Raw genomic sequence first — 144,179 nt, 5'->3', positions numbered from 1 at the left:
CTTGGTGTCATTCAGGATTCTTTGACTCACCTGGTATGCTGTCTCCAGGTGCTGTTCTCTGTGGCAGCAGGCTTGCTGTGGCTGTCGCTGCTCCCGGCTTGGCGCGCCTCTCCTGCCGGATCTCTGTTGCCTCGGTTGTAAGGAGAGGGAGTCTCTACGTCTCCTGGAGGTATGCAGAACAGCTCTGCTTCCGGAGACCTTCTAGGTGCTCTCGCCCCAATCCGCTTCTGCTGCAAGGACTCTACAGCTTGTAGACGCTTCGGGCACCCGTCTACCTGCTTCCACCTCCAGCCTCTCCTGCAAGTGTTCCACAGGCAATCTCTTGTACTGCCCCCTTGGCTTCAGGTACAGGCAGTTTTCATTGGCTACATAACGGTCTTGGTACTCAGCATCCCTCTTCCTCGTCCCAGTACCAAAGTGGTGTCTGTGTGTGTGTGTGGGGGTGGACCTTTAATCGCCTTAATCAAAAACAGGCCCATCACTTAAGAAGCGAGTACACAGTTGCACATAAAGCAGGTTTATTGTACAAAAGCTCCAGGGAGTGTTCAGATTGTGTTGCACGACCAACCTAAACCAAGTCTCAACAATACAACATCAGTTGGCAGTTCATATGCTTTTTTGCAACAAAAAACACACAGATACATTTTATAACTCTCCACCCACCAAAACCTCTTTTATATTATCTTCAGATCATACTTTAAAACACACCTCTTATTGGGATTGGTTGTAGTTGGTCCTGACGTTGGTGCATGGTTTAAACATTACTAATGAAAACATAATTCATTGCTAGCAATAACTGGCCTGAAACCTTTTAACTTTAAGTATGATTGAACATGGTCTCGCTGACTTATTCTAGCAAATAGAGGAATGTCTGCTTAACCATTATTTCCATTGAACTATACGTAGCCATCTCCATTCCACAGACATCCTGCGCCTTTAAAAGACTTTCTTAAGATTTTAATACAAAGGGCAAGATAATCATCTGTTCCCTTGCAGCTTTTCCAATCTACAAGGCTCCCTCTTTATCGCACAAATTGTAACGTCTAAATAGCTTTAGGCATTTAGCTTATCCCGTGTTATACTACTGCCCAGAATATACTAAAAACTCTTTTTATCGCGCTCTCAAACATCAGGAGATTATTTGGATTACTCATTTACCTGCCTTCTACCTGTTTATAAGTCAAAAGTGCATTTTTCAAGAGAGCCCTAACCACTATGTTCTGATTCATTGTAAAAGGGCACTTATATTGAGATTAAGGAAACCATGCTCAATTTGCCGCACCCCAGTCATCAATATGGCACTTGCAACATGAATTCCTCATAACAGAAAGGAACCTCTCTGACCACCCCGACATTCCCCCCTTCAGTTAATACTTTAACTAACCAATCATAATCATCTTCTTGGGGAACATCGGTACAACCATCTCTCACACCAGTCTCAATATGGGCATACTTCTCCAATGAATCAACCTGACTTGTCCTCCCAACATTTCCGCAATCTACCCCTCATCCCTTCACACAAGCATGCCAATTTGGTGGGGGAAACAGAACATCTTCAGTTTGAGTTCTTGTATGGGATGAAGTAGTAGTGACCCTAGTCTTGGACAGAGATACAATCGTCATGGCCGTGCCTGTTGGTACCTGGGCAGAGCAACAACGTAAAACTAACTGGCAGGAACAAAAAAGAATAAGTAAAAAGACAAAAATAGGCATAAAAGTCTTCACACCAAGGCTTTGTCAGTCTGAAAAAACCAAACCCCTAACCGTCGTGTTGCCCCCACCCCCTTTATGGGCAAGCACGCTCTCCGGTCTTCAGACAATCTTTGACAATCTCCTATTGGGGGTATGGATCACTATACCACCCCTTGACTGCATTCGTATCAAGCCCTATGTGCACTGTGATACTTACACAAATAACAAATAACATTAAGACACAAAGAAAACACAGAGAATCGATTCAATTTATAACAATGGGATACATTTATTTATATACACACAGCTAAGCATAATGCATGACAATGCAGGCAGTTCTAATGCTATGTCTAATTTGCACCTTTTATACTTCTGGTGCAAAGCTATCATGCAGTAACTATGTAAGCCTGTGCTGCAAATGTGTGGTTCTAATGCAATCTAATGCAAGCTTCAAGCATCCAATCCACACCATCTTCACACTACATAATCTAAACAATCCCCTGTCTGGTTTCCCCTTCACCCAAAAGAGAGAGAGAGAGAGAGAGAGAGAGAGAGAGAGAGAAAGAGAGAGAGAGAGCAAGAGAGAGAGAGAGAGAGAGAGAGAGAGAGCGTGTGTGTGTGTGTGTGTGTGCCCCTCAGTTTAGCCTATGCCAAAACCATACTTCCCATTCTGTTGTCAATCAGTCAGTGGCAGGCCTCAAGACTGCCAACTGCCAAGCTCTCTCTGCCTCATCAATCTCATCAAGGCCCATCAGTCTGCTGCACCAAGCACCATCTCCAGCCAACTCTCTCTCTGTGGCTCTACCGATCTCTCTGGCCAACTCTAGATCTCTTGTGCAGTCCCACAACTCTTCAGTCTCCCCTCAGTCCATTCTCGCCTCCTTGGTTATAGTCTTCCATGACGCACCATATTTCTATAACTACTTGCATTCTAAGAATGTCTCTTTCGGCGTACAGCCAAATTTATGCCTGCCTGTCTGTGTTTGCGTGTCCCTTGCACGGCATGTCCTGTCATTTTGTGTGCTGTCAGCGTGACCTCATATCTCTCTCTCTTGGCCTTCCGAATATGTTGATTCCATCTATTCACTGTTCATACCCATTCTCTCCACTGTAGGCTCTCTCTGCATTACAAAATGCACTTTTAGGCCCCGCCCCTCTCATACAAAAAGCACTCCCTCCATCTCTCCATGTCACTCCCTTGGCGCAGCCCCCCACCCTTGCATTGTCTCTGCGAAGCACACCAGCCAAGCTGATAAGCTTCCTAGGCCGTCTCTACTAGGACAAGGGTCCATGTTATCTGTGTATGTCTGCCAATGGTTATGAACAGTGTACCATAAAATTTCTCCGCACTGAGCCCAGTGTCTTTCCCCATCAGCAAATGGATTCAAATGCCAGCCTAATGCTTTCTAGCGTTTACGATTTCTCTCACAATACAAGCACTACATAATGCAGACTCATTCTAAGTGACTCAACATACATACATACATGCATGACATACCAAACATATCTCTAAATGTGTCTCTACAAAGCATAACAATGTGTGAATGGCTTTACGTGCATTTCAAATATGACAGTGTGTGTGTGGTGCAAGCAATGCATTTTCTCTCTCAGCCTAAGTGCTATTTCTAATGCAAACATAAATACATAGCATATCATATTGTGTCTCTAAAACACTACCATGGCACTTCAGATATGTGCAAGTGCAAGTGTCATTCTATTTCAAACGGCAAAGTGCAAAGTGGCAGCATGTTTCTCATGGCAAGCGCTATATGCAAACATATCAATCTATAAGCAAATCTGCAAATGCATACAAAGGTGGCAGTCTAATATGTAAATAATGTCTACTTCAGCAATGTGCTAATCAGAACTAAACAGAATGCAATAATAGAATGATTCCATAGCAAAGTGTAACAATGTAGGCAATGATAATTCTAACAGTGAGTGTAATAATGGATAATGGTTCTCTACAGATAGTCTTATGATTTCTAATAATGATAGCAATTACAGGCTTCTCATTTCATCCAATTCCACAGCTCTACCAGGGAGATACCCATGCAAACAAAGAGTCTATCCATGAGTCATAGGTGATCCCAGCCTCAGTTTCAATTACCTTTTTTAGTGTATGCAGAGCAACGATAGTTCTGGTGTGTGTGCCATTCTCTGTGTCATTTGGAGGCATACTTGTACAGCAGGTAATCCCTATTTTCTGGCATACTCCACCCTCCATTGTCATTAAGAGGTCGAGTATGTACCGATTTTGCAAAGTTATGAGCCTCAGTACCTGAAATTCTTCCTTGTTGGCACTAAATGCGGCCTCAGAAGTGTTCACAAAGAGCAAGAGTTCATACCTGGTCATCTGGAGCCATTTGCCGCTGCTTGAATGTTAGGTGCCAGGAGGGGGCGGGGGGTTCTGGGTGGCTAAACTACCGATATCAACCAGGAATGCCTGCTAAGGCCTGCAAGGATGCTGCTGAAAGGTAATTGAACCTTTTCCTTCGAAATCATTTTCCGGGATGTCCTCTCTCAAGAATAGTCTTCGATTTGCCCTTATGCCGTTATGTAGGGGACACAAGGGGTACAGGGGACAAAGGGGGCACAGATGTAATTTCAGCCATTGGATGAGTCACAATCAAATGCTCTTCTGGGATTACAAGGACGGGCACATGAACGGTTGAAAGACTGCACACACCTCGCCAGGCTGCAGGCAACTGCCTTTTATGCATTCTGTCCAGAGATCCAGAAATTGTCGAGAAGGGCAGCCGTACCTCCAGCTAAATCCGCAATTCGCAGTGTTACTGCAGTTCCCATTTGTGCCAATGCGCACCGTGCCATCGCCCTTAAAACATATAGAAAAATGGGTATGTGTCTGTATCTCAACAGGTTTTTTTGGTTCTTTGAGCCATGTCAGATACTGCAAATGATTTTTCCATACTGTCCCACACTCTTTGCTTATTTGAGCCAGCCTTTCTTCCGAGCATCCCCTCATTCTCCCAGCTCTGCAACTCTTCACCTGTTGCTCCCATCGATTTTTAGGAAAAATAGCTCCTTCCAAAATCAATTGAACTCTTTGAGTACACCTAATATTGGTGTGCTCTGCCCACTTAGTCATTGAACAAGCCTCATCACGATGTATAATTGATGCTGTAATTGACTGCCCTTTAAACTGCCCTGGAACCCTGCCCAGGGCTACGTGCACTAAGCATAGTGCATCTACGACCGCCATCTCGTTTGGAATAAACACCCTAGGAACGCCAGAAGCATGGGGAATGAGACAGCAGATGTAGCAATATCCTATAGATCTCTCTCTCTTCCCACCTCCCTCATTTCTTTTAAATATATTTTTATAAATGTTTCTGGTTGGAGCAACAAACTTTACAAAAGGCAAATCAACAACCTCAGCACTTGTACAATCTGATAACCGACAGCAATCATCCTTGACCCCCCCCTGCCATGACAGAGATCTTCATTTCTCTAATTTCTCCCTCCCCAACCACCTCTGTGATTCCTCACTCATGTAGCATAGAACAGGTCGCACCCCTTAACCGCGTTTGCCTGGGGCCAACTAAAGTCTTGCCAGACTTGTCATGACCCGGCGAAATTGCCCCTTCTGGACCTCATGGTCATTGTCACGAAGGGCTTGTACTCCTTGTTCCTCTCAACATGGCCGTACCAAGCTCCGTGCTACGCACTAGCTTTCACGTCGTGGCACGTACTGTAAATTGGTCACGCCCCTGCGGGTCCGCGCGTCTCAATGCTATCTTCGGTAGTGACCCGACGTGTGCTTACTCTCTACATTGGTTTCCTTTGATCCTCTTACTTCCTTCCTTGCCTTTTATCCTGTTCCTGGATTTCCCCCCCTACTTACTCGTTCATCGCTAATCCTGGATACCCTGGAACCACGAACTTCCCGGAACTCTGAACGCATCCTGCAACCTGACGAGGCTCGGGCGAGCCTATTCAAGACCCGAACGATCCACAGGAAGAGTCCTGCGGCCGAACAAGGGAGATCCCGATCACAGGTGAGACGGGGGGATATTTACGACAAGACTTGGCTTGAATGCCAGGACCGGAAATTTAAGATCATAGTCCAGCAGGGGTGACCAGATAGCTTGAAACTGGTGGAGCTTTCCCTGTTTTGCAGCCGATACCCTCTGCGCCACTAGTATATCCCAGATCTTGATCCACCATCGCCCCAGATCTGGGCATTCTGCGTTTTCCGACATTGGGCGGTGGTAATACGTGCTGCCAGCAGGAGGTGGATTAGCAGCTTTGCTCAGGCTCCTGAGTTTGGGTACACCCCCTCACATGGAGCCCCTAGTAACAGGGTTTTCGGGCACATCAGGAGTTGGCTACCCGTGATTTCATGTATGGTTTGCACTATGTTCTCTCAGAAGGAACGTATCCGGGGGCAGTCCCACCACATATGAAAATACGAGCCATGAGCTCCACAGTTCCGCCAACAGGTAGGGGGATCACCGCCTGGAAATTATGAATTTGAGCCAGAGGTTAGTACCAACGGAAAAATAATTTGAACGCACCTTCATTGGTTGTCACACATCTGGATGAGGTACGGGCTCTGGCCCAGATCTCGGACCAGGTCACATCACGGGTCATGTAGTCCGGGCAGTGGGGGGTCAGGAGAACCTCCCTTAGTATTCTGTATAGCTTTGAGATCCCACCCTTGTCCAAACCCTCCCAGATGGTCAATTCAAGTGGACTTAGCTTGCAAGTGGGTTTCTGTCTGATTTCGGGGTTGGTGATCCAATGACGGATCTGGGTATTTATGAACCTATCCAACTCTGAGAGGTGAAATTCCTTCTTGCAATCCTCGAAGGAGCAGGGCTGGCCCTCAGTAAACAGTTGACCCAAAGTGAACAAGCCCCCCTCTTTCTATCGTCTAAATGCCCTGGGATGTAAGCCCGGAGTGAAGGCGGGGTTAACGAGAACTGAAGAGAGTGGACCCGTACCTCTAATGATATTTTTCCTCCGTAAAACCTCACCCCACACATTAAGGGTAGTTTTCGTCGAGTGAGAAGAGGAGATGTGGCCATTGCTTGCGTATCAAGTAGGGAGTGAAAGGTAAGAAGTGGAGGGGGAGAGAGCAGTTAGAATGCTCGATCTCCATCTACCTGGGTGCAGGATCCCGGCTCGTCCATGCCGAAAGGTGGGTGAGCTCGGCCGCATCCGAGTAGCTCAGTTAATTGGGAACACCCAGGCCCCCCATCATCACCCTCTTAGGGTTTCGAGATTTTTTACCCTTCCATATGAAATCCAGAAGTTTACGTTGAAGCCTTTCTAGGATGGTTTTCGGGGCTACCACTGGGAGGGAAGAGCAACAGTACAATAGCCAGGGGAGGAGATTCATTTTAATTGCCATGATCCAGCCCATCAATGAGATTTCTTGCCCCGTGCATCTCTTCAGGTCCTTTTCCAGGGTCTTAACTAGGGGGGATTGGAGAAGTTGGCCCCATACAAGTCTTTTAGGGACGCCGTAAAATGAACCTTTAAATATGTGATGGAGGGAGTATCCCAGTGGATAGGGCAGATAGCTTGGAGGGAAATGATCTCCTGGGTCGACAGTCCCACCCCCAGCACCACTGATTTCCCAAAGTTGATCTCAAATCTGGCTACCCGACCAAAAGCACAGAGTACCTGCAGGGCCGCCTGCAGGGAAGAGGTGACATTGGTAATGGATAAAAGAACATCATCGGCATATAGGGATATACCTAATGGAGAGAGCCCGATACCACCAGTCCTGGATCACATTATTTTTACGTATATGCTGGGTCATTGGCTCCATCATGAGAACAAACAGGAGGGGAGAAAAGGGGCATCCCTGCCGTGTGCTGCATGTCAAGGGGATCGGGGCTGAGCGCTCTTGGTTAACCTGGAGAGAGGTAGTCACAGAGGAATAATTATTGGCTATCGCTTTCCTAAATTGGGGGCCAAAAGCGAATGCTTCCAGTGTCATATGCATGAAAAACCAGTCCATTGTATCAAACGCCTTTGTCGCGTCCAAAGCTAAGAGGGCCAGTTTCCCATTTCTCTCTGTAGTGGAATCAATTAGGTTCACCGTCCGTCTGATGTTATCTCCCCTTTTCCTACCCTGAATGAAACCTGTCTGATCGGCATCAATCAGACTCGGAAGGAGTGGAGCTAGGCGATTTGCCAACACTTCCGAGTAGATGTAGGCATCGATATTCAAAAGCGAAATAGGCCTATGTGAGGCACAATCTTTAGGGTCCTTACCAGGTTTCAATACCAATATCGTGGTGGAGCTTTGCATTGAGGGAGTTACGCTTCCCACTTCTCGGAAAGAGTTGAAGAGGGATGTCAATGGAGCACCAGCTGAGCATGAAAGTTTGTACAATTTAGGGGAGAAACCGTCTGGGAATGGAGCTCAGTCTTTCAAAGAATTGATTAATGTCTTCACTTCTTCCTGCTGGATTGGTGCTTCCAGGGCATCCATGTCCTCTCGGGCCAAATGGGGCAGGGCTACTTCCGCGATATATTGTCACTGAGCTTCCACTTATCTACCCGTACTGGCCATGGGCTCAAGCAACTGCGCCTGCGCTAGCCGCAGCCTGTCCTGTTCTTCATAATGTGTTGCACCACGTCGCTCTGTGAGCTATGATAAAGTTACGTTTTCTGGTTTTTGCCAATTTATGTGCTAGAAGACAGTTGGCCTTGTTACTTTTGGCATAGTATCCTTGCTTGGCTGAGAGCAGGGTTTGCGCTGTTTCCTCCGCATATAGGGCCTCTAACTTGTTACGGGACACACAGAGGGCTGTATGGACCGTAGGGGACCACACTTTTTTGTATTTGCCTTCAATGTCTAAGATTCCTTGTTCCAGGAGGGATCTGGACTGTTTCTTCCGTTTGTGGTATGCTGCCGTGAGTGCAATCAGTATCCCCCGTATGACCTCCTTCATGGCGTCCCATGTTGTGGCTGGAGAGGCTAACTCTGTGGGATTTTCTCAGAAGTAATTCCTAATTGCAGTTGCTACATCGTCTCTTAAAGCCATATCGTTTAAAAATGGGTCATATAGCCCCCACTGTGGTCTGGGCCCAGGGGATAGGTTCCAAGATTTGATTTGTAGCAGCACCGGACCATGGTCTTTGAGAACCTTCGGGACGATACACACTTTGTTCGAGAAGGACAAAAGCTGGGACGAAGCCAAGATCATATCTATGCATGAAAAGGAACGATGGACCTGTGAGAAAAAGGTGAAGTCTCGTTCCTCTGGGTGAAGCACTCTCCAGGTGCCCACGACTCCCAGTGATCTAAACAGATGAAGAATGCCCAACGCTATTTATAATATCTGGGGGACGGACCAGGTGGTTTGTCCTTGTCTGGGTCAGGGACGCCCTTGAAGTCAACCCCAATGATCGCCTGGCCCTCCAGGAAAGGGAGAAGGGCTGCTCACAGATCTGCCAGGAAACATTCCTGGCCCTTGTTTGGGGCATAGACTGAAAATAGTGAGTGCAGGTGACCACAGAGCATCCCCTTCAATCCCATGAATGGACCTTCTGGGTCTGTGAGCATGTCCCAACTCCTCAAAGTGAATATCCTCTCCCATCAAGATCACGGTTCCCCCTTTTTTGGTGCCTCCGGAGGCCAGGAACTGCCTTGAGAAATCTCTATTCCGGAGACGAGCATAGTCTACCGGGAAAAAATGAGTTTCTTGGAGAAACATCACGGCACCCTCCAGATCTTTCAACCGTTTCAACATGGATTTCTGTTTCACCAGAGAATTAAGGCCCTTCACATTCAGGGAGATAAAGTTCACATTCCGGTGTGGTGTCTCTGGGCTTTCCTCTGCTGTTGGCGTGTGGAGAGTGCGGGGGTTCAGGCGTGCAGAAGCTGGCATTCGAGACCTGATCATTCTTGCCCATGTGCTCCAACCAAAGTTTTAACCAAAGAAAATCTGTACAAGTTCAAACTGAGCCCACACCATGGGCTCCAAACTTTAGGGCGGCCCGAAAGCAATAGGCAGCACACTCCAAGGACCTTCTGATGTCATCCTCCCTGGAGTCAGGCTCAGACAGTGCCAAGCCCATTGTGGCAATAAACTTGTTCCCTGTTTCTCGGTTCCTGTAGTGTTCAATTGATCGGGGTGCTGAGTTTAGAAAGTTTAGAGGTCTTGCCATCGTCTGTATCCCCAGAGTCAGGAGAGTGAGGACATTTTACTTGTTTTTGCGGCCTCTCTGTATTGTTGACCATATCGCTCGACTTGCTTTCGGGAGAAGGTCTTCTGTTCCTGTGGGGCAGTCAGGAGATAGGTTACTCCCTTTGTCCAGCGAGGAGGGGTTCAGGGTCATTTCTGCATCTTCTAGACATGAGATGGTCCGGGAAGCCCCGTTGTAGGAGAATTGGACGGTTGTAGGGAAAAGCCAGCAATATTTAATCTTCTGATCTTGCAGGAATATGGTCTGAGCGCTCTCTGTTTCTGTATTGTCGCAAATGCGAGATCCTGGAACATCTGCAAGGGAGACCCCTGGAAGGTCAACTTGTCCCGGGTATGACCTATCGCCATGATTGCCTCCTTCATCGTGTAGAAGTGGATCCGGGTGATCACATCTGGGGGAAATTACAACTCCAGCCCCTTACGAGTGCGCAGTCTGTGGGTGAGGTCTAACAGAAGCTGGGGTTTCTCGAGCTGTGGCAGGAGGGACTGAAACAGATCCCCTACATACTCCGTCAGGTCCTGGTCCAGAACCGAGGAGGGCACCCCTCTGATTCACAGATAATTTCTTTGGGTCCTATTTTCTAAATCTTCCTGTTTGTACTCCAGGATCTTGTTTCTATTTGCTAGGGCCCAGAGCTTCTGTTGTACCTCAAGAAGTGACGCTGCTTGTTCCCGGGTTTGGTCCTGCACCTCCCCCAATCTCTGTTCTATTTCTGTTACCCTTTGGTCTGTATGTTCCAGTTTAGGGGAGAGTTCCGTCATGCAGCTGCGGAATTCAGTTTTAATGTCCAGCATGAACGCCTGGATGTCTTCCTTGGTGGCTAGTTGACCCACCAGACCCGACGAGGAGTGAGGTGGGGATTTGGGTGTATCTAGCTTTCTCTCCTTTTCAGAATGGTAGAGATGTCCCCATTCTTTGGGGTTTTAGACATGCTGGCGGGTTCTTAGATCCTTGGTCGAGACCGTGAATGATCCTCAGGGGGCGACAGTTCATTACGATTGTTACACCAATAGAACTATATCCCCCGTGTCCCAGGTCCCCGGCCCAGAAATCCACGATATATGGCCTGCAGCTGGAACGTTTCAGGAGCTTGTTGTCACATGGCGGAGCCTCCTGGAGGGCCTACGTTGCGGCAAGAGTTGGCTTATGGGTTACTGGTAAACCGTTGGGTCCGCTAACACACTTGTAGCCCCAGGCGCTATGATGTTACCCCAGGGAGGGGCAGGCAGTTCGGGTGCCTTTACTTCTGTCAGTCCGGGGCTAATGGGGGGTGGGGGGTATTCAGCAGTGCGATCCTTTTCTTTGACTCCGTGACCCAGTTTATTAGTGCCTTGCCTAGTTTTAAATGCCAGGGATCCGCAGCCTGTGCCTTTGTGGACTTTTATGTAGGGAGTAGCGGAGAGCAGATGGGCACTGTCAGATTCAAGAAGGAGGTGAGTTGCCTCAGTGACTGTCCCACTTTCCAGAAGTGCACCTTGTTTTAGCTTGTAGGGGATGCGAGGAGCTTTCCCAGATTGGCCAGTGCAGGTGCTTGTTTTGCTTTCAGAGGCCACTAGACTTCCAGCTGGGCCTCTAAGCTGCGGGCAACCCCAGATGAAGGAAGCGTCCCAACGAGTCCCGGTGGTACCAGACTGCTGTGTTAGGGGCCGGGGGCCCGCTAATCGGGATTCTGCAGCACTCGTAGAATGAGGGTGTGAGAGTCTGTGAACATCGGGGAGAGGGGCGCTGATGGAAGCTCGGCTAGATGGGGGAGGAGCACTCCGGTAGGAGCAGCAATGGAGGCTGGGGTGGAGGGAGGAGGAGCCGGCCTCTTCTTCAGAGTGGTGTATCAAAAATTCATGCCCCCACGGGACACCGGGATGGGCCGTCTGCTCTGTTGCCGTGCACTCACCGGAGACGCCTGGTCATCCGCCTCTGTTATGTGGATGGGACCAATCGGGGCCGCTTCTGCAAATGCTATCCTTTCTGCAGCAGGCGGCACACTCTCCCTCTTGGAGCCTTCCCCTGCTCTCGGGGCTCACCGTCCCTTCGGGCGGGTCCTACGGGCTCCAAGGAAGGAATCAGGCTTCCATCAAGCCACAGCAGGTTCCCAGCACCTTCCGACAGCGGATGCCAAGATCTCACTTTTCGAGAACCGGGAGGGACATTGTTTTAACTATAATACGTTGGGCTCTGCACAGAGGCCATTAGCAGAGTAGCCACATCAGTGGCGCTGCTGGCCACGCCCCAAGATTTGACATTTCTAATTGGTTTCCATTTGTCATCTTCAGACATGATGACGCAAGGACCAAAAAAGACAAAAAAACATTGTTACACAATTTACAATCATAAACATTCCTTTTCTTATACAAAAATGATTTAAATTCCAGATCTCCAGCCACACCCCGTCGCACTAAAACAAACAGTGAATCCCTACGGTGTACTTAACTTATATGCCTGTTCCTCAACCCGTACAGGTGGAGGGCTGCCGGTATCCCTTCGAGTGTCTCTCAGGTGGCTTCAACTCGTATTCCCTTCCACCTTCACGGCCGTCAGAGTTGCATAGATTACTGTGTGGGGCCCATGGAAACGCTGCCCATTCCAGCGATGCACGGAGGTGCAGATGTAGACTGTGTATCTTGTGTTGATCATCGGTAGTCTCGCCGCTTTCTCCTTTTGTCTGTTAGTGAGAAGACCCAACTTGTGATGATATAATCATAACACTTTTTGTTAATGCTGTAAGATATTCCATGAACTCCTCCCCTAAAACCGTTGCGGTCTTGTGTGCATCTGATGTCATAAGTGTAGGTGAGAGAGATGTATGTAGCCTGTGCCCAGTCACGATTTTGTGAGGGCTTGAATGGTGGTCCTTCCCTAGCTGATTTTGTATGTAAAACAAAACTAGTGGAAGGCATGTGAGCCAGGATGTATCTAACTCTGCACACAATTTGGCTAACCGGGCCTTAATAACCCAATTGAGCCTCTCCATGATACAGCAGCAAAGGGATTTCTGTGAACAAGGCATTAAAGAAGTGGGCTCCATAGTCATATTTTAGAACTTCACAAATTTCCCACCTCAGAAATACCTCTCTCACCAAACATTTTGCTGCCGATTTAGCATCTGGTGTGCGCAGGGACCAACCTCAAGCTACCGGGAAAATGGACAAGCCACCACAATAAGATATCTTTAATTACTGTACCTCTTTATCATGTCCATGAAATCGATATGGAGCTCCTTGTATGGACTTGAGGGCCTGGGCATGGCCCCACTCACTGACCTCATGGTATTTCCAGGATTGAACTCCTTGCACACCACAAAATTCCCTACAAATCTACTTACCTGTTCTTATAAGTTAGGGATAAACCAATCCTCCTGGAGCTCTGCTGTGATTTGTCGTCGAGAAGTATGTGACGGGTAATGTAGTTGCTCTAGGGCCAAAAGAAGCGGCATTACTACCTTCCCCGTCACCTCCTGTCTCCAAAGTAAATCTGTGGGTGAGAAAACACATCCTCTCTTTTTCCAGTGCTCCTGTTCTTCTCTAGGGGCTTTCCCTTGTATTTCTATAATTTGGAGCACCGGGACTGCAGTGTACAGGGCTGGTAACTGTACTTTTTGGGGCATGGTTTCCGTTTTCTGGGAATCTGTGAAAGGAAAATACACAGCTTCCTTCGCCGTCTTGTCTGCTGCATTATTTCCAAAAGCTATTCAATTAGTGTAGGCAGTGTGGGCAGCGCACTTCACTAGACCGATTTCTGCTGGCAAGGTTAACGCTTCAATTAGCCGCAATAGCAGCACAGCGTCGACCTCCTAAATCCTCTTCTCTGCCATCTTGATAACCCAGAATGGCAGGTGGAGGTGGCGTACGAGGTGGTGTACGCAGAGTCAGAATAAACAGTGACAACCTTCCCCTTACACATTTATAGCGCCTCTATAAGTGCCACCAGTTCTGCCACTTGTACACAGTAATGAGAAGGCAACTGTTTCTTCAATCCAACCAGGTACTCCCCCTCAACAAAGCCCATGACAGCTGTGCCCGTATGCCTCTCTCCCGTCTCTTGGTTGATGGTTGAAGACCAATCAACAAAAATCACCTCACCCCCCTCCAGGGCATCCACTTTCACATTTACCCTCTCTTCCTCTTCTCCTTCATACAGGGTGCAATCGTGAACAATATCGTTGGGCTGTACCGTCTCTGCTACAAATGTCGTGGGATTTACGAGGTGGCATTGCATGGGATCAATTGATTAATTTGATAATAAGAACTCATACCCTGCCACTCTCTGAGTCGTCAATGTAGATTTAGATTTTTCTAGAATTGCAAGGACTGCATGCTCTACGTACAATGTCACTGGGCAACCCACCGTAATGGTTGTAGACTATTGAATCGCAAAAGCTTCTGCCGCCCGAGCTTGTTTGCAAAGGGAACTGTCCCTGCATCACTGGATCTAGGAGTCAACTGTAATACGCTAAAGGTTTGTGACCTAGCGATGTATGCAGGGTCAGGACCATTGTCATTACCTGCCCATGTGAATGGGGAAACAGAAAAAATGGCTTCTTGTAATTTGGGGACGCCAGGACTGGAGCATAGCTGATCACAGCCTTGAGTTCCTGAAAGAAAGTACCCATTGTCTCAGACCAGTCTATCAGACTTTTCGCCTTCTGTGCTTCCTTTAGACCCTGCAATAAGGGACTCACATAACTAGAGTAATCAGAAATCCATGATCTACAATAGTTACAGAGCCCCAGAAACTGCTGCATGTGTTTCACTGTGACTGGTTGATGCATATTTAGAACTACGGTGGCTCTCCCTGGCAACAATTTCCTTCCTGTGGGTGATATTGTTTGCCCCAAATAAATAGCCTCTGTCTGACAATATTGCAATTTCTCTTTGTCCACTGTATACCCCTTCTCTGTGAGCAGGTTGAGGAGCATCATTGAGTCTCCTCGACACTTCTCCTCTGAAGTGCAGCATACTAATAAATCATCCACATACTGAATTACGGTACTGGACACATGTAAATTCCCCAAATCCATCTGAACCACCCTGTTAAAAATACTCCAAGATTCGTAGTGCCCCTGGGGCAACCTCGTAAGCGTGAATCTGACCACGATACGTAAATGCTGTGAGGTACTGAGAATCGGGTTGTAAGGGAACAGAGAAAAATTAATTCTTTAAATCAACTACCATGAAGTGGGTCGACCCAGTAGGGATGTTATAGAGAATGGTGGCAGGATTCGGTACCATCGGATATTCTGCCTCAGGGGAGTTGCTAGGTCTGGAAAAGACCCGGAGCTAAGCTGATGTCAGAACTGTTGGGACTGGGGGCTAGCTAGTCTTTTAGCTGTAGCTCCTGAGATTCTATCCGGGGCTACAACCAAAAGATCAGGGGCTGTAGCCCCCTTAGCCCCCCCTTAGCAATGTCCCTGTTCTGACTCAACAATATTATTGAGAGGGCGCAAATCCTGGACCATCCTCCAACTGGAACCTTCGCCTTCTTCACAGGATAGATGGCCGTATCGCATGGGGACACAGAGGGTTGCATTATGCCTTGCTTTAACAACGCCATAATGGTCTCAAAAATCCCTTGATCTGCTTCCTTGGACATTGGGTACTGCTTAACCCGTGGTAATATTGCACCAGGTTTCAATTTTATCCTCACTGCTCTAACACTTTTTAGCAGGCCTATATCATGAGGATTGCTGGTCCACAAATGTTCTGGTACTGTTCCCAAATCCTGGTCTGTGATACTTCCCTTTGCTCTGTCACTATCAGGCATGGCACTTAATTGTATGTATTTCTCCCTCCATGTGGCAACCCCCAAACTTTTTGCTGTTGTTTTACACCCTGATCTAGACTTTGCCAGAGAAGTGCAGCCTTCCGCCGCACTTCTCTGGGCTTTCACTCAATTCTTATGGGGAAACTGACATGCCCTTAAGACAATCAGTACCGGGAGACTTTGTTTCCCTTAGTCGTTTCCTCATGTTGCAGCTTTTGTGCAACATGAAACAAGAGTGCACCGTAACTTACATTACCGCGCTCTTGGGTCTCTAGTCATTCGAAAGGCCCTAGAAACTCTCGCTGGACTTATTATGAACTGTGCAAGTGTGTCACGGATGGGACTGGTGGCAGCTATCGTTTCTCTTGCGTTTTGAACCCTTTTTCGCCATGTTATCCGCGCTTACCGCGTTTGGCACAAATGAGTGGCCTGGCTCCAAAATGGCCATGCCACGAGGTTCTTTGTCCTGTCCGCTGAAAGTCTTGCCCCTTCACCTTCCCCCAGGTCGAGCCGACCTGGGGCAGTCCTTATTTGGTCATGTACTTTCCCGCAAAACCCCAAAGCTTTCGCAGGCTTCTGCAAGCCTTGTGTGTGCCTCCAGGATGTGGGCTGGGATGTCTGGTCCCAATACACATCCTGGGTGAAAGAGAGTCTGGAGTGTCCTGAATGCCTGGGACCACCGTGGTCCGTGATAGGTCCACGTATGGTGTGAGTGTTTGTGAGCAGATCTCCCATTGGGTCCTCTCCGCTTTGGCGCGAAGGGAACTTTGGATAAGAGGAGGCTGAAAGCACCACTACCATGTCCATCTCCTGAGTTCACACCGAACAAGGGATAAGGAGCCAAGTATCCTGGAACAAGAAGCTAAGTCGAGGAAACGCTCGTGACCCGCTGAAGGTTTGGCACCCTGAGCCGCTGTCATCCTGTGTGGACCCTCTGCATCTGATCATCCTAGAAGGTCTGCAAAGGCGCTTTGACCCATTGGAACAGTGGGATCAACTATTCCCGGCACCTTCATCAAACCCTGCAAGTAAGCCTCTTCGGAAGTGTCCCTGGGCCAACCAGTGAGCTGACCAGCTTACACGGGACGCTTTGCTCTGTCACTGCCACCGTTTCGGGGAAGCCCTCGAAACTTGGTTTACTGCTTGCTCTGCGTCCACGGCACCCTCACATCGAATTTCGTACACTTGGCATTACCAGGTCTGAAGTGAGACGAGTGCGCCCAGACCAGAGTAAACGCGGTTGCCGTGTTGCCCTGCTGTGGTAACAACCTGTGCACGTCCGCTGCATTTGGGACACCCTCGACCCTGCATCCTGCTACGCAGAATCTACACGGTGTCAAGACGTCCTGATCAGCGCATCTGAACCTGCCAGCAACGTGAACTGAACTGGAGAAGTCTGGGTCTGCCTGCGTCGGGGACCGGTGAGTAGTCCATACCCCAACCGGTGGCCCCTCGCGCAGGAGCCCGTTTCTTTTGTACCGCTGTTGCGAAATAGCGACTCTATCCCGCACTCTCACCCTGCCTCTGCCCACAAGTGGAGGCCTTGCTTGAGTAGTGGGGACTTGTTCTGCATCGCTTCATTCACCTTCCTGAACTGCCTGATATCCTTGAAGAGGCCCTCTTTTGTCCATTGGCACCAGCACATGCAGGTACTTTTGAGCATAAAGCTCCTCTCTTCGTAGGGCTCGGACTTCCTCCTAGTTAGGTGTATTTCAGATGTCGAACTGGGTCTAATGATTACTTGCACTGCCTGTTTTCCTCCCCATCTAGGTGGTTTACATATTACGTGCTCCTAACTCTTTAGACCCCTAGGTCTTGTATATATATTGTATTGATTGTGATGTGTTGGTTTACTTTAGTATTATTGTGATTCTTTGCTATGGTCGATGTTACAAAGGCCTTGTAATAAATGTGTCCATATTTTTAATATAACACCTGTCTGGAGTAATTTGTAAGTATCCTTGCTTTGTGTGCTCATTGCGGGCTTTCAGTCCCCCTCACCCCTCTTGAGACTTGACCGCCGCCATCACTACTCTGATTGGTCTGGCTTGTCCAGAGGTTACCCTGTTCCAAGAAACTAGGCTGGCCTTCTGAACCTCTGCCCCTCCAGGTCCGAGTTCAGAAATCCATCTTAACAAATTGGTGTACAGCGGTGGGATACGACTGAAGGTATCCAGTGTTGCGCACGAGCGAAGGCATTTCAAGTTATTTCTAACGGGACACGTAGTTAATTGTCGTAGTATGACTTTTTGAAGGCCATAGTCCTATCTAACATTATGGAAACAAGTACCTTGTTAACTTTAAATGCTTCTAAATCCGAAACATTGAAAAAGATGTGTGCTGTGAGAGGTGTCTCCTCTCAAGGCACCAAAATGGAAATGATCCAAAGAATCATGGCGTGGCAAGAAGCTCAGTTTAGCGCTATAGCTTCAGAGGACAGTGCAGAAGGAGGTGGGGCTACTCTCACTGGTAGAACTGACAGTTCTGCCGCTGCACTGGTCCACAGCGACCATGAGGACAGAGAGGATGAAATGTCCAATGTTTCCTCTGCCAGTGCTGATGGGAAGGCCAAACTTGAATTCAAGAAGCAAGAGCTGCTGTTTAGGCAGAAGGAGCTTGATGTCAATATGGCCAAACTAAAAATCGAACAGGCAGAAAAACAGAAAGACAGGGAACACCAGTTGGAACTGGCCAAGACATGGGTCTGGGGCCTCCTCTCATCCAAGGTTTCCAAAAGATCTGCTCAGTGTGTATGAGGAAAAGAATAATATTATGGACTGGCTGAATACATTTGAGTATGCATGTGAAGTTCAACGAGTTGACAATGCTGATAAAATTGCCTGGTTACTTAGCAGACTGCCCCATTCTGGCTGCAGTGCCATTATGGAAATGTCGAAAGCTGAGAGAGCAGATTTTGCAATGTTTAAGCAAACTCTCATTTTAAAGTTTGGAAAGACTCCTGCCCAATACTTAAAAAGATTCAGAGAGTATAAGAAAAAAGAAGGTGGTACTTGGGTATCTTATGTAACTGAATCCTTAAAAAACTTGACTGGCTGGGTCGAAGGTTATAAGGTTACTACCTTTGAAGGTAAGATAAGTCTTGTCATGCGGGAACATATTTTTGCCTCTTCTTCCCCTGAGCTAAAGCAGCATTTGGCAGATTCAAAGGAGCTAGATCCTAAGAGACTTGCCACTGCAGATGATTTATGGGTGTCACATCGAGTGTCCCATAAGGACAAGACTCATCCTGGTAAGCAGGAGGAAGGGAAAAAGTCCAAAGATAAGGAGGGTGGGGAAACTGATAAATCTTCTTCCCAAAAGGGCCACAAAAAGAAAAATAAGGGTAAGACACAAGAGAACTCACAGGGTAGTGGAGGTCAGCCTCCAAAACAGAACTCTGGTTATAATAAGCCTCCCTATGTAAACAGACCCAATGGATCTTGTTTTGCTTGTGGAGAAACTGACCATGTGAAGGGGGATCCCAGATGTAAGGTCAAAACCTTGGGGTTCCACTCTGCTAATCTGGCCTTCTCCTCTACGAGGAAGAAGAGATTATCGGAGCATCCTTCTCCTCCTACTCCTTCCCCAGTGGGATAGAAGCTGAGGTAGTTTTAGTTTCCCTGGGTTCCTGGGAGCCTAAAGTCGCAGAGGCTTATGCTAGGATTCCAGATAACACCAAGCACTACTTTAAAGACAGTGTGCTGATCAATGGAGTAGATACTCCAGCTCTTACGGATAGTGGGTGCAGTCGAACTGTAGTGCATTCTACCTTGGTAGACTCAGAGGAAGTTGCCAGAGCTACTCTGATGCCCACTAAGTTGGCTGACGGCCCACCTCTCATGTTCCCAGTAATACCTGTAAATCTTACTATCAATGGTACAGCAGTCAGGATTCCAGTGAGCATTCAGAGGAGTGTCCCAGGAAAGGTCTTGTTGGGCAATGATCTCCTAGCTTTAGGGCTTGTAGGAGATACTGCTGACAGACCTTGCACAAGGTCTCAAACGAGGGCAGCATTGGCCAAGACCAATGCCCTGCCCCAGCCAAAGGGGAAACCCAAGGCTAAAGGAGTCAAGAAACCAAAAAGAGGGAAAGAAAATATTTCCCCTAACTCGCCTACCACTGCGGTGGAGGCAGTTGGTTAATCACCCGGACCTGACGAGGAGGTGGTGATGCCTGAAGTATTTGACCCCAATGGCCATCCTGAACTAAATGATTTGTTAGTAGAAGGTGGTCCTGACAGGGAAGAATTCAGTTAAGGCCAACGTGAGTGCCCATCTCTGGAAGGCCTAAGGAGACAGGCCTGCTCCCAGCTTGAGGGTGAACCTCCTGGGAAGCATTGGATGTATTGGGAAGGTGGACTCCTGTATAGTGAGCCCACAGAGTCTCCAGAAGGAGACCATAGGAAGTTGGCGGTTCCCCTTGCTGTAAGACCCTTCCGCCTGCAACTGGCGCATGAAGTGCCCCTTGCTGGTCACCTTGGTATTAAGAGGACCACGCAAAGGTTATCCATGCACTTCTACTGGCCCAAGATGGGGGTGCAAGTAGAAAGTCACTGCAGGAGTTGTGCCTCCTGCCAATTATCTGGTAAGAGTGGTTCAACAATCCAAGCTCCATTGGTACCACTCCCAGTTGTGGGAGTACCAATCGAGAGGGTAGGGATCGACATTGTTGGTCCCCTATACCCCCAAACATCCTCAGGCAATAGGTTTATCCTGGAATTGGTCGACCATGCCACCAGATATCCTGAGGCCATCCCATTGAAGACTGTGACTGCCAAGTCAGTCACAAACGCTTTACTCTGCATCTTTACTAGGGTTGGCTTCCCTAAAGAAGTTGTGTCTGACAGAGGCAGCAACTTTATGTCGAAGTATATGCAGGCTATGTGGAAAGAATGCGGGGTCACCTACAAGTTCTCTTCCGCATACCACCCCCAGACCAATGGTCTGGTGGAACGGTTTAACAGAACGTTAAAAGGTATGACTGGGGCTCTGGAAGAACCTCAGAGAAGAAAATGGGATCTTCTTTTACCATGCTTACTGTTTGCCTACCGAGAGGTACCACAGGAGGGTGTTGGCTTCAGCCCCTTCGAACTTCTGTTTGGTCACCATGTGCAGGGACCCTTAGCCATAGTCAAGGAGGGATGGGAGATGCCCACTCCCCCTATTACTACCAACGTAGTAGACTATGTGTTAGGGCTCAGATAAATGATGGTACTCCTGATGGGTCTGGCTAGTGACAAGTTGAAGGCAGGACAAGCCCTGGTGAAACATTGGTATGACCAGAAAGCTTCCCTCATCAACTTCACACCTGGTCAGCAAGTCCTGATCATGAATCCCATAAGGCATAGAGCTTTACAGGATAAATGGTCAGGCCCTTACACAGTGGTGGAGCCCCTGGTGAGGTCATCAACTATTTAGTGGACCTTGGAAGGCCTGGACAGGCTCCAAAGGTTTTCCACGTAAATAGGCTGAAGGCTTTCATCCCAAGAGTTGAAATCGTAGCACTGCTATTGGCTTCCAATGTTGAGGAAGAGGAGTCTGAACCTCTCCCTGACCTGTTTCAAAGCATACCTTCAGATAGCTCCTTTGAGGGTGTTCCGAGTGGCCCCTCACCTGACTTCTGATCAGCAGGCTGAGGTGAAAAGTTTGCTTAGGCAATTTTCCCCCCTGTTTTCACAGTCCCCTGGTTTGACACCTTGGTGCAAACATAACATAGACACATGAGACAGTGTACCTACCAGAAGTAGGGGATACAGGATGTCAGACAAAGTACGGTCTTACATTAAGACGGAGGTCAACAAAATGTTAGATCTTGGGGTGATTGAACCCTCTAGTAGTCCTTGGTCCAGCCCTGTGGTTTTGGTTCCAAAAGCAGGTACTTCCGAATGGAGGTTCTGCGTGGATTACAGGGCTCTGAATGCTGTCACCAAGACAGATGCCCACCCCTTGCCTCGAACAGATGAGCTGGTGGATACCTTGGGTGCATCCGAGTACCTCAGCACGTTTGACCTCACTGCAGGCTATTGGCAAGTAGCCCTTGCAGAACATGCCAAGGGGAAGACAGCGTTCTCAACTCCAGAAGGTTTTTACCAGTTCAGGGTAATGCTTTTTGGGTTGAAGAATGCACCTGCCACTTTCCAGAGGCTTGAGAATCATGTGTTGAATGGGTTGGATGAATTCTGTCTTGCATATCTGGATGATATAGCAGTTTTCAGTGCCACCTGGGACGACCATGTGAAACACCTTGGGATTGTGTTACAGGCTCTTCAGAAAGCCCACTTGACCATAAAGGCCAGTAAATGCCAGATTGGACAAGGCTCAGTGGTTTACCTTGGACATGAAGTAGGTGGGGGGAGGATACAGCCTCTACCCAGTAAAGTACAAGCAGTACAAGACTGGCCTACCCCCGCTACACAGACCCAAGTGAGAGCCTTCTTAGGACTCACAGGGTATTACAGAAATTTCATGGCAGACTATGGCACCATAGCTGCCCCTCTGACTGCTCTCACCACTCTGAAGAAACCCAAGAAGGTAACTTGGACTGAAGAGTGTGAGAAGGCCTTCAATGGCTTAAAAGACTCCTTGTGCCAGGCCCCTGTACTCAGGACCCCTGATTACCAAAGACCTTTTATTGTGCAGACAGATGCCTCTGACACTGGGATAGGAGCTGTACTATCACAAGTAGATGAGAAGGGTAAGGAACACCCGATTGGCTTCATTAGTCGTCAGTTTAAGGACAGAGAGCTCAAATGGTCCACAGTAGAGAAAGAATGTTTCTCTGTTGTGTGGGCCCTACGGAAGCTGAGGCCCTACCTCTATGGGACCCACTTCGCTGTGCAAACTGACCATAAGCCCTTAAGGTGGCTGATGAACATGAAGGGAGAGAATCTAAAGTTGCTTAGGTGGTCCATAAATCTACAAGGCTTTGACTTCACTATTGAGCATAGGCTAGGTGTCCAACATAGCAATGCTGATGGGTTGTCCAGAATGTTTAACCGACCTCAACAAGAAACTCATCCAGGGGTGGATTAGTTCCCCCTGTCCTTAGTCTGGGAGGGGCGAGTGTTAGGAAAGATTTCATAATTGTATGTAATTTTCCCTCCATGAATAAACCCCCAAGCTGTTGTTTTACACCCTGATCTAGACTTTGCCAGAGAAGCGCAGCCTTCTGCCGCACTCATTTGGGCTTTCGCTCAATTCTTATGGGGAAACTGACATGCCCTTAAGACAATCAGTACCGGGAGACTTTGTTTCCCTTAGACCTTTCCTCATGTTGCAGCTTTTGTGCAACATGAAACAAGAGTGCATCGTAACTTACATTACCGTGCTCTTGGGTCTCTAGTCCTTCCAAAGGCCCTAGAAACTCTCGCTGGACTTATTATGAACTGTGCAAGTGTGTCACGGACGGGACTGGTGGCAGCTATCGTTTCTCTTGTGTTTTGAACCTTTTATCACCATGTTATTCGCGCTTACCGCGTTTGGCACAAATGAGTGGCCTGGCTCCAAAATGGCCATGCCACGAGGTTCTTTGTCCTGTCCGCTGACCGTCTTGCTCCTTCACCCTCCCCCAGGTCGAGCCGACCCAGGGCAGTCCTTATTTGGTCATGCACTTTCCCGCAAAACCCCAAAGCTTTTGCGGGCTTCTGCATGCCTTGTGTGTGCCTCCAGGATGTGGGCTGGGATGTCTGGTCCTAATACACATCCTGGGTGCCAGAGAGTCTGGAGTGTCCTGAATGCCTGGGACCACCGTGGTCCGTTATAGGTCCACGTATGGTGTGAGTGTTTGTGAGCAGATCTCCCATTGGGTCCTCTCCGTTTTGGCGCGAAGTGAACTTTGGATAAGAGGAGGCTGAAAACACCACTACCATGTCGATCTCCTGAGTTCACACCGAACAAGGGATAAGGAGCCAAGTATCCGGCAACAAGAAGCTGAGTCGAGGAACCGCTGGTGACCCGCTGAAGGTTTGGCACCCTGAGCCGCTGTCGTCCAGCGAGGCCCCTCTGCAACTGATCGTCCTAGAAGGTCTGCAAAGGCGCTTCGGTCCCATTGGAATAGAGGGATCAACTATTCCCGGCACCTTCATCAAACCCTGCAAGTAAGCCTCTTCGCAAGTGTCCCTGGGCCAACCAGTGGGCTGACCAGCTTACGCAGGACGTTTTGCTCTGTCACCGCCGCCGTTTCGGGGAAGCCCTCAAAACTTGGTTTACTGCTTGCTCTGCGTCCACTGCACCCTCACATCGAATTTCGTACACTTGGCATTCCCAGGTCTGAAGTGAGACGAGGGCGCCCGGACCAGAGTAAACGCGGTTGCCGTGTTGCCCTGCTGTGGTAACAACCTGTGCACGTCCGCTGCATTTGGGATACCCTCGACCCTGCATCCTGCTATGCAGAATCTACACGGTGTCAAGACGTCCTGATCAGCGCATCGTAATCTGCCAGCAACGTGAACTGAACTGGAGAAGTCTGGGTCTGCCTGCGTTGGGAACTGGTGAGTAGTCCATACCCCAACCGGTGGCCCCTCGTATATGAGCCCGTTTCTTTTCTACTGCTGTTGCAAAATAGCGACTCTATCCCGCACTCTCACCCTGCCTCTACCCACAAGTGGAGGCCTTGCTTGAGCAGTGGGGACTTGTTCTGCATCGCTTCATTTACCTTCCTGAACTGCCTGATATCCTTGAAGAGGCCCTCTTTTGTCCATTGGCACCAGCGCATGCAGGTACTTTTGAGCATAAGGCTCCTCTCTTCGTAGGGCTCGGACTTCCTCCTAGTTAGGTGTATTTCAGATGTCGAACTGGGTCTAATGATTACTTGCACTGCCTGTTTTCCTCCCCATCTAGGTGGTTTACATATTACGTGCTCCTAACTCTTTAGACCCCTAGGTCTTGTATATATATTGTATTGATTGTGATGTGTTGGTTTACTTTAGTATTATTGTGATTCTTTGCTACGGTCGATGTTACAAAGGCCTTGTAATAAATGTGTCTATATTTTAATATAACACCTGTCTGGAGTAATTTGTAAGTGTCCTTGCTTTGTGTGCTCATTGCGGGCTTTCAGTCACCCTCACCCCTCTTGAGACTTAGTCTTGACCGCAGCCATCGCTACCCTGATTGGTCTGGCTTGTCCAGAGGTTACCCTGTTCCAAGAAACTAGGCTGGCCTTCTGAACCTCTGCCCCGCCAGGACCGAGTTCAGAAATCCATATTAACAGCACTCCAATTTCAAAGACCATCTCTCCTGTATCTTCAGTGTCTTTGAACAATTGCTCGTCAGACATGTCCTTTAGCAATAAGGTTGGATTGATGCACAGAACTGTGCGCCACTCTCCTCCTTCCTCATCTATGCCTGAAAGAACCACCCTGTTCTTTTTAATCACTACTGCCTCTAAGAGAATTGTAACAACAGTGTCTGGTGCTATTTCCTGTGGCACATCAGGCCAAAATAAAAACTCAAATGGCAATCGCCAGGCCTGATTTCTAATCCCTGGGACCCAACTCAACAAAACCATCACCCCATAGAGAAACAATGCTGTATGCATGGGAACCCCCGTAAGCGCACTGTTGCTGCAATAGGTCTGAAAATGTGCTGCTTCCCTTACCGGATACAATCATGGGGTTGGGAATACAATACCTTCCTCTGTGAAGTCAATTGACATCTGCAATTTGCTCAGGATGTACCCTCCAAAGGATTTGCTGGGGTATGCGTACAATACAACAAAGGGACTGATACATTTCGATTACCAACCTTTATACAAAGATTTTCAGTATAAGGAAACGACAGGACAGCCCCAGAGAATCTCTGCGTGTCCATTGTTTTGCCTGACAGGGGGAACTTACCTTCCTTAATACAAGAATTGGTAGCTCCTGTGTCATCCATAAATGAAAATGTTTGGTCACCTACCTGCACACCTATCTGGGGTTCCTCTTCCAGATCAGTGATAATGGACAGGACTGGACACATCAGATATCCATGTGGACTGTCCTACTCCTGGCACATATTAGCACCTGGGAGAGAAAAAGGAATTCCCTCAAAAACACTTGCTCCAGTGTAGTGCGCAACTGTTCCTTGGAGTGAAGGATTCTTGTCCCATGTCTGCACTGATGCTTGTGCTGGCATGGTTGGTGGGATCCCAAAGGTCTGTGCAGCCCCAGTTGTTGGGTTCTGTTCAACCCCTGCCTGCTGCAATTGCACAGGACCTGGGACATATGGAAGGGTGGGGACCTGCATTTATTGAGCTCCCATGTTAAAGTACTGTGGCCGTTTATGCCAATCCAGTGACTCGTGCCCCAACCTTTCACACGACCAATGCTGAATCCCATTAAATCCTCCATAATTATTTCCTGTTGGCACCTTAAACTGGGGACCCATTCCTCCAAACCCACCAAATGACCCACTTCACTGTGGAAATCCTCCTCTGCCCCTCAGAAACCCTCTCATTGGCCTCGGGTGGGAACATACCCGTCTACCCAAACCTGCGTCATACCCAGTTCACGGTGTCTTCGTATTCCCAGCTCCCTCTCCACAGAATTTGCCATTACTGCCCCTTCTAAACAAATATTTGCCAATTTATTTTGAATAAGCTTAGCCTCTGCTTTTCGTGCCTGCCCTACATTCTCCCACTCCTTTTCCTGTCTTCTCTTGCAGAAATGCACAATGTGTGCCTGAATTTCTGGCCAACTCTTGGCCTTTATCCCTACTACTTTTTCTAAATTTTGCTGTACTTCTTTCGGAAGTCGCTTCTCCAGCATGTGGTAAATGATTGCCACATTCTTGTCCTATGTCTCTCCTGTTTCTGCCTTCCACATCTCCTGAATTAACTGGATGTGTGTGGCAGGATCATCATCTAATTTCATTGTCTTAACTAAAATCGAATTGATATCAGGTGTATCGGGGTACATAATCCACAAGGCCCCACATACCTGTGCCCTAAGATTATTAAAAGCTGCTCCATCATGGGTATTTGTATCTGGATACCCCAAACTCTTCCAAAGTTCGTCTTACTGCTCTCCCTTTAGGGCTGTGAATAAGCTCTTCATGCCCATATGACCAACATGACACCGGCAGTGTGTTTCTCTAATGCATAGATCCACTTCCCCGCCACTGCAGTGAGCGAATGAAGTGTCTTCATCAAATTATTCTGGTCCATGTGTGACCACAGGACATAATACGCCCTTCCCAGAACCTTTTGGAGCAAAAGAGACTGAGTTATACCTGTTTTACTGGGGCTTCCCCATCTCTCCCCTACCACTTACTACAGCCATGCGAGTACCCTGGCATGTCCTATAGTTCCATAGTGTGCTATCTATTGCTGCTACTGCAGTGGGATTGTGGGGTGCCTACCCCCTTCTCTCCTTGTCAGACATCCCATTCTTCTTGTTCTTTAATGTCTACTCCGACTACCATATCCCCTACCCCTTCTACAGGCATGGAAGCATAATCAATACTACCATAGGGTGCCGTCTCCGATCCTCCCTGCTCAGCCACTGTACCCCTGGCAGTATCCTTGTACTCCATGTCCACCTCAACTGTTCTGATAACCGAGTTGTCCAATCTAACAAGAACCTGCTCATGTCTCCACCTTGCTTATTCTACGTCCCTGACTTGTATTCTCACTTCCTCTTGCTCTTCATCTCTCTGCCGCTGTAACAGAATTTCCTCTTCCTCCGCTAACCGTATCACTTCCTTCATTTTTTCCCGTTCATACACATCTACTACTCTTCGCAATTTGGTCCCTAACCCCGCAGGAAGACACCCTACCTCCTCTTTCTCTCTCATTTCCAATCCTTCCTCTGCTCTTCTAACTATCGGTCTCAATCTTTCTTGCACTCCACCCTTAATCTATCTGCTAACCTATCAGTTGGGGGAGTTATCCCCTTAATGCTCTCTATTTTCAACCTCTCTGCAGCCCTAACAGTCGAAGGAGTTACCCTTCCACTTTCCTCAGTAACCCAGTTCTTAGAAATCTTAGCTGATGGAGAAATTACCTGTGTTCATCTTGCAAACACTGGAGTAGATGCTGGGTAAAATGATGGTACAAACCTGGGGTCTGTATACCCCTCTGCGGGCGATAAAGGCTAGCACCCATATGGGGGGATGCAGAAGAAGTTCCTGCACCCTCCGTTTTCTGCCCTTCCCACACATTTTCAACATTATGCCCTTCCCCCTTTTTCATACATCCTCCATAATTCCAAGATGTTTAACCACTTTTCTAGCATCGAGCCCTTGTGCTTTGTAGTTAAAAAGGTATACAGGTTCTTCAATATCCCTGTATCATAGGATCCTTCAATAGGCAAGAGTTTATAATTTCCCCCTTACTCTCCCAAACCCATTGCCTATTATAAAATGTTCGACTTGTAGCTGGGCAACACATGCATAAATGATTCAAGTGAGTCACCATACTCCAATCCAAGTTATCAAAAAATAGTTTCACAGAATAGTTTCTCAAAAAATCTGATAGTAAGTCTTTTCTTGGCTACAGGAAGTTTCCCCTTCATTACTTCGACTAACCAAGAAAGTCAAGGTGAGGAGCACCGCCCACACGGCAGATACAAAAGAATGTCAAGGCCTTTTTCAGAAAGGTGGATTTACCCTAAAATACCACCCACCTTCAAGTGAGGGCTCCAGCCAACCAGACAGGAAAACAAAAGAGTATCAGGACAAGCTTCAAAGTGGATGTCTGGGGTAAGATACCCCCTCACACCTCTAAAATAACAAACTAAGAATATATACAAAGGACTTATAACACAAAACAGTTTAATCACTCTATCAAAATACATCCACTTTTCCAAACCGTGCAACCTCAACTAATCTCACACCCACACTCCAATTCGACCCTTACTCCAAGAATAAAATTAAAAAAATAATAAACAACCCCTTTTCTCCCCTGTTTACCCTCTTGCTTTAAACCCTCAATCGTGTGAACCCAAGGTGTTCCGATGTGGTGCTTCATCAAATCGTTCCACACTGCTAGGCCGTGGCACCACGTCTCCAGGGAGCAGACAGACCTTTAACCAAAATGGCATCCGCAGGTCTCTTTTCCACCGTGCACGGAAGACTGGTCCCCGGCGTGAGGTGCTGCAGCTGACAGGTGTGAACAGAAGACCCCCAACATCTCGGAATGCCTGGGCTCCTACCTGGCTCGCCAAATGTGCGGGTGGACCTTTAATCACCTCCATCAAAAACAGGCCTACCACTTAAGAAGCAAGTACACAGTTGTACATAAAGCCACTTTATTGGACAAAAGCTCTGGGTAGCGGTCAGATGGTGTTGCAAGACCAACCTAACTCAAGTCTCAGCAATATAACATCAGTAAGCAGTTTATATACTTTATATGCAACAAAAAACACTCCCAGATAGATTTTATTACTCCCCACCCACCAAATATGATTGGACAAAACCTCTTCAAAGAAATACAATCTTTCCCCAATTCTTCCATTTTCATTGGTCAGGCTTATCTTCATAATTATCTTCAGAGCTTATTTCAAAACACACCTCTTCTTGGGATTGGTTGTAGTAGAGCCTGACGTTGGTACATGGTTTAAACATTACTATTGAAAATATAATTCATTGCTAGCAACAACTGGCCAAAAACCTTTTTACTTTAAGTATGGTTGCACATGGTCTCTCTGACTTATTTTAGAAAATAGAAGAAGGTCTGCTTAACCATTATTTCCCTTGAACTATAGATAGCTATCCCCATTACACAGACTTGAGGTGCCTTTAAAAGACTGTCTAAGTTTGTGCGGCTACAAACAACCTCTGATGACCTGGAAAAATATATTTAACCGAACACATGACTAATCCCCTCTAAAGATTTTAATATAAAGGGCAAGATAATCCTCTGTTCCCTTGCAACTTTTCCAGTTTACAAGGCTCCCACTTTGTCGCAAAAATTTAAACACCCAAATAGCTTTCGTTATTTAGCTTATCCCGTGTTTTACTACTGAACAGAATACACAAAAAACAATTTTGGTCACGCTCTGAAACATCAGGAGATTATATGGATTAATCATTCGCCTGCCTTCTACCTGTTTAGAGGTCAAAAGTACATTTTGCAAGAGAGCCCTAACCACCATGTTCTGATTCATTGTAAAAGGGCACTTATATTGAGACTAATGAAACCGCGCTCAATTTGCTGCACGCCCAGTGATCAATATAGCACTCGCAACATGAATTCCTCATAATAAAGGGACACTCTTTGACCACTCCTGCATGTATGAGTCAATAAAGAGAGGATGTATGGCTCTGGTTTGTCTCTTCGTTGTCCCAGTACCTGACAGGTGTGTACTGAGAGATGGTGTACTGGAATAGTAGGGAAGGGACTGACAATACCCTACAAAGGCCTGGGGGATGTCTGACTCCTTATCAAAGGGAAATGGGGGATACTGAGCATCTTCCAAGGATGCCTCATCTCCACTCCCCAAGTCTCCACCACTCAGGTGATCCTCCCTGGCATATCCAACCCCAGGGTCAGGGTCTGATAGCGACGGTCTTTCCCTGGCAACCTGGAAGGAGGATATATTGGGGAAGGTTGATTTTCCTGTCCTTCATATGCCCTGGCTCGAACATTCGGTCACAGGAGAGGTTCTGAGTTCCTCCCTGAATATGTCTTTGTACACTGAGTGGTTCCGATGGGACAGAATTCTCCAAGATTCCTTCATAAGGTTTGGCAGCACTCTGTCAAGTGTGGTCTTGAGAAATGGTTTCTTCCTTTTTGATGACTTCTTTGCTACCTGCAATCCTAACAGAGAGGCGGATTCTTCAGAAGCAGAGCTGCTTTCAACCAAGGTAAAGTTTCTTGCCTCCTTGGCCTTGCATACTTTGGCAAAGGGCCATCTTTTCCTGTAAACTCTGCACCCTTTATTTGTTAATGCCTTTGGTTTGCTATTGTGAGAAACCAGAGGGTGTCTCACCCGCCAATCCCCAGGGATCTCTCTCTCAGTTGGCCAGGGCACGGGCATCGTCTTTGGATCCAGACCGTGGGGGTGGACCAGTGCGGGAGGATCACCTGGGTGAGGGGTCTCCAGGGAGTGGGAGAGGGACACCTGATGGTCAGACATGATATCCCTCCCATGTAACACCTTCACCCCATCCTACCAGCTAGGATACCTGGGAACTTTGCCCCCCCCGCTCCCCCTACACAAACACTTTCACACAGACAGCCTGCTCTGGAGGAAAACAGACTCATACCCTAGCAATGCACCTGACATGTCCCACTATTATGGTCGGGCAAAGTCAGGCAATTACTTTTGACAACTCACCCTTGACTTCCATTGAGCTTCCCCACATGGATAAAAGGCGGAGCATGAGAGCACACTCTGAGCGAGGCAAAGCTCATGAAGGAGCAGTATTTTCCAGGCAGCAGCTGTGTCACAGGAGAAATACGGGAGACCGAGAAGGGAAATCGAGAAGGGAAAGGCCCTTGACCCTTTCGGCAAGAAAGTGTTATTCTCCAGAAGACTTCAAAGCCATTTGCATGAAGCAAGGAAATATGAATGAAGAATCCTGCATTGTATGTCAAAGATACCCTGGGCCCTCGTACAGGACTGGCCAGGTTAGGGAGGAGCAGCAGCTGCTGTGGTATCGTTTATGGCTCCAGGATCAAAGAAATCAACACAGACGGTGAGTTGAGGAAACCGATGCCAGACTGGACTGTGTTGAAGCGAAGGTTGGAAGTAGCAACATTGTATACAGAGAGATGAACCCTGGCGCGTGTAATGAAAGACGCGAGTAAAGCTTAATTGCTGATGACTGTTTGAACTTTGATGTGAATTGTTGCAGTAAAGCCCCAGACAACAGAGTGGTCCGGTGCAGCGAAGGTAGACAATCAAAGTCTCTAGTGGGGGTTTAAGCCACGGAGAAGTGGCGGGAATCAAAGGAAAGTAGAGAAAATTGGAAAGCAAGAGAATCGAAGTGGTCATGCAAGGGGCTATGGCAAAATCCTTTGCACTATCAAAAGTCTTCTATTCCATGTGAATAACAGTAATGTAATAGCGTGTGGCCCGAGCCCGACTGAGAGAGACCAACCGCGAAAGTGTATAAAATGGGGTTCGAGCCCGACTGACGGAGACCCGTTGTGAACTGGAAAAAAGGGGTCCAAGCCGACTGAGGGAGACCCGGAGTGAAAAGTACACCCAAAGACTTTGTGAAGGAGGAAATCTTGAAGAGAAGAGAACTGTGATATTTCGTTTGTTACTCCAGGCATTCTGCGAATAAGAGACTTATTAAGGCAAAGAGACGTTGGTGCAGAAAGCCCGGATATTTGTATCCTGAACTGCATCCTCGTGCTGGAGAAGCTAGAGTCTGTGCTAAGCTTGAGTGTGCCACCTTGCCCCGTGCTGAAAACGTGGGAATGGGAAGCTAATTATCCAGCTGTCCTGACATATTGTTTTTTTAACACTTTTACTTTTGTATACATCATTTGTATTTAGAAGTAAGAATTGGCAATAGGTTTATTATTATAGGCCCTATTTATTCTGACAAGACTCCAGTAGGACTGTGTTATTTTTACTTTGGTGGTTCTAGCTTTCTCCCATCCTTAGATTTAGGGTTAGATAGGCGTTCAATTAACCCACTGAAGTTCAATAAACACCCTTGAATTGTGATCACTTGTGTCTGTCTTCACTGTTTTATCCCATGCCTTCCTTACACTATGGTGTCTGATGTGAGGTTTTCCTGCTTGTTTATTCTTTATGTGCGTTCTGTGTCGTCTCCAGCTGGATACACTCGCCCTCTTCCCAGTCACTTAAGAATGTGCATTGTCAAAATGCTTCATGCTCAATTTGGAAAACTTTTAAGATGCAACCCAGGACCGAGTTAATCATTATCCAAATCATTCACAATGCCCAGAGGCCCAGAAGAAAAAAATGCATTCATACATTAGCAAGTAGTGAAATGCAGATTCCTATCTAAACATACACTTTACAGTGTTCACACAGTTTACTTTTTCCAAATACTGGGAGCATATTTATAGAAGAAAAAGAGGGTGAGGAGGGCACCACCTATTATAGTAGTTGCTTATATTAAGAAAATCATAAATTCACTATACAGTAAGTTTATTGTAATGTTCTCGCCTGGAGCTGCCAATCCAAAAACGGTCCTGTGGCACTAGGACCTAGTCGAACAAAAAACTTCCAAGAAACAAAGTGAATCCACTTTGTTAGGAAAGGCGCATCTCAGTTAGCCCCAAATAGGTTGCTAATGTTTAATATGTTGTAGATTAGGTATCCAGTTTACGATATAAAAGTAATGAAGTTCAAAGAAATATCTTTAGCAGGAATTGTTTAATTCACATTCCTGTAATATTTGCCGCCAAAATTTGTGTTTGTAAATCACACACTGAGTTTGCATCTCAAATTGCCCATAATACTCTGGTGCCAATGCATTTCGGATTAAATCCTTCTTCAGGGCGGTATTATAGCAAAAAACAAGTAGTATAGCATGACTTATTACATTGTTAACAGTATATGTACATACAACAGCCATTGTTTAAGGGTTATTACAAAAATCACATACCAATCCGCGAATCACGTCCATTTGAAGAGATAATGAGCAAGAATGAAACAAAATGGCATATCAATTAGTTAACTGAAGTAAATGTGCATATTCTCTCTATCTTTAAACTGTATGTGCATGTCAAACCTCGGTCATGCCGAACGCTGAAATCGTGGTGTTGTACGGGGGTACAAAAAGATCTACAAGAAAGTTAAACAATAATGCTAAGTCATCCTCAAGTCCTTCCGTAGGTAAAGCATGTAAAATCTAATTGTTACTGCTGTACTTACTAAGCTTCTGTTGTGCACAAAGTGTGACCGCAGAGTGAGCCGCTTGCAACGCGCTCGCGTTAGTTTACCTTTCGTTTTAAAGGTTACCATGGAGACGGTGCGAGGAGTCGTGGTCCTGCCTGGAGCACGTACGCCTCGCGCCCCACCCTCGGGTGCGAGCCAGGGGGCGGGGATGTCTCCATGGTGACCAACGCATTGAAAGTCAATGCGCGTGATTGTAATCTCATGTCTACCGAGCCTTAAAGGCGCAGTAGCTAGAGCAATTAGGGGACTAGCAGTGTGTATTCATTTAACGGATCGTATGCAAGACTATAGGTCCACATTGACTAAATATGGGAAGTAGGGCGTATGAAATAAAATAATCCAGAGTAATCCATCTCTGGGACATGTATTCTATCACTATGGTGTCATTTAAGCAATGAGTTTTCCACTATTATGAAGACATAAACCTAGGTATAGTCCAATATTAAAGAAAAACATAGCAAGAAATGTAAAATGCAGTTAAATAGCGGAACAATAACAACGGTTGTTTTCATGGAAAATATCGATCTTCTGTGAATAAAATATAAAGTTAATTCTATTCTACAGAAATGATTTTACAAGAAACACATAAAGTTTATTTCTTCATTGAGCCCCCTTGGAGTAAGGGAACTCAGACGGTCTATCCAAAAGGATTCTCTTTGATCCATTTTCCTTTGGAAATTCTCGTGGGTGTCTCTTTTAGAAACCACTTCTAGGATAACAAAGCGGATTTGAGCCAGGTTGTGTTTCTTCTCATCCCAATGTCTAGACACCGCTGAGTTCAGATTGTGGTTCCTTATGCATGATCTATGTTCGTTCCACCTAATTTTTGCTACTCGCAATGTCTGACCCACATAGTGCAGTCCACACGGACACTTGATGGCATAAATCACGTTAATAGAGTCACATGTAGCAAAATCTTTCAATCTGATTGTCTCTCCTGTATGGGGATGTTTTACTGTTTCTCCTTTCATCACATAGCTACAATTGCTACAATTCAAACAAGGAAATGTTCCAATTCTTTCTGTGAGTTTCTTCTTAAGTGCTGGTTTAGTTTGAACTAGTCTATCTTTTAGGTTTTGACTCCGCTGATAGGCAAATGTGGGTACTTCATTAAACAGGTGTTCTACTCTCTGATCACATAATAATGTGTTCCAATGTTTTTTAATAATGCACTTAATACGGTTGCTTTGACGTGAGTATTTGGACACAAAGACCAGTGGGGGAGCCGACTCTTGCCTAGTCTTTATCTTCAATAGGTCTTCTCTGCTTTGTGTGGCTACTCGTGATTGAGCTGTGTTTATTTCTTCTTCCGAATATCCCCTCTCCAGGAACTTTTTCCCCATCTCTTGGATGGCTATCTTGTAGTCTTCTGGGTCACTTACCAATCTTTTTACCCTGAGCATCTGGCTGTATGGAAGGTTTTTTATAAGACTCGGTTGATGGAAGCAGAGGCGTTGTAATATCAGGATCAGGTATATCGACGACATATTTGGAATATGGAAAGATACAGAAGAAGAACTGCTCAACTTCTTCACATATCTCAACAACATAGATGCCCGTATCCAATTTACTCAAGAACACTCCCTAACTAACATCCACTTTCTGGATGTAGACATTAAGATTACCAACACAGGCTATCAGACCACCATCTTTCGAAAACCCACAGATCGGAACAATCTATTACAACGCCTCAGCTTCCATCAACCGAGTCTTATAAAAAACCTTCCATACAGCCAGATGCTCAGGGTAAAAAGATTGGTAAGTGACCCAGAAGACTACAAGATAGCCATCCAAGAGATGGGAAAAAAGTTCTTGGAGAGGGGATATTCGGAAGAAGAAATAAACACAGCTCAATCACGAGTAGCCACACAAAGCAGAGAAGACCTATTGAAGATAAAGACTAGGCAAGAGTCGGCTCCCCCACTGGTCTTTGTGTCCAAATACTCACGTCAAAGCAACCATATTAAGTGCATTATTAAAAAACATTGGAACACATTATTATGTGATCAGAGAGTAGAACACCTGTTTAATGAAGTACCCACATTTGCCTATCAGCGGAGTCAAAACCTAAAAGATAGACTAGTTCAAACTAAACCAGCACTTAAGAAGAAACTCACAGAAAGAATTGGAACATTTCCTTGTTTGAATTGTAGCAATTGTAGCTATGTGATGAAAGGAGAAACAGTAAAACATCCCCATACAGGAGAGACAATCAGATTGAAAGATTTTGCTACATGTGACTCTATTAACGTGATTTATGCCATCAAGTGTCCGTGTGGACTGCACTATGTGGGTCAGACATTGCGAGTAGCAAAAATTAGGTGGAACAAACATAGATCATGCATAAGGAACCACAATCTGAACTCAGCGGTGTCTAGACATTGGGATGAGAAGAAACACAACCTGGCTCAAATCCGCTTTGTTATCCTAGAAGTGGTTTCTAAAAGAGACACCCACGAGAATTTCCAAAGGAAAATGGATCAAAGAGAATCCTTTTGGATAGACCGTCTGAGTTCCCTTACTCCAAGGGGGCTCAATGAAGAAATAAACTTTATGTGTTTCTTGTAAAATCATTTCTGTAGAATAGAATTAACTTTATATTTTATTCACAGAAGATCGATATTTTCCATGAAAACAACCGTTGTTATTGTTCCGCTATTTAACTGCATTTTACATTTCTTGCTATGTTTTTCTTTAATATTGGACTATACCTAGGTTTATGTCTTCATAATAGTGGAAAACTCATTGCTTAAATGACACCATAGTGATAGAATACATGTCCCAGAGATGGATTACTCTGGATTATTTTATTTCATACGCCCTACTTCCCATATTTAGTCAATGTGGACCTATAGTCTTGCATACGATCCGTTAAATGAATACACACTGCTAGTCCCCTAATTGCTCTAGCTACTGCGCCTTTAAGGCTCTGTAGACATGAGATTACAATCACGCACATTGACTTTCAATGCGTTGGTCACCATGGAGACATCCCCGCTCCCTGGCTCGCGCCCGAGGGTGGGGCGCGAGGCGTACGTGCTCCAGGCAGGACCACAACGCCTCGCACCGTCTCCATGGTAACCTTTAAAACGAAAGGTAAACTAACGTGAGCGCATTGCAAGCGGCTCACTCTGCGGTCACGCTTTGTGCACAACAGAAGCTTAGTAAGTACAGCAGTAACAATTAGATTTCACATGCTTTACCTACGGAAGGATTTTAGGATGACTTAGCATTATTGTTTAACTTTCTTGTAGATCTTGTTGTATCCCCGTACAACACCACGATTTCAGCGTTCAGCATGACCGAGGTATGACATACACATACAGTTTAAAGATAGAGAGAATATGCACATTTACTTCAGTTAACTAATTGATATGCCGTTTTGTTTCATTCTTGCTCATTATCTCTTCAAATGGACGTGATTCGCGGATTGGTATGTGATTTTTGTAATAACCCTTAAACAATGGCTGTTGTATGTACATATACTGTTAACAATGTAATAAGTCATGCTATACTACTTGTTTTTTGCTATAATACCGCCCTGAAGAAGGATTTAATCCGAAATGCATTGGCACCAGAGTATTATGGGCAATTTGAGATGCAAACTCAATGTGTGATTTACAAACACAAATTTTGGCGGCAAATATTACAGGAATGTGAATTAAACAATTCCTGCTAAAGATATTTCTTTGAACTTCATTACTTTTATATCGTAAACTGGATACCTAATCTACAACATATTAAACATTAGCAACCTATTTGGGGCTAACTGAGATGCGCCTTTCCTAACAAAGTGGATTCACTTTGTTTCTTGGAAGTTTTTTAGCCTATTTATAGAAGAAACATCCATTTTTGAAGGAAATTCGTGTAATTTGTTCCCTCAACCTTTACATCCACCGTGCACTGTTGTACAGTGACCACGCAAGGAAACATAAAACATTATTAAAAGAGAAATCACTATCTTGAATTTTCTATGACTGCAGTCTGACAAGCTTCCATATTTCGTTTTTGGTATGCTTTACTGCACTTGCTTGAACTTTGGTCCTTGAGAGGTTCTCAGCATCCCTCAACCGGGTTTGCTCTAGTATGGGAGCAAAGCCCTATGATAAAGGGAGTAATGGGCAGACGAAATTAGTCTCTCAGAAATGGAATGGTGGGGACAGTATTTATTTCTGAAAATCTCATCAGGTAACACGTTTAACAGCAGGCAAAACATGTACGTATGTGCTCAGCCATATGGGAACTGCGTGCATGAGCCGAGATCTCTGTGGTTGGACGCTCTTGCCCGGCCCTAGCATGTCAAATTTATATGCATGTGCAAACAAGCCTGAAACAGGGGATTGCAAGTGCGTGCTCATTGAAAGCTAAAACCTACAAGGGGAAGAGAAAGGTATGGAAAAGTGGGAAAGAGTAGTGGGAGGCAGCAAGAGGGAGCACATGGGGAGCAGTGGGGTGAGCCCCATACACTGATATTGGGGGGGGCAGAGAGAGGCAAGGCCCTTTTCTAGGGACGGGCAAACTGGGCAATGGCTGGGGGCACAGTTGGGGTGAGAGGCGCAGCAGGCACCCTGTTCATCTCCCCCCTGGAAGAAGAGGGAGCCGTCCCACTTAACATCGTGGGGCACTACACGGACAAAGGCAGAGGACAAGGTCCTTCCCTGCTCATGTCCATCTACCTCCCGTGATGCAGCCCATGGCTTAATACTCTGCTGAGAATTATTTAAGAATGCTCCACTTACCAAATAAGCATCTCTTTGTGAAACAAAACATGCTTTAACAGTGTGATACTCTGTGCATCGCTGAGCTGTCAGAGTGGGGGGTTGGGCCTTTATGAAGGATTGAAAGGGTTGTGGGTTGTTTTGCTGGCTTAATCAAAAGGGCCAGAGATAGCCTGTTGGACTAGGTGGTGTTGGGAGCAGGCGTGGAAAGTAAATGGCCAAAGGGAGGTGTAATTAGAGGAGGGGGGGAATTGGCATTCATGTATGTGCTTTCAGCAGGTGACTCGCCTCGTGTTCTTGTTTATGGTACGTTTTAGTGCAATCAAATGAGTATATGAACACCACTGGGGTTTTGAAAAGCATTTTTTTTGTTGTTATGTCAATGCAGTTGAAACCAATGCATTGATCTGGAGCATGAAAGCACAGGACTGGAAACACATTCTCGGGTGACCTGGAGTCGCCTTGCTAAACTATTCTCTTTTTTGGGACGAAGGACAAGTTTGACTATGGAAATGAAAATCAACGTTTGACACATTATGTTTGTTGCTGCCTTTGGAAGGTTGAAGGCTGAGGGTATTGTACTTAAGGGGAGTACTTCCTGTGTTTGGTGGTGTGTGTGTGTTTTATTTACTGTGAAAACATGTACGTGCAAAGGTAGAAAACAATTACTGTAGCAACAATTAATGACAAAGCCAACAGGTTTGACATTTGTCTAGTGAAAAGGTTTTGTTTTCTTGCTACTGTGGGTATTGAGCTGGCATGCCCGCGTGCATTCATGATTTGCTAGTGTTACCATTGCATGCCCAAATTACTATCATTTCATTGGTCTGGGCAGGATATGTTCATATAAAACCTATTACAGGTGTTATCATCATACAGTAAGGCACTCTCATCGTTGCCAGGTACTCACAGAAATGGTCAGCGTTTGCCATCAGACAACAGCAGCTAGCACAACTCACTAGGCATATTTAATATGTTGGCCTTGTACTTGCATCATATCATTATCATTTGGTGATTTGCATAGTGCTTCGTGTAGATGAACCACTTCTAAGCTCTGTATTAATAAATGTAATTACTATCCACCGATGGTGCTCGATTCATTACCCTCATAGTGAAGCAGAACCTAGTTAGTGCCACCAGGGTTTCAAACGTGTTGCATGGCATAGCGCCATTCCCAAAACCAGCACGTTGTACATGAGCTAAACATTCGGCATGCAACTATTTGCCAGAAATTAAAATTATATGCCCAGGCACTCACCTCATAAGTACTCATGCCATTTTAGAGATGTTGCCATCCTATACTTGATACTCTGACCCTATACCAGGTTGTCCCATTAAATGATCACGCACCCACACCATTGGCAAGTATTGTTATATATTCTCTCATGAGCGCTTAGAGGCCCATGGGTGTAAGGCGCTATATAAAAAGTGAATAGGTAGATACACAGATCACATGGCAACATGACTGATGTCACAGCCTTTCGTGCGCTTTCAAGCAAAATTGTGGAAAAATAGAGCACAGCAGCAGCAACAGGTGCTTTTGTGGAAGCACCATCCAGGCGAGTGCACTTCCTTTATACAACGGGGGAAAAATGGAGCTAGAAAATGAAGTCCTGTTTAAAATAGTGTTGCATACGTTGTCTAGTTATTAATTTTAAGTACAAGTCAATACAATGGTGTTTACGTTGCAATGATGTCATGTTTTGGAGAGGGAGTACAGTGCAGGGTAGCAGCGGGGTGGTGCGAGCATTCTGGTGTTTCTCCATGGGCGTAATATTGTTTAGAAACTGCGCAGTGTTTGTGTGTGGGTGTTTGCAGTTTTCTGGACCTGGGACAGTTGTGGTGATTGATTCTTTGAGGTCGGTTAGGCCTAAGTCTAGGGGCTTGCCGTGTTTGTGATGATGGCTTGTTGTGCTTTGTGGTATGCTGTGGACAGGTTTTGTGCAGAGCTCTCAGGTTTGGAGGGTTCTTGTGCTACAAAACCATCCAGTCCAGTTTTCTTCCTTCTGGGAATGGTAGTTTTGTCTTTTCCATTTTAAATGTAGTACTACCAGTCCCAGAATGCCAAGGAAAATAAAGCAACAGGATGTCCTCTGCATTCGGGAGATGCCAGGTTGGGATGTATGCTGACATGGATCTCTTGTTAATGTTAAAGGTATTTATATAGCGCACCGTCACCTACGGAGTTGGTCTCCAGGTGTTCAGGCGGATCTGTAAACAAAGAGGGGGGGTGAGTTAGTGGGTGAAGAGGGTTTAGGAAAGTGAGAGGTGGTGTCCTGTTGGCAGTTTCAGATCGGTTTTCACAGTGCGCTGAGCTTGGGTGTGCAAATAGGATCGAAGCGGATCCTTGGGTGCTCTTGTTGCGATCTATGTGTTCGTTGTTGCCGTGTGGCAAAGTCCGTGCGGTTTGCTGTGAGAGGTGGTTGTGTGGGTTTTGTGTGATTTAAGTAAGCAGAAATTGGTGGTTTTGGTTAGTGGGTTGTATGTCTCATAATCCCTGTAGTTTCGTTTATGTATCGGTAGTCAAAATGGGTTGGTATAACTCTCTAGGTTTACTGAGTATCTAGTTTCTGAGGCGATAATGCGGCTCGTTCAATAGATTAATTGGCATATGACCCCAGGTTCGGTGAGCATAGTTCTTAGATGATAGTGTGTTTTATTATCGTTACCCAGCTTCTTTCTATCTATTTACTTTCAGTAGTCTATTGGGCGGTGTACGCGTCTCTTCCCTTTCCTGACTGTCTAGCATGTATCAGGCAGGGAAGAGGTTGGCCTCCAGTTAACTTATTGAGCTTGGTACACCCAGGGGCGGGCATAATCCTGCTTAGGTAGTGGAGTTATGCTATCTTTCCCTGTTTTTCCTCAGTGGTCGAAGTGAGCGGGAGTGGTCGGGAGTGGTGCTCCTGTACTTTTTTAAATGACCTTTTACAGCTCCTGTACTTTTATTTTACAAAGAAACCGTCCGGGATGGTTTCGTTTTAAAATAAAAGTGTAGGAAGGAGTTGAAAACTTGCACTTTCAGTGCACTGCACTGAACGTTCCCTTAAACAGCAGGTGCAAGTGTTTGGGGGTGTGTATTGTGTGTGGGAGGGGACGTGGTGATGGGGTTTGTGGGGAGTGGGTGCAGGCCAGAAGGAAACATAGCTCCACTGCTTCTTTTCGTACACTTCGACCACTGTTTTTCCTATGCATGTTGCTGTTTGTACTGTGGTCAAAATGTTGTGTTACGGTGGATCTTTGTGTTCTGGGCCTGTTGAAGGCAGGTTGTGTGCGGAGTGTGTGGCCTGCTGTGTGTAGATTGTGTACACTGTGTTTTGGATCTCTAGTCTCTTGTACTTGTTTGGCCTGGCTGGGCGCATGCCCTGCTGTGCCAGTTGTGTGATCAGGGCGCCGTGCGCTCTAGGACCGCGGGGAAGCCACTGCACTGCCAGCCTCCTCTGACTGCAGTGAGGAAGGAGAGGGAGGGAGGGCCAGCACCAGAGAGAGGCTGTTTACCAAAAGAGAAGCCAGGGAAGGGCCAGTCAGGGTATAGGAAGGGCAGTGGGTAAGAAAGAGGAGCAGTGACCGGCACGCTTGCCCGTCGAACACGGAGAATCGGCTGCACATCCCCAGCCGGATCCAGAGCGTGCACCCTTTACACCTCTTCCCCATTGCACCCAGCCTGCACACTCAATGCGCCTAGAGGTGGCACCTTCCCCGTGCACGCATTGGCACCCAGAACCGACATCTCCTGCGCACCAGCCTGATCCCACGACTGCTGCAACCTCTGCTTTGCGCCCGGCCGGATGCAGAGAATGTCACGTCCTCCTCAGTGAGCCTGCTCTCACGCAGAGACTGGCACGTCTTCAGTGCGCTAAGCCTGCTCCAGAACCCGGCACACCTCCATTTCACCCAGTCTGAAGTGAACCCGACCCTGTCTGGCGCCGCATCTGTGCACACAGCCGGACCCGCCATCTGCTTTTGCCCCAAGTGTGTGGTGCACAGCCTGCCACCTCTCCTGTGCACCCAGTCCCGTGCAGAGTCTGTGGCTTCGCTTGTGTGCCAGCTTGGCACATCTTCCAGGAACCTCGAGGTCTGCCTAAGACCCTCTGTGCGCTCAGGCTCCCATGTGCCCACAGCCTGTTGCCTGGCCCAGCGCCTGATCTAGCGGCTGGCCCCTCATGCGTACCGCCGTTACCTGCCTGGAGAACTGCGAGCCAGTGGCAACCCCTTCTTTGCACTCACGGATGTAGCGCCTTCGCAGAGCCCCTCACCCCGTGCTCTGAGGCAGTCTGGGACTCTTGCACCGTGACCCGGGGGCGCTGCTGCCAGCAGCGAGAATGGATGTTTTTCTGCACGGCCTGTTCCTGAGCTGCCTGTTGCTGCCCGCTGTTCTAGGCACTGAAGGTGAGACGTCATGCATAGCGCCGCACTGTCAGTCCCCTAGGCGCTTCCTGCGAGAATGGCGTATGTGTAGGCAGTACCATTGTCAGTGGATGCCATGTTTTTGGGGGGCTCAGCGCCCCTTCATGCCCACGTGCCGCGCCGTATGCAAGCCAGTTCTGACTAGCCGTGGCTGGAAATGTTGCAGGGGGCTCGAGTCTCCCCCTCCCCGCCGCCGCTGGGAGGCGGCAGCAGCAGCATCTGTGCGCCCGCTCCCAGTCTCCTGCCACAGAGTGCATATCATATGCCAGGAATATATATAACCCGGGTGCCGCCGTGCTTCTACCCCCAGGCTGCATCGATCCGCATTGGTGTCCATTGCAGTGCAATTGGCGTCATGTGTATGTCCAGCCCATGTGTACCGAATCAACAAAACGTACACTTAGTATTAGCACATTGGCGCTTAAGACCACCGAGCCCCTCCTTGCGGTGCAGAGGCGTTTTAATGATTTTTCCTAAGTGATATCCATGCAGTTGTATTCAAGGAGAGGTTGAATGTAATGTTAGTCTATATATCCTTTATTCGACCGACAAAACCCGAGCCAATACGATCGTTTATCTGATCACACGGGTCCCCGCTTCACAGACAGGGACATATTTGGGGATGAGTTGGGTAATTGGGGGGGTGTTGCAAGCGGGGCTGGTGTTAATTGCACCGACTCCTCAGGCCAGTCCCTCCTGCAGACGGCCGGCAGATCTGGGGCCATTTTATGTATTCCCAAGGGCGTCCTCGTGCTTCACTGGGAGATATCAGAAGTGACTGAGTGTTCCCTCCTCCAATCGGGGCCACTGAGCTTGAGCTGCCAGGCATTTAACCATTAAGCTTTGGCTGTTTAATTTGATGCCTCTGCTTTGATGCACAGGGGGTTAATGGCACTGCTACATCAGGTCCTGATTATGTCACCTGGTGTGTGTGTGGGGGATGGGGCGGCGAGGGGTGTGTGCTTCAGGTGAGGCCTCGGGAGAGTGAACTTGAGCGGGTAGAGGCAGGTGCCACTAGGGATAGCGCCGAGAGGGGAGCGAGTAGGCTTCCAGGCGCTGGGTGATGTTGGGAATCCTAATGGATAGAGCACACGGCTGTCATCACGCGTCACACATGAGATTGACCTAAGCAACTCAAACCCTCACACCTGCACAGTGGACGGATATCGCCAATCCTGCATGGGGGTGGGGGAGGGATGCCAGAGTCCGAGGTCCGGTCACTGAATGCTCTGCTCCCCTCCCATCCGACCTCAGGGCAATGTAGCCGCAGAACGAGCTTGCAGACCCAGTTCAAAGCGAACCCCCCCCCCCCCGCCTTACGCTTGCTCCAGTAGTTGTTATGATCCTTTATTTATATAGCGCCTATACACAATTACACAATGTGTTTCAAACGTGTTTCAAAGTTGCCGCATATGTTTACTCTTCGCATGCAAAGCAATGCTCTTTTGCTCATGTCTGTTCGTAATACGGTCTGCCCAAAAGCCATTCAACCTACAGTGCTTAGAAGCTGTATCACATGCCAGGAGGTGCTGTACAGAGATCAAAGAACACATAGGCAGCAGGCCTCATTCACCCAGACTTTCACCTTTCAGACACCTGAGCTCTGCAGCAACTGCTTTTCTGGATAAGGAGACAGCGCTGCAGTGTCATGCAAATGGCATCTATGCGCTATACAAACCACTGTTAACATTGACCTATCTTGGAAATCTTGTTTTGCTTGGATTAGAGGATATGGGATGCCAAAGGACCACGTGGTCCTAGGTTTCCTTGGGTCAGGCAAGGAGACATGGGGTGTCATAAAAGTTAAAAGGTCTGGGATATCTATGGCACCTGTGGTCTGATTGCCAGGTTTACTTCGAGGGCTCACTTGTCACATTGTATCAGGGTCTTGGGACTCTTCGGTTTCCATGGGTACGATGATATTCGTAATCCTCCGGAAGACTCTGACATCCTAGTTTTCACAGAGTCCGATAGAATGGTTAATTTATGTGCCTCGATGGTCCTGGTTGATTGGAGTCAGAGCTGGGAATCTTGGGGTACGTTGATCTGGGATAGCTGACGGTCTCATTGAGGCCTTTTTATGTCGGATCTTTGGAGGTCACAGTGGGGTCTGTTCTGGGATATTGGGGGGGTCTCATTGGGGTCTGTTAATCTGGGATATCAATTCCACAATATTGTCTACCCAGAATAATGCGCTCTACAAACAAAATGCAGATGACAGACGCTCAAAGGGACTTGGAAGATCTTTTCCAGTAAAAGCAGCCACCTTCTGGAATCCACTTCCCAATACTCTGAGAATGGATCCCTACTTAGGAACTTTTAAGAAAATTCCTCAAAACCTTCCTCTTTGAGAAACTCACCCTCCTCCTTTCCTCTGTCCTGTCACTTGATGGTCGCTCCTATTGTCTAAATGTCTTGGCCCCCGATGCCTGCGGGCTTTCAGCGCCTTGCAAACAGATAAAAATAGAAATATCTGGAGGTCTAATTGGGATCCACCGATCTGGGATAGCTGGAAGTCTCATTGGGGTCTGTTGATCTGGGATAGCAGGAAGTCTCATTGGGGTCTGTCGATCAGGGATAGCTGGTAGTTTTATTGGGATCCACTGATCTGTGATATCTTGAGGTCTCATTGCGGTCTGTTGATCGGGAATAGCTGGAGGTCTCATTGGGGTCCTTTGATCTGGGATAGCTGCAGGTCTCTTTGGGGTCCGTTGATTTGGGATAGCTGGAGGTCTCATTGGAATCCATTGATCTGGAACATCTGTAGATCTCAATGGGGCCTGTTCTGGGATATCTGGAGCGCCCAGTGGGTTCTATTGATCTGGGGATATCGCAATGTCTCAATGAGGTCTATTGATCTAGGACGGGTCTTCAACCTGCAGCACTCCAGATGTTTTGGACTAGGACTCCCATGATCCCTTCCCATTGACTATGCTGGATAGTGCTGATGGGAGTTGTAGTCCAAAACACTTACAGCCAAAGGTTGCAAAACCCTGATTTAGGATATCTGGAGGTCTCATTGGAGTCTGTTAAAATGGGATGTCCGGGGGTCTGATTGGGGTCCGTTGATTTGGGATATCTGAGGATGTCATTGGGGTCCGTTGATTTGGGAGATCTGGAAGTCTCATTGGGGTCTTTTCATTTGGGATACCTAGACCTCACAGCAGGGTATCTTTATCTGGGATATCTAAAGGCCTCTTTGGGTTCTAGTGATCCGAGAATTCTTTGGTTCTCGAGTGTCCTAGCTGACCTGGTGTCTGATGACATCAGATATATCTAATGGGTGCCGGATAGATGCAGTCTCAGGTCAAACGACACCGGCCTACTGCAAGCACCAAAGGCAAAGCTCTCACTAGTGGAAAAAGGGATGTTTTCCTTTCTCGACGCCACACCTTTGGATTCCCTGCCCCCGGACTCTTGCCTCTGACTTGTTAGTTTCAGGCGGATTGTGAAAACGACTCTTTTTGAATAACTTTGATCAAATTCCCCACCTTCCTGCTTCTCTCTGGTGTCACTGACTTTTCTTTCTCTGTTTTTTGTTGTTTGCCTGTCTCAGTGCTTGTATGTCGCAGGGCTCTCGTCCAGCTCTTTACAAATAAATTAAATAAATACATATGTACGGGTCTCAGTGAGAGGCCACTTGCGTGTTTTGTATGGTAACCAACAAGTGAGTGATGTAAACCTTTGAATCGACCTTAACCACTGGGGATTGCTCTGGGCTGCTGCGATTCCATCATTTATCATCCCACCTGTGCCACTACAGAAAGGGGAAAAAACATATGCAAAATGAGTCGGAGTCTGGCGGCAAGCGGTGCAGTCCAGACCGAAATGCGGGGGACCATGCCACCCGCACTGGACGGCAAGCGGTCTCGGGTCTCCTCCTCGTTGGGTATCTGGGAATTGATTGGTTGGGTCTCCCATCTTGGCGTAACCCCGCCACTTAGACCAGCTCACTGAAATGCGCTACAAGGGATTGATGGGAAGCCTGGACTCGATCCTAGCAAGTGGGAGTTCCTCCGGGCAGCTTTGCATTCAGTCATCGGGCCACAAAAATTGCACCCATCACTCGTCGTTGGCAAATGTTGGCGCAGAAGAAATTGTGTGCTGTATGCATGTTTAGATCTGGCAATCGTGTCATGGGGCAAGTGACTTTTCTGCCTGGCAGGTCATTTGAAACTTCAATTTTTTTTACTCCGTCTTGGTTGCACTCCAAAATTGTCAGTCCACAACCAACTGCTAGGTCACGTCCCTTGTTCCCACATTCATCCCTGGGATATCTAGAGGTCTTCGGGAGGGGGCAGAGGGGGGGTTCATAGGCGAACCGGGATCAAATGATCTGGACTATACTTGGCTTTCATAGGTAACTTGGGATCAGATTCTGTGGATTATCTGAGGCTTTAGGGTATAATTTGTCACATCGGATCAGATGGTTGGGTCTAGCCAGGTGACTGCTGTAGACTGGTAGCAGCGTGCAAGGGGAGTCGGGTTACCTGGGCCAGGTGATCTCGCATATCTCAAGGCTGGAGTCCAACCTACCCTAGGGTAGATGATCAGCTTTATAACTTGGCCCAAGGGATCAGAGGTTACTTGGGGTCAATGAGTTATGGGATAGCTAGACCTCAGAAGTCATGGCTGATTTTAAGTCGGATGATATGGAGGAGATGGCCCTTCAAGGGTCATAGGTATGATATGATATCCTAACGCGCTTAATACCCAGAGGTTTCTAAGCGCGGACCCGGGAATCAAACCTGTGCTGCTGCATGTCGTCTTGCTTCCGAGGTGAGCACGTTGCCCCTGAGCTATCCTCCCATTGCCTGTGGTCAGGTTGGAAATTATTTAGTCATTGGGGGTCACAGATCACCTGGTACCAGGGATTTTAGAATATCTAGGTCTCGGGTCATGAGTTACTTGGCACAAGGAGACAGGGGTTTACAAGGCCTTTCAGGTCAAAGGTTCTATAGTGGCTATGTGTCTGACGGTCGTGGGGAATGGTCGGTATTGTCCTGGCGTCATAAGGGATTGGAGGGCTGGGGTGACCTTTAGAAGCTGGCACTTAAATAAGGTCTCGGATGTTAAGGGATCAGTGCCTTATGGGGTCATGTTTAGGGATCAGTGCCACATCGGAGTAGGGTTAGATGTGGTTGGTGTGAGTCTCAGAGGAGGAAGTGGCATAGGAAGAACGGATAGTAAGAGGATGGGAATTCCAATGAAATGGTGCAAGAAGAGTGAAACCCCAGGAGGGTGATAGTTCCTCCCAGGCCACGTTCTAGAGCGTTTTCCAGGTGGCGATTTTGGGCCGGAGCCTCTCTCTGGTTAGCAATGTATTAATGTTATTTTAATGGGATTTACACTGCACACCACTGTATTTGCCAAGGTCCCCATGTGCTCTGGCAGATCTGAAAGAGAAGGGGTGGTTCCAAAAGAGGAACTCCCAAATGAAGGCGGGGTTGGGGGGGCACATTGCAAAGAAGGGCTCTCTGGAGGTGGGCACTTTTGTGAAGTATTTAACACTTGGCTGTCTTTCCCACCTCTCATCCAGAATGTCTTCACGGAGATGGGAGGCCATACCTGGGCAGAAAGCAGGTGGCAGCGGGCGGGCAGCCCTGCTTGAACTGGCTGGAAGTGCAGAAGAGCTCCCTGTCGCCATCGTCCACTGGTAGGTAGCAAGGAGAAGTCAACCACCCTGGGGCAGAAAGGAAGGGAGCCTGGCACTGCCCATTTAGACTGTTTACTCACAAGCGGTTACATTATAAATATGAGATGTGGGGCTTCCTTTATGTGTAAGATTCTGTTCTAATGAAAAATCCATTAAAACAAAAAGGAATTGAAGTGTAATATCACTTACTGTCATTACTTTTAAGAGAGCAATCCATCAATGGTGCCTGCCGGTTTTGCGGACTTTACAAATGTAAAAATACATAAATTGACAAAGTAATCAGATTTCAGGTGACGCATCGCTTTTCGCTGTGTGGGGGTGTATAAAAAGAAGCAGCGCCCACCAGACTGTGTTTGGGTACGGGCGGCTTTCCAGCGAGTTATTTCAGGTGTAAGAGAAGAAGAAGAGACAGAAGGGGGGAAGAGGAGGTGGTCAAGCAAAGAGACAGAAGGGTGGGGGAGGAGGTGGTCAAGCAAAGAGACAGAAGGGGAAGAGGAGGTGGTCAAGCAACGAGACAGAAGGGTGGGGGAGGAGGTGGTCAAGCAAAGAGACAGAAGGGTGGGGGAGGAGGTGGTCAAGCAAAGAGACAGAAGGGGGAAGAGGAGATGGTTAAGCAAAGAGACAGAAGGGGGAAGAGGAGGTGGTTAAGCAAAGAGACAGAAGGGGGGGAAGAGGTGGTCAAGCAAAGAGACAGAAGGGGGAAGAGGAGGTGGTTAAGCAAAGAGACAGAAGGGGGGAAGAGGAGGTGGTCAAGCAAAGAGACAGAAGGGTGGGGGAGGAGGTGGTCAAGCAAAGAGACAGAAGGGGGAAGAGGAGATGGTTAAGCAAAGAGACGGAAGGGGGGGAGAGGAGGTGGTTAAGCAAAGAGACAGAAGGGTGGGGGAGGAGGTGGTCAAGCAAAGAGACAGAAGGGGAAGAGGAGGTGGTCAAGCAACGAGACAGAAGGGTGGGGGAGGAGGTGGTCAAGCAAAGAGACAGAAGGGTGGGGGAGGAGGTGGTCAAGCAAAGAGACAGAAGGGGGAAGAGGAGATGGTTAAGCAAAGAGACAGAAGGGGGAAGAGGAGGTGGTTAAGCAAAGAGACAGAAGGGGGGGAAGAGGTGGTCAAGCAAAGAGACAGAAGGGGGAAGAGGAGGTGGTTAAGCAAAGAGACAGAAGGGGGGAAGAGGAGGTGGTCAAGCAAAGAGACAGAAGGGTGGGGGAGGAGGTGGTCAAGCAAAGAGACAGAAGGGGGAAGAGGAGATGGTTAAGCAAAGAGACGGAAGGGGGGGAGAGGAGGTGGTTAAGCAAAGAGACAGAAGGGGGAATAGGAGATGGACAAGCAAAGAGACAGAAGGGTGGGGGAGGAGGTGGTCAAGCAACGAGAGAGAAGGGGGAGGAGAGGAGGTGGTCAAGCAAAGAGACAGAAGGGGGAAGAGGAGGTGGTCAAGCAAAGAGACGGAAGGGGGGGAGAGGAGGTGGTCAAGCAAAGAGACAGAAGGGGGGAGAGGAGGTGGTTAAGCAAAGAGACAGAAGGGGGAAGAGGAGGTGGTTAAGCAAAGAGACAGAAGGGGGAGAGGAGGTGGTCAAGCAAAGAGACAGAAGGGGGAGAGGAGGTGGTCAAGCAAAGAGACAGAAGGGTGGGGGAGGAGGTGGTCAAGCAAAGAGACAGAAGGGGGAAGAGGAGATGGTTAAGCAAAGAGACAGAAGGGGGAAGAGGAGGTGGTTAAGCAAAGAGACAGAAGGGGGGGAAGAGGAGGTGGTCAAGCAAAGAGACAGAAGGGGGAGAGGAGGTGGTCAAGCAAAGAGACAGAAGGGGGAGAGGAGGTGGTCAAGCAAAGAGACAGAAGGGTGGGGGAGGAGGTGGTCAAGCAAAGAGACAGAAGGGGGAAGAGGAGATGGTTAAGCAAAGAGACAGAAGGGGGAAGAGGAGGTGGTTAAGCAAAGAGACAGAAGGGGGGGAAGAGGTGGTCAAGCAAAGAGACAGAATGGGGAAGAGGAGGTGGTTAAGCAAAGAGACAGAAGGGGGGAAGAGGAGGTGGTCAAGCAAAGAGACAGAAGGGTGGGGGAGGAGGTGGTCAAGCAAAGAGACAGAAGGGGGAAGAGGTGATGGACAAGCAGAGAAACAGAAGGGTGGAAGAGGAGGTGGTCAAGCAAAGAGACAGAAGGGGGAAGAGGAGGTGGTCAAGCAAAGAGACAGAATGGTGGGGGAGGAGGTGGTCAAGCAAAGAGACAGAAGGGGGAAGAGGAGATGGTTAAGCAAAGAGACAGAAGGGGGAAGAGGAGGTGGTTAAGCAAAGAGACAGAAGGGGGGGGAAGAGGTGGTCAAGCAAAGAGACGGAAGGGGGGGAGAGGAGGTGGTTAAGCAAAGAGACAGAAGGGGGAAGAGGTGATGGACAAGCAGAGAAACAGAAGGGTGGAAGAGGAGGTGGTCAAGCAAAGAGACAGAAGGGGGAAGAGGAGGTGGTCAAGCAAAGAGACAGAAGGGGGAAGAGGAGGTGGTCAAGCAAAGAGACGGAAGGGGGGGAGAGGAGGTGGTTAAGCAAAGAGACAGAAGGGGGAATAGGAGATGGACAAGCAGAGAAACAGAAGGGTGGAAGAGGAGGTGGTCAAGCAAAGAGACAGAAGGGGGAAGAGGAGGTGGTCAAGCAAAGAGACAGAAGGGGGAGAGGAGGTGGTCAAGCAAAGAGACAGAAGGGGGAAGAGGAGGTGGTTAAGCAAAGAGACAGAAGGGGGGGAGAGGAGGTGGTCAAGCAAAGAGACGGAAGGGGGGGAGAGGAGGTGGTTAAGCAAAGAGACAGAAGGGGGAAGAGGAGATGGACAAGCAGAGAAACAGAAGGGTGGAAGAGGAGGTGGTCAAGCAAAGAGGCAGAAGGGGGAGAGGAGGTGGTCAAGCAAAGAGACAGAAGGGGGAAGAGGAGGTGGTCAAGCAAAGAGACAGGAGGTGGTCAAGCAAAGAGACAGAAGGGGGAAGAGGAGGTGGTCAAGCAAAGAGACAGAAGGGGGAAGAGGAGGTGGTCAAGCCAAGAGACAGAAGGGGGAGAGGAGGTGGTCAAGCAAAGAGATAGAAGGGGGGGGGAAGAGGAGGTGGTCAAGCAAAGAGATAGAAGGGGGGAAGAGGAGGTGGTCAAGACAAACTAGCCCTATTAAGTTAAGGAGCAGGAGGTGGCTACGCGTATTTCTCTGGATGCTGTTATTCCATATCCTGAGCCGGCCAGCTTCTCCTCCACTTTCATTTCTTCATGGTGTTCCCCAAGGCTCTGTCCTGGGTCCCCCTTCTTTTCTCATTGTACATTATTCCTCTTTCTTCCCTCATCTCTTCCTTCAATCTTTCCTGTCACTTTGATGCTGCTGACTCTCAAATCTCTTTTCTGAATTCTCTGACTCTCTTCACTCTCAGGTTTCACTCTGACTCTTCCATCTAATCTTGGATGGCTTCCCACTTTCCCCAGCTTAAGCCATCTAAAACCAAAGTTCTTTTCTTACCTCCTTCTTTTCTTTCCTTTCCCACTTCTCATCAGCCTATCTCTCTATCTGCTCGGAATCTTGGCGTTCTTTTTGATCCCTTCCTCTCCTTCTCCTCACATATTTCTCTTACTGCTCGTAACTGCTGCTTTCTCCTTTTCAGTCATCGTCATGCTCGTTCTTTTCTTTCTTTTCATGCCACTAAACTTCTTATTTGTGCCTTAATTCTTTTCCGTATGCACTACTGTTCTGTTCTCGTGATTGGACTTCCCGCATCTGGTCTTACCCCTCTTCGTTCTTTTTATTACTCCGCTATTCATTTACTTTTTGATCTATCTTCCTGCTCCCCAATTTCCTCTTCTCTTGTAGCAGCTTCTATTCTACCATTTCAATCTCGCCTTTTATCTCTGTATTGTGTTTAAACACCTCCATGGCCTTGCCCCTCTTTATCTAGGTTCTCTTGTTTTCAGTCTACCTATCGTCTTGTTGTCCCTAACCCCCTTATGCTTCCTCTCGTTTTTGCTCTTTCTCTCTTCTTGCGACATTTCATTTGAATCCCCTTCCTCTTACTGTCCGTTCTTCCTCCACCTATCACATCTCATCTTCCGTACCCGTTTGAAGGCCCATCTTCTTTCTTTACTTTCTGCTTCTTAATCACATGTCCTTTTCCAAACTTGCTTTATTAATTAATATGTATCACTCTCTTCTTTTTGTAAAGGCGGTTTGCGGAAAGCGCGTTATACAATCTATAAATACAACTACCCATAGGTCACACCAGAAGAGGGTTAAGGCTTGAGGAAGGGGCTTACTTGGAACCTCAACACAGAAGCTGGCAAGAACCAGAGGGTACTTGGGAGGCATAACAGCATGGCCTAATGGGGGGCTAGAGCCCAGATCCTGCTGGCAGCTGCCAAGTCCCTGAGCTAAAAGCAAGTTTTCCACGACTGAGAACCAGTGATGAGCTTGCGACTCAAACTGACGGTGGCCCTGAGCCATGGCAGGGAACAATTACGGTAGCCTGAAAATGACCCATGTGGGGTTGGGGGTAGAAAATAAATCACTGCGATGAATTACGTGGGGATGGAGGTTGCATGATAGCCCTGCTCAGAAAGGAGTCATGGTTCCTTCCTTCTCTTTCAGCTGCTGAAAATCACAGTTACTGCCGAAATTACGATGCGCAACTGCAACCCTGGTGCTACGTGACTGGCAAGACCGGCGACCCCGAGATGCATGTGTGCGACATCCGGCCATGCCAAGGTAAGGGACTCTGCCTTGGGATGGCCTCCTATTGTATGCCGGGCAAGGGTAGGTGGGTGGAATTATGGCTAGAAGAGATTGGGTGGACAGGTGGGTTTGGATGAATGGGTGGACAGATGGTTGGGTTCAAATGGGTCGGTTGTGTCACAGGGGAGAAGGCACAAGGAACGCCAGGCACAGATAATGTGGGGAAATCCATTATATGTTATCCTCCCCAAAAATTAGTATTCATGATCACAACTGCGGTGTACAGTGGGCCCTTGAGAGACGGTCTACTTGAAGGGTGTACTGTGGGATGCCCCAGAGTCTCCTTGGCCAGTAGCGTCTTTAGCCTTTGCCACCATGGTCTTTAGGGTTTGAGTGAGGACATGCCTACAGGTTCTAGGGTATGTATGCCCACTAAAACACAAAAGTGAAAGTGCTATGCGTACTGTGCCAGAGTGGCAAGAACTTGCAATGAAAGGGGCCTATGCTAGAAGGTGTGAGAAACTACTCCTCCGGGATCTTCCATTCAGGTGGCCAGGGAAGGGCCATCGCTTTTGGATCCCTACTCTGGGGGTGGGCAAGTGAGGGAGGATTACCTGAGTGGAGAGTCATGGGGGATTGGGCAGAGAATACCCAAGGGCGAGACATGGTATTCCCCCTCTCCCCATTTCCCATCTGAAACCGCTTCCCATTCCATCTCCCCATTTCCGACAAATACTGGGAAGAAGACGAGGCAACTGAGAGTAGTGAGGACTACCTGCATGAAACACCTTGAGAAACCAAAGGAAGACTGCCATCTACTACCATTAGGTTGTCCAATTAATGGGTCAGGCAGGGTCGGGCATTTCACACTGACTACCCCCACCTGACTCCACTTGACTCTTGTAAGTATAAAAGGTGTGATTTTGCATAATCAAGGGACCGAGCTGTAAATCCTGAACGAAGTCATGGAGCAGTGAGCTGAAGGGAGAGGAGCCTGGAGGATCCGGAGGAGAGAGGCGTGCCGAGATGCCCGGTGCTTGTGAGAGGCTGCCACGTTGTTAGGGGGCTGTGTCTCCCGGGAGCTGGATTGAGGCAGCCCGAATCTTGCTGGCGGCGTGTGGAAAAGTGCTTGTTCTCTTGGGACGTGCGCCGGTCCCAAGGGCGTCTGAGGGGCAGGTGGTTGAGGGGCAGGTGGTGAAACCCTGACCACGATCCCATATGCCCTGAGAGGACCGCCTGCCAGCACAAAGCTGCTCGATGAATTTCAAGGGAAAGCGAGAGAAATTCAGGAGTGTGCGGCTAGCTGGAGTGGGAAGGGAGAAAGACAGTTTGCAAGCGGCACAAAGTGGAAAGCAAGAAAGAATAAAGGAAAGTAAAAGGAAAGCGAGAGAGAGGCGCTGAGAGAGCAGAAAGGATGAAAAAGGCTTGAAGGTAAATGAGAAGGGTGCGAGTGACCCGAAAGTGAAGGAAAGGTGCAAGTGAGCACCGAGAGCAAAACAAGTGTGCAAGAGGCGCGGAAAGGAAAAGGACAGGTGCAAGGGTGCACGAAAGCATAGAAATTAATGTGCAAGACGCACAGTGAAGAGAAAGTGAACCCAAAGCAAGGTGCCAGGAGCACGGCAAGCTGAGAGAAAAGAAAGACAGCAGTGGTGCAAGTCTGCACAGCAAAGTGGAAGACTTGGAAGGATTGAGGTTTGGGGAAGGGAATCCCCAGGAACTAAAGACTTTGGGAATTGTGGAACAGAGTGCAAGAACGTTGTGGAGCAGAGCTAATGGACAACTTCCTTTTGATTGTGCTGAACCTTGATGATTCTAACCAAACCACACCTGAAGAGAAGACCACATGAAACCAGCCTTGGTATATATTTATTTTTGAATCACTAGTTCTTCTTTAAAGAGACTTCCTACCATATGTTATCAGAGAGTGAGGGCAAGCATAGGTTTAGACAGACAGATTTTGGTTATGGATTTACATACATCGACAGCCCTTAGAAACATCAGTTGAGGGAACCGTCCCTGTAGAGTTGGGGACAGGTGGGTATTAGACCAACCCCAGCATTGCAGTAAATAAAGGTTTTGAAACTATAATACTTGAGTCTGTGTCTCTCCTCATACCATGCCTGTCTAACAAAGGGCATAATGTCCTTAATCCAACATTCAATCCTTATACTAGTCCATAAAATTCCAGGCCGTCTGCACCCAGGAAAGCATCCATCGATACACTCCCAGTCTCAGGGTGGTTTTAATTTCTCCAAAAAAGTTATTTACTTGACCTTGGAAGGGTATTGCAACGATGTGCAGTCCTGTGGGTCTCCATAGTCTTGCGACACATGCCTGCCCGGGCAAGACAGTTCTGATTACCCCTCTGCCTTTAGGGGTTTCTCCTTGTGCTCTTATCGAGGAAACCCTTTGTAGTGTCCCCCTTATTGCCCCTGGGGGTCCTTACTGGAGCAAGACCTTGGAGTCCCCCCCCCGCCTTTTGCCCCATTAATCAATTGGGTAGGATTTTCCCTCCCAATATCTGGTCCCTGTTAGGGCGGCCGTGTTTGTACCCCGCACAGACACGGGCCACTGAGGGCTTAGAAACACACCCCGGAAGGCATGCAGAAACAGCAAAACTGGGTATACCAATGCCAGAGTGGGCATAGAAACACACCCAGGTGAGCATACAGATAGGCCAAAGAGGCACAGCATACAGACAGGCAAAAGGAGCATAGAAATGCACCCAGGCAGACATACAGACCGGCCAAAGGGGCATAGAGATTTACCCAGGAAGGCATACAGACGGGCCAAAGGGGCATAGAGATGCGCCCAGAAAAAAGCATACAAGTGGGTCAAAGGGGCATAGTAGTGCTTCCAGGCAGGCATACAGACTGGTGAAAGGGGCATAGAAGTGCACCCAGGCAGGCATACAGATGGGCCAAAGGGGCATAGAGGTGCACCCAGGGAAGCATACAAACGGTTCAAATGGGCATAGAGGTGCAACCAGCGAAGCATACAGACGTGTCAAAGGGGCATAGAGGTGCATCCAGGGAAGCAAACAGATGGACCAAAGGGGCATAGAGATACGCCCAGGGAGGCATTCAGATGGGCCAAAGCGGGGGGGCATAGAAGTGCACCCAGGCAAGCATTTAGACTGGCCACAGGGGCATAGAGATGCACCTCGGGAGGCATACAGACGGGCCAAAGAGGCATAGAAGTGCACCTAGGGAAGCATACAGACAGGGCAAAGGGGCATAGAGATGCACCCTGGGAGGCATACAGATGGGGCATAGAGATGTGCCCAGAGAGGCATACAGACGGGCCAGAGGCATACGGATTGGCTAAAGTGGTTGTAGATGCACTCTTGAGGCTTGGCGACACCCACTAAGGCGTATGGATATATCCAAGAAGGCACCGGTGCTGCAAGGGTGGCATGGAGACACACCAATATCCCCCACAAAAACATTGTCAGTAATAGCGTCATAATAATATTGCCATGGCAATAATATCTTCTGAGCTAAACATCCCCTGAATATATATATGGCTAATCACAACCAGAACGCATTCCTGGTCTATTTTAGGGCTGGATTAATTCACTATTATAACTTCCGTCCTGCCATATTCAGGGAGTAAAAACCAGATTGGGGTAATTCCCCAAAAACTGGGTTGTGATATTTTGTTCTGATATTTAGCACTGAAGAAATGCTTGCGCTTGTTCTTCTTCTTGCTGATATATTTTTATCAATCAACAGTGACTTTTGGATACCGAGGCTTGAGCCTCATTACGTCATCTTCTCGGCTTGAGTATGTAGTCGTGGGTTCGTATTGTTCTTGGTCTGTGCGGTCTTTGCACAGTAGGGTTGGTTTGACAGGGTCTTCGCAAATGCTTGCCATTCTTCTTAATTATCGAATGCGTGGGCGGACCCACGCAGGCGCTTCCCCATCCAAAAGGATGATGTGCACCTAACCCACCAATCAATACTTAGCTCACATAAACTCACAACTCCTCCCACCGCCCCGTCTGCCTCACAAAATCCAACAGCACACTGCTCCTCCTCCTGCCTCTCACCCGTCACCTCCCAGCAAAGCCTTCCCACTCAGCTCAGCCACACCCAGCGCAGACAACTGAACCCTCATCAATTCTCTCTCCTCAACATGTCTCTCACACCTAAGCAGAAAATGTCCCACAGTCTCAGGCACCCCACACACCGCACAGTCCCTCGACTCACGCTTCCCCACTTGAAATAGTCATTCAGCCTCACGTGCCCTATCCTCAACCGATTCAGCATCACCTCCTCCCCCCTCCTCCATTCCAGACTCCCGGCATCCACCTTCACCGACACTTTCCCACGAACACCAAACATCCTCCTGCCACTCATCCACTCACCACCACAGCCTTCACCTCATCCACACTCAAAGGCAACCTCACATCAACCGCTCCCCTCCTCATACCCTCACCTGCCGCCACCAACTCATTACCCAAAATGGCACTGTGACTGGGGACCCACACCAACTCCAAATCCATTCCCCCACGCACACAACGATCAATCTTCCTCCTGATGTCCAAAATCACATCCTTCCTATCACCATCCCCTGCCACAATCGCCTGCAACCCACTCAATGAGTCCGAGAACACCACCACCTTCTCATACCCCAACTAGCACACCCTATCAATCGCCAATACAATCGCCACCAACTCAGCCGTACAAATAGACACATCATTCCTCAGTCGCCCCACTTTATACTCTCCAGTGCTTTCCAGATAATATGCCATACCCACTCTCCCAGACATAGGATCTTTCGAACCATCCGTGGACACCTTACATCCTTCCTTCCCTGCCACATACGCCATGCTTGCCATGTTATGATTGTAGACTATATTATTGTGGTGATGTTACTGTTAGGGTTGTGGGTCATGGGGAAACTTGCATCATAGAGAGGATGTTCTGTGGCGGTAGGTAAAGCGTGGGAACACATCACACAGCACGGGGACAACTCGGGGGGGCCTGGAGATGCACAGGAGGGTCCTGGCCATCATCTTACTGTGCCGACACGCATCATGGGTAATGGAAATACACAGAGGGGGCATAGAGACACGCCAAGAAATCAATCAAGGGTGACTGGAGAAAGACGCGCATCGTGGGTCGGGCGGACATGACATGGGTCTAGGTTTATGGGGGATGCAGTGGCCCCCCACTTCCCCAGCCCCCCTCCCCCCACAAACACCCACCATGAGCACAGAAAGAACCCACGGTGGCGGTGGCGTAGAAACCGGTAAGGTGCGCATGAAGGGTCCAAAAAGCACAAGGCGGAACGGTGATACCATGGAGGATGGTGACGCACGAGAGGGGCACAGTGCTGCACCGGAAGTCATAAGAGTGGGGCACCCAGCCAGTAATGCATTCCCGCCACCTCCCAGTCACTCTATTTAGCCGTCTGATCTCATCAGATGTCCGGGACTCCTTAGTCCCGCTCCCCCCGGCCCACCGAACCTTTCTCAGCCAGAGAGTCCTAGGGCCGGGCGGGTTTTGCAGCACGCCGTGTTTCCATTTTAAGCACGTCCGGAGTTTCTCGGCCGTAGCTTGGAAGTGAATGTCGCTAGAACCGAGGCATGGGTGTGTGTGTGGGGTGTCTATGTTTAGATACTAAAAGCCCAATTGGTTATGCAAACGATTCACAAAGAAATGTTACCAGTCTGAACCGGTGCTCTTCAACTAGTGCATCTAACACTGGGGCAAACACATTAGCCACTGAGCGACATTGTGGCTGAAACATAAATTCTAGTAATTAGTGTCAAGCTACGTAGTGGAACTTTGTTCCCCACTGGCGTTCCGCCGCTCCCCACAAACCCCATCGCTACACCCCCTGCGACACTCAATACAACCTCATGCCTGGGTCCTGCCTTTTCTCCATTACACACTCACCACTGTCTAAAGCAGTGGTCCTCAAACTTTTTTGGCCTGTGCTCCCCTGAGCAAAATTTGGGCAGGCCGGGCCCCCCCAAAAATGCCAAATGGACAGTATGTACAAATGGCTATGAACTATTGTGCACTGTCACTGCACCCTACTCCCAGTATAGTCCCTGGGCTCCCCCACCTGCTCCTATCAGTCGCTGGGCTCCCTCATCCCACTCCTACCCAGTCCTTGGGCTCTCCCCACCCCATCACACACCCTTGGCTCTCACCACCCTGCTCCCACCACAGTCCGAGGGCCAGTGGCAGCTGGGGAATTTTTTAAGTGGACGAGCATAACTATTTTTCCCAAAAATGGCATAGCGACAGAGCGCAGTGAGGGACCCCGAACCAATAGAAAGGGTTCGGGGGTCCCCCCCCCGTTAATTTTTTTAATAATAATGGGTTAAAATCTTGCAATGTAGAGCATAACAAAAAAATAAAAAAATATGTAAATAGCCAAATAGTTTGCAATTGGTGATGGGGGGCACAGGGGGCAGGCATGACATTTTTTACTGGACATCTATACTAGATGTCCAGTAAAAAGATATCATCCCTGTCCACTGGGCCCCACTGGGCGTAACACAAAAAACATGATTGTGTGTGTATGCAAGGCGCTAGGGTGCTAAGGGGGAACGCATGGTAGACTCTAAAGGCTCAAAGAAGCACACAGTGAAAAAATGCATTTTAAATATCCCCCATTACATTTATTCCTTCTGCTCCACAGCATGCAGACTAACGCACCCTCCCCTTTCTAATCACCCACCATTCGCAAATCTTAAGGGGCATGCTAAAGATGAAAGCCACCCTCCCACCTACCTATTAACCCCACGCACAGCTGTGCCTGCAGTATTTTCACGCTAAATTGCTTAAATGCTAAAGAAACTTTCTGATTACTGAGGGAGCAGGTCTATGATGGGGCTTGGAAAAAGTCTTTGTCCTAAACAGGCTACTGAAAAAATAACAGCAAGCCAGCAGTTCTACGATAGCTCACCATGATGTGAGGTTGGAGCTTATCTAGGCGGTCCCGGTTAAATCCCCAGTAGGGCGAAAGCAAAAAACGAACGTGCGTGCTGTGTAAGGGAACGTCATGCCTCTGGCAGTGCAACCCCTGATGCAGTGCACTGAAGTGCACGTTTCAACTTCTTCCTACTTTATTTTAAAACGAAACCATTCTGGAACGGTGACTTTTAAAAATAAAAATATAGGCACAGTGAAACCCACTTCGACCATAATGTGCATGTCTCACTTTTGTGATGTGACTGTTCAGTTTCCTTCCAGACAAGAATCCTATTTTCCCAAATCCAGCTCACTGGGAAACGGGTGGAACCCCCCCAGCAAACAATTATCACTGTCCAAACATTGCTCAACTCCATTAACTTAAATGGGATCCCCACCCCCCGCAAAATACTTAGGGTGCAGTTAAAAGTGCTTTACAGATCTGCATGATTCTTAGTCATGCTGCTATTAGCGGCATGGCTACCCCCCTTACCGGGTACCGGGTTCCTTAAATGAGGAATTACGGGGCCATTACAACCTTGGAGGATCCGGTAATTCCTCATTCAAGGAACCCGGACCCGTTACATGCCCATTGCCATTCAAGCCCCCATAGGGCTCAATGGGAATGGGGGGCAAGCTAACAACGGGCCTGTTAATAACGGGCCCGTTGTTAGCATGCTGGTCTCCTCGCGGGACCTGCTAAGGATGCCTGGTTTTACCAGGCGGCCTTAGCGGGTCCCGCGAGGAGACCTCGTAATAGGGCGGTAACGGGTTGATGGCTCCGGGACCTTTACCAGCACCGTTAACCCCTTACCGCCCAACTCGTAATGACCCCCAAAGTTATTCCCTTTTTTTTTTTTAGTCCCATAGGACTCATTGCATGGGGATTTTCTATCACTGCATGCAATAATGCATTTGTGTGTTGGTAATTGCCACTGCACAAACGCAGGTGAATAGGAAGTGGTTCAAGTTTGAAACTCATGGTTTGATGGAGTTGTAAAACAAGCAGCATTCAAAATTACCAGATGTGTTACCACTACGGCCAACTTGTAATCCGGCCCTTAGTCTCCTTGGAGACTCTGCGAGTTAAGCGGTTTACCCCTTGCTTTTGTGAGTGATGCCACAAAAGATCTCTGTATTTAACCAGATCTCATCAAACACAGGGGAATTAAGTCATTAGACTATTGGCCGTGCCATGGTAAAGAGTGCTCTGGCCGATAATGGATGGTCTAAGTCCTTTGTCCCAGCGTTCCAATGTTTCTCCTTTGTCTCTCCTAGCGTTAAACAGTCTACCTTCACTCGATGGAATGTTCTTATATCAGTAATGCTCCCTTCCCAGCAGATGGTAACGTCCGCTAGGCCTTCATGCGGGGCTTTAACGTGGGCCGAGGGCTGTTAACAGCTGGTAATGCCCTTGGAAATGCAGCATTATTTAATCAATAATGACACATTCCGGGGGCATTAACTGGCGGTATGGCCTTGACTCAAATTAAATGGCAGAGCAAAGCAATGTTGTTTAACAAGGGCCATTACCACCTGGTAATTGCCTGACGAGGGGGGCATTATTGCTATAAGAACATTCCATCCAATGAGGCTAGACTTCTGTTTAAAATTAGGATAGAAAAAGGAGAAACATTAGCATGTTGGGACAAAGGACTTTTACTTTGCCCCCGCCTCCCTGTCAGTTCAACACTTCCCTGTCCTCTATTGGCACCCGTTGGTCACTTTCTATCAAACACCTGGCGATACAACTGTTAGCTAATCAAACGGGCAGCACGGCTAACTCCCACCTGTAAACTGTCCTCTTCGCGAACTAGTGCTTCGAAGTGCAGCCGACATGTAGCGCTAAATAATGCCTCAATGAACCAAGAACTCCATCCACATCTGGTAGCTATTCTCCCATACAAACACGTGCCCCCACTATACCACCAAAACAGCTGTTTTCGAGAGACCCCCTGGCTCTAAGAGGAGACAATTATTCGTTTTCTATGTATTTTATAGGGCATATACCTTCTTAAAATTGCTATTTTAAGGGTTTCTTGTTCATGGCTGAGGCTTACGGGTCTTTCATATAGACCAATGATGTTTGTTTTATGAAGCAAGCCTGTTTAGCTTATTGTGTGTTTCTGGTAAGCACAGTTTTGGCACGGCGTGAGTTCTAGTGGAGCAAAAAGTACTGGTATGGAGAGTGGTAGATTGCAAGTGTTTGAATACGCATCCACCTTCGCGGTGTGTGGCTATTGTCGCTTTTGAAAATATTTCTGGCATTTTGATTTGCTGAAAGATGAACAATCTGTGTCTGTTCCTTGGTACCAATTGGTTGTCTCCTCTGCCTTGTTAATTAAGAGTCCCAGATGGCAGAGGCTTGACAGAAAAGTGTTTGTGTTGCTGTACTTTCTGAAGCGTGTGCTTATTTTGCGTTAAGAATTTTAGTGATTGTTATCACTTGTATGGTGCGAACTTTGTAGCTGTCTTTTAGCCATGGCACAAAGCTAATTGTGGTATTTGAGAATTTGACATACAGTGGTCAAAACCTGTTAGCTTTGGCAATGCTCGTTTTAACTTCCATTTGTAAAGTATTATTTGTTCAGATATTTACATTGAAACCCACCCACATGTGTATTTGGGTTGGAGGCACAGCAGTTTCAACTAATGGGAAGGGACCCATGACATCACATAAGCCTCTTTTAAGGGGGACAGTACATATTTTTGGGACATACTTGTAGTCAACCCTTTTACTTATGGTTGCATTGCACTCCCCATAGGAAAATCACCTTTTGCTTGGCTTATAACTTTGGCACCGTTTAACAAATCTACATGAATCTTTCCCAAAAACATATAGCCCAGACTGAATTATTTTTGATAGATGTGTGTTTTTGTCAATACTAGACAGTTCCAGGGCAATCCCAAAACATATGCTTTCCCATTCATTCTCCAAAGACACATTTGCGTCATGCCTGGAGCCTGACCCGGCTGGATGGATATGCGTGACACGTTTGTGTGCAGTGGGTGTCTGCACCCGAAAGAGGGCTTTCACAAATTTGGTACAAGCCCACCCAGCGGTTTCTTTTGTAAGTGTGCAAAAGTACGCAAACTTGAATTGGTATATCTGTGTTTGGCCGGCAAACTAACTTCCCGGAATATGCATTTGAGGACCATTTAGACAAGTGGATTGGACTGTTGGGAAACGTTTAATCCGATTGGTTGGGGGCACGTAAAATCATTTTTAAAATGGCTGCCATTGCGGTGTGCGAACTCTTGCCAAGTTCCCAAACTTTTGCAAATTGCAGGAATGGATTTTGCCTCAGAGTAATGATCTTCCCAACATGCACTCCTCAGAACAACTAGTTAAATCTTTCCAAGAGACTATGAAGAATGCCATGAACTTCTTAGCCCCTCTTACAACCAAACTGATGGCGCCTAACACATCTAATACCTGGTTCTGAGAGCTCTTAGGAAATGTAAAAGGAAAAGCCTTTATGCATGGAAAATATCCCAAGGAGAGGATGATACATTGATATATATAGTAGTGATGTAAAAATATATAAATTAGCTGTGATTCAGGCCTAAAATAGATTATTTTGAAACTAGAATTGAGAAAGCCCAACATGACTCCAAGGAACTGTTTACAATTCTAAAACAATTGGAAAAACCTATGGACAATACATGTGAAGGGCCTGTGAAAGACGAAGCCTGGTGCACCCTAATACAGGATGCCATGTTTAAAAAAGCTAGAGGGTATAAAAGGTAAGATCCAGAAGGATAGGTCAGCGACCAATAAGACTGAAGTGCAGCCTGGACATAGTATAGTCACCATAGTGGATCTGCAAAAACACGCAATCCCCGCCTTTATGTTTAGAACAATAATGAAAGACTAAGTTGGTGCTCTTTTAAGTAACATTAAACCAACAGGCTGTAAGGGAGTCATATGCCCAGCGGTGGTGGTTAAAGCGTGCTCAGATGCTCTTCTTAGCACGTTGACAAAAATCGTGAACCCCTCGTTGAGCGAATGCCACATGCTTAGGGATCTAAGAAGCGCCCGGATGACACCCCTAATAAAAAAACCTGGACTAGACCCAAGTATACCAGGAAATTACAGACCCATCACAAAGTTATCTTTTCCGTTGAAGATTTTGGATAGGATGGCTTACACACAAATATTGGAGCATCTGACAAAGTATGACATACTTAACAAATGGCAGTCAGGTTTTAGGCCAGGCTTTAGTACGGAGCTAGCACTGCTGGATCTGAAGACGAATATGTTACACAGTATGGATAATGGCCTAATGATGCTTCTGATGGTTTTGTTAAAGGAAGTTGCCATCTTCAGTGATGATGCAGTGCCATGGATACGTTCCTTTTTGGAAGATGAGAGTGGTCAGGGTCTGCAGTCATGATGCAGAAGCCTGCCCTGTCCCTCTGCCTTATGGCGTGCCTCAGGGAGCTTGCCTGTCTCCCTCGTTCTGTAATCTTTTCACAGCCACTCTGTGTCAGCTGCTACAAAGTAAGAGTGTTTGTTTTTCCAACTACGCGGATGGTACGCAGTGTATCATACCCCTTTCAGGCAACTATTGCGAGGACACACGCAACATTAATGGGATATTTGGACTTATCCAAGGGTGGATACAATTTCGCCTGCTGGCAATAGTCCACAAATGTCTGGAGGGCTCTAGCCTGCACTATATGACAGAGATGATTATGAAAAGACCTACCGTCAAAAACTTGAGATCAGACAATTCGAATCTGCTAGTTGTGGCAAGAGTCAAACTAGCGAAAGTCGATAAGAGTGCGTTTTACACGGCAGCCCGCAGACTGAAGAAACTGAAGACGTACCTTTTTAAGTAGTCCTCATGTTTTCACCATTGTCTCTAGTTTGACAGCTTGGTTAGGTTAGGGCTTTATGTTAATGAGTGTTTGTCAGTTTTCTCCCGTTTGTTGTTTGTCTTTGGGTGTCCTCTTCTGCACCCGTATGCCTCCGGCCCGTTTCTGGTTATGCGCGGTATAAATGAATTAAAGTAAAGTAAAACTCTTATCAAAGGGGTGTGTTGTAGTGTCCTGGCCCACTCCCAACCCTAGGTAAGGTGAGGGTGGGGGGGAGAGGGCAGAGGGTTGCAAGGTGCCCTGAAAGGGCCTCCAAAATTCTGTTTCTGCACACAGGTCCCCGAACTTGCCTGTGCAGCAAAATCTTTTAAAAAGGTCATATTGAGGCCCCTTTAGGACGTTATGGTTGCAATGCAAATACATAATGCCAGTTACACTCTCACTGCACCGCCCAGCTTATAATGCCACCAATATCCTCGCAAATTAAGGCATCCCTGCAAGAAGTCACTCTTAACCGGTGCCCTGAAGAAAAACATTGCAGTGTTTGAAGTGTCTATAGGTTTTATTTTTGAAAAGGGCATCCCTCTCTGAGTTAATGCACCGCAGCTTTTTTTTATCAGGGTGGCGATGGACCTTTGACACCATCCCTCTCGAATTTCGTACCAGAGGAATATAATACTCTCAACCAATTTTTATGTCGCAGCTATAGGATGGCACTATCGTAGGACATCTCCAAATTCGTGCCTAGAGTATGGCAATATCATAGGACATCTCTGTTGTTGCAGCTAGAGGATGGACAATATATTATTACTTCTCCAAGGTCACGGCTAGAGGATGGCAAGATCATAGAACACCTCTGATGTTGCAGCTAGAGGATAGCAATATTGTAGGACCTCCAATGTCACGGCTAGAAGATGGCAATATCATAGGACACCTCCGATGTTGCAGCTAGAGGATGGCAATATTATAGGACATCTCCAATGTCACGGCTAGAGGATGGCAATATTATAGGACCCCTCCGATGTTGCAGCTATAGTATGGCAATATTCTAGGACCTCTCCATTGCAGCTAGAGGATGGCTATATCCTAGGACGCCTCCAATGTGTCACGGCTAGAGGATGGCAATATAGGTGTGAGAAACTTGAAGGTGTCTCGCCCACTGGTCCCCGGAGATCTGTCGTCCCGGTGGCTGGGACACGGCCATCGCTATTGGATCCAGTTCCTGCGGGTGGGCCAGTGGGGGAGGATCACCTGGGCGATGGGAAAGCTAAGGGAAGGGAACCCCGCTTTCTGATAAAAATGAGCAATGCATGAACTGTACTAGAAATACATGAACTGTTTGAAAGAAAAGCCGAAGTGAACCCAACGGAGGGAGGCCCAAATTGCAAGAAGGATCCGAGCCCGGCGGAGGGAGATCCTGGGGGCGTAGAGCAATCGCCCAAGGTGCAAGATCACAGAAAGAACTTTTTGTTTGTCGTTGTGAATCAACAGGCTTTCTAAAGGCAAGAGACTTTTGCTGGAAAGAGACGTAGCATCTGAAGGTCTTTAAAATCGTTGAACTGGAACTGTGAATCTCGTGCTGACGAGGCCAAGGAGTGTGCTGTGCTCAAAAGTCCTGCCTTGTCCCGTGCATCTACAGAATGGTAATATCGTAGGACATCTCTGATGTCGCAGCTAGGGGATGGTAATATCACAGGACTTATCTGATGTTGCAGCCTGGCAATATTATAGGACATCTCCGATGTTTTAGCTAAAGGATGGCAATATTATAGGACCTCTCCAATGTCGTAGCCATAGAATGTCAGTATCTTAGGACACCTCTGATGTCGCAGCTAGAGGATGGCAAGATCATAGGTACCTCTCGGTACCTCTCGGTACCTATGATCTTGCCATCCTCTAGCTGCGACATCAGAGGTGTCCTAAGATACTGCCATTCTATGGCTCAACAGACATAAACTTGTACAATCACACGTTATTAGCACAACTTCAGTTCTTAATAGCTGGTTACCAACCATCATTATTTACAAACTAATGATCACGTGGAGTTGAGCATTTGTATACCCTGATATGGGGCTAAAACTATGGAAGGCAAAAGAAACATAATCACAATTCTGCCCTCAAACACCAATACAGTAACTGATGTCAGCAGTCATCTTATTTTCCTTTCAAAATGCTTAGTCTGAATCGTAATCTATGCTTCAAGCATTTTAATAGTATGGTGAGTGTTGTGAAAAATGAAATGAGCACTAACCCAGTGTGGATTGTGTACTTAGTGATTCAAGCATGCAGCCCTTTTATCACAGACTTAATTATCAAACATTATGATATTTGGTAATTGTACATTTTCTTAAAGCATTTTACAGTGCAATTAAATGAGCGAGAGGGATGATTGAAACCAGGTACAGTTAATGGAATATTTTATTTAAGATGTTTATATGCACAAATGCTTTACAATAATATATATAATAAAAGAATATAATATACTTGCAAAACAGATAGTTCTCATCAACTAGCACCTAGCTCTGTGAGATCTGTTTCTACTGCACATCACATAGCTATGTGAGCTCTGTTTCTACTGCACATCACATGTTCAGTTTCCTGGAAGGCCAACGCCGTTTTTTTTTAAATGCCAATATTAATACATAGCTGTGAAGCAGGGTAGCAGCTACTCCCTTCTCATCTTACCCTGCGTAAGTCTCCCTGTTCTACTACACTTGTTTTGGATGCCAGCACCAAGAAACAACTGTTGTGGTGCATGTGCACTTTACAAATCAAATGAAAATTAAATATTTTGTATTTTGTATTTGAAAGGCTGATTAAATTCAGCTAATACAAATAAAAAATTTAAAACATGAAAAAAGAAGGGTGTAGAACAATTTTTCGGTGGAAATGCTTTTGAGAGCTAGAACCGTTCTCCGTGTTGTGTGTGTAATATTTTAATAGGGTTAGCTTTTAAATGGTAATTGCATGGAGAGGGCTGATAAAATTAGCACACACATGCTGTAGGGTGCCCTCCATGCAATTTTTCAGTGCCGGTTTAAACCCTTTGGAGGCTCCTAGGCAATTAGACATTTCAGCCCCACACCCCCCCCCGCAAATTATCTCCTAATATGTTTTTAATGTTCTCTGATTTCGGGCACTGACATTATGGGTCTACAAAAGAGCGACGACAAACAATATTTACGCTTTGTTCAAGAAAATGAAAGAATTCTCAAGTCTCAACCAAAATGAGTAAAGGTGCCTGAACTAGATTAGTTCTGTTATGATAGAAATTAGACGGTGAAGTTAAACAAAGTTCATTATAACTCAGAAATAACTTAGTAACGCCGACGTCGGTTACTGTATATATAACTGCACAATCAGGGGGAAATCCCCTTCATACCTTCTTTTTGCACTGTTTTGCACAAAGCATTGCTGCCTGTCATTGATGCATGGCAGATAGCATTTGCAATGGAGTCCTGTGGAATTCACTTGCTTTTAGCAGGTGCAAAAAACAGACAGCTTCCATAGGAATCCATTGGTTTCATGTCCACACTGAAATATCATGCTAGTGTAAAAACATGCAGTATTTGGAGTCTGAGAAGCGTTGCATGGCAGAACCGTATAACCCCCTTCTGTGCTTCCGCTCCACCTCCAAGCACAATCCAAATCCCTATTGCACCCACTGGTTTTACCCCTTACTTATAAAATGACCACCCTAAGAGTATCTGCTGCCGAAACTGCGCGTGGCATTCTGGCGTAAAGTGGGCAATGTCGCTGGAGTGGACCCAACTACATTAACTTCAGGACCCACTTCTTAGACCATCCTGGCCACGTCTGTAGAGGCAGTGAGTTGCATTTTTCGAAGGAATGAGTTCTGTGCTTGGTCATTGTATGGAGAATTAAGTGAGTGCGGTGTAGAGGGTAAGTGTTGTGTGTGCAGGCAGGGAGTGTTCTGTGTGTGTGTTTGCGCGCGCAGGGGAAGGGTGCGTTGTGTACATGCCGAGATTATTGCTGTGTTGGTGCTGGGACCAGGTGCGGTGAGCGTTTGCATAGGGTGCGCATGTTTGCGTCCGTGTTTGAGGGTGGCTGCTGCTGTATGTCGCGTAAGTAAGGAGCTGGCACTGTGCGCAAGTGCACGGAGCTCAATGAATGTTCGTTTTGGGAAGTTTGAAACTTGTTGCCACGTGCGACATGAAGGGGGTGCAGCGGCAGCTCAGTTTGCCACGTGACCTGGGCACGCGGGCTGCTGCCTTGGCCCAGAGACAGAGGGGGCCCGCCTGCCTGGCCTGGGATTGGCCCGCGCTGTCTCCGGGCCTCGGAGCTTGGCACGCATTGGTCACTGACACCCAGATGGCTTCCACGTCTCGGCCGGAGTTCCTGTAAACAACTTTTATTTCCGAGTGTTTCTCGGAGCACCTGCAGTGCCCTCGTGCTCCTCCCCCAATGCGCACTTCACTTGCCGTGCTCGCACACCTTGCCCTCTTCCATACGTTTTGCAATATCGTGCCACCTTGTACACGGCCCCACTCCTGTGCCCTGCTGGCAGTGACGTATGTACTGCCCCCCCACTTCTATGACGGCAGTAAGTAAAAAACATTCCAGAAAGAAAATCCAATAAAAACCTACAGATTGTAATAGATTGTGTTGGCGGCTCTAAGACTGTCTCCGGTACCAACGATTCCCTCTCCAGTCTCCTCCAATGGGTTTCCCACACGGGCACTCTCCACCCCTCATACTTTTCCTTCCCTTGCCTTCCACGCACTCATGCCCTACTCGTTTCCCCCTGTGCCTCATGTCGACCCTTTTATCCTTCACCTGCCCTGAAACCGTGTCCTCCTCTCGTATGTTATGTTATTGATTTATTTATTTGGCGCCGACCACCACCCATACCTGCCTACATTTGAAAATCAAAATTCCTGAGATTTATGCCACGCCCACAGCCACACAAGACTCCGCCCATTTGCACACGGCCCCGCCCACCTATCAAAAAGGTAAACTCGGTTGCTGTAGCCTTCAGTTTTCTTACTATAGCATTGAAAATAATTATTTCAATACTATAGTAGCCGAAATAATAGTGCTTTCAATCCATGTCATTGGATTGAAAGCACTATTATTGCTGCAGCAGCACCTTCAGTTTGCTTACTATAGCATTGAATGAATTATTTTCAGTGCTAACGTAAGCAAAATGAACGTGGCACCGCCGCCGTAATAATACTGCTTTCAATCCAATGACATGGATTGAAAGCACTATTATAGTGGTGCAGGCAGTGGGCACGAACATATTCTCCACGTGTAGCCAATCAGGTGGAGAATATGACGGACCAGAAAGAATCACAAAATTCCTGAGATTGAAGGGACTTTTCCGGAGACCCGGAGAAATGCTTGAAATTCCGGAGTCTCCGGAAAAATTCCGGAGGTTAGGCAGGTATGCCACCACCACCGCAGGCTCCTGAACGTTGTCCAAGAGGTAGCGTATTGGGACCTTGCCTGGGTGTCACCCGGGTTCCATGTAATAATGTCCTTGCAAAATTGTCTCCTGACAAAAAACATTGAACATGCAGGGGACACCCTCTTAACCCCCGTTTTTTTTTTTTTTTTTTTTTAATGTTTACATTTTTGGTTTTTACAAGGGTTGAAGGGGACATCCTTGCAACCCGTCCCCATACACAATGTCACCATATATGATGTCGCCAATGGCTTTTCTCTGCCACATTATGTATGCTATGGGGACATTATTACCTGATATCATCACCGGACCATTGTCTGTTGACAGGGGCACCGAGTATGCGGGTCTAGCTGTCTACATCCCTGTCTGTGGATGGTAAAGGGGAGGGCTGGGATCGACATAAGAAAGGGGGGGTTACCCAATAGACGACAAATACAGAAGTTCAAAGAGATGAGGGGGAGGTAATATAGCTGTGGTGGTAGGGATGCGTGTTTTTTAACTAGTTATCCGTCCACATGAGTGAAGACTCCAGGATTGCAACGCTCGGTTTAAGAGAAAGGATTTCCTGTGTTGGTAATATGTAGAGCAGATGATGCATGGTTCTAGATCAGGGATGTCCAACCCCAGGCCTCGAGGGCCGGAATACTGATGGATTTTCAGGATATCCCTCATTATTCATGAGAAGACATTTGCATACAGTCATTGGGCCAAATTTAGCTCATGACTATTAATGAGGGGTTGAAAAGTCTGACTCGTTACTGGCCCTCGAGGCCTGGAGTTGGACAACCCTGTTCTGGATGTAGCTAGTGAGTTGAGTGGTTGCACGATGGATTTGAGACGTCACCAAGCTGGCCCTTTTATGCTGCCATCTTTCACCTGCCATGCCCCAACACGCCGATCAGCTCGGACTTGCTGAAAGGTCACCCCAGCATGCTAATGTGGGACAGTTTTTTGGGGTCGAAAGTGGGCGAGCAGGTAAATAGCTTCAGGGTGGGAGAGGATAGTGGGTAGGGTTGTCGCACTCCATACAGTGTGCGCCCTGTTGTAGCTTTGTTGAGTTTGGGGGGCTTTGCCAGGTTATGTGTGCCGGATGACTCCCCATGAGAGCAGTAATAACTTTGCAGAGCACCCATTGGTGTTAATACGCTCCGAGGAGCAGGCGGCAATTAATTGGAGATGGCTGGGCATGCAAGGTCGCCTTTTGTGACCTGTTGAAGCCCACATCTTTCTGGAAAGTGCACAGTGAAGTGGGCCTTCTGACTTTTTCAAACTAAATTCCTATTAGGCCCCCTGCCGGTTATTAATTTGCAAAGATAAAGGAAATGAACTGCACACTTTAAAAGTTGCAAGCCCGCTTCAAACAATGACAGTCAATGGCACTTTGCATTTGGGGATTAGGGGGTCGAAACATTTGGAGAAAGCGAAACTGCATCCCCCAGAAAGTAAACTACTGTTGACTGAAAAGCCAGAGTGGGACAGAGTTGGCACGTGGCAAGGGAGCGAGAGTAAAAGCTTTGTGAATGCTGCCATCAGCCTGCAATCTCTCAGGGTGCCCCATGCGTCGGATACCCCACCCAGACTACCATCCACACCCAGGGCGTTACTTCTAGGGGGTACTGCTTTTATAATGTAGAATTTAAATGTAAACATGTTTCAAGATAGCAAACTGCCCTGACCCAAGACATACCAGCAGCAACATCATGGGACAACACAGGTGCACTGTTTCTGAATATTTTAGGTTTTAATGAAAGAGTTATGTTACATTGCAAATGGGGGTTGTATGTCAACATTAGGAGCTTTGTCAGCCCTACCAAGATTCAAATTTATTAAATGGAGCGCGCGCGCGCGCACACACACACGCACACATTGTAGGGTAAATGGTTCAATTTCTATACATCTGAACACACCAGAGTAATCAATTACTAAATTATATTTGGAAGTCCGTGTTTTGTTTCACCAAGTTTGTCATAGTTATTCGTGGTAAATTAGTGGCGCTCACCCATTTTAAGATGCCCGTGCAGTTGTTTCCCTTCCTTGACGTTGTATGGTGTGGAGTGACACACTTTTTTAAAAAAACTTTATTTTTGCATTTTAGTAAACGTGTACCAACAAGCCCAAACAGTGGGCTACTAACATGCTGCCGTTGCCCCCCTCACGCCCGCCCCCCCACCCTCCGACAGTCCCATCACACAACAAGCAATTAACGTATTTGCATTTACACAGGTGAAGTCTGTGGTGGCTGATCAGTTGTCGCGGTTGGTGCTGCGCTGGAGAGGAGGTGCGAGATGTACGGGCCCCAAATATCTGGGGGTCTTGCGTGGTGAGGAAGTGTCTTTATAAATTCTGCTTCCGTTTCTTGGCAGTATGTAATGTCTCTCCTCCAGTTCGCAGGAGTGGGGGGTGTTCCTCGTCCCCACGCAATGGCTACTCTTCTACGTGCCAGAACCAATAGCATGCTTGCCAGTTTCCTAACGTGTGAGGACAGGGGTATCGTTAGGCTGAGGAGTGCCACCAGTGGTGAGTGCCCCACTCTCTCGCCGATTATTGCGTCAGTTTCGTCGAGCACATCTGACCAGAATTTAGACACTGGTGGGCAGCTCACTGCTAGGTGTAGGAAGTCAGCATCCGGGGACCTGCATTGATCGCCAGAAGCATTAGACCCGGGGTGATGTCTGTTTCTCTTTTTAGGGGTATAATACGTTTGGTGCAGAAAGTTAAAGTGGATTTGTTTGAAGCGGGAGTTGAGTGCCACTTTTTGAGTCTGTTGTAAGATATAGCTCCAGTCTTCATCTAGAATGGGGGTTTGAAGCGTGGTTTCCCATCTTGCCTTTGTTTTGGGATTCGAGGGAAGAGTGTTCGTGAGCAGGGCTTTATAGATAGATAGATGAGACCAGTTTGCCCTCTCCTTGTGCCTGAATGGTTCCATGCAGCAGTTGCCAGGTGGGAGGTTGTTGTGGGAATGATGGGATGAGGGCCTGCAAGGTGTACCGCACTCTGAAGTACAAAAAGATGTCAAGGGAGGACGTGCCACCCTTCTCCTTCACCTGCTGGGGTGTTATGAAGGTGTCTTGTATGAAGAGGTCGCCAAGTGTTTTTATTTTGCACTTGTCCGCCCAGATCAGATACACTTTCTCGGCGGTGAGTGGGATCCCGGGAATGAATTTCGCGGGTAGAAGAGGAGAGTATCTAAGCTGAGTCTTGTACTTTTGGGCCATTTTCCGCCATATTGTGTAAGTGGATTGCACTATGTTCAGCGTCGTGTGTGGCACAGCCTGATTGCTGATAATCACGGCCCTTAGCAAGTTGGGTGAGGTTAGTGCCCGTTCGACCTGTACGTGCGGTCTTACGAATTGGGGCTCGTACCAGTGACTGAGAAACTGGGCTTGTGCTGCCCAGTAGGACCGTTCTAAATCGGGTAGAGCTAGGCCACCCTTATTGACAGGAAGCACGAGGGACAAGTATGCCACCCTTGCGGGTTTGCCCGACCACATGAGGTCCAGAACTAGGCTTCTCAAATTACCCAGGAAGCGCCGGGACAGTAGGATGGGGATGTTGGCGAAAAGGTACAGGAGTTTGGGTAAGATTACCATTTTTACCAATGAGGCTCTTCCCCAGAGGGTGAGCGGTAGCGATTTCCACCTGTTCACCTTGTCTCTTAATGATTTCAGTGTGCTTTCGTAATTGTCTTTGAATATGTCTTGGTGGTTCAGGGACACCCTAATTCCTAGGTAACGGACGTGGGCTTTCTCCCAATGGAAGTTAAAATCGCCTTGAACTATTTTGGTCTTTGTGTTTAAGGGAAAGACGATTGATTTAGATTGGTTAATTTTCAACCCTGATACCAGCTCAAACTTAATAATTTTCTCGCATGATCGGGTTAAGGTTTTCGCAGGGGTTTTGCATGAACAGGACTATGTCGTCGGCATAGAGGGATATTATTAGACGACGAGGTCCTATTTTAAGCCCTCTCTGGATTTGGCATTCCCTTAGGCCCGCTGCTAAGGGCTCCATCACAAGGGCGAATATCATGGCGGATAGTGGGTATCCCTGCCTAGTGCCGCGCTAGAGGTTGATATGTGCCGAGCGAGTCGACCCAAGCGTGATTGCTGATAGGGGCTGATTATAGAGGAGTGAGACCAGCTTGATAAACGGTTTCCCAAGTCCGAGCTGCTGTAGCACGGCGAACATAAAGGGCCACTCAACAGAGTCGAACGCCTTTTCGGCATCCAACAGCACCGCCACTGCCTGCTGTTCGGGGTCGAGTGCTGCCAGAACCCCAAACATTCTGTGTATCCTGAATGTGGTGTTTCGGCCAGGTACGAATCTCGCTTGGTCAGCGAGTACCAGTGCAGGCATTAGCGGGAGAAGCCTATTAGCGAGGATCTTGGCCAGGATTTTGTTGTCCAGATTAATTAGTGATATGGGGCGGTAGGACTTACAATCTTCGGGAGGCTTGTCTTTTTTGTGTAGTAGTATTACGTTGGCTTCTCTTAATGTCTGTGGGAGGATGCCAGATTCGATCGCTTCTTCGAACACACTTAGCAGGAGAGGGGCAATGAGAGGGACAAAGTGTTTATAAAACTCACCAGTTAGTCCGTCGGGCCCCGGGGCTTTGGATGGCGGTAGACTTTTGATGGCTTCTTGGATCTCTTCCAGCGTTATTCAGTGGCTCACAGAGTTCCCTTTCCACCCAGTACAGTTCTGAGTCGTTGAGGTAGTTCCGGATTGCATCGGAATCTGCTGGGCTCCCGGGGCTGTATAGATCTTGGTAGAATGTCCTGAATACTTCGACTATGTCTTCTTCTTTGTGCAGCATATTTCCTTGCGGTGTCCGGATGCTGTCCACCCTTGTTGGCCTCCTGTCTGCCGTTATAAGATGAGCAAGAAGGGGTCCAGGCTTCTGGCCTTCGCCGTATTGTCTAATTCTGTGATTGTGACCCAAAAATGTAATCTCCCGTTCAGCCAGGTTTCTAAAGTTCAGAAGTTCTTCTTTCAACCTCGCCTGGATGAGGTCTGAGTTATGAGCGGCTTGCTGCTTTTCCAATTCTTTCAGGTGTGTTTCGCTGGTCCCTATTTCGCGTGTGATAAGTTTCAGGATTCCGTTTTCTTTGGCTAGGCAGACGCCTCTTGCATAGCATTTGAGAGATTCCCATAGCACTCCGGCGGAGTTGACGATGCCTTGGTTAATGTCAAGAAAGGTGTTGATTTCCTCGCTTAGCTCGGTGGCGAATGTCGGATCAGCGAGAGATCTGGGTTTGAAACGCCATTGGGGAGGTCGTGGTCGGCAAGTGGCATTCGAGTATTACCGTGGCGTGGTCTGAGAAGGTTTTGGGGAGTATTTGACATGTGCCCCATTGCCAGTTGCTGTGAGAGGAGACTAGCAGATAATCGATGCGGGAGTTCGTATTATGAACACTTGAGTGGTATGTGTAGTCTCTGGCTTCCCAATTCTGGATATTCCATATGTCCGATAAGTCAAACGCTTTGCAGATCTCCTGCACTTGTAGGCTAGCTTTGGACGGATGTGCGGTTGTTAGCTTTGATTTATCTTTCTGTGGGTCGAGATGAGTATTCAGGTCGCCTCTCCAGATTATGGTAGCGTTTCGCACTTGCGAAAGACGGGACAGCACCCAGTCAAAGTTATTTGCACTGTCTGTGTTGGGGGCGTAAGAGTTGACGAACACCAACTCCTCTCCCTCCACTATGCCCCGAACAAGAAGAGCCCTTCCCTCGTTATCTCTTTCTGTTTGGATCAGGCGAAACCCCAGTGAAGAGTGAAGAAGAATTGCGACTCCCCTGGCATAGGATGAATATGAAGAGAATTAGCGATGGCATCCCCAGCCGCAGGCCCACAGGTGCTCGTTTTGCGGTAAAAGGTGGGTTTCCTGAATCATTGCCACCTCGACCTTGTGGCGTCCGAGTAATTGCAGGATCTTGCGTGTCTTGGCCGGGATGTTGTAAGAGGATTCAATTCAACACTACAGCTAAGTCAATGCCTAGTCTGGGATACTGAATGGAAACCCTTATTGATATATCTTTACGTCCAGTTCATGCGTTCTGGATGACTACCCCTATATAACACCCCTCTCTTGGAATCCCCCTGACCCCACTGAGCCACAAAGTAGTTCTGTTTTGCAAGTTTAAACGGTTTATTTGATCATTTAAACAATATATATATATATATATCACACTTTATAATAAATTAATAATTGAATATCACACTTAATCTGAGCAGTAATCAATAATGGATAGGCTGGCACTAGCACACTTCTTTATAATCAATGATGAGTGGTTATAGGATGGATACGATGGCAACAATACTTTTATGGTTTCAAATGGATGCAAGGTGGAATGAAAATGCAATACAGAAAATACTCAATATGATTTCAACAAAACAATGTAATCACTTTCTTGGACAATTCACCCCCCCCCCTTTATGCAATGCAAGGAAATGGAAGGAAAGCACACAGTTCTCAGAAATGCAATCAAATGTAATTCAGTTCACCCCAGCAAGCTTAGACTACAGAAGTTTGAAACACAGGCCCAAAAGGCTTTTATATGTGCTGGCAATGAAGTGAGGAATATGCTGAAAATGGTTTTAATTCCCTTTAGGAGGTTCAGGGTGAGTGAAATATACTTGGGATGAGTTCAGGCTCACTTTAGCAAGGATCTAGGAGTAACTAGCAGGTTAAACGAATTTTTGGCAAAGGAAAGCAATGAAGCTGCTGTTTTCACACGTGGCTGGATTTTTAACCAAATCGCGGTAAAATCCACAAATGCGAGAATCGTGATTACGGCAAAAGTATACGGAGTAGCACGTCGGTTCTAAGCTTGTTGAAAAGCTGAGATTCTAAGCTTTCAGAGGAAAGTTAAACCAAGTTCCTAGCCCAAACGGTTCCAGAGATACGGACGATTAAATAAAGGTAGTTTTTCGGATTTGAAATTTTAAAAGTTCAAAGCGACAGGTTACAGCTTGCAGCTAGAAAATGACAAGTGACAGCTTTACAAATGACAGGTGACAGTTAGGAGGCAGTTCTGGTTAGATTAAACTAGATTGAATTATATTATTTTAACTAAGAGATTGGTTCTGCACAGTTCTGCTAGGTACTCACAATATATTTAGAAATAGGCCTCGCCACGGATCTGGTCAGGTTTTGGACTGGACTCCGGTCTGGTCTCGGCACTTCACAGTGATCTGGGTCAGCTCTCTGGTTCTGCTAACAGCGGTCTGGGTCAGCTCTGCTCTGCTGGTCTAGCCTCTCTGGATTCTGGATACTGCTCTGCGTTCTAGGTACTGCTACAGGTTCTGGAGATTGATGGATTTGAAGTCCGGATCTCTGGATGTGAAGTCGTCGATCAGCATGCTCCGCAGCAAATGGAATTGAATGTCCTCTCTAGCTTCTAGTGGCTCTTTTTATGTCTTTTGAAAGTGGGTGTGTGTGCAGCATCACTAGCCAGCCCCTCTCTCAACTGCCCATTGGTCAAGCTTTCCTTTCTCTCTTGATTGGGGAAAAGAAGTGGAGTGTCAGAGCGATGTCATTATATGGCCTGTAGAAAGGACACTCCCCTGTCAAATTGCACACAAATCTATATTTGATCAAAAAGACATATTTCATAGATACACAGTGGTTTGAAATTACATGCACCCATCACATATCACATGAGATATACCCTGTCCAAACTCTGCTCTTCCTGGGGGCTTGCATTCAGAAATGGCAACCTTTGGTGCTTTTTAGTGGGTTTTGCAACCTCGGATTTTTCTCCAGATTTATACACATGTACACGGCCTGTCCATACATACTCCAGTAAATTACCATGTCTCTAGCTTAAACACAGAGTCTGTAGTATACATAAATAGCAGGGTTTTGCCCCAGAACATCACACAAATTGGAGTTTGGGCTTGAATCGAAGGTACATTTGTTAAATGAAGGCTCTCATAGTTATACATTCCTGTCATTTGATTACAAAGAGTTATCAGTGTTTCTGTAAAATATATATTTTGCTTTCAATTCAGTTCTCAGAATGTTGGAGTCCGCCTCCAAGACTTGGGTGGGTCAGTGATCACATGTGTCTTCTGGCAGGCAGGCCTTTGTTGACAGGAAACAGTCAAAATCAACATATTCTATTCAAGTGCAATAGCCTATTGTGTGGTCTCCAGGAGGTTGAGGTCAGCAGACCAGGGGGTCACTTTGCATTTGGTTATTATGACCATGTGATATCCTGGGCTGTGTTGTGAATCTCTTGAGGTGAGAGGGTTTCCCAGGCTTCTGGCCTCTGGGAACAGCAGGTGGCTAATTTTTAATTAAAATGCAGCCTTTGAAGTCAGCTGAGTCAAATCCCTTTGTCAGCAACTGCACTTAGTTCTCCTGTCAGAGTTTAGACCGCTAGCGCCGCCTTGAGGATTTTGTTGGTACTGCATCCATTTTTGGGATCTTTCTTGGATTAATGCATTCCAAACAGGAATGGTTCTTACATGGTAGTAAATCCTTGCTTAACATTGTTTTGATGGGGCTCCTTACAGTAAAATGGTTATGTGGAACCCCACAAAAGGGTTGAATCTTTAAAGTGGTCCGGTGAGCCACGATTTCAGCAACTTTTTGACATCAGTAACAGTGGATTTTGTTAACAAAGATCTTTCTTTACACTGGTGGGTGGCAAGTGAGGTAACCATTTTGGTGTGCGCACAAACTGCGTGGTTCTCCTGGATTCTGGCGCCCTTGTGGGCTTTTTGGCCATCTTGGATTTTCTAAGCCCACAGCACCAAACGTTGCAGCATGATAGCTCAAACGTGGGTCAGGACACCCAACAAATCCCCCCACGTGACTGCCCTTTGAATTTGAGTCGATGGGGAGTCGGGTGCACAAGGGTTTTGACCCACGCACTGGTCTGTCCGCATAATCTTCTTCCAATTCTGCAAATGGCACAGTTCAGCATCTTTTCCTCCATCCGGTACTGATCGATCGGTTCTCCTCGCCGGTCCTGATGGAAATATTGGGCGGTACCCTGGGCCCCTCGCGACTCTGCTCCCGGTCTCCGGATCGTCCTTCCTGGCCAGTCTCAAGGTTTTCTTTCTCCTAGGACGACAAAGGAAGAGTGGCAATACCTATTCATAGACATTTTTCCCCCACCATTGATATAGTGGGGTGGCATATAAATTTACAGTCAAAACATATGAACATGCACATTTCTTTTTGCATTCAAAAACGAAAACACCCACATTGAGAAACTCAGAATTTGATAGGCAATATGTAGGATATTTTAAGTTAGAACTGAATTAATCTGAGACAGTACCCTCTAGGATTCCAGAGGATTCCTCCAGTTGTTGCAGAGTGTGCCTGGGATGGCAACTCTTTAGCTGATTTATATGTACCCACTTCTCTTCCCGCTCTGCCAAACTGCCTTTGGGGATGCGGATCTTGTAGGCCACAGGGGAGATCTTGTCTATAATCTCATAGGGTCCCTTCCATGTAGGCAAAAATTTTCGCTGCTTGGCCTGGTTCCTTTGGAAATTGTATAGGTAGACCCGGTTCCCCACCTGATATTCCTTCCTGGAAGTTTTCAGGTCATAGTGGGTCTTCATACTCTCAGCTGATCTTTCTAGATTCCGCTGAGCATAGGCAAAAGCATGCTGAAGGTGTTTCCTTAAATTCTCCACATACTCATGAGTTGTGGAGGCATTTATCAACGTTTGCTCTTGGGTCCTGTAGAGCAAATGCTGAGGAAGCACCATCTTGCGTCCAGTCATCAACTCAAATGGTGACATTTTGGTTGCAGATGAAGGGGTAGATCTGATGGCCATTAGGACCAGAGGTAATCGGATATCCCAACTTGGCCCAGAATCTGCCACAAACTTCTTTAATATGCTCACAATGGTTCGGTTATATCTCTCTACTGCCCCAGAAGAAGCTGGCCTGTAAGCAATGTGTAGCTTTCTCTTGACCCCTAGTATCTCCCACATCTTTGTCATTACTTCACTGGTGAAGTGGCTACCTCTGTCTGACTCAATCCTTTGAGGTAGACCAAAACGGGAAAAGATGTGGTTAATCATCAGGGCAGCTGCAGTTTCTGCCTTGCAATTTGGGGCTGGGAGACATTCCACCCACTTGGTAAACAAGCATGTATGGTCAACATGTACTTGTTTCCTCTAGACGAGCGAATCACAGGGCCTACAAAGTCGATTTGTAAATCTGACCATGGCAGTGTCATTCCCCTCTTTTGGAGAGGCGCCCGGTGTGTGAGGGATGTTGGCTGAAATTGTGCACACACAAGACAACCCTTCAAGTATTGGTTGAGGTCCTGGCCCATGTGTGGCCAGTATGCAACCTCTCTTAAGATTTCCAGTGTTGTGTGAAAACCCCCTATGACCGGCGGTGGCCGCATCATGGGCGTGACTTAACATCAGGCTTTGGAATGAGGTAGGAACCACCCACTGATCGTGGCCAGCTTTGGATTTCCTTACCAACAAACTGTCTTGGATCTGGAACATTTTTGGACATTTCATCAACACTCTAAGGTCCTCTTTCCCAATGTAATCGGTATCCGTCAGGGGAAAGTTCTCAGGGTCCTCAAGGTGTTGGTAAAACTTACCAATAATTGGATCCCCCTTCTGAGCTGTAATCAAATCAGCATCAGGGGTCTCCTTGCTCCATTGTGCAATTGAAAGGTCATTGTGAGCATTTGTCTGGGACCTAGTGATAGCAGTGACCTGGATTTCCCCCAACAGGGACTCTATTTTTATTAGATCCCCTTGGATGGCCCCGGTTTTGGCCAGCTGATCAGCTAAGTCATTTCCAGTTTTGTCTGGTCCCTCTACTTTGGAATGACCCTTGATCTTTTTCCAATAGATGGTCATCTCATTCGAGGTCACCAGATCATCAATGTTTTGGATCAACTTCCCATGTTTGAAGGGTTTGTTGTTAGCACATAACATGCCTCTGGTTTTCCAATTAACCAAGTGCTCCACGAACCCGTTCCGTACATAATCAGAATCTGTGATTATGACCAGTTCGTGGAGTTGATGCTGGACAGCAGTGAGGATGGCCTGATGCACAGCCATCAATTCTGCCACCTGACCACTTCGGGGACCAATTTTGTATCCACGGAGGGTTCTGGGGACTCATTCACCCATGCATTCCCTACGCCGGCCACCAGTTCTTTCTCCCCGTTGTTGTCAACATGGTAAGAGCATCCATCCACACAGACAGTGGGCATTCCCTCACACTTGTCCTCTTCAAAGACTTTGTGTGTGGAATTAAGGTATGCCTCCGTGTTGTCCTTGATTTTTAGACTTTCGTCCTCGAGACAGTTTTCTCTGGCACAATCATGCAAGTCAGCCAGACCTTGCGCGAGTGGACTCTTCTTGTTTTGGCCATATCTGACCTCCACAGGAAAGCCTTGCATTGACAGAATCCAGGAAGTAATTCGGGAATTACTCACATTTCCGGCCCGGATTCTGTCACTTTGGAGATATTGCAGAGGCTGGTGTGGAGTCTCCACTATGATATGTTCCCCCTGGATAAACGGGTGGTAATTCTTCAATGCCCACACCGTTGCCAGGAGTGCCTTCTCACAATCGTTGAATTTTTCCTCCACAGAGGATAAAGTTTTGCTCGCATAGGAGATTACTTTATTGACCTTGTCATGCTTTTGGTATAATACCGCCGTCAAGCACGTATTAGAGAACCCCGTCTCCAGGAAGAACTCCTTGTTTCTGACAGGGTAAGCTAGGCAAGGCGCTTGTGAGAGGCTTCTCTTGAGTTGTTTTACCGCCTCGGCTTGTTCTGGACCCCATTCCCACTTGACCCCCCCCTTCAGGAGATGAATCAGGGGTCTGGTGATCTCTGCGTAGCCCTCAATGAACTTTCTGCTGTAATTAGTCAGTCCAAGGAGGCTCCTTAGTTCCCGCAGAGTTGCGGGGTCTTTCAGTTTCTGAAGTGCTTCCACTTTCTTTTCCTGGGGACAGAGACCCTGAGGAGTAATCTCATGCCCCAAGAAATTAACACGGGTTCTACACCACTGTGCTTTCTGAAAGGAAAGTTTTGCTCCGGCGGCCCTCAACTGGGTCAGAACATAACGGATCTCCGCTATGTGTTCCTCCACAGATGAACTTTTGATGAGGACATCCTCTACATAAGCCACGTTACCCCTCGCACCCAGGTCGGGCATGGCCTTATGTAGGAAAATGTTGAATTCATTGCCGGAGTTGAGGTATCCGAAGGGAGTCCGGGTCCATGTATACTGCTGGCCCCCAAAGGTAAAAGCCAGCTTGTATTGGTCCTCCCTACTGACCGGCACGGTCCAGTATCCATTGGTCAGGTCTATTGCAGTGAATACCTGTGACCCCTGAATCTGGGCCAGCCCTTGGTCAATGTAGGGAAGAGGCCATCGGGAAGTATGGACCCGTTTGTTGAGCTCCCTAAGGTCAGCGCAGAGTCTCCACTGGCCGTTTGGCTTTAATATTCCCAGCACCGGATTATTGAAGGTGCTGTGGACGGGACGGATTATTCCCCTGGACTCAAGGTTCTTAATTATTTCAGTAAGGGACTCCATTGATGCGAGAGGCAAGCGATATTGCTTCACAAACACTGGAGTCATGCCAGGGTCCGTGGGGATTGTTGTTGTGTGGATGTCGGTGCGACCACAGTCATATGAGTCTACCGCAAAGAGATCTTGGAAATCCAAGAAAACTTGTTTCAACTTTTGCTTTTGTTCCAGAGTCACACAGGCATCAGCTAGGTTGACTCTCTCTTCCACCATCTGCCTGAAGCCTGGAAAGACTTCTGGTTGGCTATTTCAGCGGCCTCCTCCAGCTGGGTGGAGAAGTCCCTGGTCAGAGTGCTGATTTGGACTGGAGGCCTCAGGTGGGAAAGGCAACCCTCATGGACCTGGAAAATCACCTCATCCCTCCTGAAGTCACAAGTCACATCTTCCTTACCATAAGGGCAAGAAGTGTACACCAGGAAGTTCCCCCCATGGCGGGTAAAAATCCTGTCTGGTGTTGTATTGTCATCACTGTCACTGTCAAAACAGTCCTTGGGGATTGGTCCTAACAGTTCATTTCCTAAATCGATGGAAAAATGTCGGTCATCAACCGCCATTCCAATAATGGTGCCTGCGGCTAGAGTAATACTCTTTAAGTCGCTGTTATCCACCTCTATTAGAATGGTGTCATGTTCTATGTTGACTAATGGAGTTGGGTTTACCCCCAACCCTTGCTGTTGGAGAGAAGCATTTAGGTGTATATAAGCATCAGGGTTTTTGAAATGTTGTCCTCTTTTAACTTTCACTTCCAGGGAGAATTGTCGGGTCCTTTCTGGGATGGTGACTTCCTCTTTAATCTGAATTTCAACTGCATAAGGTAGCAATTGAGCTGACCTAAATGCTTTTTCTAGATCATCAAAGCCCATGGGATTATCCACTAATCGGGACCAAGCTTTGAAGTTTATTAGGTCCAAACTAATGGCAAAGCGATTGAGAATGTCACTGCCTAAGTAAAAGGCGGCAGTGACGTCTCGCACGACCCAACAATTATGGACTAGGCTCTTGTTGCCAATGGAGATTTTGAGCATACACATGCTTGGCAGGAGATTTTTGCAATTACGTGCTTCCAGGTCCATTTCCCATTTGTCTATCAGTTTGAATGTGGGAATGGCTGGATCTTTTGGGAGTTGGCGGAACATGGCTTTGCTGATGAAGCTCTTACCGTTGCTCACACACACTCGGGCGAGAACAGAGTCCTTCCCATCGTTTAACTGAACAGGGATGAACAACTTCTCTCCAATTTGCTGAATATCAGCCAGGCTCTGAGCTGATTTCACATCTTTCTGGACTATAGGAGTGGGAGTTTCTGATTGTGAATTAGTATAGAATTTCAGAGTGTTTCCTTCCAGCGTGGAATACCACTTTAGTCTGGAAGGAAGGTTGATTTTCAGAAATAGAGAGGACCCCCCATCACCAGTCTGTTGTCCTACTGCTATTACTGTCACGTCTGGAATTTGGTTATTCTGGAAGTGGAATTCTACTTGGTCAGATTTTTGTTCAACCATGTGGCATGTGCCGTTTAAACTAACGTGGTTGACACTCTGTTTTAATTTTATGGGTCGGCTAGTCTGGGTCCAGAGGAACTTGTTTACGCAATCTATTAGGGGTGACAACCTTCTCAGGAGGTCATTCCCTAGTAAACAAGGGGTGCCCTCTGGAGTCACAACTATGACCGGGTGTTTCAACTTGTGTCGCCCAATTTTAATGTCCAAATCTGCCGTCCCCTCGACGGGAATTTCCTTCCCGTCAAAGTTCTGGAGTTGTCCAGGAAGTGAGGTGAGAGGAATTTGGTAATTCCCTCCCCTTCCTGCATTCAGTTCATCAAAGGCCCTTCTGGACAGAAGGGTAGCTTGAGATCCCGTGTCCACCAGCGCTGAAATCGTACCCTGTACTTGTACCGGGGCATAATATCTTCCCTCCTTCTCCTCAAGGGGGCACAGATAATGCACATTTTTGGACAACTGGTGGGCTAACTTTCTGGTTTTGGACATTGCAAGAGAAGAAATTTGGGCAGAATTCTGTGGAGAGCCTTGGGAATCTGAAAGAAAAAGTTGGCAACTGGAGATCAGAGCCATTGTGGGTTCCCCTGGTTCCGGTTCTGGGCCGCCCCCCCCCCCCCCTTTTTGGAGGCAGTCATCAGGATGGGTTTGAACCAGGGGATTTTGGTATTGATGGTTCTGGGATGAGATGATGGGCGGCGGTAGCTCAGTCTCCATATCTCCCCAGTCTGAATTGGCATCCCTTGGGACCCATTTTTCCTTGGGAGGAGTTCCCCCATCTCTGAAGTAGAAGGTCCTTTCCCCAGGATCCTCTGAGAATCCCTCTCCCTCAAATTGGAAGACCTGTACCTCCTCCACAAAGTGGGTCTGTTTGGGTCCTTTGTTTCTCCTACCCCCCCTCTGCTCCTTGGGAGGCGGGCTTTCAGGGGCAGGAGATTTTGTTTCCGGTTCCTGGTTTTCCAGGGGCTGTTTACAAGTTGGGAAGGAAGCTTCCTCCAAGGCTTTACACCCCCCTTCCCCTTGTGCCTCCTCCCTGGGAACCGGTGTGTTATCGGGGTGCTGCCCCCGTCATTGTTCTGGAGCACCAGGTCCAGAGTTTGGGGCATTCTGCGGTGGCATGCTCATCTGAGGGTTCTGTTGAGCCCTCAGTATGTGACTCAGATCCCGTGCCATATTTTGGACCTGGCGCTCTAACTGGGAAACCCGCTCAGGCTGATACGGGGCTCTATTTTCTCCCCTGGGCTGATCCCGGGAAGGGTAGCTATCCCTTCTCTGGTAGTACCCCTGGTTGGGAAGATTTTGGTACCCCTCCACCCTTGGCCTCCCCTCTCCCGGATTAGGTTGTCTGGGCTCAGGGAATTGGGGAAAGAAGGATGGATGATTTTGGGGCTGGAAATTGGGTGGATACCTGGGGAAAAAGTTCTGCCCAGGATTTGGAGAATTTCTGCCCTCCTTGGGGAAGTTAGGAGGGAAGTTCCCCGGGTCAGGTGCTTGGCTGGATCCCCCCCTTGGGCTGGAGGAGTCCACACATAACCCAGGATTGGTCGGTTTCCCTTGTAGCGGGGACTTACATAGTCAGGGGAGCGGGGGACTACCTCCTCGACTCCCTGTCTGTGACTGGCCCGAGGGCCTTCTGGGCTGTGAATTATTAGGTGCAGGTAGGTTTTTAGGCCCCCCATCTCCAAGCCCAAAACGGGGGTGACCTTTACCTCTGCCACCTTGGCAGCAGCAGGGGTGCTGTTGGTTTTGGGATTTTTCTGGGTATTGCTTTTATTTTCTATGGGCTTCTGCACCTCATAGATCCGGGTAGCCTGTTCAATGACCCAGTCTAAAGATCTTTTCTCATGAAAATCTCTCACGAGCTGGGTCATTATATATTTGGGCAAGGCATGGAAGAATGTATTGACAAATTCTCTGCTGTCTGTGCGCACCCTTCTGGTGGTCTGCGCAAAGGCACGTTTCAGTTCTTGCACGAATTCTTATGGGGCCTGATCCTCCCCACATTGCAAATTGTAGGCTGCCTTGCGAGCCTCTTGAGGATTTCAGTGAACAGAAAAATGTTTTAAGATGGCCGCCTTCTAGGTGGACCATCTTAAATGATTTTGGTCCTCCAGCCCCGCAAAGAAACTGGAGTATTCTGGTGGGAAGGTCCACTTTACATATTGAATACAGCTTTGGCTGTCCTTCAAATGGAAAGTCTCCATCATTTGCTCGTAAAGCTCCAAGTGTTCCCAAACAGAATACTTGGCGTTCTTGTGATAAGGCGTGATGACACTCCTTATTGCCTTTATTTGCTTCAATGGGTCCTTAAGCAAGGCCCTTTTTGCCTTATTGGCCTTTTTGGTTCGGGTAACCCTGGTCCATTCATCCTCTGACTCAGAGGCACTGCTCCCAGAGGTTCCTGTCTGATCTTCCAGGTTTTCCTGGATTCTGCGGGCCTGGGATTGGCTGGCAGAATGTGGGGACCTGGTCTCCTGTATCCTGCGCCGTTCAGAGGAGTCTTCAGATTCCTCCTTGCTGCCAGGATTTGATGGGTACCCCCCCCCCTGACCTAACTGGGCAGAAATTTTCAGGATGCCCTTAATGGGCCTATTCTCCTGGGGTTCCCCACTAAATTGCACTGTGCTTGGGTGCCCATACCCGGATGCCCGCCCATCCATTCCTGGGAGGTACTGGCCTATGAGCCCCATGCTTCTGGCTGGATAGTAATCTGCCATCCCTGTGGCCTGGTGCTCATGTGCGCCAGGGGACAGGGGGGTGGCAGAGTCCAGGGACTGAGAGAGATAAATGCCTCTGGTACTAGGGCTCCTGAGGTTATGCTCAGGAGTTTCCCTTTCCCAGCGAACCTGGTCTCTATCCGCCCCTGCTCCCTGTTGCAATGCAAGAGCCTGCGCCTTCAGTTCCTCAGTTAAGGCCCTACTAGACTCTATCAGTCTCTCCTGCATTGCTACCTGTTGTTGGAGCCTATCATTGTGCTGGCAGAGAGCCTCATTCTCTCTCTGCGTTTCCTGATTGGTCCTGGAGCACTGGGCCAGTCTTTGGTGCAGGAGGGTTACCTCCTGAACTGTGTCCCTATTGGCCTGCTCCTTTCTTGCCAGAGCATCCTCCACCTTCCTGGTGCGCTCTAACAAGTTCTGGTGTTCTTTTTGGAGGTCACCCAGTCCCTGGAGGGCCAGGTGATTTTCTTCCATTTTCCTTTTTAAGTGGCAGACTTCCTGGCCTAAGGTATCCCTTTCCTGACTAAGAGCCTGCCTCTGTGCCGCCAGGTCGTCCCTTTGCCTTTGGAAGGCACCAGTTTTCTGGCGCTCCTGGTCAAACTCTGCCTGGGTATCCAGGTCTTTCAAAATCAGTTTATTGCTCTCTGCCTTCTCCCTATCTAGGTGGCATTGCAGGGTGACTACCTGCTCAGCACATGCCCTATTGAAGTCTAACTGTTGCTCCAGCTTTTTCTGGCTCTGCAGTAGGGAGTCCAAACCTTCTTGGTACTCCTTCTGCAAGGCCAGAAATCTGGTATCCTGGTCCGCCTTTTCCTGTTGCAGCACATGCATATCCTCCTTTATTTTAGTGATGTACCGTCTGCTGTCATTTTCTGACTCCTGGCTCCTGAGCAGTCTCTGCTCAGAAGAGTCCAGATCAGATTGGGCCTTCTGTAGTGCCAGCAGTTGCCTACTCGCCAGATCTTGGCCTTCAGCACATTTGTCCTGCATGGCTCCCATATGTAAATATAAATATGCCGCTACCCTGGCAATCTTGTGGTGCTCATCCTTGGCCTTCGGGGCCATGTATAGTTCACTCAGGGCCACATGTAGGGGACCCTGATCTCCCCATATATCTGACCCTGTTTCAGTGACCTGTTCCGCGATTGCCTGCAACCAGACCGTTTGGTCCTGATGATTCCACTCACCTCTCACAAATAGCTTATGTAAGAAGTGTTCTCTGGCTATTTTCATATCTACCAAGGTCGTCATTCTGGAATTTGAGTTCCTTCCTGACTTACAGAAGTTTATATTTTATTTTTGCAAAACAGACCTTTTCCTTAGAGCGTTCCTTTGAGGAGTGCTTTACAGCGTAACACAGCGTGGTGATCCGACCGGATATGTGTATCTGGTCAGCTGGCACCCTGTATTAATCTGCACAAGTGATAGATCTAACCCAAACATCCCGGACGAGCCCCCAATTTGTAAGAGGATTCAATTCAACACTACAGCTAAGTCAATGCCTAGTCTGGGATACTGAATGGAAACCCTTATTGATATATCTTTACGTCCAGTTCATGCGTTCTGGATGACTACCCCTATATAACACCCCTCTCTTGGAATCCCCCTGACCCCACTGAGCCACGAAGTAGTTCTGTTTTGCAAGTTTAAACGGTTTATTTGATCATTTAAACAATATATATATATATATATATATATATATATATATCACACTTTATAATAAATTAATAATTGAATATCACACTTAATCTGAGCAGTAATCAATAATGGATAGTCTGGCACTAGCACACTTCTTTATAATCAATGATGAGTGGTTATAGGATGGATACGATAGCAACAATACTTTTATGGTTTCAAATGGATGCAAGGTGGAATGAAAATGCAATACAGAAAATACTCAATATGATTTCAACAAAACAATGTAATCACTTTCTTGGACAATTCACCCCCCCCCCCTTTATGCAATGCAAGGAAATGGAAGGAAAGCACACAGTTCTCAGAAATGCAATCAAATGTAATTCAGTTCACCCCAGCAAGCTTAGACTACAGAAGTTTGAAACACAGGCCCAAAAGGCTTTTATATGTGCTGGCAATGAAGTGAGGAATATGCTGAAAATGGTTTTAATTCCCTTTAGGAGGTTCAGGGTGAGTGAAATATACTTGGGATGAGTTCAGGCTCACTTTAGCAAGGATCTAGGAGTAACTAGCAGGTTAAACGAATTTTTGGCAAAGGAAAGCAATGAAGCTGCTGTTTTCACACGTGGCTGGATTTTTAACCAAATCGCAAATCGCGGTAAAGTTCTAAGCTTGTTGAAAAGCTGAGATTCTAAGCTTTCAGAGGAAAGTTAAACCAAGTTCCTAGCCCAAACGGTTCCAGAGATACGGACGATTAAATAAAGGTCGTTTTTCGAATTTGAAATTTTAAAAGTTCAAAGCGACAGGTTACAGCTTGCAGCTAGAAAATGACAAGTGACAGCTTTGCAAATGACAGGTGACAGTTAGGAGGCAGTTCTGGTTAGATTAAACTAGATTGAATTATATTATTTTAACTAAGAGATTGGTTCTGCACAGTTCTGCTAGGTACTCACAATATATTTAGAAATAGGCCTCGCCACGGATCTGGTCAGGTTTTGGACTGGACTCCGGTCTGGTCTCGGCACTTCAGTGATCTGGGTCAGCTCTCTGGTTCTGCTAACAGCGGTCTGGGTCAGCTCTGCTCTGCTGGTCTAGCCTCTCTGGATTCTGGATACTGCTCTGCTTTCTAGGTACTGCTACAGGTTCTGGAGATTGATGGATTTGAAGTCTGGATCTCTGGATGTGAAGTCGTCGATCAGCATGCTCCGCAGCAAATGGAATTGAATGTACTCTCTAACGTCTAGTGGCTCTTTTTATGTCTTTTGAAAGTGGGTGTGTGTGCAGCATCACTAGCCAGCCCCTCTTTCAACTGCCCATTGGTCAAGCTTTCCTTTCTCTCTTGATTGGAGAAAAGAAGTGGAGTGTCAGAGCGATGTCATTATATGGCCTGTAGAAAGGCCACTCCCCTGTCAAATTGCACACAAATCTATATTTGATCAAAAAGACATATTTCATAGATACACAGTGGTTTGAAATTACATGCACCCATCACATATCACATGAGATATACCCTGTTCAAACTCTGCTCTTCCTGGGGGCTTGCATTCAGAAATGGCAACCTTTGGTGCTTTTTAGTGGGTTTTGCAACCTCGGATTTTTCTCCAGATTTATACACATGTACACGGCCTGTCCATACATACTCCAGTAAATTACCATGTCTCTAGCTTAAACACAGAGTCTGTAGTATACATAAATAGCAGGGTTTTGCCCCAGAACATCACACAAATTGGAGTTTGGGCTTGAATCGAAGGTACATTTTTTAAATGAAGGCTCTCAAAGTTATACATTCCTGTCATTTGATTACAAAGAGTTATCAGTGTTTCTGTAAAATATATATTTTGCTTTCAATTCAGTTCTCAGAATGTTGGAGTCCGCCTCCAAGACTTGGGTGGGTCAGTGATCACATGTGTCTTCTGGCAGGCAGGCCTTTGTTGACAGGAAACAGTCAAAATCAACATATTCTATTCAAGTGCAATAGCCTATTGTGTGGTCTCCAGGAGGTTGAGGTCAGCAGACCAGGGGGTCACTTTGCATTTGGTTATTATGACCATGTGATATCCTGGGCTGTGGTGTGAATCTCTTGAGGTGAGAGGGTTTCCCAGGCTTCTGGCCTCTGGGAACAGCAGGTGGCTAATTTTTAATTAAAATGCAGCCTTTGAAGTCAGCTGAGTCAAATCCCTTTGTCAGCAACTGCACTTAGTTCTCCTGTCAGAGTTTAGACCGCTAGCGCCGCCTTGAGGATTTTGTTGGTACTGCATCCATTTTTGGGATCTTTCTTGGATTAATGCATTCCAAACAGGAATGGTTCTTACATGGTAGTAAATCCTTGCTTAACATTGTTTTGATGGGGCTCCTTACAGTAAAATCGTTATGTGGAACCCCACAAAAGGGTTGAATCTTTAAAGTGGTCCGGTGAGCCACGATTTCAGCAACTTTTTGACATCAGTAACAGTGGATTTTGTTAACAAAGATCTTTCTTTACACTGGTGGGTGGCAAGTGAGGTAACCATTTTGGTGTGCGCACAAACTGCGTGGTTCTCCTGGATTCTGGCGCACTTGTGGGCTTTTTGGCCATCTTGGATTTTCTAAGCCCACAGCACCAAATGTTGCAGCATGATAGCTCAAACGTGGGTCAGGACACCCAACAATGTTGCCCCCTCTAATGTTCCAGGTTGCTACTTTGAATGTACCGGTGATCATTTATATGACGCCCGGTTGCAGCAAGATCAGAGTTGGAGTCCCGACACATGGGATGGCTGGATTGCATTGGAGCATCGTCAGGCGGGAGGGCTTGTGAGGGGCCGCGGTGGGGCTCTGGGTGAGGCCCGCGGTTAGGCGGTGGCGCATTGTGCGCGTTTCGAACGACAACAACAATAAAACAATTTTCGTTACACGGACAACCCCCAACTCGTCCGTTTGGAACCCTCCCCCCCCCCATCTGGAACATAAGGCGTGCTGTGCACGGGGCACGGGTGGCCTTCCTAGGCTTAGTCCCCAACCTCCTGTTGCAAAGATTGTCCTGATGGTTTGATTCCTGCTTGCTATGGCGGCGGGACTCTCTCTGCTCTTTCTCTGTTTGAGGCTCCGGGCATTTGGTTTGCGGATTTACATCCCCGCCGGTCAAAGTATAGTGTGGCTTCTTCTGGGGAGTTGAAGAAGTGGGTATTTCCCTCCAGTTGAATGTGAAGCCTTGCCGGGAAGAGCATCGAGTACGTAATCTGGTTGGCGCGTAGTCTGTGTTTCACATGGGTCAACGATCTCCTTTGGGCTTGGACTGACGGCGAAAAGTCCGGATAAAACTGGATGTCGTCCCCGTCGAAGTGTAGTTTGCCCTTTTCCCTTGCCATTCTGAGGATGGAGTCCTTGTCCTTGTAGCCTAGGAGCTTGGCAATGATCGGGCGGGCAGGGGCTCCCGGAGCAGGTCGTGTTGCAGGGATTCTTTGGGCTCTTTCCACTACGAACATTTGCGACAGGACTGCGGGACCGAATAGCTCCGTGCATAGTTTTTCGATGTGTTCTTCCATTCTGACTGCTAGTTGTCTTTCTCTGACTCCGACTATCCTGATGTTATTTCGTCTGGAGCGGCCTTCCAAGTCCTCGTTTTTGGCGAGTACGGTTTTCATTTGGCCCTCAAGCGTGGAGACACGGGAAGTGAGTGCTGATGTGCCGTCGTCCAGATCTGACGCTCTCTGTTCGACGGAGTCGAGCCTGTCGCTGTGTTTGTCAAGCTGGTGCTGTAACAGGTCCACCTTGGACGAGAGCGAGTCTATCTTGCTGTCCAGGCCGCCTATCCCAGCTTTTAGTTCCATCAGGATTTCCCTAATGTCCGTTTGTTGCTGCAGCTCTGCCTCCGACTGATTGTTCGGGGATTCTAGGTGGTGTTCCGGCATGGGTGTTTTAGGCGCTGGGCCTGCCTCAAAATTGAGTCTTTTCTGGGACTTGTCCGGCTTCCCCATCTTGAACTTGGCTATGGTGTCGGAGCGTCTGATTTTCGGGGGTAGCAAAGGTGCGGACGAGGCGATCAGATTTGGCCGCTTTGTGCCGTGCGAGGGGCTGAGACCCAACCGCGCGGGGAGTCGCTATGGGCCAAAATGGCGGGGACAGAGCGACCCCAGTTTGTTGGCGAAGCATAGTCTCGCCATCCCGCCTGTTTTGTGTGCTTCTGTGGGTGTCCGCGCGCCTCCCGCCCCTCCCCTACGGGTGGTTCGCTCCGCCACTGTCCTTCTGCTGACTGAGAGCCGTGGGGCCGTTCCTCAGGGCCGGCGGGGCGGCGCCCCGATTCCGAGCGATTCCCACCGTGCGGCTTTCTACTGGAGGTGGCCACGGCAGGTCCCGCGGGTGGCTCTTGTCTGTCTACGAAGGATTTTCGACAGGCGGGTCGGGTTTTCCAGGCCCCACGCAGTTCGTGGTTGTGCAGGCCACACTACGCAGCGGATTTCTCACGGAGGGCGAATCCGATTCACTCCGAATTTTCGACACGGAAGAGGTGCTGTGCTAGGATAGAGTATTTCTTGCGGATTTAGTGGTTTCGCCACAGGATTGCCACGATTAATCAGGATTCATGCGGGAGATAGCCGGGAGCTTACAGGGGAGCGGCCATCTTGGTCGGCCCTCTAGCGCCTTCGGAATGACACACTTTAATATTGCTCTGTACTGTATTGCTTTGCAATCCTTTTGCAGACTGTGACTGAACAACAAAGGGAGACACCAAGCAGTTGCACTATCCTTTTCAGCTGGGTGCACCCCCTTTTTGTGTGGAAATCTTACAATCGCCCCCATTAATGTTGCTGATTAAACTACGCCTATTCGGGCCAGCTAGATGAGCTGCATTGTGTAGCTGGTAGTTCTAACCAATGTTATTGGCCAAATGTGCTTTAAAAATCACTATTTACCTAAAAATCCGCCTTAGGTAGCACTCAAACAGTTGTCCACAAAAAGTGACACATTTGCGATTGTGGCCTATTTTCTTGGTTCCCGATCCTATTTTTCTGTCCCAGTCCAACAATGCACGCTGGCCCCCCTCTGCTGCAGTTCTCTCGTTGCATATCCCATGCAACTTCTCTTTCCCCCACCGCCCTTCCCCACCCTCCGTCCCCAGTCAAAGCCGGATGCCTCTCTGCCTTCATTTAGTATGCCCTGTATATGTATGTCTGCATGAACACACATTTGCATTATATTTTATGGAGGGAAAACCGAGCTGGGGAGAAATTGGGCTCTGTTCGGCTGATACTATGTTCGCGAACAGTAACTTCGATACAATATCGAGGGCACAGCTAGAACATTTTACCACACCACCTGGGCGTGCTCGAAGATTCAGAGGTCCTGGAGCAGGGTTAACAAAATCTCCACCATGGTGGCCGAATCGGCACCGACACCTACATTGATGTTGCTGGGAATATGGGGTACACAGCTTATTCTCGTTACGAGAAGCTGTTCGTTGGAATGCACTAATAGTGGCCAAGAGGAACATCGCCATGCAGTGGGGTTGGCGGGAGAGGAAGGTACCCACATTCTCTAAATGGGTGGTGGACATGGACAACTGCAGAGCAATGGAAGACCGAGTATGCAGGTCCGGGGTTGCCCCCCCACCCCAGTGTGGAAAGATATGGGACAGATGGGGGGGGGGGACGCAGACTGACGCCAACACATGCCTGCAGTCTGTTCTGGCTCACTTGCAATTTGGTCTTATACTAGGAGGGGCTTTGGGAGTATCTAAGCCACGGTGGGGGAAGGGGGCTAGCAATGTGCACTTTTCTTTTGGATGTTTGAGTCTTTATCCACATGTGGTACTTATGCTCGGCTGTGATTATTGTGTGTTTTTGATTGTATGTACTGGTGCTTTAAAACAAATAAAAATAAATATATATTTTTTAAAAAGGGAACATCTAGAAGGATATGGGGAGACAAGTGACACACAGGTTGCAGTTTATGAATGGAAAGTATGACTTGCCTAGGGTCAAAACTCCCCTGCAGCCTCTCAAACTCTTCCCACCTCTGTACTCCTACCCGACCCTCTTCAGGTTATCGTGGCCTCAAACTGTGCATGTGTTCACCTGTGATCTCATTTTTACCCCCATTCATCTGCTGCGGGCCTCACCTAATCTTACCTACCTTTTGAATAGGACGAGTGAGGAACACCTTGACATGTCAAAATAAACTTTGAACACTCTCAGGAGGAACACAACACACTTATCACCTCACGCTCGACCACCCACCTTTGCCACCAGCCAAAAACATCTGGACAAGTCAGACACTGGAGACCTTCCACCTGGAAACAAAACGCCTCTACTGCCCACCTAGAAAATGCACCAGCAGAGACGCCACCTTTCCTCCTGGTTCTCCACACAGACACCAACAGTTCAGCAAAACACGTGGTCTTTCCCCTCTGCTCCAATAAGCACCCCCCTCCTCCCCCCCACTTCCCCTTTCAGCGCCACATGAGCACCTACAGTCTATGAACATGGCAGCAGTGAGCAGTAGAAATGCCAACAGCATAACATGCTCTCACAGCCAGGTCACAGTCTGCTGTGCCTCATGCCTTATTCACCCAATGCCCCCACTTCCCGTTGCCTTATGTTGTTGCATACGCTTCCCTCTTTGGGCTGCCCTACCCCCATTCCTGGTCTGTTTGTGGTGGCCTCATAGGCCCTTCTCCCTGCCGTGTGCTCAAGCCCTGCTTGTCCTTCAGATTGTGCCATGCCACCCCCTCCTCACCACCTGCACACTGATGCTCTGCCTTTCTTGCACCCCTGCTTGCCATATCTTCCTTCCACCGCTGTGCCTGCAGTGCTAGGTTTCCTTCGCACTGGCCTTGCCCGCCTTCCCGTTACCTTGCATTGCAGCCTCTTGCCTTGGCCTCCCGCCATGCCCTTCACCCCCTCCGACCCTGCCAGGATTTTCTTTCCTAAAACCGTGCCATGCCCTCCTCACGGCAAGCCGCCTCCCCTTGCCGTGTCCTCGTTTCGTGGCTTGCCAGTGCCAGTCCCACTAGCCGTCCCTCCGCAGCCATTTGCGCTAGCCCTCGCCATGCCCTCCACCACTTCCCCGGCCATGCCCTGCTGGCAGTGCCGCTTTCTCTTGTTTTATGACAAGACAATGCAGCGGCTCTTTGCTTTGTAACCCGTTTTGTGGGATTTCGAGCGCCTGTCACACGCCACCCCCCCTCTCCCTCGCTCCCTCTCGCAGATTAGGCGCCTGTTCTCGGAAATGCTCCGCTCTCCCGGTTCTAGGAAGAGGAATCCGGACTCGTTTGACTTGAGAGCAGGGGAGGAACACCGCGGGGGGGGCCCTCTGTATGCGTCTGTGCACTGCACACCTTCCTTCGGACACGTTGAGCAACGTGTGCCGGTGTATACCCAGTGCACGAGCATGTGAAGGCTTTGGGTAAGCATATACGTGCTTTAATTTTCTTCTTCCTCAGGCCGCATAGGTGCCAAGAACAGGGGGGGCAAAAGGGCAACTGTCCCCTTACTACCATAGCAAATTGGGGTGGCGGGGGTGGGAACCACACTTTGCTCCCATAGAGCTGTTTGCACGTTTCAGCTGCCAACTGCACGCCCGCAATCCCCAAACCCGTTTTCAAGGGGAGCGGGACCCCACCGCCCTTCGCAACACCCGCTCCTCTTGACCCCACATATGTGGTCACCATATATAATGTCGCCAGGACCTTTTCCCGACGACATTATGTATGGCGACCATATATGTTGGGACATTATCACCTGATAGCGCCCGAGATAAAACACGATTGGCTTTTAATCCATGAACATGAACTGCACTGTTGGTAATGCAGTGACTTTGTGCAGTGTGGGGGATCCACCTGCAGTGTTGTCTGCTAAGCAGAAAGCTGCAAACTAGCGCAGGAGGTTAGGTGACTGTTGCCGAGACCAACCTATATACTTCCTCTACGTTTTTATGAATTCTTTCTGTAAAATGTGTTCTAAAATTTATTTCCACCTGGGTAGGGGTTGAACTCTGATGTTTGCTTGGGTCTGGGGTTGTTGCCCTTTTGTGAAAATCGAAAGTAGCCACACATACCACAGGGGACTTACTTAGTGTGGTACTACCAGCTGCGCGCAAATGCACATTTACAAAGGGGTCCTCGGTGCTGGCAAAACAAGCATTGGCAAAGCCAACCGTTTTGGATTTTGTGGTAGTATAGGCATTTGCACTGCCAGAACGGTACTACCTGGATGGCAGCAACTGGAAAATGCTGTTTTTACGTGGGCATATGTTGGCAGTGCCTGGAAAATGCCTATTTATTATCCGTACACAAGCCAAAGCTATTGGCTTTATCTATTCTTGTTTTTAACAGGACTTCAGTGCAAGCAACAGATATAAATCGAATGGTTTATTGCACGCTAGTTTAAAACATTTGTATTCAACCAGTAGTATATTTATAGCTGCAAATAAGCCATTAACTCTCAGCAGACTGATCAGAAATAAACTGGCAGGCCGAAGTCTTGATGTTTCTGCTTGGTGGAGCTAGCGCAAAGACATCCCAGGATGGGTGTTTGGCGGTGGATAGGGTCATGTAGTGGGTGGGAAGGGCCATCGGGATTAGCAAGGTCAGCGGCAGTCCGTGGGTGGGTAAATAACCAAACAGCACTCGCAAGCTGTGCTCCCCTCCTCACTTGTCATGTCTGTCCTACCTGGACTCCAGTGCAATGCGGCTTGTAGAAGTGTCGCCTAATAAAAACAACATAATGCTACCACTCCACTCCTCCTCTGCAACCCTCTCGGGGAGAGCTTCCACAACTTCTGCTCTCTTGGGTACAACACTCTACTTGTACCACTTTCTTTGGGGTAGCCCCCCACATGCTTATCTCACTCGGGCACTACCTTCCCCATCAGCCGCTTTCTCAGGCATTCACTCTTCACTTTCTACTATTCTTCCAGGCACACCGCTCAAACGCCACCACTATTTCAGGCATTAGCCTCTGTCAGTGTTCCACTGCAATAACTCTTTCCTGTAAACACCCCTCCACTTTTACCACTCTTCATGGCATCCTCGTTACACCTACCACTTCCGGGAATACCCTTGTCTCTTTCTATCACTCTCTTAAACACTTACCTCTACTTCTGCAGCTCTCTTAGATAAGCACTTCCACATTTACCAATGCCTCGAGGACACACCTCCTTCACACCTGCCACCGTCTGAGGCACGTGCCTTTTTACTTCCACCACTTATTCTGAATACTGTTCCACATTCATAGGCCTGCCCTTCTAAATCTGCCGCTCTAATCACAAGTGCTGCAACACTTGAGGCCTCACTACGAGGTCGGCGGTAACCCGCCGGTAGCCGCTGACCTCGAAACACCGAATCCACCGCCTGACTTCCTAGGACTCGGAAGTACCGCCTTCCGTGAAATGTCTGCCTGCAGGGGCTGTTGCGCCCGGCAGGTCTGATCCTGCCGGGCGCAACGGCCCCTGCAAGCAGACTCGTTGTGTGGCGGTCCGGAAACAAGGGTGCAGTGGACCTTACCGGCACCCTTGTTACCGGACCGCCACACTCGGAATGAGGCCTTTAGTAAGCGCTCTCTCCACTTCCACCACAGCCTGCCCGTGGTATTGATGGACTCGCCAGGCGGCTCTACACTTTTATCACTCCGTAATCAATTTTAAAGCTATCGCCAATGTTCCAATGCCTACAAAGAAAGGATTTGTTAAAAAACAATGTGCAGGTATTTTAATTGTTTATTGTCTTGCTAACAACATCCTCTGCAATATATTCCAATTAATGGTATCTGTACATGGGTATTAGCAAGTTATGCAGATAACAATCCATCAATTTGGTATGTGTATCTCCACCCGTTACGAGTAGCACACCAGCGTGCTTGATGGTTAAGCCTCACATAACGAGTTGCACACACCCCTTGTGCAACAAATTGACCAACCACCTCGAATCACAACTCGCTCGTAAAGAGAGAACCACAATACTGCTGTTGCCACGAGACTCGCCCTCTGGAACTCAATCCTGTTATCAGCTCAGGATTCTCCCACAATTTTCCAATTTTCTTATGTCTTTTTCAAAAACACCTGTCCAAGTAGTAATCCCAATGGATGCACAGAGTGAGGCACGGACCATAAATCACAGTACTGCACTACTGTTAAACGATGGCAGCCCATACGCTGGCTTCCCACACCCTGTGCAGTGTTCCGGGCTAGGCCTGCGATTTAAACCCTAAAATAAAGATGTGCATGAACCAATGGGGTCTGCCAAGAACCCAGCCGTTTTTTACCTTAAACGATTGGCTCTTTTACAACATAAATTGACCGACGCTTGCTTCACGCTGTGTGCACTTAGCATTGCCACAACAGCGTATGCTTCGTCAGGGTCTTCCTAGACTTAATGGAATGTTTCTCATTAACTTGTTTCACATTGGTTACATTTGTATATAATTGAATAACCTTTGTTTGAAGCATTTGTGGCAATATGATTGGTGGATAGATTATTTCCGTTTCACGTTCTTATTGGTAATTTAGTAATTCTCCTGCAGTTTCCTGTATTCTCTTGCAGCAGCGGAATTACCGTCCATACGCAAGGTAATAAAGAAACAGAAAAAAGACTATCCAGCAATCACTTGTACAAAGCATCGTAATTGACACAAATGCCTTCTCTTCCGGTAACTCTTTGCAGTACGAGACTCTCAGATCACGTCATACTCTTCTGCAGCTTTCCTCTGTGGTGGGAGTCTCTCCTAGCTTTGCACTGTTTCCTCTTTCACTCCCTTCAGTGGTAGTGGACTTTTACACTTACGCACCTATCGCTCCCTCCATGGTGGTGGGATGGAGAGATTCAGAGTACTCCGTATGCATAAGAATGTGGTGGGAGACTCTCCACGCTTTTCTCCAATACACTTCTCTGCTCTCCTTTGTAATGGTGGACTTTTCACATACTCTGAGGCAGGAGGCACTCTACTTGCTCCTTAATCTTAGTGATTAAGAGTGTCAGCACTCACTCCTTATTATTTATTATTATTAGGGTCTTTATTGAGCGCGGATGTAGCTTCAGGGAGCAACAGAGCGCTTTACAATCATAGGGGGAAGAACACGGTGAAGGAAGCAGAGAAAAGGGAAGTGGGGAGGTAACGGGAGGGCAAGGGCGGGCAATTGGCAGCAAGCAATGTACAAGCAACCAGGGGAGTAGATGGTGTGGAACAAAGTCTCAGGTAGGGTGTGGAGTGCTTATCCTGCCCCTTCAGTCCTCAGTGGTGGGAGATTCTGTAACTCCTTACTACTCTACCACTCCCTTTTTGGAGTTAGAAAAACACAGGTTTGGCAGAAAAAGTCACAAAACCACTGCGCTTGTATGAATAAATATAAATAGTGCACATAGGCTGCAGGTGCCTGAGAGGTGTGGGAGTACTGCCACGTACAACCCACTGTTGTGGAAACAATTAGAGCACAGGCTATTCTCAGTCGCACTGTGCCCAAGAGTGCAATATAGGCATGTGTTGCAAGTAATTGAAGAGAGATTTGGTTCTAAGTCCGATGGATTTATTTGCAAAGTAGCCTGACACGTGTTTCAAGTCTAAACCGACTCTTCATCCGAGGCTGTAAATGGGAGATGGGACCTAAGATAAATTGAATGAAGGACAGTGCCAGAAAACTCTCTCACGGCTTCGCAATTGAGGTAATTTCATACACAGCAGGAAAAGCCAAAGTGATGTGAAAGGAAACAGCCCTTTTTGGAGTTGGCAGACCCGACCGGTGACCCCCCCCCCTCCCATTCCCTTCCGTTATCGTTATGACTTTACTTCCAGTGGGGTTGGAGGTGCAGGCAGGCAAGGAGGAGAGATGGAGATATGGACAGTAGGGAATGGGCCACTTTTCCTGACTCTTGGCCCAATATGCTCTCTGGAAAGCATGTATTGGTTTTCCCAATCCTTGGTCTCTCCTCCATTGCCCGCCAGAAGAGGGTTGGTTTTGGTGGTGCCAATGGGCACAGCCAGTCTTGTTGGTCTTCAGCAGTTGTGATCTCTCAGTGTGAATTTGCTGTGACACGTTTCCTATTTTCTCACCCAGTGCTTGATATGCCCAGGCGTACGGCCACACTTGGGGAAATGCAGGACGTAGAAGGGGACCGGAAGTTTTGGAAGCCAGCCGACTTGCTGACATCCCAGAGTGGCTCTGTGACGACACCACCAACGATTGGCGCCGGTCAGAGAGAGAGAGGAAGGGCCAAGGGGAAGAATTCTTTTGAAACCCCAGGTGAGCTGGTGCTTGGGGATGGCACCCAGTACAAAAGCCCAGCTCTTGTCCTTCATACCCACTAACACCTCCTTGTATGTATCCCGCTCTGAGTGTGAAATAGCACCCCCTCGCCACTGCAAGACTCTCTGCTATCTCAGGCGGACCACTTACCTGGGAGGAAGAGCGGGGCGCTCTAGCAACCATCTTAAATGAATATTTACATTTTTCTGTCTGGTCTGTTCGTACAGTGTGACGGGGCTTGCCACATTCTGTGACAAGAGTAAGATTTGCCATTGTGTTCTGCCATGCAGATGGTTGCCTTTTTTTCAACAGCCCCCCACGCCTTGGTGTGATATCTTGGTGTGGGTACAAGTGGAAAGGGGTGGGGTAGTCTGATGTCTATGGTTGAACTGCTGTGCTATAGGTGGGCTAGGGAATACCCCAGGGTGCCTGGTTCCTGTAGAGCATGTGATTAGTCAAAGTGGTGCCGTTCTTTCATGGTGGCCGGTTTAAGAGACCTTCCACGGGATGGGGTTGGCATTTGCCAGTGTGTATCCTTAGGGTGGTCTTGTTTTGCAATCGCCTAGAACACCAGAGTGTGGGTTGTCAGTCCAGCTCTGTACCCACTGGCTCTCTGCATGCTTTGAGCCCATGCTCCAAATCTTTTATTTTTAATTATTTTATGGCTTGACAATGAACTAAGTACAAGGCAAGTCTTTCACAAGAAAGAAAACAAAGACAGTATTACATCAAACATCATACAGTTATATGAAACGTCAACCCTTTATATACTTTCCCTAAGCTTTCCTAGTATCTCCTGTATAAAGTGCTAAAACAAATGAGGCGTTATTCCTACCCCCCGCCCCCCACATAAGCCAGGCCCAAAACAAATCTCCCGGGGTCTCCCCCTCCAACTGGAAAAGGCCCCTCAAATAAATCTATGTCCCGTTAAATTAGGGCAGAAAAGCGTAAGGTGTTTCAATGTCTCTATACAAGTTGGTTTTTTACATTTGCTAGTACGGTCCAATGTTGGTAGTATGTTTAGTTTAAACCGTAAGTATAAGGTTCGGGCTATAGGCGATGGAAACAAACAGATATACTTAGACAAGTTACCCCTTTTTCTTGGGAAATTCGCATATTCCCTATAAGATAAACAGGAGCCCAACTTTTCAGTTGTTCTACACCAGTCAAGCATAAAACTTTGCGTTTGGTCGTAGCTGGCCTGTTCACCAATTCTTCTTCAGACAGTTTAATTTCCCTCAAAAGAGTGATCGTAGAGTTTTTAAAAGTGACCATCGAGGCAACTGTCTCACGCTGACAAATAATCCACAGATCTTCATACAGTGAATGCGGAAGGGCCTAACAATCTTAGCATAGCAAATCAGTTGTCTCCATAAATAGATCAAACTCTGAGAAATCGGACACAGCCCATGTCGAATAATTGCATTAGAAAGCCCCTGCGGCAGGCTCAGTCTTCTTCCAGACCATACCCTGTACAGAGGCAAGGATATCTTGCAGGTCCAGTAGTGAAAAGTCCAATCCATACAAAACAATCGGTTCCACCTTGGCTAGATAACATTTCATTAGAGGCAAAGGAGAGAATCTGCAGAGAAGACTGTAGATCCTCTTTAGTTGTGAAACCAACTGTTTTACCTTTGCCTTCAGCACGGCCCGGTTTCCACCAATGAGCTGCTATTTGTTAGATTGTATCCCAAATAGCGTGTAGTTAATACTTTATCAAGTCGTTGATTCCCAACAAACCAACACATGGCCTTGGGTCTTGAGTTATTGGAAAAAATTACCAGCTTTGAATTTGAACCATTCACTAATAGGTTAATTTAGCCGCATAGATGGAAAAAATATTGAGCTTTCTTTGCAGACATATAGGTGTTTGATTAAAAAAAAAAGCGTCTGCAAATGCCATCCAATCAAATTTCAGATGACCCATTCTAAGATGAGATCTTCCGGCCAAAGCATGTCTATATCAGATATGTAGGCATTAAAAAGTAACAGGACCAGAACACAACCCTCCTTCACACCCACGTGGGTTGTTGGAGCTGGCCCAGTGAAAACCCCTCCTTAGTAAGTCTCACCCTCAAGGATGTATTTTTATGTAGCTCCTCCAGCCAAAAAAACACTTTAGTAGGAACATGCCATTTCAACAGTTTCATCCTTAACAAACTTCGATTGTACCATGAAGGCCACCCCCTAATCAAGGCCCTAAGAGGGGCCTTGATGGTTGCATTCAATGTTGTGCCCATGCCCGCTTTAAATCACCCCCAGCCTCAGAAGCCAGTCATTAACATCCCTCAATAAGAGAGTAGCAAAGATTTTGCTCGAAGCATCGAGCAACACTATAGGTCTGAAATTGTTGGGATCATCAAGATCTCCCTTCTTATATATCAGAATTAACAATAATTTCAGACAAGAGGTGGGCACCAAGTTGGGCCTTTGCCTAATTAATAGCCCATTATACATCCTCCTCTACCCATGGGCAGGGGATTGAGATTTCAACCTCAGAACTTGGGATCTCCCAAGCTGGGTTCATAACAGGACTAGCATATTTCTTTGTAAAATTCTCAACCCACGTTTCCTCTGAAATCGAGCAAACCATCTCTGGCACAGAGGTGAACGTCTTTTTATTAATAGCAGACCAGAAGTCTACACAATTACACGGCCTAAGTGTTTCCAACATCCCCCAGTTATCATTGTTGAGCCTGCTTATCCTGATGGATTTGAGGAAGCTTTTATAACGAGATTGAATCATTTTCTTAACCCTATGGTAAAATTCAATCGAATGATGTTCCTTGCCCAAAGCCCTCAGTTGCTGTCTTCTCTGTCGTTTAGCATTAATAATCCTAGAGTCCGAAACAAGAGATGAAGTCCCAGAATGGTAAATCTTTTTTTCTGCTGCAGACAGCCCTCAAGCACCTCAACATCAACACATTATAAAAACCTCTTAACGACATTTCCCACTATGAGATTCCCGCAACATCTATCTTCCTCTTAAAGGCCCTGACGAAATTGGAGCAAGTGGAGACATTCCATTTCATTGTAAGAACCCCGACCCCTGATCGACGTCAAGGAATTCAGAAGAAGGTTGACACACATTTAGACATACTGGGAGGTTAATTGCAAGATTCAAAATCAGATGGTCTCTGATATGTAAATCAACCAGAAGCCCTTGCAGCAGATTATCATCACCTGTACTTGCGGTGAGCTGCAAGTTAAGACAGCCTCCCTGATGACGTGTATTGGCACAGAAACCGGTCGGAGGAGAATACCAGTGGCCTGGAAGGTTATGCAGGGAACTGGAGTGCGCACCTTTCCTTGTTTTTTGCTATATACATATATATATATATATATATATGTATATGTACATAAATATATATATCCATGACCGTGCCCCGCCCCTATGCCAACTTTAATTGGCTTCACCCTCTCGTAGGCCCTCAGGAAAACAGATGGGCAGCCCACATTGAGTCAAAAAAGAATGCCACATGTAACCAGGATTCAATGTAGATACTCCGCAGACACCTTTTAACTACGGCGCAGTTCCCTATGCTTACCCCCGAATGGCAGTCTGAGTTGAAGTCCTCCCCAACTATGATGTTGTGCGGAAGCCCTGCCTCTAACCAGTCTGCTATCACAGAACTCGGTCGCGCCAAAATTACAGAACCTTTAATAGAAGCTGGGTTCCAATACACGTTAATAAATAGTAAAGTCCTCCCACAAGGCACTATACTCACGCAAATTGCCAGTATATTGTCAGATGCAGTAGCTATCAGAGAGCATTGTACGTTTAGACTGAAGTCTTCTGCAATAAGCAATCCACCACTTGGTCTATCTCTTTCCCTTTTTAGCCTGTTTTACAAACCCCTCAATGTTAAGGTGTTGGGTAGCCAGAGTTTCCTGAACATAATAATGTGGTTATTAAAGAGAGAGATCTCGCTATACATCGCCCTGGAAATGTTTTAAAAAACACACACCTTCCATGGAGGGATAAACAGCTGTGGGGTTGAGTTGAAGACACTTTGAAGAATCCCTAGCTTTGTTGAACATGTTAATTGCCTCCTCCAACCATGACCAGTCCTGTTCCTGGGCAGGTGAAGAGGCAGCTATCAAACTAACCACTCCTCCCCTCAATTTTATTGTTGAATCTAAGGTCTCCCCAGCACCAGTGGCCCTGGGAACAGACCGGAAAGCTCCACCCTCCACAGGTCCATTTAGTTCATACAAGTCCCAAACCAGGGATCACAGAATCTCTCTCTCCTCCCTAATCAAACTCAACAGTGTGGGAAGGCAACATAGTCCATATCACCTGTATGCAACAAGCGGAGAGCTGGAATGAAAGACAAAACTCTCCAAAAGTTTCCCTCTATTCAATGCAGTTTTTCCACAGATGTTTGGAAAAGTCGCCCAACCCAAGGATGTAACTAGAGGACCGAGAGATTTGGGGCTGGACCTGAAGAGACTGAGGCGATGGTGCACCCTCGTCATCCCCACAGGCTCCAGGAACCTCACATTCCTCTCAATCCTTTACCAAATCTTCCTCGTCCCTAGGCTGCAAAGCCATGTTCTGCTGCCCAACGGTAGCTGGAATTAGAAATGTAGTAATTTTACGCTTAGAGCATTTCTTGGATGTTGTTTGAGACCCTGTGGCAGAATTTACATCCTGGCCCGGCGGGGCTCTGACTGAGACCCGTTTGTCTTCTTTGATCCCCGGCCACCACCCTGGCCCGGGCAAAGTATCCCCCTGGGTCAAGTCCATAATTTCATCCACATCCGATAAGTCATTCAGAGATTTACTTGAAGACTTGCGCCTATTATGGTTCACTGCCGGTAAGTTCTTTGTCTTCTTGGACTGATTGGCTTTGCAGTCCTTCTTTTTTTCTCCCTCTAGAAGTCTCCCACTGTTGCTGTTGACTTAAGTTCTCGATGGTAACTTGATTCATGGACAACTCCAGGTCCTGGTCAGCCATCGTTGTCTCAGGCTGAGCTTCAATGTCCGAATGAACAAGAGAAACATTTAGAGTTGGTAAACATTCCAACAAAGCAGAGGGACTGTTGGGTGTCTGCATGTCTGAAGCATCATCCACAGATATCATCGGACCATCATTCAAAGGAAGCTTCTCACGTTCTTCAGTAGCGAGCCTAAGAGGCCTACCCAGGTCCCTCAGCTCTTCGTTGAGGTTAACCACACTGTCCCGGAGAGAACTCACATTGCTGCCTATTTTGGTCAATTTCTCAGCATTGTCCTGAACGCTGTCTTTGACATTATCATGCACATGTAAAATAGACTGGATAACCAGATGGAGAACGGAGGTAGAGTGGGACTCAAAAGAGTTGATGTTTGGGAGAATGTGGTGAGTCCCACCAACCTAGAGTCTTTTTTGGGGTGTGATTCTCAAAAATAGAAGCTGGTTTCAGAATTGGTTTAAAGGAGACATCTGACTGAGTACCCTGGCACAAGGATTGATCCAGTAGACTCAGATTCTCCCATTGTGTACACTTATCTATGGTAGCCCCACCTTGCATATCCCTCAGAGATCTCAATTCCCCCGAATTGTCAGGATCCCCCATTTGGCGGCAGAGGCAGAGAAAAGATGCATCCAGCACCATAGAATCTTCAAAAGGCTCATTTAAGGTGTCTTATTTTTCTGGGTGCCAGAAGAACTCCCTCGTCACAATTTTCAGCAGAGATAGCTACTTCTTCGTTACAAGATTCCACATCATACAAGAGTGGGCTACTGGAAGTTTTGGTATTTGCACCATTAGATAACATGTTTACAGCCTTTTCTATGTAATTAGACAAGATAATCCCACCATCTGCTGGACCAGCCCCCTCTGTTAGTCCCCAGGCAGGTGTTTCATCAGACCGAAGGCTGTGGGGGACAACCGCTGTGATACTAACACTCTTTCCCACGCATTCTGCGGGGCTACCACCTTCCCTACCGTATTGCTTGTAGGAACGTCCATCAGTTCAATAGCAGCGGTGGAGAAAGGAGAGCAACTATCAAAGTTATGACTGCTTCTTAATTTCGTCATAGTAATCGCAGTAGTGGAAGAGGTAGCCATCTGTGGCTCACGGGTTTTACAGTCAATAAAGCCAATAAATAGTACAGTTCTGTACACACCAGCACAAGTAGCAGTAAATGGTGGTTAACTCACGAGGCATGGACAGAGGGCTCCCATCTTTCGTGGACTGTCGCTGCTACTCCTCGCTTCCATGCCGAAGTAAGACGCTACCAAGACCACACAGGTTAAAAGCGGTCATTAGAAGACACCACCGTTCTGTCTGCAGTGGACTGTAGCAGACTGTCCTTTGTCCGTCCTTTGCGCCGGCGCTTTGCGCCCCTGGCATCTTTTATATCTCTGCTTCAAGAGTTAAGGGGCCTGAATTTTTTTTTGTTGCACAAGCCCAGAAAACACCTCCGCTTCTCGTGAGAGACTGTAGCAGACTGTCCTTTGTTCGTCCTTCTCGACATCATACCTGAATATAACAGTTGGTTGAGGCCTGCTCCCTTGGGGTGGTCCAGTTTTGCAGCCTTTCAAAACGCCCAAATGCATTTTGTCTGCTTGGGTACATTGTCCAGTCTGCAACCCATGAAGGAGCTCAAGGCTCTCTTCCTCAAGGAATAGCTGCTCCCTAACACCTAGGTCTACACACCTTCCACTCCCCACCTTAACTGAGACTGGCCAATCATTTGCTCCCGTGTCCTCCCCTGGTTGCTTCAAGTTCCTTTGCTGCCAAATTGCCCACCCCCCCTCTCCCCTTTGTCAGCGTCCTTGTATTTCTGCTCCCCTCACTGTGTAGTTCTGCCCATGACTTGTAAAGCTCTCTGTTGCTTCCCAAAACCAGGCCTATATTCAATAAATACCCGCATTATAATAATAAATATGTGGAGCCGGATGTTGAATAGCCCTTGCTCGCTGCTCGCCCAGAGTGTTCTGCAACACCACAGAGTGCTTGCTCGGCGATGCCTGGCATTGCAGGGTATTTTGCCCGGTTGCCAGATAACTGATCTGGAATGACTAGAAGGGAATATTCCCCCTGAAAGGTTGTGAAACTGGGCTAAACACACAGAAAATCTCTTTTTTCTGCCTTGCAGTGGTTCAGCATGAAAGGTCGCACATATAACCCATTATAATGCCATAGGTATTAAGGTCCAAGTTAGCCATTGCGACAGGGGGTGGGAGGAGGGTACTAAGTCTTGTCCCGAAGAGCAAAATGTACTCCGTTTTTCAGGCTGCCTGCACAAAATATAGTACATTTAAGTGCGAGTTATGTGCATAGACAGTGGTTATCCTGAAAACCCGGTGTGCTGAATTCTTGATCTCAACGTTGCTGGTTATGTTGTACAGTCACCACTGTTGAAACCCAGTAATTCACATAATGATTATTTGTCAGGTACTTCATGTCCCAGTTTCATATGTCTTGGTGACGGCTTGCTCCAAGTTAAATGGCAGAAATTGTAGTAGGCCTAGTGTATTTAAGTTTGAGTGTGTTGGTTGGTTTGTATGCCGACATATCGCCGTATAAAGTAAATCTCAACCTAGCCGTACGTGTTTCATTGCAAACCAAAACCCTGTAATATGTTAATTGTGATAGGGAAGGCTGCACAACTATTAGACATGTGATTTAAAACACATACCTAATGTGTAGTCCCAGTGCAGAGGATGATACCAGGGAAACGCTGCAAACTATAGGTCAAATAGCCTGTCCTCCAAGGTACAAAAGTCATTGGAACTAAATGTATGCACCATATTTGATTCACATTGTCAGGGAGTCACAGTTGATCCCCCAGAGAAGAGTTCATGGGGGTGGTGTTGTGGGGAGGAAAGGGTACCCTGTGGCGTTCTGCGGTTCACATGCCACAGGATATCTTAGTAAAACGATCTGTGAGGGAATCAGAATTTCTGTTAATGTTTTCACTTTTTCTCCTGCAGCGCTGGACGCTCCGAGCCCCACACCCCTGCCGGGCGTATCTCAGGACTCTGAGGACGACAAGACACAAGTGTTCGAACCGGTTGACCTGCTTCCGTCCCGTAGTGAGGCTGCGGCGGTGCAGCCAGTGATCGGCATCAGTCAGCGGGTGCGAGTGAAGCCTAAAGAGAAGAAGGACTTGGGCACCCTGGGTAAGCCGAATCTCAGTGATTGACTAGTAAAGCAACCATGGCCCCTGACTGACTCTCCCCAATCTCTGCCTACTTACCTATCTGGTTATCAGTTTGCTACAGACAAACTATAACTTACGTAACATCATGACTCTGGCACCGCTCTGCCATTGGGGCTATTCAGGCCAGTTTATGGACCGTCAAAATGATGTACCAGGCCATCCAATGGCATTACCCTGGGATCCCAAACTTGCCCAGAACCTCACTGTTTGAGAGATGTTCCTTTAACCCTGTGGGATGGGTCTTTAGGTATATCATCCTGGCTCAGGGGCAACTAGTGAGTTCTTCGAGCTCACCGGGCTCTCAAAGCGGTAGTTGGGCAGGGCAGCCCAGGCCTAACCCTCAGCAGGTGGAGTGGGTGGTTAGCACAGTACACACTTTTCACAAATACCAGAATATGAGAATGTCCACACGCTATAGTTTTTTATTCAAATGAATCCTTTATATAAGAAAAGGCAAGATATAAATCACTAAACTTTGCAAAATAAAGGCAACTCTGCAACAGATTAGGAGTCTTTCCTAAAAGGGAAAATGCAGTGACGGGTAAGCAGGACACTTTTCCGATCTCTGAGGAGGTGGAGTGGGGTACAGGTACAATAAACGCTTTTCACAAATCCCAGAATGAGCACATGCCCACACTTTTCCTAGCTAGGCCAGGAAAAGACCAAGGGGGGCAGTTGTCTGGGTTTGTGGCAGTCTTTGGTGGGAAAAGTTCTCAAGGAGCAGTTTCTGGAGCTCCAAGGCAATGAGACCGCAGAAGACTGTTGATGAGGAAACGAGCAAAGAAAGGACTCGCTGCAGCACCAAAGAGTACGAAGAGCAATATTCTGGGCCCGAAAAGCAGTTCTGCAGCAACAGTTGATGGTTTCCAGAGGTGGTCTCTGTATGTTGTTTGGCGACCACCTTAGGCTCCAGCGAATACACACTGGTGCAGGAACGACCCCAAGAGCCTTGGAAAGGATGACTGTTCAAAATGTGGCTGTTCTGAGTCCAGAGTCCCAGCCGGAGGAGCTGAAAAGTGGAGATGCTGCTGCCAGCGGTGCTTATCGATGCAAGGTTCCTACATTACCCTCTGACATAGTCTCCAGCTTCTGAGGCTCCGATCGACTTGAGGGGTACCACAGGGCAGAACGATTGTTGAAGAAACCCTTGCAAAGTCACACTGGAGGGGAGGCATCCACGGAAGAAGGACTCAGAAGCGAGTTTGGCTGTGTGGTCGCAATCGAAAGGGCAGCGCAGGTTCCTGGAGCGTCCCAGAAGAAAAGCGCCTGCCTGATGTCCTGGGATTAAAAAACCCAGGTTGGTACAGCAAGGAGAATCTTCAGGGTCTTTATCCATCGATACAGGCTTAGTCCGGAGTGGCGGGCATACAAGGCCTTTGAGTGGGTCCTGTGATTGGGGGAGAGGAGTGCAGCAGTGTGTTCCTTTTGGTCTTCTAGCGAGGCAGAGCTTTGCCATTGGATTTGTTGGAGCACCAAAGTGTGAGTGTGTAGAGCTATGGTTCTTCCCGGTGTAGCAGGCCCTCCAGGAATGCAGGTACAGAGTTCCAGCAGTAGACTAGTGGAGTGGGCATTGGCTGGGTGCTGCCTTTATCCCTCTCGGGAGGCACTTGGTACGCACAGCACCCAATCACACACCACGCCTCATGCAAACCGAGGAGTGGTCAGACAATTGCCAATCATCCCTTCACCAACCACATGCCTGCACTCTGAAAGGGCTGTCAAATAAAGGAGTGAATCTACACTCTCCTAGACAGGCATATGCATTTGCCAGTCGGGACCGATTTCAGCCCGCAGTCCTGGAATACAGCGACCTCTTCTCTTGTACACTAAGAGGGATAGAGTGTCTTCGAGGCAAAAAAAAGGCAATTTTGTGAAATGCAGGAGTGGATCAAAAGAACACAGCTACTGCCACACTGTGAAGCCATATTACACAGGCAACAAGGCCGCCACATGACTAAAAGAGACTGGGTACCTTCTCTTGGACACTAAGAGGCACCTTGGGGGGTTCTCATGCCTAAGGAGTCGCAAGGCAGGACAGAAAAAAAAGGGGCCGCACTCGCTCAGGCTTTAGATTAAGCCCGGTCATGAGGAAAAGGGGAGTCAAAAATCCAGGAATCCAGAAAAAAGCACAGGGGGTCACCTGATGAGGTAAAAAGGAGAGCGTTCTGTCTAACACTAGTTCATCTACAGACCTAGCACACGCCTCCACAGACTTGTCACTACTACCACTGGAATACCCTCCGGCACAGAAGTGGCACTGTTCTCATGATCCCACTACTGCATGGCACTACCCCTGAAGCCTTTCACTGCACTATGCACTACCGTGGACACAGCCTCCTCTACAGACCTGACACCATCCAGCAATCCCACGTTTCCACAGGCTAGACACCACCTTTGGAATCACAGATGATGGGCACTATGTATCCCACTCCTCCAAAGGAGTGACACTAGCAATGGATCACACTTCCTACTAGGCCTAAAGTTCCCCAAGATCACATTATTCCAAAGTGCTGGCATTACCCTCTTGATTTAATTCCTTCCAGGTCTTCCACAATCCTGAGATCACACCTTTCCACATGTGTGACCACACCGACCCATCGGCATCCTTTCTTGTCAATTCACGGCTCTCCCTAGGCTTCTGTCAACGAATCAACGACCCCACGCACATTAAAAGACGAACGCTCGACTCGATAGTCGACCTCAACTGCAATATCACCATACAAAATAACACTCCATGCCCATGGTCGGACCACCATATAATCACTTTTGCCATCCCAGTAATGAAACTTTCAAAACTTCTTGCCAAACGATTACCACCTTCCAGGGCCCCTAACTCAAGAAAACTCCCTAGAGAAAACATCTTACCTTTCCTGGTCCCACTCAAATTGGAATCCACCTGTACCTCAGACCCTCAAGTCTTAGCTGAGCCCTATACCAGCACACTAACCAATGCTGTTAACGCCATCGCCCTGTTAACCCACAAGAGAGCCAAAAACCTTGATGCACGTTAAGGCATGGTACTCCCAAGAGCTTGCTGACCATAGGTCCAAGAAAAGAACGGCAGAAACGTGTTGGAAAAACTCCCCTACGGACACCTTTTAAACAGGAATTCGACACCCTTTCCAAACAGTACAACCAGGCCATCACCACAGCCAAAGCCTCCACATTTAACTCTAGAATAACTAATGCCAACTCGAACATGCACAAGCTATTCACCATCCTCAAAGAACTGGAATCACCCATCCCTCAAGCCTCATCCGAGATCAAAGACCGTGCCTGGTGTACCAGTATACAAAATGCCACGTTGCAAAATATTGACATGCGACAGAAAAAAATAGCCGTCAAACAATCCATCACGAAACTTGCGCCTCAAAACAGCCCTAACATTCAAAGCATCAATTGTGGTACATCCGGCACTCCTAAGTTTACATTTAACAATATAACCACTGTAGACACACTACACATCTTGAAAAGCCTTAAGCCCTCGAGATGCAAAGGAGACTCTTGTACAGCCCCACTCATCAAAGACTGCACAGAAGTACTGGCCCCTTTCATCAAAACATTCATCAATGCTTCATTCAGAACAGGAATAGTCTCATCCCTGCTGAAAGAAGACTGGATCCTACTGTTACTAAAAAAAAACGTCCCTAGACCCAGCCATTCTGAACAACTATAGACCTATTACCACAGTCCTGGTCATTCTCAAAATCCTGGACAGAGCTGTCTATATCCAGATTCAACAGCATCTTGAATCGAAACAAATCCTAGGTGTCCGACAATCAAGATCCCGCCCTGGCCATGGTACTGAGCCGGTACTACTTGATCTAAAAACCAAATGGACGACGTTAGAGACCATCCCTGCTGCTCCTCTTAGACCTATCCGCAGCCTTCAACCTGGTAGATCACAGTATCGCATGTCACCATCTCACCTCTGCACCCGCATTCTCTCATGAAGCAGCAGCTTGGATCACCTCCTTCCTAGAAGGCAGAGTTATGAAGGTATTCTCTGACCAAGCTTGTGCAGCACCCGCTGCCATTAACTTTGGAGTACCCCAAAGCTCTTGTGTCTATCCCACTTTGTATAATATCTTTACTAAGCCTCTCTTCGACCTCCTAGACGCTCAGGGTATTATTTAAAAAATTACATGGATGATACACAAATCCTCCTCCCACTATCAGGCAACTACACTTCAGACTCTGCCTTGTTAAACACCCCATACACCACCATCCAAGCATGGATGGCAACCCATGGCGTCTGCTTCAATGATGAAAAGACAAAACTACTTCTAGTCGGGCCATTCTCAATCATAAACAAACTGGATGTAGATTACACTGCCTTCAACATAGACCGCACAATGATCACAGTATCACTGGCTGTGAATACCCTAGCGGTTTCCTTAGATACCACCCTCTCCCATTAAGTAAATGCCATATCCTCATCTGCAGCATATGCCACTAAAATCCTCATTGCAGCCAGACCCTATATATCGGAAGATAACTGCTTAACTATTGCATGAGCGTGATAGGCGCAAAATTGGATTAACGCAACATCCTTTTCGCCGGCACATCCTCACACAACATACACAAGCTCCAGACAATTCAAAATAATGCCTTACGAGCGCCATTAAGCCTACCTAGACATGACCATATGTCTGAGGCCAGGAAAGCAGTACACTGGCTTCCCCTACAGCAAACCATCCTTTTCAAGACACTCGCCATTACCCACAGGTGCATATCAAAAGTGGCCCCACCATGCCTAGCTCAAAAAGTTATCCATCAAACGAGCAGGCCTACCAGAACACCCTACACCCACAGGCTGAGCTAACCAAAATTCAAGCGAACCAGAGCGGGAGGCTCAAGTTTCCCAGTCTTTGCTGCAAAACATTGGAACGCCCTCCCGCAGCCCCAAGAGCAGAAGATTCTTAATGGGCCTTTTCGAAAAAAGCCCTAAAAACCTGGATATTCACCTGAATTAGTGGACTATCACCCCGCCATCATCCCCCAAATCAGCAGTCTAGGCGTTCAAATTGTCCTAGTCTCTGTAACCTATGAACGAACATTGTCATGTTTGTACCTGTATGTTTACCTATTCTTATGTACCCTACCTATTCATATATACCACTGCCTAATCGTGATGTAAGGACTTGGCCAGCCTATGGGCTCCATGTAACTGGATTGTAGCGCCCTGATGCCCAAGGGCTTGTGTGTGCTTTATAAATGCAATAAATAAATGTGGCATTACCTTCTGGATCACACTTCTTTATGTCCTGCCAATATCCCAAGATCACACTCCTCCGCTGGCCCAGCATTACCCTCCATATCACACCGCTTCTCAGCCCACCACTACCCTCGAATAACACTCATTAGGCAACCTAGCACTACCCTAAAATACACAGTCCTGGCACTACCCTGACATCGCACTAATTCACAGTGTGGCACTATGCTGGGAATTGCAATCCTCCATCTACCAGGCATCTCTTTCAGGGTTGCACTCCTCCAGTGGTTGGTACTACCCTCCGGATCACGTTCCTACACAGACCTGAAAATATCTCAGGCTTGCACCCCTCCATCTTCATGTCTAGGCCGTGCACTACCCTTTGAATCACACACTTAGATATTCCACTCTGGATCACACCCCTCCACATTCATTCCCTGGCCTAGCCTTGCTCTTGAAATCACACTCATCCATTCCATATTGACCTCTGCGGTAGCCATTACACTTCTAATAGCACTCACTTTAACATGACCAGGCACTATTGCCATACCACATTCCTGCACAGCTGATACATACCCAGGGCACAGAAGCTCCTACCAATTGGTGGTTACATTTGGAACAGTGTTTAACATTTGTAAAACATTAAGGGCTTTTTACTAGAGCAGCCCCGTCGGAGCATCAAGCAGAATCCTAGAATGCCCTGTTACTCAAATTAACAGCACAGAAAATTTGGTGTTTGAGAAATAATCAGACCTATTTTCTCTGCATCACCTCTATCTGGTGGTAGGGCGGTGAACTGGTGATGACAAAAGCAGCTCCAATGGTAATTGTCGCAAACGATAGGTTCTTTAATTGTATATCTCTTCCATGAAAAGACAATTGTTATTTTGAATAAATCTTTCAGATCATGTTCAAACTGCTCTCACAAGTGTGCAGTGATTGAGGAACACACTTTGGGGGTTCATTGATTGCCATCATCTCCAGCTAGTCATGCACGATTTGCAGTCCGTACCAAGTAAAATCTCACTGAAGAAGAATAGGAGCCAGATTGAGGTAACGGGGGTAACTGTATATGTAGAGCATGGTTAGTGTACCAGAAATGCGCCTGTCTGCGGCCCTTTTCGAATTTGAAAACAAGGACAAGATGTAACACTCTTCACCAACCACTAGATGGTGGTCTATGCAGAGCATGTGATTCTAAGCTGAGACAAGTCACAGAAAGACTATCGCTGGGTAAGCAATGTTTGTCATATATATCATAATTGCCCTTGGAAAGCAAAGTGCTGGCAGCGAAAGAGTAGCTTGTAGATTTCGAGTCTGATCAGGGTTTTTCTCTGTAAAGATAATCCTGAAATGCAATTCTTCAAATAAAGCCCAACCCCCTTTCTCTAATGCAGAGTAGAATCTTGCCAGCAGTACTGATCACTCTCTTCCATGAGTGAAAGACTGGGGTAACTTCTAGGGCAAACAAGCACAAGCAGTCCATTATACCTTGATATTTGAAAAAATGTTGAGCTAGCTAATTTCCAAGTAGAAGTTAGAAAAGCGTTCCAGGCATAGAGATTAGTCAAAGTAGGTTTTGAATGCCCCACAACATTGACGTTGAGAACCATTTTGACATTTCCTAACAAGGAACAACCCTTTGATGCCAAGCATCTTTGATGCTAATAATTTTGACATCAGCCCTTCCTCCATTGGCGTTCAGGCACATTTCACAGAATGGCCAAGCACTTCACTGTCAATGACGTGGAAGAGTACCATGGTACATGGTGTCCTGAAGACGGTCCCAGAAAGAGGACACCGTTCCATACTCCCACTACATGATGATGCTACGGCGTGCAGTTCACTTTTTCACAGAGCAGCGGCACAAGGCAATCTTCCAAATGAACCCCGGAGCACACAAGAGTTGCCTAATTTGGATACTAAAGTTGGCAGAGGTTTGTTTTTTGACAGAAGTTGGCCACTTTTCATCCCTGGTAAAATGCCACTGGCTTACACAGCAGATGCCCAGACTACTGCTTCAAGGCTGGAGAAGAGGGCGTGGCCTTGAAAGCAGGGGGATTTGGGTCCTTGCTCTGTAATGGGTATTGGCATAATTGGCCTAAAAACATGTGACCTAAAACATCTGATCGAATTTTTTTGATCTTTTCTTTGGTCAAATTTAATTAAATATATAGGGGTGGGTAAGGGTATAGATTAGGTTGAGGGGAAGTGTGGGAGGAGGGTTGCGGGGGGTCTTCCCCCCCACATTTTAGACCTAAAAAAAGGTCAAATAAATTCGATCAAATATGATTAGGTCAAATGTTTTAGGTCAAATAGACCCAAACCCTGTAATGTGTATTACTCTTGACGGTTCTGTTGTTTTATCAAAGTGACATACTTTGTTGTACTTACGTCGTTTCTTTTCCTTCATTTTTTTATTTTTTATTTAATGGAGTGGTTCCCTCCTTACCTTGCCTCTAAACCATGAACCGCTGCCACCACCGTACTCGCCCCCAAACTCTCTACCCCTCATTACCCCACAAAGTCACTTTGTCAAAGTGAAGTACAATGAAACATTTCCCTTTGATGTAACAATGGTACATTCTCTAGACGCCCTTCCAGGATATGCTGCAAATGAGTTCCAAGTTGTGTGTCAAGAAAAGGAAATGCTACTGACAAAAATATAATTTTTGCTGAGATTAATCTTGAGTAAAGTTTGGATGCCTAGCCAATAACCATGCAGCTTGCAAATTCTGGTTATTTAAATCCTACGTGTATCATGACACTAGTGTTGAGGACACCAGATCTTCAACAGTGAAATAGTTTGTCGAATAAAATTTGCCACTGTGGCATTTGATAAGTTTTGTTTTTATTTGTTGGAAGCTTGAAATCACTAAGTCTGCAAGGTGTGTCTAGCATTGTGGGGTCGTGAGAGAGTCATGTCCGCGTCCCTAGTTTACAGAACTGCCATTTGAGAGCATGGTGTGATGGAAACCCGCCCAATAGACTGCATTTGTATCAGAGTTCCTACCAGAGGAGGAACAACAGAAAGGACACACAGCCTGAAACGGCTGCATCAAGTAACATTATCAGAGCAGCACTGTTCTCTGGAAACAATCTCTCAAGGCTGTTTCCTAAGCAAAGGACATTGCACAGACGGCGCAGTTAAAACATTTCAGGATTGTCCAGATCAAGTGTGAATGCATTGCATTCAATAAGAAATTCACAAGGGCAGTGCAATCCATGGCTGATGACCTGCACAAAAGAAGGATAGAAACTGATTCACAGAGAGTGCAGGCCTCTGTGGCAGAGGAGGGCCATTCGTGGGCCACTGAAGACTTCTGCACAAAGGATCCCCATTGAGGCAAGACCCTTCCATTAGAGTTGCAATGATAGCCTCAGAGCGGGGTTACAGGAAGACCCTTGTGTTTGAGAGTTTCATAGCAAGATTACAGCCGGCACAGCGAGGAGGGACGGGAGTCAACAGCCCAATCTTGTAAGTGGACATGGTGCCGCCCGTACAAAAAGAGGGAGACCCCATCACCCGAGAATTGATGTGCATTGTGGTACCCCACCCCCACCACAGGATCGTGGTGCACTGCCGAAATATTCACAACAAAATGTGCCATCTGGCAGCACTTTTATTGAAAAATGCAAGGTTTCCATTTACCGAAATGGTTTCAGAAATCTTATTCAAGGGAAAAAAAAATCCAACAAAATGATTCACTTTTAAAAGCACAAGCGGAACATTTAAATGACCTCTGCAATTATTCTCTGTGTTTGGAGTTGTGATGGGTGAAACGCAGAACAAGGGAGGAGCTGGCGGTCAGCAGAGTCACCCCCTCATAAAAATTGGTAAAACGTAGTTTATATTTTAGCTAACGTATTTTGTCACCTTCGGTACAGTGAGCAACACACACACCTTTCAGGGGTTTGCTACATTTATGAGTTGGTGAATTTGCATAACACAAGTTAAAAACCTTTTGATGCTGGGCTGTCTTTTGTGTGCATAACTGCCTGGTTATTCTGGTTAAGCGGCTTTTCTTGCTTGTTATGGATTAGAAAGCAAAAATATGATTGTATACCCTCCTGGGTGTGCAGCATGCCACAATAGAGGTTATTTAGCCGTGTTCTCTCTCACAGGATTGTAGACCATCCCAATTGGGCATTGGTCTCCAAGTGGACTTTATCCTATGCACCAGGCTACTGAGACATGTTTGTTCTCAGTAGAGGGACTCTCACACTTTTGGCATACTTTCAAAGCTACTTTAGTTGTATTAGGTAAACCATAGATTTGTTGCAGTTTTTGTTACGTTCATGTCCAGGACAACATCTATTTAGCAGAATCACATAGATCCCCCAATGAAAGCCTCCATATTGAAGTAGGGGGTCTGAAGTACAGGTGCATGTACAGAACTTCCTGGGAGACCATTTCTGTACATGCACCTGTATAGGGCTAGTGCAACAGGAATTCCCCATTCAATGACCATCATTTACTTGGAAAATAAACAACGTTTAACACTCTGGACCAACCAATAGATGGCAGAATATGCACATCATGTGATTCTAAATGGATACAAGCCTCAGAAAGACTACTTGATAAGTAAGGTTTGTCGTTCCTGATATAAAAAGCTTTGATAGAGGCTGCACCACAGCAGAATGAAAGAATTCTTTCAATGACCTCTGCCTTAATGCCAGTAAGACTGAGATTCTACTCATCGGTACTCCCACTCCCTCCTTCCCTGCAGCTCTCTGGCCTGCCTCCCTTGGCCCCCTCCCTGCTCCTACCCGCAAGGCAAAAAACCTTGGGGTCATCTTCGACTCCACACTCTCCTTCTCTCCTCATATTTCTGACGTCGCCAAGAGGTCACACTACCAGCTGCACCTCCTCAGAGGTATTCTTCCCTTCCTCTCCTTCCCCCAGAAGCTCACTGTCTCCCGAGCCCTGGTTCTCTCGAAGCTGGATTACTGTAACAGCCTCTATCTTAATCTGCCTGCCTCCACTCTCCGCCCTCTGCAACTCATCCAGAACAGAACTGCGAGACTTGTCCTTGGCCTCAAGCCCAGGGACCGTATCTCTCCAGGACTGAAATCCCTACACTGGCTCCCAGTGGCTGCGAGGATAAAGTTCAAAACCCTCTGCATTGTCCACAAGGCCTTCTGGGGCCTGGGGCCTAAATACCTTCAACTCTCTCTTCCCAAATATCTTCCTCCCCGAGCCCTTCGCTCATCCGCCTCCAACTCCCTCATGGTCAGCCGCTTCTCGAAGCAACGAGCTGGGGGTAGATCTCTCTCCGCGGCAGGGGCCTCCCTCTGGAACAGCCTTCCTGCCTCCCTGAAACTTGAGGAGAACCACCTCCGGTTCCGGAAGCACCTCAAAACCTTCCTCTTTGCTTCTGCTTTCTCTCTCCCTCTCCCCTTCTGAACAGCTAATTAATTCTTCACTAAACTGCACTGATCCTGCAACTGGACCACTCTAAACTGCCTTCGGTCCTGGTCCCAGTCACTGATCCCCTGGAACCCCTCTGCACTACGGGACTGTCTCTGTATCCCTACAGCCCCCCCCCTTCCCCAGCACTTGCTCTGCACTTACCTTGCACTTGCCACTAGCTGGCCCTTTTTTATTTATTACTTACGCCACTTACCTTTACTGCACTTCCCCCCCTCCCCTTCCCCTTGCACTTTTCCCCCCTCCCCCACCCCTGCACTTGCGCGATCTGAATGACACCTGGCCTAGTAGGATCGTTTGTTTTGTCTCCCCTTGTTCCTCCCCTCCCTGCCTCGTCGCGCCTTGAAACACCTGTGTATAGGCGCGTTACAAATACCTTATCATATCATATCATAGTTCCTGAGATCTACAGTCTAATTCTACGTCAAAACAGAACATAAAGTTTGCCGGGTGCAGTCCACCATAAATTAATTGTATACCCAGTCTCCCATGAGCTCTGATCATTCAGTAAGATATATTAATTGGCGTTTTACCTCACCCTGCTCAAGCAATTCAGTGTGCCATAGGAAGGGAAAGTGGGTAGGAAAGGCAGCATGGAGAAGGAAATTGAAGGAATACGAAGGATAAATGGGTGGGTGAAAAATATGATGTGGTAGAAAAGTGGAAAATTATCAGAGCAGGACAATCGGGTTAAACTGCAGATGCTTGTATCACATCTACCTACATGAGGTGTAAATGTTCCCAGAGCACCAGTCTATTAGCGTGTGGATATTTAAAGTTAGCTTTGTGTTCATGCCTTGGTGCACCGGTTTACAAGGCAATCCTGACGAATTCTTGGAAAGTTTGATGGAAAAATGCAGCCTGTAGTTGTTTGTGGAACTCATGGTGCTCTTCTTGGAACCTTGGAACAAGGGCCAGATATTCCCAAAGTTCCTGGCATCTCTCCTTACAGCGCTGCCACCATAGCGATTTTGATTCAAAGGTTACTGTGCAGATTATTCCTTCAGTTACTGATTGCGGCTATGCCTGAGCTCGGTTTGTTTTTCTCAGTTATTTTGGGTCGCTAAACAAGTCTGCCTTTTTGTCAGTGTCACCACATGGACATAGGTGAAAAAAGGAGGCCAGTCACAATTGGGGTTAAGCAGAGATAGTTTAGTTTATTTGGGATTCTTACACAGTAGGCCAAATAATAAAACGTGCGACAAAATGTTAGATAGACTAGACTGTGTTTGAGGATTCTCCTGTTCAGTTTTCCCCCGTTTCTCCCTCTAACCCCCAAGTCTCTCAAATCGTGGGCCTCCTTTCCCTTTGTTAGTGTTGACACAGAAAACGAAAAGTAAAGGATCACCCAGTTGCTTTCAACATTCCACACAAAAGTCCTTCAGTGGTTGGAGGGCCTGACCCCTCCAGTTACTCGGTATCTTGCTGGGCTCTCATCACAGTTGCTTCGTGTCTTCTCACTGCTATTCTTCACACACCGTTGGTCCCCAAGAACCATTTTGAGGTACAATCGGAGTTTGGTAGCAGTTCCAAGCTCCTTACATCTGGGAGGTTCTCCCCCAGCTTCCACAGGCCCTCAGATACCTTTCCACCTCATTGTTCCAGGATCTTGATCCTACGGCCTGTTCACCCTGGCCTGTCTGCATCATTCTCTGTGTCTGTTCTTCAGCTGCACCTCATTGACACATTGCCACGTGCTCATTCCTCCTACTGCCCTAGGTTCCCCCCTTACGATTAGGGATCTCCCCAATCTCCTTCCTGGGCCAGACACTCCCACCTGGAATCTTTCTGCACTGGTCTGCTTTCTCCTGCTTTCTTTTCTCCTCTGCATGCCAGAAAGTTTCTCTCCTCCTCCCATGAACTTTCTCCTCCTGGCACAATCTCTCCTCCTCTTCACAAATCTGACTACTCGCTCCTTCCTCCACTCCCCTTGCTATGATGTGGCCCTCTTTCAGCCACCTCTCGATGTCCTGTTTCTACTCCACTCCTCTTGCCCGAATCTCTCTCACTCTCCATATGTTAGCTTTCTGCTCTCATCCTGCTCCTGCTTCCTCCCACCTGATAACTCCCTCTGGCACAATGTTGTCCACGCCCGTCCTTTTCCACTTGCCTCTCTCAGCCTCCTGATCCTTCCTCCAACACTCTCGAAACACTTGTTCACTGATCTCCAACACCCTACACTCTGCCTTCTACTAGAGGGGGCTTTTTAGTGGCTAACCCTTCCCCTAGGGCTGGGCTCAGTACAAGGGCTTGCACCTGGAGCTTTCTGTTGTTTCTTTATTAGGATAGAATGCCTGGAAATTGGTTACATGTTTTAGGTGGTTTGTTTTAAGAGTGCTGGTCTCATGCACTCCATGGACTTGGCCTGTAAAAAGCCGGTCCAGCAGCTTTGTTGCCAGTAGCAGTTCACGCAACGGGGTCGTTGCACTGCACAGACGCAAGCATGTCCTGCTGCAGCATCTTTATAGCACTGCTCACAGGCCATGGCGATGCCGCTGGGAAACCAGATTTGTTCTGTGCCTCTCCTGGAGCAGGCAGATACATTTTGTGGTTATTCTCACTCTTCTATGGGTCTGCCACTCCAACCAACCATTGCTCCTCCTCCAGCCCTCTGCTGCTTTTATTTACACATAGAGGTTTTCTTCTGAGTATCTCAGAACGAATAATCATACTTTGTAGCTCTCTCCCGATGATAACCTTCTCTGGTAATCCTGGCAGCACCGCCACCTCCACCCGGATTAGGTCGTTGGATTGAAGTGGCTCTAGTTAGATTAGATCCGAACGTTCTGCAGGCTTCCAGAGTGAAACAATGCCCAAACCGGTTGATGTGCCAGTATGATGGGCATATGGTATCCCCTTCCTGGCATCTCTTGGGCTAAGATCTTAGTCTTGGCTTCTGTCTCGGTGAGTAGCTGGCATTTTAGCTCCAGCCAATTCCTCGTCTGGATTTAAATCAACTGGGGCACACTAGTGGCCATTGGTTCTGGAAGATGAGCCCTAGGCCACGGCCTATCCAAATGTCTGGGCTTACCATTACCACAGGCATAATAGACAATTGGCGGCTTCCCTATTGTGGTCACGAGATGTATGTTACTTTCGACAGGGACTGCTGGTGCGCCGAGTGGACTGGGATTACTCCCACTCTTCTGCGATGCGCCTGATCCAGTCCGGGTATTACAACAGGCCAGGCGTGATAAAACCAAGATTTAGGCCAAATCGTCCCATAACTTTAACGCCGGTGTCTGGACCCAGTGGGAACCTTCCAATGACTTATTTTAGTAACATCTTCTTGCACTTCTCTTCTCCCCCATCTGGGCCTCTTCCGCCCCTGCTCCCACCCCCACCCCCCCTCACCAGTCGCATGCCCATACTCTTTTTGACTGGGTGGCCCAAGAGGGGCACTGACTTATATAGGGCTGGCATGAAGTACGAGAGCACACACACAATGATCATAGGTTAGGATCATGGGGTGCCGAATCGGATTCCAGGGGTAGCACGTGCCACCGCAGGCCCCTCCTTGGACACGCCACTGCCCCCTACCCATCCCAACAACCTCTGCCCCCGCTGTAACCCACTAGAATGGAGCTTTAAAAATCCCACACATACATACATGTCTGACGCCGCCGCAACGGGCAGCAGCTTGTTTGGTCTGTCTGGGAAAGGGATTCAGCCTACTGGGGATAGGGTCTAGTGTGTTTTACAAAATTGGACAATGTGACCCCCGCCCCCCGACCCCCAATGATGGTTTCCCAAGTCTGACGAAAGGCAAGTGCATCAGAGACGGAATCTGTTTGTTAAGCCTGTGGGGTGGGTATGTACTTCAAGGTGTTGCCGCTTAGGGCCCCCACTCACATCCACAAGAGCAGAAGGACAGTATGCAGCATGTATTCGTCCTAGAACTAGATTGACATGTTTTGCCTATGCCGCCATCTGGTGTCTGTCCTCCAAACTGCAACTTGTTTTTGTCAAAAGTTTAAATGGTGGGTGTAGCCCGGGAGAGAAGGGGAATGCATTGAACGCGTGCACGTTAACGAGCTGGAAAAGAGGGCAGAGGTGTTGGCGTTGACATCGTCCAGAAAGAAAGTCTCTTGACAAGTAGGACAGGCTTGATCCTGGCCGCTCTTGAACGCCACAACATTGTAAAACAAGGAAATTGCCAGTACTAAATCAGTGGACGCTTGATCGCAAATACCATGGAACCGTAATAGCGTGTGGCAAATAGAGTGTTTATAGTGTTGCCATACTTGCCAACCTAACGACGCACCTAGGAAGGAGATTTTGTCAGAGAAATCGGGAGACAATTTTCCTATAGAAAAGCATTGGGGAAAGAATTATTTTAGGCGGGAGAATGTGAAAAATAGCAATATTTTTCACTGAAATATCGTGAGTCTCACGCCTAAATCGGGAGGGTTGGGATGTATGCGCTGCCATCACCAGGAATTCGGTTTCAGCCCAGTTAGTAAACAAGTTTATAAATACCCGTCATTATCACCCAGTGTGGTACTCCACTTACTGACCTAGCGGTTTTGTGGGGGTGCGTGAAGGACCGAGTTGACCCGTCCAGGTTCTCAAACCCATGGTGTGGGGCATCCTCTAGTTCCCATGTGTGTTGAGCTAAAGCGGAACTCCCCGATAGGTAAAATATTTCATAAACGGGTTCTCTGACCTTCAGCTGTTTGTAACAAGCAAGAACAGCAAATGGCAACATTTTAGGTCAAGTTTAGTCAAAATCATTTAAATTCATTATGATTTTATTTCGCCCTAATACTAATATGTCCGGTTAGCCTCCTAATGGGGGGGGTGCTAGTCTAAGGATGATCCCCGATACTGCTTCATGATTGAGGCAGCAATGGTGCATGTTGATGAGGCAAATAAAAGTTTGCCTTTCATACAAACGGGCGGAAGCTTCAGAACATTCTAAAAGCGCTGAACTTCCCAGCATGGCTCCGGAGGTCAGGGTTTGGGCACTTAAATTCTCTTGTATCGAGGCGGTCAGGTAGTCTTTAAAATGAATGTCCGGTGTAGATGCAGTGTTGATTGCGTGTTCAGGTGCGTCAAGAGTATGTTACGTGCGCAGACAGGTAGCCATCTACTGCCGCGCTTGCTGCTAATGTTCCATTGGCCGAGGTAAGCAAAGAGGCCCCGTGGAGCTGCAAATGAAGGACCGCTAGCCTTGGGCCAAGCGGCAGTACACGTGTCTGGACTCCCACTCACTAACCATAGCAGAGTCCCTGAGAGAAAATGGTATTGTTCCTTGCCTGTTACTTTATCTTTCCAGCCTGAGAGTTGTTTCAGATTCTTGATTCACATGCAACCCACCCCCACCCCCATCCTTAGTGCGTGGACTGGCTTGAATCTTACCTGATATAATGCGGTGGCCCAACATGGCAATTTGAAGATTACCCAACCTTAGCAGAGGTTGTGTGGCACCAGCCAATGCCACAATCAGTTTCCTTAGTCACTTCCTCAAGTGTTTTCTTGTAACCTTTTTTGGACAATTTAATCTACTGCAGGTCCATAACAGCAGTGTGCGAGCCGATGACCCTGTAAGACCTTGCGGTGGCCCGTTGCGGCCCCTTCCCCATGCGTTTCCTGTAGATCATGTCTTGTACCGGAACGTGGTGGCGTGCATCTGGTGCTCACGCCTGCGATGTTTCTCTCCACAGGTTACGTGCTGGGAGTTCTCATGATGGTGATCATCATCGCTATAGGAAGCGGCATCATCGTGGGATACATGTACAAAAGGTTAGTATGACGCGCAGTCCGGTCCGTAAATGTGCGGTGTACCTGCAAACGCTCTAGCAACATTGCACTCTATTCTTGTAGTAGTGTTCTCACAACCCAGCCTCGCACTAGAACCAGAGGCGTAGACAGGGTAGGGCCTGAGCGGGCAAGGCACACCCAAAATCTGTAAATGCCCACTTGGCACCGCTGTGATGGCATTTACGGATATTAGTGTCGCTGCGGTGGGCCCAACTACATTAGCTTGCGGCCCCACTTGTTAGACAATCCTGGCTATGCCTCTGAGCACCCCTGACATTACACTCATGCCACCTGCCTTGTGGCTGTCCTAGAGCACTGAGTGGGCAGGGGACTAGAGGAAAAGACTTGATAGAGGAGGGAAAAAGACAGAGGGAAGGATAGTAAAAGGGCGCCGGGAGTAGGAAACCTCATGTTGTGTCACCTTGAATATATCTCTCTTTGTAGCACCTTTCGACCGCCTCGAAGCACTGGTAAGAAACAAAGAGCCTAGAAAAGAACCAGCGAGGGGGAGGCGGCAACAAGGAAGAAGGAACATGTTATATCGTGTTAGTTGCTTGTATAATGGGTTTTCACACCTTTTCACCACTTTGAAGGATTAAGGGGAAACGGAAGGTGAGGATCAGAGCGAGGAAAGGAACTAGGAGGAGGCAAGAAGGAAACTTGAGGTTTTGCCACATTAGCTGAGATTGGTTGTCGGAGCTAAAAAGACTGTACCACTAATACAGCGATTTGGGTTTTGGGAGCTGCTGTGCAGGGTTATGGGCCCACAACCTAAAGCCTTTTCAATAAATGCATACCCCTGAATGCCAGCGCTTGTCCACAAGAAAATTCTGTCTTTTTGTAAGAATTGAACACTCCAACTACGAACACAACGCTACCAACCCACACTTTCCGGTCTTTGGATGATATTGGAAATGCAATCCTGTTATACCATATTAGTTGCTTTTACTTTTCAAGCGTCGCCACCAATATCCCTCCTAGTATACCACCCCACGCTATCTTTCCGCACTGTGACATGTTCTGCATTTACTGTATATGTTGCGGGCAACCCTAAATTGTATACTGGTAATAAATGCTATGCTGTAAGGACTGTTCCCACCTGTAACCTTCCAGCGTGTGCCTGCAACCCCTACTGATGCACAGCGGCCCCATTGCTACATAAAGCTAAACACCCCTAAAGAAAATAATAATAAATTGCTCAGCACTTCTGCTAATATTTTCGCCAAAAGCCTTTGCACTACCAAATACTCTGCTCTGTCCATCAGTGGAACAGGTTTCACGCCGAATATTATACTAGAGTATAGCCACAGCAGACATTAGTAACACTGGGTGTCATTACTATTTGGGCCCGTCCAATGCAATAAGCATTACCGCAACTTGGTCCGGTGCTGCGGTGGCGGGGTAAGTCCCCATTTCTTTTGAGTCCATAGGACTCAATGGGACATTTTCGGCGCAATTACTGCAGCGGTAATTGCGCTAGGGTTAATTGTGCAGGTCGGCGCATTGACCTCCAGCTCACAGCTGGAGGTGAATGCCCTGAGGTTCCCCCAAACTCCGGATTGGGTGGAGCGGTAAAGAAGCAGTTTTAGCATTACTGCTGCATTTATACCGCTTCGTCCAACTCCTGATGAGGCCCACTGTTTGCAGCTTGAATCTGTAAGCCGTGCATAACCTTGCCATCTAGTTGTTGAGGTTGGAAATGGCATCTAGTTTATCTAAAATGGGCACGCAGAGAACAAGCGTGAGGCTCGTAAATCTTTCAGGCCAAAAACACTGAAGGACCGCTGATCCAAGCGCTGGGCAATATATGCAGTGAGCCAGAGGACATAAAAGTCGAGGAGAAAAATATTGGCTTCGAAAGCAAAGTCGGTTTCTTCTTCTGATTCCTGGGTGTCAACACCAAAATTGTGTGCCGACAGGTGAAGAAGGTTGTTGTAGTGACAGATATAAGCTCTACTAGCAAAATGAGCCGCCAAGAGGGTCCCAGCGGATCAGATAGACAAGGGCATTCACTCCATATTTCCTTGTTCCCAAAAAAGACAAAACTAAAAGACCAGTACTAGATTTAAGGGTAGTAAACATGTGCACCAAAGCAAAAACATTCAGATTGACCACTTTACTAGAGATAATTCCCCCCCTTAAAACAAGCATTGGCAATGCCAACCGTTTGGGCTTTTGTGTAGGCGTGGGAAAGGCACTTGCCAGGCTCAGCCGTGGTGGTATTAACTGCCATTGATAGTAAAGGTGTAAAATGGTGCGAGTAGCTGGGCCTCTAATAGCAGTGCCTGGCAAAAGCTTAATACTTATATACAAGCCAAACATGTTGGCTTTTCCAATGCTTCTTTTTAACAGGACTTCAGTTACGGACATGCAGAGTACTTATAACTTCAGTGACTGAAGGCAGGCTTGGTAAGCCATTTTTATTACGCCAGTGAAATCATTAACTCTCAGAAGGCTGCTTTGAAAAATCACTGGTAGGCGCTTGAGTGCAAAGTGTGATCGTAAGGCTTGATTAAAGTGAGCTCAAAGAGTTCCCACGAGGAGGTGTTTGGGGCTTGGCAGGAATGGGTGGCAATGGCTATAGGGATAGGCATGGCCATTGGAAGTCAATGGGCCAGAACATAACCAAACACCTACAGGCTGTGTGTGTTCCACCTCATATGTCATTCCTCCCTATCTGTACTCTAGTGCAATAGTTTCACCTTAGCAAGCGACACCTAATAGTCCAAACTTAAAAGGGGATTTATGGCAATATTGGCTATGAAAGATGCATACTTTCATATTTCAATGTTCCCTGGCCATCTACATTTCAAAATAGATCACAGACATTAACAATTGAAGGGTCTGCCTTTTAAAATTGCTTCTGCACTGCGTGTATTCACCAAGGTGCTTGCAGTGGTAGCAGCTCGCCACTGATGCAAAGGGATACCATTCTATCCATACTGAGACGACTGGCTAATAACTGGAACCAGTACAAAACCATGTCTAAAATACTCGACACAGACGCAACCATACTCCTACACAGTCTACGTTTTTAAATAAAAGAGAAAAAAATCAAGCCTAGTCCCAACCCAGAACAAAAGGTTCCTAGGGGCCATTCTCAATACGAATGTGCAAGGGCACTACTATACCAAATCCAAGGTCATTACACTGAGCACAGAATAACAGTGAGGAGAGGGATGGTGGAATTGTGCATTTACATAATCCTCCCTGCACGCCAAAACTTGCGTCTGTTACAACAATGGTTAACAATCCAGTGGTCTCAAAAAATGACAAGTGGGACAATCACATAGGAGTCGCGCAGAACGTTGCATTAGCTCTCAAATGGTGGACATACAAAAGTACTGTAAAAATCTAGAGGGAAATCGGGTATTTGTGGAGGTTTTCAAGGAGCAAACATGACACTTCTTAAACATCAACATATAAGGCTCCTACACCTCGAATTGGTTTGGATTCATAAATTCACTGGAAAATACTGAGATTAACACACTTTCAAGGCAATTCGAACATTGTCAAGACAAAGTTCATGGAAAATACAACCAACTTCAATAGTTATTCAAAAAATAGATACAAATTAATTTAATAAGAAATAATGTTAAAAGCAAAGAGTGACCAGTGCTTCAAAAAGTGCTAAGTGCTAATCACCTATAAACTAGCAATGTGCAAAATATACAATATAGTCGTATCTCTTATGGATACTGCAATCACATTGAATACACAGATATATACATATAAACCGCTTCAGGGTTATTAAGACCTTGATTCGTTAGTACATAAAACCACAGCATATACAAAACCAGAGAACTTTGGTGTGAAGTAGCTCAATTATCCTCTGTTATTGATGCCTTGGTCAAGGAGTACCTACAGTGCACCTCTTACACAGTTCTTATATTCTACTTGATACTTAACATTAGTATCTGTAATTTCCCTACATGTTTCATTCCTATAATTTATGAGGATGGTGTTACGAACTTCTTCAGGGAGTGAATCGGTCGTGGTGGTATCGAAATGAAGCTTGGCAAGTCGATATTGACGTAGTAGTATGAGATCTTGGATGTAAGGTCCCAGAGGGCAGTAAAGCAAAGTAAGAGTCCTCAAATTCTTGTCTTTAATACAAGGAATCAAATCCAGGCCAAACCTAAAGTCAAAAGAAGCAGACCACATTCTCATTAGTTTGGGTCACTGCTTAAGTACATCATTCATCATTAGAGTAGTGGGATGTACTAATGGGCTTACCGTCTATTAATGCTGGTAAGTCATCATAAAAGGGCTGCATTGAGTCTCAGTGAGGCAGTCCTGTTAATACCTAGAAACATACAAGCAGAAGACACATAGTCCTATAATCCCAATTTGGAGACCAATTAATTATTACTAGATTTCAAGTTGGAAGACCCTCTTCAAGACTTACTTGACGAGTACCTGGGGGTTGTATAGGATAGTCATCTTGTCAGGAAAATAGTGGCCTGGGCTGTTAGTAGACTCCTGTAATACGAACAATCAAAAATTCAGTGTTCGTATATGAAAGGTAACAAATTAGGTAAAATGCAGGTGCACTAGTATATCGTTCGGTAACTGATGTGGTCCATCACTACTTAGAAAGAGAAGATTAAGAGTACATGGAGATAGAGAGCTTATAACAAAAACACTGTATCCAGTGTTCTAAATAGCTATCCTTTGAGTAATGGTGCAAGTGGCTAAGCACCGCTAGTCATGTTGGATAACATACAGCACTTGCGTATATTCAAAAAAGGTCACGTAAAAGAAAGAAATTGTATACTATGTATTCTGAAGTTCTAATAACTGTTCAAACTTTAGTGAGCTGCCCGCCATGTTGATAAGATGTGCAACGGCGTGTCCATGGGACATACAAAAGTACCCTAAAAGGAAGGACATTTCTGAGCAAACGCATTTCATATAACCACTTTCAAAAGACGGATCCATGGCAGGTTGGGGAGCCCTTTACCAACAGCTCACAACTTGAGGAAGGTGGTCTGCACAATACGCCCACAACACATTAATATGTCAAAGCATCTAGCAATAGAAATGGCACTACGCTCTTTTCAGGCAAACCTACAGAACGGTTTGATCAACACGGACAACACCACCACCACGTTCTACAGAAACGCACTCAATAGAGTTTTCTATTCTGGCACAAAGGATTTTGAAGTGGTGTGTCAAGAAGGAAATCCACTTAAAAGGACATGTCCCATCGGTACAGAACAAGGTAGCAGATAGCTTAATCAGACAAGTGGTGGAAGGGCATGACTGGGAACTGAACACCAACCTACTCAAAACAGATCTTTGCTCAGTGGGGACATACAGAAATAGACTTCTCTGCGGTTGCAAAGAACACAACATGCCAATACTGTGCATACAGGTTCCCACAGAAGGGGTCTCTAGGAAATGCACTATAGATCTGGTTGAGGATATTTGCTTACACTTTTATGCCTCCACCACACCTACCCCAATACTAAGGTTAATGCAGAAGTTGCATCAGGAACATGCAACAATGATTCCAGTAGCACCAATGTGGGCGAGGCAGCCATGGTATTCCCATCTACTCAACATGTCTATATGGCCGCCATTCAAACAAACGCCAGTCCTGCCTAGTCTCACATCCAACAACCAACTTAGCAGCTTGGCTCCTGAAGTCGTCATCTCAGCCTGTCTTCCAGGTGTAGGGAAATATTAAAGGAAGTATGCAAACATAACACAAGAAATTGCTACTGTATACGTGGAAAAGGTTTGTTTTTTTGGTGCTCTAAGAAACAAGATCAATCCCATTGATTGCACCCAAACAAACCGTGAATTATCCTCTCTCATTACTAGACTTGGATTTCGTTTTTAAATCTCTAAAGTGCATGTAATTGCACTTTCAGCACACAATACATCATAACACAAAATCTCTTGATGGAAGATTCCAGTGGTTAAGGCTTTAGTGGTAGGGGTCAAACGCATTTACCGAACTACCACACATTCAACACCGGGATGTGATCCTAACACTGTATTAAGTAAACTAATGGGACCACCTTTTGAACCTATGCATTACGCTTCAATGAAAGACCTAACTTTCAAAGAATCTTTCATAATGGCTATCACATCGATAGGGAGGATATGCGAATTACAAGAGTTATTGGTTTCTTAACCTTTTGTAACAAATCGGAAGGATAAGCTGGTCTTAAGAACCTATGCCATATTCTCACCAAACTTAATATCTAACTTTCATGTCAACCAATCCATACAACTTCCAGGTTTTCTCCCCTTTCTGTTTTTAAGGTTTTGGAAGTAGGGTGCTTCAGTCGCTGGATGTTAGAAGGGCAGTAATGTACCACCTTGATAAAACAAAATTGATCAGGTAACGGATCAATTGTTCGTGTCAATGTCAACAGGAAGGTGGCCCAGTCACAAAGTCAACTATTGCTAGATGGATTGTCAAGTGTATACCACAATGTTACACACTCGCAAACACAACACTACCATTCAAACCAACAGATCATCCCACAGGTAGTATAAGGGCAACACTTGCTTTTGTAGCAAATGTGACACTTGAATCAATATGCAAACCAGCACCATGGGGCTCAGTGCACACATTAACACAACACTATTATGTAGACATGCATGCACAATCAGACTCACGGGGGGGACAAGCAGTATTAAGGCATTTATTTGCAACTGGACCCTTCGTTTACACACCACCTAACTCGGGTGCTGCTTCCTAGTCTATGCACAGCATATGAATCGAAGCAGATTCACAAACCCCAGAAGGCAAATATTACTCAACAGTAATTGTCTTTTTGTGGCTTGTATCACCTTAGAATCGCATGCGCCTACTACCCACAAGAGAGCAAATGGCACAGTTTTAAAAAAGATCAAAAAGGCACTCCTGTCACATTACTTCAGGACAGAAAAATAACATTCTGAGGGTGCCGACGCGTGAAGGAGCCTGGGTAACTGTACACGTAGGTTTTACAGGAACACCCTTGTCACTTTTCGAAATCGAAAAAACAAGACAAACTGTAATGCTATGCAACAACCACTGGATGTCTGTATATATATATCATGTGATTCTAAACAGATACAAGCCACAGAAAAACCGATTACTGGCAAGTTATATTTATCATATTTGTACAGTACTCCTCTTTAATTTGCAGGACTTGCCAACCTAATCTATTTTTGTGTTTTGTCCCTGCTTTGTGTCCCACTTAATTCGCAAACCCCAAGAACTGGCTCACCACTTGTTCTAACTTTTGTGCTCTTGTACAGGCATCCTTCTGCGAAATGCCTCTGCCAACTGTAAATGTTGTATTGCAAGTTATTTCTGACTGAAATTGACAATCCTGTCCTTTAAATAAGCACAAATATAAAAATAAATGCAAGACTTTACAAATGCTTTGCAGGACAGCACGCCCTGGGCTGGTTGCTGTTCATTTTATTGGCAAATGAACAAAACAGATAGGGCAGCTCAGAGACTGGGCTGATGTGGGTAGGAACCTATCTTTCGTGGTCTTGGAATGCTTTTTTGAATAGGAACATTGGAAGTGTTTTGTAATGCTTCATGTTGGAACAATGAAGTTGCTTTGTATTATATATCACCTGTGATCACGCAGATGTTTTGGCATATGTAATTTACAGCTGACTGCAAAGGTGGCCGCGCCTACTGCTGCTACGAGCGATTCAGGGGTTTATCCCTTTGGGATCCTTGTAATAATGAGGCGCTTTTCACTTTCTCTCCCCCCCCTCCCCCCACCAGAGGCAAGGACTTGAAGAAGCAGCACGAGCAGACCGTGTATGAGCGTGAGATGCAGCGCATCACACTGCCATTGTCGGCCTTCACCAACCCATCCTGCGAGATCGTGGACGAGAACACCATAGTGGTGCATGCCAGCCAGACGCCAGTGGAAGAGGGCCAACAGGAAGGAGAAGCACCTCTGATGGGTCAGACGGGGACCCCGGGAGCCTGAGGAGCACCACACGTGGTCACGCACACATGGACACGCGATAAAGAGCACACCTTGACCTCCCACTTCAGGGCCTGTGTCTCTCTTACCCCGTCTTTATTTTTTCCCCTTTTTTTGGTGACTTCCAGAGTGGGCTTGGAGGGGCTCAGGGACACTGGGACATTGGTCACGACGGGCGCAGTTGGATGTAACTTGGCAGGAGCTGAGGTGGACTGAATCACAGTTAAGCTTTGATCTCTGGTACCTGAGCCAGGGCTGGATACCGCGTGGCATGTGGTCACCACCTGCATATGTGTCACTTTGAATCCGTCTGGCCTATCAATCCATTGTTGTGTTCATATTGTGTCCATGGAGGGGCCGGGGTGCCTATGATGTAATTCCAGTGTCTCTACACACCCTTACGAGGCCTGTCGTGGAAACGGGTAAAGGGGTTGCATGGCCAGATCCGGGGGCATCTGCCGTGCCATGAAAAGTGGCCGCAACTGCTTGGGTCTGCAAGGGCTATCGAGCCATAACTGCACATGTTGCAGCGCTCATGGGTGTAGACAGAGCTCTACAGGCATAGGTAATTAAGAGCTGGCAATTGTATTGTTTTTGAAGGAGAGTGTCAGTGCTTCTCAGCAGGACTGCCATACTCCCAATCGAAGGGCAGTCGCGATGTCCATAAACTTGAATCAAGAGACAAGCATTTCAGACAAGCAACTTTATTTCTTCCATTTAAGGCACTGTTGTTCAGAAGGTGACCGGGGAGCAGGGTGAGGATTCAGAGTAAATACTGTTATGCAATGTTCATATAAGCAAAAACTGAAAAACTAAAGAGACTGTCATTTCTAGAGGGAGGGAGGGGGGGGGGGCGAAAATGTATAGAACGTCTCTGCTAGTGAGATTGTCTGGGTACACAGAAGTTGCCTCAGTGGGGGTGGAATGGTTGCTGTGCATATTACCAACATGTTTAATGGTTCAACAGTAAGTGTAGGGGCACATGCCACGGGGGCATAGTGGGGTGCTTCCAGCAGAAGCTGGTGGCCACATATCTACTCCAACACAATGAGGTGTAAGTACCTGAGCAATGCACCTGCTGCAAAGATCTGTGTGCCTCCCCGTGTCCTGTTCTTCCAAGAACGATAATATGAATACCATTGAGTTGGCTCTAGGGTTTAGCCGGTCTGATAGCACACTGAGTAGAGCGCTCGCTTTGACATCTGTGCAGAGCCTCCTGACGCAGGTTCGAATCCCGGCAGCGCCAAACTCAGCCTTTCACCCTTCCGAGGTCGATAAATGAGCACCACAAACCGAGGGTCGGACACCTGAGGGTTTGTAGCGCTATATAAATGCTAAATTATGATAACTCTATAAAAGCTGCACACTGTTGCAGGAAGCACTATTGTAAAACATGTTTTTTTAATGGAGTATGAAGCGCATCAGTGCAGAAGGTGGGGTAGGCGGGGCATTAACCCGAACTCCACGCAGGTCTGAAGCCAGACAGCAGTGACTTAGCCTTTCATGCCTTTGATGTTGGTATCTTGCTTAGAGTCGGTTCGGTGCAAGGCTGTGGGCACAAGGTTACGCCCATGAAGCAGGGACTTGCTAAACTCCAGTTTCCTAGGGATTTTTACGTCAGAAATCGATATGAAAATGGGCGTGGGTCACGGTGTATGCGCCTAATTCAAGTCTCGACCCACTTCCATGGGCTTCCTCAACTAGGCGAGGAGTCGGAGGTCACATGCCTTACAGGGACACATAGGAGAATGTGTTCCGACTGTAGGGTTTGCACAAACCTGCCAGCACTTCTCACTGAGCAACGTCTCCAGCTAACATAATTCCCCTTTCCGTACTACAATCCAAAAAAACACCAACCCTCCCAGAAGAACACCGCCCCTAAACCACCCCCCCCAAAAAAGACCACCCCTGCATCAATGTTCATGGGCCCCAGGAAAAGGGTTGGTAGGGAGCCTTGGAGGAACACTGCAGTCAGTCGGGTGTCCCCCAGGACATCATTCCACCCACAAAGAGTTCAGTTGTTGAGTTGAGATGTTTTTTCTATTTTGTTACTGCCTTGTATTGTTTCATTGTAAATAGTCTAAATACCTCATATTAAAATACAAAATCCACAGTTCGTGTGGGCATGTACGCAGGTGTCCAGTGTGCTGATTGCAGGGTGTGGGGAGGTCTGAATATGTTAAGTGTGCTGTACTGGAGGGTCATTCTGTGTCCAGTTAAACCACACTGAATAGATGGTCAATCCTGACTGTACCCAGAGAACTGGGAATAAGGTGAAAGTAAACCTATGACTGTCCAATGAGCAAGGGCTGAATAGAGAGTCACCTGTCACTGTGTCCAGAGACATGTGATTAGAGGGTCAGTCTGTGACTGAGTACATTGAGCCAGAACTGAATATAGGGTCCCTCTGTGATTGGATCCGGTAAGCTGGGATTAGGTAGCAGGCCAGTTGGGAGCTACTGGAGGTAGTAGTGGGAGGCAGACAAGTAGGGTCAATTACAGAAGGCTGCTGTGCAGATGCAGTAAGCCGAACACTGCAGTCCGGAGTAGGAGAATGGCGGGCTATAAGCGTGTCCCATTAGCCAATTACATGGGCTCTGGATGCGTTCATCGAATTGTCTAATAAGTAGAGTATAAGGGGAGTGAGGCAATGTATTGATCTTATTACAGGAAGAAAACATTCTACGAATGTGTGCCGCAAGCTCATCATTGGGGCGAGGTGAGGCAGTCTGTGCGTGTGTCCTGCCGACATAATCATATACATATGGACTCTTGGCCCTGGTGAAATAAGCTAAGCAGTCCCTGAAGAAAAGGATAGTGTGCCATCTCCTGGGACTGGCGTATTTGAAGGCAGTCAAGTGCAAGCTTATATAGCACTGATCGGTTGAATCTCTTCGCAAAATTCAAGCACAAAGGCAAAGGGTTGTGCTACCACCGCTTGGGTCTAAAATCTAGTCATTTGTATTTTTTTGTATTTTATTTGAGTTTTATATAGCGCTTTTGTATTTGTATTTGTTTATTATTTGTATCGCGCACCGAACCCTGAGGTAACTGGGCACTGCATAAACGTAGTTGCATAGATGGAGAAAACAAGCACATGATAGCAGATTGCAGACCAAAGGTTACCGGTGGGTCTAACATATATACAATAAATGGCGAGGTAACAATTTAGCAGACCTGGAAGTTACAGGTAGGTCTAGCAGTTGACATTTGTACAAAGCTATGAGCGTAAGTGCCTTGAGTAGGTTTGAGATTAGGTGAGGGTCCGAGAGAAATCGCCTGAGTGCTGTGCATAAGAACAAAATGGTACAATAAATGATAGTTAGCAAAGCAAACTGCCATAATAGTAACTGGACTGGAGTATATAAGACCTCCAAAGAATCACGGAATACAGAATAAACTGAAATAGAGCAAAGGGAAAGGGGTAGAGCATACCAGTGCAGTGAAGCCGGCAGGGAAAAAGAACAGAAACGTGACTCCGAACAAGGAGGGCAGGGAAGAAATTGAGGGCAGGAGCGAAGTGAGTGAGAAGGAATATAAAACGAAACCAAAAAGAAAGCTAAACTGGAGCAAGACCATAGAGAGACTTAAAGACAAGACACGGGAAGTTATATTGAAGACGGGACTGGAATGAGAGCCAGCCGAGAGTAGAAAGAGAGGAGGAGATAGAGTCACAGGGGGTCATGAGGCAAAGTAGACTAATAGAAGCGTTAAAAATAGATTTAAGAGGGGCAAGATGAGTAAGCGGGAGACCAAAGAGTGCAAAGGAGCAATAGAAAAGATGAGGAAAGATCAAAGAAGATATTAGGAGTTTGATGCCATCGAAGGTCAAGAATGAGCAAGCATTCTGGATGATCTATAGGTGAAAACGGCAGACACGTGAAGATAAGGAAATGTGATGTTTAAAGGATAGCTCTGAATCGAAGTAATGACCAAAATAGCAAGCAAAGAGGGAAATGGGTATCTGAGAAGGGGGAAACGAGATAAAATGTCATGATCCCTACCCCCAGAGCACCAGGCCAGGCCCAGCACCCCCGGGAGCAGGCATCACGCCCCCGGGTAAAAGCCCAGCGGCCCTTTATAGGGGCTCTTTGCACTCTGTCCTGGCGCCGTTGGCGCCAGGCTCATGTTGGACATCAGTCCTGGCGCCATAGGCGCCAGGCTCATAAAGGGAAGTCTTTGGTGCACTTACCTGAAGCAGACCATGCTGCACACTCACCTGATACAGACCATGCTGCATGAAGAACCAAGCCAAATGAGGCTTAGGAGGGACTATTTTTCTGAAGGAACTATTTTGTTACTTGGGTGGGGCTCTGGAAGAATACTCACCTGGAACTTCTTCCAAGGCTATTTAAGCCACACCCAGACAGCCACACATGCTTCGCGTTGTTCTGCATCCCAGCAGCTGAACGCTCACCGTGTCTGCTCCTGCACCTGGACTCCAGCCACGCCCGCCTCGAACCTGGAACACCTGTAAGGGTATAAGAGAAGAGAAAGGTGAAAACCAAGAACTATTTCAACCTTCTTACCTGCATCCGGAATCTTCACGCCAGCATTCCTGAAGGAAGACCTCCATTTAAAAGCACCGCGTTGCTCCCTGCAGCGCCGCGCTTCACTCGCCTGTTCCCGAGACGCCGCCCGGCTCCATCGCGGCTCTCAGTGCCGGTCGCCACATCTCTGCACCGTACCTAAGGGAGAGAAGAAGAGACAAAAGGTGAGCAAGGGAACACAAGAGGAAAGCCGGATTTTCAGCCATATTACTTACCGGCAATTCTTGGTGAGCCATTCCACACCTCGGGTCGGCGCCACATCTCTGGCAGGTACCGCACACCGGCCCCTATGGGGAAAGGACAAAAGACATTACTGGGGAATTATAAAGACATTTAGAGGGGTCGCCCTCATCACTGACTCACCTGATTTTACCCCGGCAATTTAACCCCTCAAAGCATCGCCTTTGTTCTGCACCTGAAATAAAGGACAGAAAAAGACAACGTAAAAGGAGGCTCACACTTGAACTTTTGCATCTTCATACTTACGGCGTATCGCTCTGTAAAGTCAAGTGGATTTGCCAGCGCCATTCTGAAAACCAGTGAAGTAACTGGACGAACGCGCGCCCCTGCACCGGAAGCAGGATGGAGAGTTCATCCTTCCAAACCATAAGGTGAGCTTAAACCAGGGGTTTTGGAGGAAGTCAGAGGAGAACGAAGGAGGAAAGGGGGGAGCAAGCACATTATTCAGCAGACAGTTAATCCCCTTTCTCATCTGCAGAAGGATATTCCTACGGGCCAGACAAGCAAGATTTGGGGGTCCTGTTCAATCGGTGGTCCGAATTCTGCGCATCACGCTTGAAGAGGCCACAGCAACCCAGACCAGACCAGCGCCTCCGTGGGAGCCAGGTGAGCGTTACAGAACGCGAAGCCTTCCTACAAATTCCCACCCAGGCGCTATGGAAACTTCTGAGACTGACCAGTTGGCCCAACTACTGGGGGAATTACGGGCCGAAGTACACGCCGTTCGTCAAGAGACTAATGCTCTCAGGAGGGAAGTGATTGTAACAAAGGAAAGAGCTGATGACCTGGCTAGACAGCTTTTGCAAGGTCAAGCTGGACAAACTCCTTTACCTGGTTCCGGAAGCAACCCCGCTCCTGTGCTTTCCAGTAACCCGGTGCAGATTAATCTACCTGGAAACATGCCGCTGGCCCCACCCGAACGCTTTGCTGGGGACCCCAAACGATTCGCCGTATTCATGAATCAGTGTCGTTTGCATTCCTGTGCAGTCCTGGGGCCTTCCCTAATGACCAGACCAAGGTAGCCTTTGTATCGTCATATCTCAGCGGCAGTGCTGCCGATTGGTCAGTTCCACTGGTAACTCAAGATGACCCGATTCTTCGTGATTTTCAAAGATTTCAAGCAAGCATGGAAAGGTTATTTGCTCGTCACTCCCTGGGGCAGGCTCTAGATGATGAACTTTTATCTCTGCGACAGGGCAATCAAGACCTCCTTTCCTACATTGCAACCTTTAATAGACTAATTGTGGAAACTGGGTGGCAAGAGGATAAAAGAATCACGTTATTTTATCGAGGTCTATGCGGAGAACTTAAAGATGTCCTGGCCCAAGTTGTAAATCTGCCCCAAGAGTGCTCTGAATATATAGACTTAGTGGTCCAATTGGATCACAGACTGCAAAACAGAAAAGCAGATCGGTCCAGGTTTGAGACCCGGGTGTTAGTGAAGACCCACGCTAACCTCAAGGGGGCTGAAGCCTCAGAGTCAATGCAAATCGGAGGAGTTAAAAGACCTTTAACGCAAAAGGAACGTGAAAGAAGACGGCAGATGCACTTACGTCTTTATTGTGGATCCTCTGGACACTTTCTACGAGATTGCCCGGCAAGGCCGCCCACGAAGGTGGTAGGAGCCTCTGAAAAAATCCATGAAACCTCTGTATCGGGAAACGACCCCGCCCGACAAGCGTAGTGGTCCGCTTGCCGAGCTTGAAAACGAACTCTCAGACCTCGCATTTCACTGTGCCAATGGTCCTCGTAGATCCGGAACAGCCTAAGCGGTTGCATGCAATAAAGGCATACATCGATAGTGGGGCTATAGGAAACTACGTGGATCGTGAATTGGTCTCCAGGATTAACCTCCCCCTGCGTTCTAAAACCAGCAAAGATGTCATCACCACAGTCGATGGAACCGAAATTGCCTCGGGACCGGTAACACATTCCACAGCTGAGGTAACACTTGTAGGTCCGGACGGCCATCGGGAGGCAGTTGTGTTTGATGTAATCAAGGCTCCACAGTTTCAGGTTATACTCGGAATCCCTTGGTTAGAGACACATAATCCTCAAATTGATTTGCGAGCGAAGAGAATAACCTTTCCAGAGTGTGCACGAACCTGCTACCTAGAAAATCTGAAGGTCAGTCTAGCATCAGTAACCTCTGTCTCCATGCAACTACCTCCGGAATACCAAGACTTCCAGGACGTCTTCCAAAAGGAACAGGCCAACACGTTACCTCCTCACAGATCGTATGATTGCCAAATCGATCTGGTGCCCGGTGCACAACCCCCTTGTAGCAGGATTTATGCCCTTACTGAGCCGGAGAATCTGCATTTGAGACAATATTTAGATCAATACCTAGCCAATGGTTTCATTCGCCCGTCAAAGTCTCCGGCATCCTCAGCTTTGTTCTTCGTGCCAAAAAAAGAAGGCGACCTTATAACTTGTATCGATTACAGCGCATTGAACCAGATAACTGTAAAAAATCGTTACCCTCTGCCTTTGATCCCTGAACTCCTTGACTAGGTGAAGGAAGCTTGCATATACACCAAGTTAGATCTCCGGGGGGCTTATCATCTGGTACGAGTTAAAGAAGGCGACGAATGGAAAACGGCCTTCCGTACAAAATATGGACTATTCGAATACCAGGTGATGCCTTTCGGGTTGTGCAACGCGCCTGCTGCCTTCCAATTCTTCATGAACGATGTCCTTCGGGAACTCATCGACGTCTGTGTTGTCGTGTATATCGATGACATTCTGGTGTACTCCTCTTCGGAATCTGATCACAGAAAACATGTGAGGGCCGTCCTTGAGAAATTGCGCCAGCACAAACTGTTTGCAAAGCTGGAAAAATGCGTTTTCCATACCACTGAGGTTGAATTTCTTGGATTCATCCTGACACCTAAAGGGGTCCGAATGGACTCACGGAAAGTGGATGCCATCCTCAAATGGCCATCACCTAGTTCGGTGAAAGGTGTCCAAAGCATGCTTGGTTTTGCCAATTTTTATCTCAGGTTTATCCCAGAATTTTCACGGGTGGTGCAACCCATCACTGCACTCTTGCGGAAGAATAAACGTTTTGAATGGACCGAGGAAGCTGAACAGGCCTTTCAGGAATTAAAAGCTAAATTTACGTCTGCACCTATTTTGAAACATCTGCGTCCTGATCTCCCATTTATAGTCGAAACCGATGCATCCAGCTTAGCCATGGAAGCTGTCCTGTCTCGGAGAGACCCCGAAACCAACCAACTGCACCCCGTAGCATTTTGGTCCAGAAAGTTCTCGCCGCCGGAGATAAATTATGCAATCACCGATAAGGAATTATTAGCCATTAAGTCCGCTTTTAAGGCTTGGCGGCATTATCTTCTTGGCGCCAGGCATACCATCACCGTGATCACTGATCACCTAAATTTACAATATTTAAAAACTGCCAAGGCTCAGTCTTCACGACAGCTCCGATGGGCTTTATTCTTTGCTGAGTTCGATTTTGTAATCCCCTACCGTCCTGGCTGTAAGAATGGCAAAGCGGACGCACTATCTTGAATTGGAATGGGAGAAATGGACACAAACTCAGAACCTGTGCTGATAATTCCCGAACAAAGAATCTTGGGGATAACCACTTTACAAACCCTTGAAGACATTCAAGCACGGGTAAAACTATTCCTGGACTCTTCAGCCTTGCAGGATTGGATCAAAAGGGGGTCTGCCTTTTCAATCAACGATGGCTTACCTTACTTCCAAGGACGTTTATTTTTGCCAGAAAAGGAATTGCAAGAACTGGTTATTTCCTGTCATCACGATACTCTGATGGAAGGACATCCTGGCATTGCCAAAACAGAGGAAAAAATTAAACGACAATTCTGGTGGCCGTCCTGGCGAAAGGATATTAAATCTTTCGTGATGTCCTGTGGAGTTTGCGCCCAAAACAAAGGTAAAAAAACAAAATCCGCTGGTCTTCTTCAACCCTTAGACATTCCACCAGCACCTTGGCACACCTTGTCACTAGATTTTATGACGGACCTGCCCTCTTGTAATGGTTACAATACTATTCTGGTTGTGGTGGATTTATTTTCCAAGATGGCCCATTTTATTCCGTTGAAAGGATTACCTTCAGCTTTGGTTCTTGCCAAGGAATTCCTCGAAAATGTCATCCGTCTGCATGGATTCCCGTCCATACTAATCTCCGATCGGGGAAGCCAGTTCATTTCTCGTTTTTGGAAAAAGTGTTGTCAACTGGCACAAATGGACGTAAGACTCTCAACCAGTCACCACCCACAGACCGATGGTCAGACGGAGAGAACGAACCAGACCCTTGAACAATATCTACGATGTATGTTGCACCAATCGGAGGCTAATTGGAAGGACATTTTATGGGTGGCTGAATATGCATACAATAACTCGATACACTCTGGAACTGGTCAGAGCCCCTTTTATACCCTAGATGGACATCACCCTCGTACTTCAGACCTGGACTCACCTTTGAGCCTCGAAATGCCCGCAGTCGACCATTTGCATTCTACGATTACTCAAGCCTTCAAGGATGCTACTGCACACTTACAACATGCGAAAGAGAAATAGAAAAGAATGCAGATCTGCACCGCAAGGAGGCGCCTCCATACCAAATAGGGGATCAAGTATGGGTGGCTACCAAACACTTATCACTCAAGGGACCTCGGACTTTTAATCCAAGGTATTTAGGCCCTTACTCGATCAAAGCTATAATTAACCCAGTGGCAGTCAAGCTAGATCTACCAGCTAACATGCGGATTCATCCCGTCTTTCATGTGTCGCTTTTGAAACCAGTGCAACCAGGAACCAGATTAATAAAGCCACCAGAACCAATTCAGATAGATGGGGAGCCTGAATTCGAGGTGAAGAACATTTTGGACTCTAAGATCTCAAAATCAAAACTTTTCTATCTAATTGATTGGAAGGGGTACGGGCCTCAGGAAAGATCTTGGGAATCCAGTGACCACGCACATGCACCTCGGCTAGTAAAAAGGTTCCATCGGAATTTCCTGAACAAACCGAAACCTCCTGGGGGAAAAAGGCCTTGGGAGAGGCCTTGGGGGGAGTGCTGTCATGATGCCTACCCCCGGAGCACCAGGCCAGGCCCAGCACCCCCGGGAGCAGGCATCACGCCCCCGGGTAAAAGCCCAGCGGCCCTTTATAGGAGCTCTTTGGACTCTGTCCTGGCGCCGTTGGCGCCAGGCACATGTTGGACATCAGTCCTGGCGCCATAGGAGCCAGGCTCATAAAGGGAAGTGTTTGGTGCACTTACCTGAAGCAGACCATGCTGCACACTCACCTGATGCAGACCATGCTGCATGAAGAACCAAGCCAAATGAGGCTTAGGAGGGACTATTGTTACTTGGGTGGGGCAGTGGAAGAATACTCACCTGGAACTTCTTCCAAGGCTATTTAAGCCACACCCGAACAGCCACACTGTGCTTCGCGTTGTTCTGTATCCCAGCAGCTGAACGCTCACCGTGTCTGCTCCTGCACCTGGACTCCAGTCACGCCCGCCTGGAACCTGGAACACCTGTAAGGGAATAAGAGAAGAGAAAGGTGAAAACCAAGAACTATTTCAACCTTCTTACCTGCATCCGGAATCTTCACGGCAGCATTCCTGAAGGAAAACCTCCATTTAAAAGCACCGCGTTGCGCCCTGCAGCACCGCGCTTCACTCACCTGTTCCCGAGACGCCGCCCGGCTCCATCGCGGTTCTCAGTGCCGGTCGCCACATCTCTGCACCGCACCTAAGCGAGAGAAGAAGAGACAAAAGGTGAGCAAGGGAACACAAGAGGAAAGCCGGATTTTCAGCCATATTACTTACCGGCTATTCTTGGTGAGCCATTCCACACCTCGGGTCGGCGCCACATCTCTGGCAGGTACCGCACCCCGGCCCCTATGGGGAAAGGACAAAAGACATTACTGGGGAATTATAAAGACATTTAGAGGGGTCTTCCTCATCACTGACTCACCTGATTTTACCCTGGCAATTTAACCCCTCAACTCATCGCCTTTGTTCTGCACCTGAAATAAAGGACAGAAAAAGACAACATAAAAGGAGGCTCACACTTGAACTTTTGCATCTTCATACTTACGGCGTATCGCTCAGTAAAGTCAAGTGGATTTGCCAGCGCCATTCTGAAAACCAGTGAAGTAACTGGACGAACGCGCGCCCCTGCACCAGAAGCA

At 47.3% G+C, this 144,179-nt stretch overlaps 1 protein-coding gene across 2 annotated transcripts; it reads left to right on the top strand.

The window, feature by feature from the left end:
- The first annotated feature begins 41,628 nt into the window (after nt 1–41,628).
- PIK3IP1 (phosphoinositide-3-kinase interacting protein 1) lies at nt 41,629–135,330 on the top strand. 2 transcript variants are annotated; one of them, XM_069619800.1, is made up of 7 exons: nt 41,629–42,549; nt 48,107–48,223; nt 52,806–52,922; nt 100,486–100,671; nt 108,604–108,792; nt 125,146–125,224; nt 132,993–135,330. In XM_069619800.1, the coding sequence occupies exons 1-7, from the start codon at nt 42,483–42,485 to the stop codon at nt 133,201–133,203; spliced, it is 966 nt and encodes a 321-aa protein (XP_069475901.1). In that variant the 5' UTR covers nt 41,629–42,482; the 3' UTR covers nt 133,204–135,330. The 2 variants fall into 2 exon arrangements, with proteins under 2 accessions (XP_069475901.1, XP_069475902.1); XM_069619801.1 differs by lacking the exon at nt 100,486–100,671 and having other exon boundaries at nt 41,630–42,549.
- Nucleotides 135,331–144,179: the final 8,849 nt, after the last annotated feature.

Source organism: Ambystoma mexicanum, chromosome 10 (genome assembly GCF_040938575.1).
Source record: "Ambystoma mexicanum isolate Mex_15411 chromosome 10, UKY_AmexF1_1, whole genome shotgun sequence".
Lineage (NCBI taxonomy): Eukaryota > Metazoa > Chordata > Amphibia > Caudata > Ambystomatidae > Ambystoma > Ambystoma mexicanum.
The sequence above is the reverse complement of the archived record's forward strand: the minus strand, read 5'-3'. Positions and strand labels throughout refer to the sequence as shown.

Excerpts from the sequence above, each read along its gene's own strand:
- PIK3IP1 (XM_069619800.1), top strand. The coding sequence starts at position 42,483 with ATGGATGTTTTTCTGCACGGCCTGTTCCTGAGCTGCCTGTTGCTGCCC. Across the intron at positions 42,550-48,106 it reads CGCTGTTCTAGGCACTGAAG|AATGTCTTCACGGAGATGGG; the intron begins GTGAGACGTCAT and ends CCTCTCATCCAG. Across the intron at positions 48,224-52,805 it reads CCTGTCGCCATCGTCCACTG|CTGCTGAAAATCACAGTTAC; the intron begins GTAGGTAGCAAG and ends CTTCTCTTTCAG.